Source organism: Pseudorca crassidens, chromosome 17 (genome assembly GCF_039906515.1).
Source record: "Pseudorca crassidens isolate mPseCra1 chromosome 17, mPseCra1.hap1, whole genome shotgun sequence".
NCBI classification, from domain to species: domain Eukaryota; kingdom Metazoa; phylum Chordata; class Mammalia; order Artiodactyla; family Delphinidae; genus Pseudorca; species Pseudorca crassidens.
The window spans coordinates 64,948,025-65,092,203 of NC_090312.1; the positions used below are offsets into that span (position 1 = coordinate 64,948,025).

A 144,179-nucleotide genomic window follows, 5' to 3' on the forward strand; every position below is an offset into this window, starting at 1 on the left:
ATTTCACCAATGAGGACTGAAGACAGGGAGGGTAAATACTGCATGTGAGATGCTCATTGGTGGGACTTAGGTTTAAACTCAAGTAGTTCGGCCTCAACTCTTACTTACTGGGCTATAGGGATTCCAGTATCTATGCTACCAAGCGCTAATAAGTTCTCTGTGAATTGCCTTAAACAGAGCACTTACACCGCTGTGCTTTATAGTATCTGTGTGTGTATACACATCCTTTAACTCCTTGAGGATGTGGACCATGGCTTCCCCATCACTGTGTATCATTCAGTGCCAAATACTAAGTTTTATAGAGTAGATTCTCAATAAATATTGGAGGTTTTGCACTTATGTATTTTGTCTAAATTCAACAGAAAGCTATGGAGAACCAGTTCTCCAGTGATCTGTCATGTTTCTGCACATCTTGGCGAGGTACTGGCTACCATATATTAGAAATTCTCTTCTCAGAAATATTTGTATAGCAAACAGCCTTGAAAGACCAAGATAGTGTCTTCCTCTAAAGTAAAGTGCAAGTGTGTTTCCAGCCCCAGAGGATAGAGATAGTGTCTCCTCTAGAGCAAAGAACAGGGTTGTGCACTGACCATCATAAAACATCCTGTTTCTCTCTCCTGTAACACAGCCCATTGCAAACTTCCATCAGGACCCGATGTGGGATATTAAAATAATAAAATTTCATTTACATGATTCTTATGTCTTTTTTTTTTCACAACTCTCACAAAGGTAAAGAGTGGAAAAATCCCAACAGAAATGTGTTTTTGCAAAGGGTACACTGTGAAAAAAAATATGAGTTTAGAAACGATCAATACCAACTCTCTAAGTGCCTGAAAGAACATATCGACTGCAAAGTTACCAGAAAGTCATTTGTTGCATTTTATCTTAATGTTTGCATTTCTATAATTATTTTTTTATAATTGCTTAACTGTAGTGAAAAATAGATTTTAGAGATATTAAAAGTACTGGTCTTTCAACTGAATTTGAGCACTCAAACAAGTGCATGGCAGATAAATGCTGGATGAGAAAAGGTGACTTTTGAATTAAGGATTCAAACAATCAATGGATGATGATTTTTTTATGGAATTTCACACTTCTAGAAGGTAAGAACCCACTTATCCTAGAAAATCTTGTATTCTACATGACTCAGTACAGAATATTTATGCACAAAGATAAATGTTCAATAAATGTTTGTTGAATATGCATTGAAGTAGGTAAAATATTGCATAAGCTCATTCCCTCCTTATTTTTTTCCCTAATGGGTCACTTTTTAATGGAACTTACTGTAAGTTTTGGACTACATGTCTTCAAGTCTATATATTCCATATTTCTCTTTTTAAAATATACACTAGGAGAATAATAAAAATGTACATATAATTTTACCAAGGATGACAATCTACAGTTTGGTAATTTTACTGTAATGGGCACAACACAAATAAAAACAGATTGAATTGCCTAGTGTTTCACTATTGAAAACTTCATTGTATTTAAATAAACTCTGTGAAATGTCTATTTGACAGATGAAGAAACTGAGCTTCAGAGAGATTAAATGAGTGCTTTTATATGGCAGGTTGATTCTTGAGTCTAGTTCATCTCATGTCAGATTCTAATTATTCAACACTACGACTGCTTAGAAATAGGTTTGTAATTAAGAAACTTCTATAACTGCAAATAATTATCAGCTGCCTGTCAAATCCAGATTTTGCATTTGCTGAACTTTCATGCTAGAGTGAGAGAGGAAGAGTCACTGAAGGCGAGGTCTCTGTACAGTGTAATTAAAAAGAACCAGGTAGAATCCTGCTGACAAAAAGTCAATAAAAATAAAATAGGGCTAATTCAGAAAAATGAAAGAATCATTTTCAACAATGCTTTAAAAAAATAATAAACCACTCTTAAAGATGTCATTTGATCTTTAGAACTAAAGTTCTCAGTAGTTATGCAAACTATTTTTAGAACACAATTAGCATGTCATCAGGATGTTTAGATTTTACCCGTGAGTTCACTGTAGACTATACAGAGAACAGACAAGAGAAATTTGGATCTTTCTTATTTTTCAACAAAAAAACATGGATCATCTATTTGATTAAAAGTTTTAAGCAAAAAAAAAAAAAAAATCTTTAGAAAAATAAATAGAACACGTCCTGAATCATTTAAAACAATGCCTCACCTAGTTTACCATGTGAATGGTTTCCATCAGTACAATATCTCGTTTACTGAGTATTTAAGTAGAAAATAAATTAATTAAGAATGTTTACTGCAAACTATGCCCCAAATATCTACTAATCTCAATGTATTGATACATTTGTTTTATATACTTTTCTTTTAATGTTGAAATTTTATTGAAAACTTCCATACACAGAAAAAAATAAATGTAATTCTATCAAATAAGAAAAAAGAAAAGAAAGAAATAGAGTAAAATGCATTGCAGGGAGAAATTATATAATGTATTACAAATATATTTACCCACAATTGGTAAATACATTTTTTTACAATACATTTATTTCCTCTTTCCTTCGTTTATTCATATTAAACCAGCATTTACCGAACACCTACTAGTGAGCAATAAGGAAAGAAAGGTAAGGTAGAAAAAAAGAAAGAGAGGGTTTTGAGACCCTCCTAAAGCTAATATGCTAGAGGAGCAAGAGGAAGTCACACAAATATATAATATGAAGAATTAACAGGAAAACAGCCCTACTAATATCATTTTTAGAGTGTTATAGTAACAGAATTGAGAAATTACCTGACTGCTTAGGAAAATCGCCAAAAAAATGACATTCCAGTTAGGTCTTAATGACCAGGCATGAGTTGACCAGGCAGGAATAGGAATGGAGAAATCACAGGAAGAGGAAGACCCTACATATATGCACCAGGAAGGTTGAGGGAAGGAAAAGTAAATCAGCATTGATCCCCTGAACTATTTTCCTTCTAGTCGTGACATACTTCTGTGTCATTTCCCACTAGAAGGGATATTGCTTATTCTAAAATCAATTTTAAAACCTTTTCCTCAAATCAATGAGAATACATAATTTCCTCCCTCATGGCACAAAATACATTAATAATAATACAAACTTAAATTCGTATTACATATATACTGTACTAAGTTAGAGTGAGGAAGTAGGTAAAGTTGGAAAAGACATCTGTATGAAGAGCCTCATATACGTTTGCCTACTCTATCCAGCTGAAAATCAACGGAAGTTTTTGGAATAAAGAAACTGTAAATCAACACTGTGTTTTAGTAAAATCACTCTAATGACAGTGTGGATGGAGACAGTAGCAGAGACAAATCCCAAAGCTCAAAGACCATTTAGAAAGTTATTTGTTCCTATGAGAGAAGATGGGACCCATACTAATATGGTGACCTAGAGCTGGAGGCAGTCTTTGATATGTATTTGAAAGCAGACTAACGTTGGGGTGTGATAGGATACGGATGTAAGGAATAACGAAGGATCTGAGAGAATGCCAAGCTTTTGAATTTAGATGGTCATGTGGTGCCATTATCAACACTAAGAAATGTGGAAAGCTAAAGAAGTGTGCTCAACTGGTAATGAGTTCCAGCTGAAGCATGTTAAGTTTAAGATGCCCTTGGAATATGCAGAGGGGTTTATGAAGAAGGCAGATAGGAATATGGGACTAGGGGACTATAGGAGAGTTGATCTTAGGCTATGTATTTTCAGGAAATCCTGTGATTGGAATTGATGACCACATATAAGATCATCCAGAGCAAGTAACCAGAAGGATGATTAGGTAGCCAAGGGGCATCTCAGTTTTTAAGGTGTGTGTGGAAGAGAAGCCAGTGAGAAGAACAGAAGGAATCTCCGAAGGAAGCAGAATCCACAAAAGAAGAGAAGTTTAAACAGATAATGATCAAGAGTGCCCAATATTGCAAAAGAGTGAAGAGGATAAGGACTGAAGAGCATCCAATTAATCTACATTCCAAAAAAAATGCAATTGTTGGAAATTTGGGGATAGGAGGAAAAAAAGGTGCTTAAAATTAAAATATGCCACAGATAATGAAACAGAACAGATAATTAGCATATAATTTTACTCTATTAAAATATTCAAAACTGCCAAAAGAAGTATTTTCTCTTAATTTATTCTTAAGCAGGGCCAGGTTTTGTGAGCCAAAAAAGATCCACTCTAAATGAAATCTTCTGTCTTCATTTATGCATATGGATCCCAAAGTGGCCCTGAAAATATAGACAGGACATAGAACATCTCCGAACATACAAAAAGAAGTTCTTCCAACACCTTCTATTTCTTTTACATTCATTGACTTATCAGCACAGTTTCTGATGAGCCGAGTAAATACAAACCATATATTTATGGTGTTGACCATATTTTATGTTGATCCCCTGAACTCTTTTCCTCCTAGTCCTGACATATTTTTGCATTATTTCCCAATAGAAGGGATATTGCTTATCCTAAAATCGATTTTTAAAACTTTTTTTCCCAAATCAATAAGAATATATAATTTCTTCCCTCATGACACAAAATACGTTAATAATAATGCAAACTTAAATTTTATAAGATATCATAAATTACAAAACCCTTTCATGAACTATCCCATCTAATATCCTCAATAACTTAAGAAAGCCAATAAGGTAGATATATTTATCTTGCAGGTAATAAATCTGACTTTATTGTTTAAGTTACTTGTAAAAAAATCACACGGCTGAGAAAAACCTGGGCTTTTGCTCTGTGACATTGCCTCATAGTTATCCTTAGCCAAGGAAATAAAACTCCTCAGCAGATGATAACTTTTGAATTTTTATTGTAAAATATTCTTAATTTTATATTCTCAAAGAGAAAAATATATTGATTGATTTTCTCTTTAATAGCAATATATTAAACTACGCTTAATAAGATACTAGGCATATGAAAAGTATAATACTTCTTACATGAGCAAATTTATTTTATTGTGGGAAGCCACATGGCTTAGGAATTAAGAGTTTGGACTCTGTAGCCACACTAACTATGTTCAAATCCTAGCTGTGCTATTTATTAACTGTATAACTTTAGTCGTGTCATTTAACCCTTCTGTGCCTCAGTTGCCTCATTTGTAAAACAAATATGGCAATTATAATAATAGTACCTACTTCAAAGGTTTGATGTATGAGTTATTACATCTAAAGTACTATGTAGATGTTAGCTATTACTGATATTATCCTATAATGTAGTCACACTTTTACTAATGAAACAAAAGGAACTAACAAAGAGAACATTTTCTGGCCTAACAACAATTCTTGACTCTAACAGGACTGTAAACATACTGAGCAGACCTAAGGAAATGAAAGAATCAGGTTAAGTTTCTACCATAATAATCACAATAGTTGAAAGGATTTGAAAGTACATAGCTGTGTGTGACTTAGATATATAAACCTAATTCCCAAACTTTTGTTTGCTTCTGTTCTTACAAATTAAATACATTTTTAAAGGTAAACATATAATTTTACATGAGCAAAGGACATGAATAAACATTGTGAAGAAAAATTTTTTTAAAAGAATAGAACAACTAATGAAATAATGTTGAACATCACCTAAGCTCTGGGGACCATGGAAACCCAGCCAGGCCTTGGGATGTTGGTGGAAGGATCCCATGGACTTTTGCACTTAGAGTGTTGCTCTTAATATGATTCTGCTGCCAACACCATGTCTCTCACTTCAATATTACAAATCCTTGGGAAGTCTCTGATCCAGTTTCCATTAAATGCCCACCTTGGACAACTAACCTACATAGGAGAGGCAAGGTGATGCAGAGATTTTCAGAATGCTGGAAACCCTCCTATAAGCATGATAGGCAATTCTAAATGAAGAGAGGCAGAATGGAGAGGTCTAGACAGACAACTCTCCCCAAAATTCACTACAATTTGTTAAACAGAAATATTTGATTCCATCTGCTTACTTCCATAGAATGTAGATTAGTAGCATAAAATTACTTCATCAAAGAATATTATTTCTGAAGCCTCTTCAAATTATTGCCAATTTGCTTTCAGAAAACCTGTCCTCTGAGCACCTCTCTCCCACCCCAACACTCACTGAGGTTATCTCTTTTATCATACCCTTGCTAATGTTAAATGTTATAATTTGGGAAAAGGAGCAATTTCAACTTGACAGGGTAAAAAATGATAGCCATTATTTTAACTTTAATTTTGTGAATCTTAGATAACCCACAAACTTTCAATAAATTCTTCTACCACTCTCCCTCCTTCTTTGGCCTCAGGCAAGCTCAAGACAGTTTCTCATACTTGCAAATACAGTTTGAATAAGAAGGTTAAAAATGTAAAGATGTCAATCTCAGTATTATTTTAACTAGTGAAAAGTTGGAAATAATAAGTATACATCAATAGGAAAATAGCTAAATATGTTTTGTTAAACACATACAAAGAAATAATAAATTTAAATATTTTTTATTTTATACCATTAAATATTTAATGGTATAAAATATGTTCATGGTGCCATTTTAGTTGCAAAAAATGTATTTCAAAAGATTTTGTATATATCACCATAAAAAATGTATGAAACAAGTAAACAGAAAAAAAAGAGAAGGTAATTGATTAAAATGCTAACAGTAGTTATTTCTACATAGTGGGATAACTGGTTTTCTGTATTCTCTTCTTTATGCTTGTCTATTTCATATTTTCTAAGCATTTATTATCTATATAATCCACCAAAATCCAAGGCCTGCCTGGATTCCCAGGTCCCCAAAACTTAGCAGACGTTCAACATTATTTTATTAATCATTTATATTTTCTTTTTATTCTTCTTCACAATGTTTATTCATGTTTTTTGCTCTTTTAAAAACAACGTATCTACCTTCAAAACAAATGTACTTAATTTTCAAATACAGAAACAAACAAAGAATTTGAGATTTTGGTTTATATCTCCAAGTCATACACAGTCATGTACATATAAATCCTTTGAAATATGGTGATTGTGATGGTAGAAACTTGTTATCCTGATTCTTCATTTCCTTAGGTCTGCTCAGTAGATGTTTACAGTTCTGTTAGAGTCAAAAATCATCATGAGGCCAGAAAGTGTTCTTTTTGTTAATTCCTTCTGTTTCATTAGGAAAGGGGTGACTACATTAAAGAATAATAACAGTGACAGCCAATGACTACATGGTGCTTTAGATGTAATTACTCATGTAACAAACTTATGAAGTAGGTACTATTATCACTATATCTATTTTCCGAATGAGAAAACTGAGGCATAGAGAGGTTAAGTTGCATGAGTAAAGCTGTAAATGTAATAAGTAGCACAGCTAGAATTGGAACCTAGTCAGCGTGACTCCAGAATCCAAGTAACACCCTATATGTGACTGACTCTCCACCCACAATCCTAAACTGTTTGCCTCTCTCAGCCAAGCCAAAGCACTGGGTAATTCCCAGTGGCACTGATGACGCACATGGAGAGTTCCTGATACAGGTTTTTGTGTAGAAGCCCGGACAAGCACAGGGCAAACAGTGCTAAAACTGGGGAGACAATTCGGAGAGTAGCAGATCCTGGAGACAGTGTGGCTCTTGGAGATCTGTAAATGCCTAGAGGCAAGGCAACAGAGACCCTGAGAAAGCATCAGGACAACAGACCACAAAAGGAGATTGAGAACTGAATGGATGTACTGACATTTCCTTTCTTCCAAGACTGGGAGAGAGTCTGGTGCCTTGGCAGGGGATGGATGGACGGGCTAATGTCCGCCATGCATGATAAACTACAACATCTAGACCTATGCTTTAAAATATGGTGTATTAATAGAAAATCTGAGGTGTAGTAAAGCCAACAGAGCAGGAGATAATTGATTTTGCAGGGGTGCCGCACTGCGCGGCTTGCAGGATCTTAGTTCCCCAACCCGGGATTGAACCCAGCCCCAGCAGTGAAAGCACAGAGTCCTAACCACTGGACGGCCAGAGAATTCCTGGGAGATAATTGATATTTAAAGATAGTTTACTACTCACAGTTCCCAAGAGGAAAGGGCATCCCCCCTTCCCAAGACGAGGGGGCCACACAGGGAAGCACTGGAGTCAGTCAGGAGGCAGAGGGAGGGGGGGTACTTTAGGCAAGTGCCTTTGTTATGGTTTCCTTGGGAAGGGATGGATGAGACAGGGTAAGTAGGCTTAAGACTGGCTGGTTTGAATGATTTCAGTGGGATCTGGGGCTTAAGGCTGTTCCCAGTTGTCAGGTACCTGGTCCTGAAGTGATTCGGGCAAGTGTGTTGTGGTCCAGGGTGTGAGAGCTAATAACAGAGGTGGGTTCTGGACTGGTTGGTTCGTATTCGAAAAACACGCCTGGATAAATCAGTAGCTTGAGATTAACATACACACACTACTATATATAAAGTGGATAACCAACAAGGACCTACTTACTGTACAGCACAGAGAGCTAGCTGTCTGCAATGCTCTGTGATTATATAAGAAAAGAATCTGAAAAAAAAAAAAGAATCTGAAAAGGAATGAATATATGTATATGTATAACTGAATCACTTTGTTGTGCACCTGAAACTAAAACAACCTTGTAAATGAACTTGATGTCAATAAAATTTAAAAAAAAACAAAAGAAAAGAGAAGCATGCCTGGAAATAGGACTCCTCCCAAGGAAGACGGGGGTGATGAGAGAGGCAGGAGGCCAAGACAAAGCGACTCTGACACATTGTCAAGTTGTCCAGAACAAGGCACGTCTGGCCTAGGCATGTAGGGCAGATGTTAAAACATCAAGTTTACAGAAGCTAGAAACATGGTTGATAAAACTTGAGCACTGGGAAACCAAAAAATAAAAATAGCAGTTCATCTAAGGAGCCCCAGCAACTGAAGAGAGGAAAAACAATCAGAACACACACCCAGTGAAACAGAAATGTTGGAGGATTTGGGGAAAATATGAATGAAAATATTAAAATTATTTAAATTAAATGACTCAGTAGATGATTTGAAGGAAAGAATGATCACTTATGAGTTCTCACATGTGATAAACTTCCCACTGCTCAGAAAAAAATTATAAAGGGAGGAAAATCATAAGGGAAAAGATATGACTTGAAAGGTAGATCTGGGAGACCTACAATGTAAGTGCCTGACATTGAGCTTTCTGATTGCTGAGGCATTCATTCCAAAGGCATTCACCTTGAATAAACATATTGCCAGATGTATGAGGCAGCTACTAGCTACACAATTATATAAGAAGCCAGGCCTCCCCATCCATGAATTCCCCCTTTGAGAAAGCCCTGGGTAACCTAGAAAACTGACTGCCCCGTGAGCCCAATTTTCCCTTCCCACATCCTATTTCCTGCTCTTATGTTTAAAATTCACCAATAAAGAATGAACCCTCCATACACTGGGTCCCCCACTCTCCTACCCCAATAAAGGCAGAACTTCAGATCCAATCTCTCTCTCCCTCTCTCTCTCTCCCTACCGCCTCCCCTATGTGGCTCTTGGGCATGCTGTACATCTTCCAGAACCTTCAAGTGATAAATATTTTTTTTCAAGATTTCCTGATGTTTGTTGCTGAGGTGTGTCTTGCAATCATAGTAAGAACCACAGGAATCAGTCCACCCACATCATTCAACAGTGCTCACCACAAGCCTCAGGAGTTCAGGTGAGTGCCCCAGGCAATCCTAGACAACAGCATCACAGTTGATAGGCTAAGACCTACACAAAACAAGCCCATCCATTAGAACAACAGGAATTCAGAGGGAGGGAAAAAAAAAAAAAAAGAGAGATAACAGGGCTTCCCTGGTGGCACAGTGGTTGAGAATCTGCCTGCTAATTCAGGGGGCATGGGTTCGAGCCCTGGTCTGGGAAGATCGCACATGCTGCGGAGCAACTAAGCCCTTGAGCCACAACTACTGAGCCTGCGCGTCTGGAGTCTGTGCTCCACAACAAGAGAGGCCGTGATAGCGAGATGCCTGCGCACCGCGATGAAGAGTGGCCCCCGCTTGCCACAACTAGAGAAGGCCCTCGCACAGAAACAAAGACTCAACACAGACAAAAATAAATAAATTAGTTAATTAATTTTTTTTAAAAAAAGAGAGATAACAGAAAGGCAATAGCCTAAAATAGTCTCTGAAGAAAATTTCCCTGAAATAAAGAATGTCCTGAGTCTTCAGATTGATTGGCTCCCTAACTTGAGGGTATGAAGGAGAACAGGTAACCTTCTAGGCATATAGTAGCAACATTCCAAAACCCTAAGAATAAAGAGAAATCTTACAAGATGCCAAGAAGGAAAACAAGATGCACACAATTGAAAACATATATATCTGAATGACACTAGGCTTTTATACGGCATTTTGGAGGAAACCAGACAGTAGAACAGCAACTACAGAAACTTCCAATAAAAAAGACTGCAAATGACACTAATTAACACATCGTTCATCTTTCGGGATCAAAGTAAAATGTTTGGGGATATGTAAGAATTCAGGTATTCACCTACAAACTCCGTATAAAGAAAATGCAGGCAAAAAAAAAGAAAATCTAACCAATTTACAAGTGAACCCAAAGAGACATTGATGTAAGGGACAGTGAAGCATAAAGGATATAGCAGTGAGAAAAGAACATTGACATTTATAATTATACATTTATTACATACATGATTATGTCTCTCTATATTTTATATCAAATATTAAATCTAACTATATAAGGGTATTACTGAAAGTGTATAATATAAATACTAAATAAGCATTCTTAATGATAAAGGCTATACAATGAACAGCTCTAACCTATCTCAAGTAAAGATAGCGATTATAGGCAGGGGGAAGGAGGGAAAGTAAAAGTTTTCTACAGAGTTTTTTTTGTTGGTGTGGTTGAGGGATAACAGGAAAATAAAACATGTGGAAAACAAGTATTATGAATTGAATTGTATTTCCCCAAATTTCATAGGTTTGAGGCCTAACCCCACAATGTGACTTTTTTAAGAAACAGTGTTGTTGCAGGTGTAACATCTAAGATGTGGTCATACTTAGAGGGTAAATGTTGACACAGAGATGTACACAGAGAGAAGACAGAGACCAGAGTAATGTGTCTACAAGTCAAGGAATGTCAAAGATTGCCAGCAACCAGCAGAAGCTAGTCTAGAAAAGTAATGGATTCTCTTCCCAGCTTCAGAAGGAACTAATGCTGCCAGCACCTTGATTTCAGACTTCTAGCCTCCAGAACTGTGAGATAATAAATTTCTGTTGTTTAAGCCCCCCAGTTTGTGGTACTTTGTTACAGCAGACCTAGCCAGCTAATACACCAGGTAAAACTCTGTGGAAGAAGAAGATGGTATCTTGTTTCCAGATATTAGCAGAAATACATGTTTCTGATTATATATAAAAACAGAGAAAGAAAAACAGTAAATATGAAAGGAATAAAAAGGAACAAAATGAAGGAAAAAGGATAAAAAGGAAAGAAAAAATAGCAACTTGATCCACAAGAAATAATTAGGAAAAGGGAACAAAAATGCTTCATTAAATCAAGTATATCATTCACTTAACTAAGTATAAACAGAATGAACTCCTTGCGTAAAAGATAGAGATACTATTCAAGATTTAAAAAAAAAGAAATAGCTGTACTTTATTTTCAAGAAACACATTATCATTGACATTAAAAGTATTAAGCATTATTAAGTTCTCTTTTTCTTGGGTAATGGAAGACCACATTCCCAGGCCTCTTGCAGTTCAGTGGGTCACATGACTAGTTTTAGCCAATGGGCTCTGAGCCAAATAGTTTAATAGGGAGGCATGGGTACCAAGTCTCTCTTCTGCTGCAGTGACTACAGACACCTCCTTTTGAGATGGCAGAATCACAAGACTGAAACAGCCTGAGTTATTGCAACAACGGGTAGAGGGCAATGGAGATAGAAAGTCAAAAAAAAAAAAAGAAAGAAAAAAACTTCATTGGATTTAGTAAGAGACAAAAATACACTTTGTTTTTGCTTTTTTTTTAAGTCTCTGAAATGTCAGGGTTAAATTGTGAGTGAAACATAGTATTTTCCTATCTAAACTGATACACACAAGTAAAATTCAGTGAGTAAAAAAAGATTAAAAATAAAAGGATAGACAAAGAGATACCAGGCAAATGAGAAAAGAAAGCTAGAATGGATATATAATGAGGTGAATTATAAGGCTAAAAGCAGCAGAAAAGGATATAAAGTGACACTGTCTAATGAGAAATATCACAATTCATGAAGAAGATATAAGCAGCCTTAAATACACACACATTAATAATAAATTCATATCATATATCAGCGATAGTTTAAATACATAAAACAAAAAATAAACAGTGCAATAAAGTGTTGAATAAATTAGAGTATGAAACTTTAGTATATCTCTCGCAGAATTTAACAGATTTAATAGCCAAAATGTAATTCATAGAACTGAATAATAATTGGCTTAAAGACATATCCCTTGAGAATAAACATTTCCTTTATATGTTTAATTTGGCCACAATATAAAGTTTACCATATTTTTTAAAAATTACTCTCTCTTATAATAATTCAATACAATTAGAAACTAATAAAATTATAACTGATATCATACTAAGAATTTGTTCAAATAAATTCTGGGAAAAATGACTTAAACCATAGCTCTTCAGAAGCTCTTATCATATTATCAATATCACAAGAGCACTAGCCCATGGAGTAAAGATAACTACCAATGCTGCAATACATCCCATCTTCAAATTATCCTCCACATCTAAACAGCATCTAAGATAGATGTTGGCTTATATTTCTTTTAAAATGGGGGAAAGAAGAGTTTGTTTCCCTACAAAACTCTGTAATAGCCTAGCTATGAGGAAACGGAACTTACACATAGACAAGACAAGATATTCTAGCTCAGAAAAAAATCCCAAACCAAGTTACATTTTAGGCTTCAAAGATCCCATCCATACATCATTGTACTGGCTCCATATAATAGGATGACCATATGTCCTGGTTTTCCCCAGACAGTTGTGGTTTATGCCTGTTGTCCAGGTGTAATTATTAATAGCACTCCCTTTCACTTTCAAAAGTGTCTCCGTTTGGACAATAAATTTTGTAGTCAACCTACCATGTAGTGATACAGCCCATTGCTTAAGAGGATAGGGGTCTCTGGGCCTTTTCTATACCCAAGATTTGTGAGGATGCTCGGGCCATCTACAGGCACCTTTTAACTGTCCTGAATGAAGCAGTATTTATAACCCTGACCCAGTTAAAAAAAAACATGTTTATTAAAAAGACAGTAAGGAAATGCCATGTTTTACTACATAGAATTGTACTAGAAAAAATGATAATAATGTATTAAGAAAATATTCTTTATTAACTATATAAGACATATTTTTCCTAAACAAACAAAAAACTCATCCATTCAAAATCAGCTAGGTATAAACTAGGATATGCTTCCTACCACTGTGATAGAAAGAATCAATATCAGTTTGATCACCTTATGTATATTTATTTAAAAATATATAGTAGATAAATTGTGAAAGCTATTGATAATATCTTGGGTAATTTGGTACCGTCTCGATTCTATTTTACCCCACGCTGGCCATCGTTTTTTGGTACACATATTTCTACAATTTATCTCTATGAGTAAACCCCAATTGGTAGATTTATATTGTAATCATCCTGTGCTGTCAAATTTCATATGCTAATGTAACAAAAATCCATTCATTATTTCATTATTCTATTCTCAATACACAGACAATAGACCACAAGCTTGAAACACAACCCATAACCTTTTGTCTACTTCTTTTTGTTATTAGAAATGATGACTTTAGCTGATGCCTGGGCTATGCTTGAATATCTTATGTTTTTATTTCTTAACATCCCTACTTTCTGTTCTCTATTTTACTTTTTGCAGTGACTACTACTAGCAATGTCTTGTTTATTCATTTTCAACCTCAATGAGAATATCTCTATAATAAAATGAAAGCAATTATATTTCCTTTGCATTGATTGCATTACTTTAGATACTTGTCAATTTGTATAGATAGATGAATTTGTCTTGAGTCTCTGTCAAATCAATGCTTGGTCACAGAATCTCACTTTATTTATTTGTCACAGAAATCTATATAACATTTTCTCTCAGAGATTTAGTTAATTAGTTAGCATGGGGATAATTATTAAATATTGAACTTGCCTCCTCCTTGCCTCCTACAGGTGGTCCGACTGATCATCAAAGTTATCATGATAGCAATAGAAATGATAAATATAGATTATTCTCAGAGGAATAGTAGAGCTTTCAAAGAATATAATAAATTTTATATATTTTTTTAAATATGCAGTTTCCAGTATTCAGAGTTAGGGCTTGGGGGCTTCTGTGGTGGCACAGTGGTTAAGAATCCACCTGCCAATGCAGGGGACATGGGTTTGAGTCCTGGTCCAGGAAGATCCCACATGCCGTGGAGTAACTAAGCCCATGTGCCACAACTACTAAGTCTACACTCTAGAACCCACGAGTCACAACTACTGAGCCCACACGCCACTACTACTGAAGCCCACACACCTAGAGCCTGCGCTCCACAACAAGAGAAGCCCGCGCACCACAATAGAGAGTAGCCCCTGCATACCGCAAATAGAGAAATCCTGCACACAACAACAAAGACCCAACGCAGCCAAAAATAAATAAATAAAATAAATTTATATATACAAAAAAAAGTAGGGTTTGGAATCTGTTCATGAAAACTTGAGAAAATAGAATAGAATAAATTTAATTTTAGAAAAATCAAGTAATCTTTAATGATTAAGAAGTTATATACAAGATTGAATATAATTATTCAATTAAAAATTATTCCAAAAATTATTGAACCTTAGATATCTAAAGATCAGTATGCTAGCAATTGAAAAAGTGACCAGATTCAAAGCATTCAGTGCCAACATGCAAAGTACACCTAAATGAATAAATAAATATAGTTGAAAATCAATACCTATGAGTTCTGCATCCTTGGATTCAACCTACCTCAGATTAAAAACATTCAGAAAAAGGAAATTCCAGAAATTTCCAAAAAGCAAAGGTTGAATTTGCCACAGTATAGCAACTAATTACATAACATTTACCTTGTATTTACAACTATTTATGTAGCATTTACATTGTATTAGGTACTATATTCTAGAAACGATTTAAAGTATAGGGAGCATAGGTTTAAGATATATGCAAATACTAGGTCATTTTATATGTGTGACTTGAGCATCCATGAATTTTGGCCTCATTGGAGGTCCTGGAACAAATCCCCCATGGATACTGGGGACAACTATAAATAAATAAAAACCTTCTGTGTTCTGTAACAGGCTGAAAACTTCTCATTTTAAATGAGAGATTAATTCTGGTAATATGCATGTTTGGAAAGAGTTTATATACTTAATTTGCAAAAGTAGAAGAAAATATTTTCTTTTAAAATTTTTGTTACATGTAGTTTTATTACAGAAAAGTTTTCCAATTCACTCTGTTTTTGAAAACAAAGTGAATAAAGTTTGATACATTAAAAAACTAAAGCACATGATAAGAAGATATATATAAGAAAAAATATTTGTCATAAAAATAACCATTGCAGTGCTGATAAAATACTCTACTAGGCATAATATAAAACTGTAGCTTCTGTAATGAATCGGGGAAACAGTGACGTTTCGCTTTAGCCTATTTTTCAGCCAAAATTGACTCCAAGGGTTTAATCTTCAGGCAAATGCATACTTCAGTATCATTTCTGTTAAATCAGAAATTATGAATGATCAATGAGGATGTGAGTACAGTAGGTTAGCATTTTACACAATCAGTAACAACCATGAGGAGTACAAAGCATGATTTTCAGGTTTCTGTTAATATCTGAATATTTAGTTTCATATTTAGGAAAATATCCAAGCTATCCTTCTGGTGAAAATCTATGTTTTTATATATTAAAATCCTATCAATCAGTTGAGATATAATTGTGTAGTTTTTATTGCCAGAATAAAATATCATGATAATTGATGAGCACTTTGTAAGCTCTTCATTTCAAGTGAAACCATTTTTTTTATTTCAACAAGTTAAAAGAGTAGTTAAGAAGACAGTAAGGATATTAAAATAATAAGTTAGATAACCCTGGGGAGAACATTATATACTTTTTGAGTCAACAGTATTTATGAAAATTTAAATACTGTAAAGCAGAATAACAAAGCATAGATAAGTTTATGATTCTAATCTTTGTAAAATTATTTCTATATTAGTATTCATAGCATTAAAGCAAATAAGCCTAGAAAATGCTGTTAATATTTTTAGATATATAAGTTTTTTAGGTCATAACATTTTTTGAGACATATCTTATTTCTCCAGTGTCATCAGTAGAAAGGAGGCATCTATTTTCTATACTAACATATAGCAGAGTGCCGGCAGGAGCAATCTAGAAGCTGACAGTACTGAAAAATTATTGTTTCTGAATTATAATATCAAATTATAAAAAACTGAACCTTTAAATGTAAATGATTAATACTAATATATATGTTATTTGAATTGTGGTAAAATTCCAAATTTATTCTTATATCCCAGACATTCTATAATAATGATTATTGGCCTCAACCTTGGCTTCAGCCAAATATTGATTTTACTATTCATCCACTTGACATGTGGTCCATATTCAGCCCTCTTCCCACCCCAGGAGGAAAGGATCCCTCCAGCTCTCCACTGAGTTATCCAAAAGGGGCTTCTCAAACTTGAATGTGCATGCGAATCTCCTGGGGATCTTATGAAAAGTAGGTTCTGATTGAGCAGGTCTGGGTTGGAAGCTGAGAATCTGTGTTTCTAACAAGTTTCTAGGTGATGCCAGGGCAGCTGTTTGGGGCCCACAAGTGGAGAAGCAAGTTCCTAGAGGACCCTTCCAAATCGCTGCATACATGTGGGTGAGCACCTGCGTGTTCTGAGGCAGAAATCCTGGGATCTGATTCTGTCTACTCCACAAAAATTCTCTGTTGGATTCTAAGCCTAGAAAAGGGGAAATAGAGGGAATTGGGTATTAAAAGTTAAGCTGAGGCATGCGAAACATTTTAAGAGTTTATTTGAGCAAAAATTGATTCAAATTGGGCAGGATCCAATCTAGCAGATAGAAAGGAGCTCTTAGGAGCTGTACAAAATGAAAGACTTTATGGGTGAAGGAAGCAAGAACAAGTGAAGTTATACTAAAAAAAAAAAGGTGGGGTGGTGATTTTGAAGTTACTTTCCTTTAGAGGATGGCAAGGTCTCTCAGACAGATGACCTAACTAATGCTGATCAGAACTTCCTGAATGACTGGTTCAAGATTCCATATCTGGGAGAGCCAAAACTGTAATGAAATCTCAGTTTGGTGATGTGAGGATTAGCCTAAGGAACTCCATTTTGGACTTGGTAGTCTTGTTTTTTGTTTTCTGTTTTTTTTGTTTGTTTGTTTTTAATGCAGGTTACCACTTGCATAGCTTAAGAATGTTCTACTGTGTAAATTTAAAGTAGAAGCATTAGAGAGCTAGGCAATCCACAGACAGTTTATATTAAAGACAAAAGTTTGGGAAATAATTATAGTATACTGAATGATATCATAAGTGTTAAACTTTAAAAAAGCACTACATACACTTTCTATTGCAAAGCAGAAAGAAACAACTGATAGAAATTCGAGAAAAGTATACAAAAAACTGTTATTTAAAGGTCCTAGAAATAAATATTAATAAGAGAAAAGCAACAATAAATAGCATTAATTTAAATTTAAAGGGGAAAAGATAAATCAGGATAAAGTGCTAGCTGTAAGACTAAAGCAACAAGATGGAATTTCATAAATACTCTATATTGAGGAAAATGTAATTGAGAAAAAATAGACCTAATAAACCAAGAGGAACATGAAATTTATTATAACTGGAAAATGGCAAAGATATTAAAAAGCTTTTCATATCAGTCTTTAGGTAGAAAAATGGAAGAAACTAAATTTGTAGAGTTAGAAACTTCTGAAAAACTAGCCAAAAAAAGCTATAAAGTCAAATAGTGAAATATTTAAAAAATTTAAGAACACATAAATCATCCAGCTATCACATATTACCAGGAGGATGACATGTAATCTAAGATAAAGGAAAATCTAATAATGTCTCCATGGGACTAAATTTTTATTGTTATAATCCTTATTTAATAGTCTGAGCATGAACAATATATTAGGACTGTACCTATGGTAGAAATAGCCACTTCTGTATGAATTTATGATTCAAGCTGAAAGACAAAACACAAGAGAAGAATAAAATACATTCAGGGGAAAATCCAGAAATCATTTTCCCCACAAAACATTATAGAGTATGCTACATAAGGGTATTATTGTTCTATTAGTCCTTAGAAAAGATAATGATAAATGAAGGCTATGTCTGTAGAAAAGTTGAATTGAAAATATGCTAATCAAATATAATAATTTCTGTCCCATTTAGTCTAGATCTGAAATATTTTCTTACTTCTGAATAACCCACCAAACCACCCATTATTAACCCAGAGGAGTAAATGAAGCACTTTGGAAGAGAGCTACCTTTCAGACCACCAACGCTCTATTGGTTTAATTGCACCCCATTGTACTAAGTGGTACTTTAATGGGAGGGAGGATGTAATGCAACTACAGGGCACTTGACACAACAGGGAATATTTTACTCATCTGAGAGGACACTTACAGATACTGCGATGATAACAGTTGTCTAGTACCACTTCACACAAACATCTCTCTACATTCTTATGTATAAATTCACTTTTAAATTTGTCACTGGAAGAACGGGTGATTTCTGCACACTTCAAAAACAGTCAGAAAGCAAATAGTATTTTAAAATAAAATTAAACTTTAAACTCTAAGAGTTCTTTGAACTGCTTGAAAGCAACCACATCTTCTGTGGGCACTGTCCTGGCCAATGTGAAACACTGTGTGAATGTACAGGAGTGTGTGCATTTTGAGATGGGGTGGGAGAAGCAATATATGTGTCTATGAGAATTTATATACATTGCAAGGAGTAGACATGAATGAAAAAATGCCTTGTCCCTGTCCCTAGGTCATCAAAAAACAGGATTCATGTTGAAGTTCTAACCTCTTTTTGACCACAATAAATAACTCTTGGCTCCAATTCACTCTGCCAGGACCCCAGTGGAACTCTTTCTGCTTAGAGGACATGGCCCCATTAAACATAAGGTGGGTTATCTCTAGCTGGGCTGCCTGAAAAGGCTTTAACAACACTATTCAAGGCAGCAACAAATATCCTTGGATGTAGCTATCTCACTTCTAGGAATTTATCTTTAAAAATCATTGTGGGTGTATGTGGAGCAAAGGTATACATTTGAAAATGTGTTTCAAAGTGTTGTTTATATTAGCACAAATTTAGAAACGAAAATACGTGTGCAACAGTAGAAGACCAATGAACTATGCTCTATTCCTATATTCAGTTAAATACTTAGTAGTCATTATAAGTAATGGTGTAGAAAAATATGTAATGGCATTGAAAAATATCTGTTATATGTAATTGGATAAAACAAATTATCAGTTAACTTGCTAATTATTATACCATTTTGTTATATCTGCATATATAAATGCATAAAATAAATTATAAGAAAAAAGAATAAAACATGCAGCAAGGTTAAAATATTATCATCTGGGAATGGTAAAATCAGAGATTACTTTTACTCTCCACGCTTTTTGTTACTTTTTATATTTTATAAAAGAAATACATATAATCCATCAAAATATTATATATATGGAATATATATTTATTTATTTAGCTTAACACTCGGCATCATAATTCTCCCTGGGCAGGGAATGTTTTTAAGAAAAGAATTTGATGAACCAATTGAGGCAGAGGGTGGAAGTTGGAATCCTGGGAAACCATCAGCAGTATTCAAGACAAGAAAGGCAAATGTAGATTACAAGGAGAGGGCTTTGCTTTATTCTTGAGAGCAAGGGGGAGAATAGAGAAGAAGGGCAAACAAGGAGAACATGTGGAGGTGGGGACAGTACCAGAAATCAGCCAGTGGAAACCCACCTCAATTGGAATGGTGAAAGATCATTTGAAGAATAAAATGACTAGTGTCAATTTAATGTTTTTACATGTGTTGCATGTGTTCCTTAAAACCCTCTCCAAAAATCCTCAGTGAAGTACAACATGCTCGCGAATGTTATGTGTAAGAGTCAGTTTCTTAGGTTGCCTTCAGAAAGAGCTAAGTTTCCTCTCTGAATATAAGTGCTAGCCAAAGCTGGTACACCCAGGAGGAAAAGCTTAAAAGTATAGGAAACTGTGGGAACTTAAGACTGAGAAATTCACAGACACCTTGGAGAGGGCTCAACATCTCCACAGGACATGGAAATCTTCCACAGCAGAGTGGATGAATGAACTAATCCTATCGGTTATAGTGGGCCGTCACCCCAGTGGGTCCAGAAGGCAGAGCATCAAACCAGAGGATTATTCTTGAGTTTTAAAATCTGATGGAATTTTCCTTGCTAGATTTGGACTTGCTTAGTTCCCATCATTTTTTCCTTCTTTCCTATTTCTCCCATTTGGAATTGGAATATCTATTCTGTGCCTGTCCCACCTATGCCTGTACTTTGGAAGTGCATAACTTGTCTCGTTTTACAGATTCACAGCTGGAGACAAATTTTGCCTCAAGATGAATCATACCTCAAGTTTCACTCATATCTGATTTAGATGGTATTTAGCTGTGACTTTAGATTCTTGAGTCGATGCTGGAATGAGTTAAGACTTTGGGGGATGTTGGGATGAAATGAATGTATTTTGCGTATGAGAAGGACATGAATTTTGGAGGTTCAGAGGTAGAATGCTATGGAGTAATTGTGCAACCTCCCCCATTCACATGTTGAAGCCCACTGTGATGGTACTTAGAGATGGGACCTTTGGGAGGTAGATAGATTTTGATGAGATCATGAGAGTGGAGCCCTCATGATGTGATTAATGCCTTAGGAAAAGAGACACAAGAGAACTTGCTCTCTGTCTCTCTCTAACTCTCTGTCTCTTTGTCTACCTGTCTCTGTCTCTCTTTCTTTCTCTCTCTGACACGTGAGGACAGAAAGAGAAGGCAGCAATCTGCAGGCCAGGAAGAGAACCTCCATGGACAAAATGAACTGAACTGGCCAACATTTTGATTTTGGATTTCCCAGTCTCCAGAACTATGAGAAAATAAATTTATGATGTTTAAGCATGTAGACTATGGTATTCTGTTATGGCAGCCCAAGCTGACTAATACACTGGTATTAAGAGGCTAAAGTATAACTGAAGCTGACACCTGGGTCACAATTTTAAGTCAAATAACACTTTAAAAACTTACTCCATAACTGGCCTGATTTTGCCACTTGCCTTTCAGAGAGAAATTCCAGTGTTGCTACTGACCTCAGCCTAACATTTTGCCATCTTTTTTACCTTCTTTAGTTTCTTCACATCCCATTGACTTGTTATTTCAAGTTAGCCCCTCACTTTTGTTTGAATGGCTGTCTATTGGTTTGTTGCCAGCTCAATATTCAAAAGTGATGTAAGTCAAGCTCAGATTTCTGTTTCCACCTTCAACTTACTTTAAAAACTATGCAAAGACTCACACTCTAGTTTTTAGGGCTTAATACTATTTTTGCTTTTAAAGATTAGTCCTCAACACCTGTAGGCATGCCAAGAACCCTTGGCTTCCTGCTTTGATTTTTCTCACCTACATTTTCTCATCTACAAAACTGGATTCTGCCTTCCTGCTCATAGGAATGTCAAAGTATGGGATTTAAGAAATGTCTTTCAGGAGGAAATTGTGGCCCTCTGCCACCTAGACCAGTAGTTGTTATGGTATTCCTCACACCTAGAATCATCCAGACTTAGAAAAAAGTACTGAGATTCCTGCAAGTTCGAACTGAAGTAGATGCATAGGAATAATGGCAGAGACTGGGGAGTGACACACCAAAAAGAGTGCTGGTGGATGGGAGTTTCAAACAGAGAAAAGAAAATAAGAAATCAACACTAACCTCAAAGGGTGGAGCTCCATGAGAGCAGTGGTCGTGGATGTCTTATTACTGTTGACTTTCCTAGGGCTACTACAGTGCTTGGCATCAAATAGGAACCCATCAAATAATTGCAGAATGAATGAGTGATGAAATGGTGGCGTCATCTATACACATGACTACTGAGCCTACTCTCCAAGAAAGTACAGAGAATATTACTTCTTTATCAGCAGTGAATATTGTAATCCAACATTAAGTAACTTGCTCTAGATAATTTATCTTTAATTTTGAAACTCTAACCTAGTTTCTAAGTTTTTTATATTCCTTAATTAACAAGAAAGTTAGTCTTAGGTACAGCTGTAAAATAGAAGACATTATTCCTTGGCTTCATGTCTTCTAGTGTTTTCCCCTTTCAAGACCCACTCCAGATTCTCCAAACCCAGAAAATTACCTCTCAGATCAGATTCCCTCATCATCATTCTTGCGAACATACCCAGCAATTCTTTCTTTTCCTTTTGCCGCTTATCTGGGCTAGGCTCTCAGAAACTTTTGGAATGACACATTATCTGACTGATAAAATTTATGTAACCAACCACGCTCACTTTTTAAGTAAAGGAAAGCTTCTTCCCAGTGCCTCACTGCTCACTTCTCCTTTAATATACATGCCTTTTGGAGACAGTAGACCTCCCTCCTCCCCTCTCCACTATAAGGTGCCACTTAGTACCTCAAATGATGGAATCAAGTATGAGAAGAGGAGGGGATGGCATCAAGACTGTCTTAAAAGAGAGCTCCATACCCCCTCAGATTTTGTAGTAGATCATTGAGACATGTCCTCAAAAACATTTATTTCAAAATTGATAGTATTTTACCTGTTAGATTTTTGTAGAATATGCCTTCATGGACGGGGCAGGGGTGTCAATAGGGTTTTGAATTGAAAGAGAATCTTTAATTCTGACATTCTACTCACTAAATGTTACTTATTATTTCTGATTTTCAACTTCTTAACTGTAAAATGGAGATATTACAGATGATTTGTAGATCTATAGCCAGCTAGCTAGCTAGCTACTAACTAGATAATAAATAGATAGATAGATGATAGATAGAAAGATCGATAGATAGATATTGGTATGACCTATAAACATTTAGCCCAGGTCGTGTTCCTAAACTAACTCAATGTAGTTATGAACGTGGCTATAGCTATAATGATAGGGATTTATCCAAAACCTACCTCTATTGAATTAAAATATGTGAAGCTTGATGAAGATTTCTATTAGTCCTGAAATCTTGGCTTCAGATAAAAAATGAAGAGCTTCCTCTGAGTAACTAAACAATGTTTGTTCCACTCACCCATGCACTTGCACAGTAGATTAAAATTTCAGCCACTTTTTATCTTCAAAATAAAACTCTGTACTAAAACATACTCCTCTGGATAATGATGTCCTCTAACACAGGTGTGTAACAGCTGAAATATAACTAAACAAGACTTGTAACCGTGAGAAATTTGGCAAAATTGAGTGGCACTGCTCTCTATGAGTTTTCATATACCATATTCATTTACCAATAAGTAGAGTCAATTCCAGTAAGACAGTTTTCCTGGTCAGGGTTTATAAAGGAAGATGAAACACTTTTTTGGAAATCCGTAATTAAGGATGAAAGAGATTTAATAAGAATTTCAGCAAAAGTACAATCTATGGTTGCAAGGTAATAGACTTTGCTAAGTTCCTGTGTGTGAAAATGGTGTGTGACAACTTTTTTTTTTTTTAAAGTACAGTTGGTTTACAATGTGTTAGTTTCTGGTGTACAGCAAGGTTATTCAGTTATACATATATATTTTTTCATATTATTTTCCATTATGGTTTATTACAGGATACTGAATATAGTTCCCTGTGCTATATATTAGAACTTTGATGTTTATCTATTTTATACAGAGTAGCTTGTATCTACTAATCCCAAACTCCTAATTTATCTCTCCCCCACCCCCTTTCCCTTTTGGTAACTGTAAGTTTGTTTTTTATGTCTATGAGCCTGTTTCTGTTTTGTAAATAAATTCATCTGCGTCTATTTTAGATTCCACATTTAAGTGATATCATATGATATTTGTCTTTCTCTGCCTGACTTACTTCACTCAGTATGACAATCTCTATGTCCATCCATGTTGCTGCAAATGGCATTATTTCATTCTTTTTTTATGGCTGAGTAATGTATATATATATACATATATATATATAAAAAGTTATATATATATAAAGTAATATATATATATAAAGTAATATACATATATATATTACTTTATTTATCCAACTACTGATGGACATTTATATTGTTTTGGCTATTGTAAATAGTGCTGCTATGAACATCAGGGTGTGCGTGTCTTTTCAAGTTAGTTTTTTCTGGTGTGCAACAACTCTTACCCAATAAGGTGCACACCCAAGTAACAAATGGTAGCCATGAATCTCCTTACAGATCTGACTTGTTGTTTGAGTGGGGAAACACAATTCAGCCAGAGCTGAAAATAAAAAGGGGAAATAAAAGAAGAAGTGCTGAATACTGCTACAGATGATCTTCTCTCTAGATTTCTCCCTACAGGATACATTTCTTCAGCATCTTCTTCAGCATTTCTTATGAACGAGTGTTGAACAATCATTTAAATAAGATTGGTTTGGTTGAGTCCTCTGTGTTCCCATTTGTCTCAGTCCAGCCTTCTCCACCATTATCTGGTGACCCACCCAGTTCAAGCAAACCTACAGGTGGCAGAAACTGTAACTGAACAAGGGTTTGTGTGCCGGAAGCGCAAAAAGCCAAACACTGACAACAGGTTTGTAGCAAAGTAAGGGTTTCTTGCAGGGCACCAAGCAAGGGAATGGGAGACAAGCCTCAGGTCCACTCCCACTTGGTCTTTGAGTTAGGGGGGCTTTTTTTTTTTTTTTTTTTTTTGCGGTACGCGGGCCTCTCACTGTTGTGGCCTCTCCCGTTGCGGAGCACAGGCTCCGGACGCGCAGGCTCAGTGGCCATGGCTCACGGGCCCAGCCGCTCCACGGCATGTGGGATCTTCCCGGACCGGGGCACGAACCCGTGTGCCCTGCATCGGCAGGCGAACTCCCAACCACAGCGCCACCAGGGAAGCCCCATAGGGGGGCTTTTTAACAGGGAAGAACAAAGTGGCTGTGATTAGTCATCATCTTATGACACGTCTGTGACATTTCTTACTCATAGCTTCAGGTGTCAGGATGTCTCTGGTTTACACTTCTCAGCCAGGTGGTCCATAGTTTTGGGGTCTTTTAGTTCATCTGGTCCTGGAGAAATAACCTGACTTTGTACACTAATGATGATATGTATCATAGAAATTTTAGAACATTAGTGATGTTAACAACAGCAATTTAGTCATCTGACTCTGGTTGGTTAGAGTTCACTTAGTACAGGATTAAGATCAGAGAGAACAAGAAAGGGAATAAAGTTTTGGAGAGAGAAGTTAATCATAAACTCAGGAAGGAAACTTGGTTTTAGGGGGACTCGGTTTCAAAACTAACTATAGAGCAACTAATAACTTGTTGCATTTAATTATGATTGGATCTTCTTAACCCATGTGTGGCATCTGTCAGACTGCAGAACAGACCTTGGTCTCAGTTCTAAATTAGTCCCTCTAAAACTGAGAAGAAAGTTCTTCTCACCCTCCCCTGCAAAATAATAGTTTCTGAGTGCAGGGAGTATATTTTATTTAATTTTCTACACACTATGATATCTAGAATTGTGTTTTACAAAAATGAGGTTGCATTGAATAATTATTAAATATATACATATATATTATATATATATATACCTTTTTTTTTGCAGCTAGCCACCAGATCTACAAGTCTAACTTATGAATGATGCAATTGTATCTCCTCCGACCTCTGGTTTTCTAAATATTTTGTCAAGGTGGCTATTAACTTGACATTGTTTTCTTTGTGTTTCCTAAAACATAGCCAGAACATACCTATTGTCTTTGCATTTTAAATAAATATATACTACCACACATTCCTCTCTTACATTCCTAAGTAGTCAGAAAACCCAGCATATTATGAGAAATGGCTCTAACACAATCGCTTCTCTGCTTTTATCCAGTCTAATCTTATCTCTTCATTTGACTTCTATTTAGGGGGATTTGCCAGGCAAAGAGTGGTTGTTCAAAAAGTGTTTGTGCCGTTACTCCTGAATGAATTGTTCTTGCAAAATGCCTAGGAAAGTTTCTTCAAACGCTCTTCTCAAGCAAATATTTTTTTATCCAAAACCCTTTAGAAGAAAACATGTTTTTGTTAAAAAAAATGTCTAGCTAGAGATTATAATGAGTTGGCTGGATAAAAGCAGGATAATTAAGAGTTAACTAATCAAGAGGTCTTCAGAAATGCAAATGCCTTATTTGAGATAAAAGAGATGTCTAACCTGCTTTTATTACCTCTTCAAACCAGGGAAAAAAGCCAGAGATAAAAATTGACTTTGATGAATGCCACCCTCAATATTACAAACGCGGGCAGCAGAAGCCATGAGCTTCCATTACTGAATCAGCTTGGAAGTCAGTTGTTGCAGGTAAAGAGTCATCATTTACTGAATAATCAATTTATTCATTTAACAAACTATCAAGAAGCAAGCATTTTGCTAGGTTCTGGGCTGGCAAAAATGATTACCAGACTGTGTCATTCTCAAGGGCTTTCAACTTAGTAGTTAAAGAAAGACATGAAAAAAAAATAATATGCTAAAAATATTTTACGTGTAACAATGGAAGTATCAATATAGGATTCATTGGGAGCATCCTTTCAGTCTATCAGAGCTGGAGGTGGCAGTTTATCAGTGGAGGCTTAACAGAGGGAGTTGGACTTGACTCAGAGATTGCTGTTCTGACAAGGGAAGGGCATGGGTGAAAGCGCAGTAAGGAGTGCAACGATGACAAAAGAAGTGCTAGGGTTGGAAGAATATACCGTGTGAGACTAGCACCAGCAGGGGTGATTCTGGAAAGAGGAATTTACTCATTCATTCAACAAACACTGAATACCTACCACATGTCCTGGGGAAATGCTTGTCTTCACTGACTTGTAGTTTAGGAGTAGGATAGATAGATACAGATATAGATATATAATTTTATAATTATATATTATAGTATTTTAATTGGGTTAAGAACATTATAAAAATATACATGGTACATTATGGGCATACCTCTTATAGTCAGAGAAAATTTCCAGGCAATTAATTAACAAAACTTCTGAATGTAGAGCTTCAAAGAAGAGAAAGAATAAATAAGGCAAACATGAGAGGAAAAGCCATCTCTTAAGGATGGGGAAGTATGAATACAGTGGAGACCTTGGCCAGAAACAGTGTGGTGAATGCAGGAGCACCGCAAGTGATGAGTGACACGAGGATAGAAAGAGAAGTAGAGAGAAGACGATGGGCCAGCTTTTTTAGCTAGGGTGTTTGGACTTTATCTAGTAAGAAATGGGGAGCCTTTGAAGGATTCTTATACACTAAGAACTTTTTTTTTTGTCTGATATCTGCAACTTTGCCATTTCCTATTTGAATGTAGTTCATCTCACTTGCTTTCCCCACAGTGATTATCATTAAAATCCTCCAATAGAAAAGCATCTCTCTGTGTGTCTCCCAAAGTAGCTAAGAAGAGAAGAGTGAGGGAGTTGGCTTTACATTCTGCAACTAGGCTTGGATTTAAAAAAGAAAATTAAACAAGAGATGGAATGGACTGGACGAGCACACAGGAATCGAAAAAGGAAGAAAGCGTGCAGACAGCCTGGAGCAGAGGGAGGAACACACCCTTGGGGCTCCCATAACCTTCCCAGGTAGGAAATTGGAAGCTCTAGCAAGGTTTGCTTACTCAGTTTGAGTAACAGAAACCTGAGTTTATATGCAAGAAACTTGGTGATCCACAAACTCTTGATTTTGGTTAATATTGGAGTGAGAAATGTCTTGGTTTATTTTTTTAAAAAAAGCTTTATAGAATATTTTGAATTTTTCATGTCACTCCTAATGTGTAATTAAGTGACACACCAGTGTAAAATGAGTCTTTTCATACAATTTTCCAAGGGTAATTATATATAATTGAAGAGAAATAAGAGCTGCTCCTACTTTAAGTTGGTGAGTACATCATACCATCATTTATGATTCATATGATAATCATACCCACAGCCTAATAAGATCAAAATGCGTGTTTCTAAGCAAGGACGCTGACTAACTGGCATAGTATACTGAGCAATTAAAACGGAAACAGCTCCCGGCAAAATATTCAAGTTTGCAAAGAAAGATGAATTTTTAGAGCCTGTTGGGAAACAATCTTCCATGGGTTTCTCACATTTCTACACATCTTGTGAAGTGAGGCATTGACTACCCTTTGTTTCAAGTCACTAACTACCCTTTGTTCCAGACTATTTTTTTCAAGGTTGTTTGTATAACAGACACCCTTGGAAAATATATTGTCTCCCTTCAGAGCAAAAGACAGTTTTGCTTAGAGTCTTGAGAGGTAGAGACGTGTCTCCCTGCAGAGCGAAGGGCCATTACAATGCCCGTTATAAACACTCAGGTTCCCTAAACTCAGGGATCCGCTCTGAGCCCAGTAATACATACTGCACACACAGGCATCCATCTGGGCCCATTCACACTGCACTGTGGAACTAGGAGCCACGGAAAACTGGTGCAAATATGCCAGGGTTCATACTGCTCACTGATGTGCCGGGAGTGAGAGACGTCTTCGTCTCTGACCTCAGAGTTCCTATCTTCTGCTACCCTATATGACACTGTCACAGGCTGCATTCTTAGCTTCAAAGTAGAATAAAATCTCAGACCCTTCACACTTTCAGCAGAGTCAAATGGTCAAGAGAAACTGACTGTTTGGATGACATTTTAATTGGGGTGGGTCTCTTAACATGGCAACTTACCAATAACCACATCAAAATGTATAATATATCATATGTCCTAAGGAAAGTGGGTCTGTGGTATTCAAGGAGACTGGTGCTTTGACTCAGCCTCTCCTAATTCTATGAGAATGTACTAGAAAACTGACATGACAAATATTTCTCCAGGAAGACAATAATTCTTCCTGATTCAGGCACCAATCAGAAAATACACCTGCTCCTTTAGCATGTTTCATGAGAGTTATGGGAATATTGATAGAACCTGCAAGGCAGATCGGTGGTTTTGGTTCATTACTGCTCCTTCACTTTCAAGTTCTATGGCTTTAAACAAGCTACATATTCTCTTGCAACTTCAGTTTTTTCTGTGTGTGTGTGTGTGTGTGTGTGTGTGTGTGTGTGCATACGTATAAATACATACATAAGTGTCCCATATACAGGGGTGACACTTAAGACAGTAGTTATTACCATTTTACAACTTTTATTAATTAATACAAACTGCAAGAGTTTGAATTCAGTATCAGGGTGTTAATCAGTCTATAATCTTGCTTACATTTTCACATGGGTAATACTCAAGAGCAAGCATTAACTTTCAACTGATGATGGTTACCCAGAGTCCGTGTTTCCTAGGAATCACTTATATATGTATCAGGTTTCTCACTGTGCTCACTACATTGCAACTTGAAAAATAATTTAACTCATTTATTCAGTACATATTTAGCCATGGAGGAAAAAAATATGCTGCTGTCAACTATTTGTCAGACAGAAGCAAACAATTACAATATAACGTGACAAGTTCAATCCATCTGCTTTTTTATTAGCATAAGGCAGGGATATAAATAAATAAATAATTTGCAAAGATCAAACATGGTGGTTAATTGACATATAAGAGGCAGGTACACACTGCCCTTGAAGCATAGAGAAAGGACTGTCTCTGACTGGAGTAGCGACCTGGAAGATGACAGGTTTGGGGAATTCCAAACTTTATGTTCTTTTGATTGGAAGAAAGCTCTGATCAGCCTCTTATCTCTCCACTTACAGAGTAGACTTAGAATCTTGTTGAACTACTCAGAAAGTCAGTGTATGTAATGTATGCCATCTCTTTATTATCTCCCAAAGCACTTAATGTGATAAGAGAAATAATTATGGTAACTCCTTCAATTTCAAGACATGCCTCACCCTTGTTCTTGATCTCATTCATTCCTTCTGTCTCAAGAACCTTGGTCCATCATTCATTTTCTCTCTCTTTGGTGCAAAGGCCCTTATCCTAGAAACAATTAGCTTTTCAGGACACCAGTAATTCCCTCAAATGGCATGCAAACTGTAGTAAACATAGTCTGTGCCACACACACCAGAAAAAAGTTAAAAAGGAGGGCTCTGGTGTATGCTTAATTCCTTTCTCTCTTCTGTGCCTTTCTTATCAGTACATGTTACAGGACAACTTCACAACCCTTCTCTATCATTCCTTTTTTCCTCCTTACCTTACTGCAAAGCTTCTTGGAAAAGTACTAAGTGCTTACTGCATTTATTTATCATTTGCAGCTTATGCTTCAACCCACTACTTTCTGGCTTCTAGTACCATAGCTACTGGCTCAAATTGCTCTTGCTAAAGCTTCATGTGATTGAAGTGACCAAAAAAAAATAGTTATGCAGTCTTATCTTACTTAATAACCATATGTGATGTTGTTTACTACTCCCTTCTCCTCTAAACACTCTGCTGCTTTGACTTTAAGACACCGTCAATCCTGTTACCCTCTTACCTTTGCGAGTGCCTTTCTTCAAAGATACTTTTGTTACAAATAGGCCCATCCTTGGCTCCATTCAACAATTCTTCCTGAAAAAAACTTCTGCAAGCTTGCACTTCGCTTTCATTAGTTATGTTTCTGATAACAGCTTAGTGAGCCTTATCCCATCTTACAAAGGAAGTCCAATACCTTACATAGGATTTCTGTGAATTCTTAGGGCATTAGGTTTTCATGGGAATACTTGGCTCCAAATTTCTAGAACTTAATCTCACCTGTATTTTATATTCTTCAGTTGTTTTAATCTCACTGCTTTAAGTGTGAAATTTGGCTGTTTATTTTCCTTGATTTCCCCCAAAGTAATTCACAAGAGCATGCATGAGTAACAGTCTTAGCAGAAAGTATAAGGTAAATAATGCCTGTGTGTGTGTGTGTGTGTGTGTGTGTGTGTGTGTGTGCGTGTGTGGCAATGAGGGGAGAGGTGGTATGATTATATTACATCATTTCTCACTGGTCTGTCCAATACTTCACCATATTCCTCAGAACATACTCTTACCCTCAATATTCTCTCCTTGTCTCTTTACTTCTCTGTTTCCAAGCCATCTCACCGTATTAGTATTAGGCAAACCAATTTAACTTTCTACCCTATAGTCAGTTGAGTTTAATTTTGCATATTCAAAGACTCATTATACATCCATTAAAACAGAAATAGAATCTATAGAAAAGAGTCTAATGGAAATTCTACAAAAGAAAATATAAAAACTGAAATTATGTACTCAATAAGTTTAACAGTAGGTTAGATGCAGCATAAGAAGAGATTTGTAAACTAAAAGATAGAGCAATAGAAAATATCCAGACTGAAGCATGAAGAGAAAATCAGGGAGAAAAATACAGAAATGAGCACAGTGTTATAGAGTAGATATTGAAATGAGCCACGTATCAAGTGGTAAGATCCTAGGTAATAGAATATTTTCAAGGAGCTCCAAAATAACTTCTCCTGAAACAACATCAGACTGAGAAATCTCAACCAGAATCACCTAGTAATTCCTCAAAAAAAATGCTTTTTAAGCTCTTACATCATATAGAATAATACTAAACATAAAGATGTAGCTAGCAAGGAAATAATCAGGCTTATGGGTGGAAATTAGAATCATTTGCAATTAAAATTTTAGTTTTAATATATATTAAATGCCTTATAACCGTATGTGGTTACTACTTGTTATTCACAGGAGTTATGTTCTATAAAGTCATTACAAAATCTCAATTAGCAAATACTGAATCATTTCCCCTAGGGGAAGTACAGGATTAGGTTCCTGAGAGCCTCTAGTCACAACATTTTAATCAACCTATCAATACTGTACATAACCTCTCTTATGTGTGTTTATGTTTAAAGATATCTTATTTAATATATATCATTGATTCATTAACATTAAGCTCACAGCCAACAGCCAATAACTCATGCCCAAATGAAGCTAATCTAACACACCTATTTTCTCCATAAGGCACAATATAATCTCTTGCATTTAGGAATGCTACACAAAACTTCATCCCTATGCTTGGGGCCGATTTTAAATAGCAAAATCACCAATGAAAAGGACAACGTTGTAGAAAATGTGGCACTAAATATACAGTGAAGAGGATACTTGTTTACAGATGGAGATCTGAAATAAGAAGGAAGTGCTGCCTTGTTCAACTGGGAATATGTACATCGGGTGACTCAAATTTTTTGCTACTCTGTTTATGTGCATGTCTGTGAATGATCAACAAAGTGCCATGAAGATTGATTGGGGTTACAAGCAAATTTTAGCAAGTAGATGAATTCACAAATACAGAATTTGTGAATAATGATCAAACATGTGTGTGTTTGATCATTATAATAATGATCAAACATATGTATGATCATACAGTTTTTTATGTATATTAGAATGAGGCATGTAGAAATTGTGACACACTTTCCTAAACAAAAGAAGAAAGAAACTTCAGTAAGGGCAATCTCTCCCACACCTCCACCCCAGCTCTCCCCGTGCTCCAAATTTTCTTTGTTTTTATAGAACTTAGTATCTTCCATTTATTTGCCTATTTATTAACTCACTCATCCATTTATTCATTTATTTATTGTGTTTATTACTCATTTTCTGTCTTCCTCTTCTGTGTCACAAAGACAGGGATCTTTATTTTGCTCACTGATAGATCCCAATGGAACAATTAGAAAGAAGGAATTAGCTTTAATGTGTTTCTCCTACTCACCTCTTACTAAAGTTTGAGGCTTATGGTGCTTTGTGCAGAACATAGTAAGATAGGAGATATAAAGTAGTGGGAAAAGTATTGAAGAAGTAATTAGAGACCCAGGTCTGACAGCCCCACTTTAATAAATTCTTATCTTGGTAATCTCATCACTCTGAGCCTTGCTTAACTCTACTAAAAAATAGAAGTAATAATTACCCCTGTGCAAATCAAGGAGTTACCAATTATCAAGTATTAACAAATAAGAGCATACAGCCTTGGAACACTCCAAGTAAACAAAAAGTCTTTTTATTTTAGTAAGGACTCAAAAACAACTATACAATAAATGATATCAAATTAGAAATTCTTGGATATTTCCATTTAAGCTCAGCAAAGTTACCTTTTTCTCATATGTCCTTCCCTACTTTTATCTTACTTTTAGTTTTTTCGTTTGTTTGTTTTCTTGTGGTACGCGGGCCTCTCACTGTTGTTGCCTCTCCCATTGTGGAGCACAGGCTCCGGATGTGCAGGCTCAGCAGCCATGGCTCACAGGCCCAGCTGCTCCGCGGCATGTGGGATCTTCCCAGACCAGGGCACGAACCCGCGTCCCCTGCATCAGCAGGCGGACTCTCAACCACTGCGCCACCAGGGAAGCCCTTACTTTTCGTTTTTAAGTGATGTATACTTTAGATGTCTGTTGTGATTCTCCACAATTCTACACAAGATTATAACAATTTCAAATATTATGCTAAAAAAATAGTCAAAATCAAGAAAATAAGCTAACAAAGATACCAAGGTAACAAGATACTAATTGTCTGAAAAAAAGAATAACTCAGGAAAAAACAAGATATTGAGGAATGTATTGATTCACTTTAACTAGTACTTTAGTTCCTTGCATTAAATGCACTAGAAGAAATCAAAACATACATTTTCTATATAATCTTCTATAATACAAATGTGGATGCACGGGGGAAAAAAGTGAAATCTCTTTATGGAATCAAGGACAGTACTGTTAATTTCTCTCTTTTTATGATGGGATTGTTTTTCTCATGAGATTTTGTCAGGCCCTTGAAATTGGTGTCACTTTTGATTAATTCTTTTTATACTGTGATGACAGCTAATGGAATGATTTGAAAGCTATTTGCTTTGCAAAAAAGATCCAATATAGCTGCCTTTTGTGCCCATTCTTAAAGCTTTTACTTCTTTTTCTTGAAATAATTAGTAAAAGAGAAGAAAGATTGCTGTAATTACTAAACATTATAAACTATATCTGGGTGCCTGACATTCACAGGAGCTGTCTTTAAAATTAGATCACTTGTCTCACTTTAAGGAAATGTTACTTTTTACTATGCTGATGATATAATCTGAAAAATATCTTGACAGGATACTAATTCTGAAAACAGAATAAAGGCCCTTCAATACATACTTATTTTTTCCTTACTCAGAAATCTATAAGGTGATTAAAGTTGTGCCTTCAAGTATATCAAGTCCTTATGATTGGCATTGTAAAAATGGATCAAAGCCATCAATTATTTCATAAGAACCACCAGAGTTCAAGGATAATGATTATAAATCAATTTTAAAGACAGATCAAAAGTAAAAGGTAAGAATAGCCTTTCAATCCTGTTCAAGTAATCAACTGATTTGCATTAGGGGCAAGGCTGAGTAAAAAGCTTTTAATATGCACAATGATTTCAAGTATTTCTTTTTCCCTGTTAAAGTTAACACTTGTATACTCCAACATTTTTTCATTAGTCCCTTATTTGTTGGTATTATAGTAAATACTATCACAAAATGACTAGAGTCATTTTCTCCTGATGACATAGCAATATTCTTATATTGCCAATAAATGCATGAATTTTTGTTAACAAATGTGATCAAAATACTGCTATATGCAGATAACAGAAATACTTGAGACAAAGGGGAAAATAAGTAGCATGAGAAATAAAGCCTCAAGTCAAAACATTATCAATGAAAATCCAGATTATTCCTCCAGACACAGAAATATATAACTACCTAAATTACAATCTGAAAGGACCAAAGATCTTAAATTACCTTAATTAAACATACTACAGTGGCAAGAAAATTCAAAAGCTATACAAATGTAAATGTTTTTAATTTGCTGAATAATTAAATGGTCTTTAACAACAAAATGTTATGTTATGCATCTTATATTTCCTTGCTATGTAGGGTACATAATTATGGTAGCTATGAAAACCAACAATAAAAACATTTGAAATTAATGGTACCTAAAGTTATGCTTGGAAATTAATGCTCTTCCCCGCCCTGAAACAACAAAGTTGATTCTATTAAATGTGATAAATGAAATGTAAATTAAAATTTTAATAAGGTGCTTGTTAATCCATTTGTTCACAGCTAACTTGAACTCAGTTAAATTAGCTTCTTATTATGAGCACTAGAGATATGAGTTCTTCTAAATCTCAAGGGCAAATAAGTGTTAGAGGACTGCTTTTTCCCATGATAGCTCCATAAATTGTTATTAAAATTATTCACTAGATACTTTTTCTGTGATGCATTTCATTTAGAAAATCAAAACTGTGTTGTTAAAGAGAGCAAAAGCCCTCCAACAGCAATCACAACACCAGATACAAAGGCAAAATAAAACTACATATGAGCTATTCTGGGATTTTTATCATTGCCTTGACATTTTATCTCCATGAATTGAAGAAAATAGTCTTCAAATAATTATAAAATATTACTCGGTTTCTGAGGCACAGGGTTACTCCTGGAAAGTTTGGAAAATTTTTAATATTTGTTTAATATTCTTTTTAACCTTCAGGATAGAGTTTCTCAACTTCGGGCACCTGCAGACAGATTATCTAGTTAATGCAGTGTGTGTAGTGAAAATAATAATATCAATTTTAGGTTAAACATTTTAAATAATTCATCATTAAAAACAAAAAATAAATGATGATTAAAATTCATAATAATAATTAATTTTCCATGAGAGAGATATATTTTACAGTGTTTACCAAGAAGGATAGTCTGAGACTAGATCGTTACTAAGACCATCACTAAGTAGAGTCCAACCAGCTGGTTTTACTTCTTATCTTTTATTTCAACAACATGGGAAAGCCTATGTTATAACTGTAGATCTTCTAAAATAGCAATCTGCACTTGGTGGTTCTCCCAGGCAAATCTTAACACTCAAATCAAGCATGGACATGAGCTCTTCAACAAATAAAGCCAGTATTGTGTTTCATGAGATGCCAAGTTAGCAATTATTCTACCCATGTACATGGAAAGGGTATGAGTTTCTAGCACTCCTGGAAATAAGGTGGTAAAAACTGCAGAAAATGCAACTTAAAAAAAAATAAGCCACAGTTTACAATGATAGTAAGTAAATGCTACTTAAGAACTAATGTTTTTTTAGCATATTTACCACATTTGAAAATAATTATGGAACCTGGAATATCCAAAGCAAAGCAATCTTGATAAAGAAAAACAAAGTTAGAAGATTTGCACATCATTTCAGAAGTTATTACAAAGCTACAGCAATCGACAGTGTACTAGCATAAGGACAAATACACAGATCAATCAAATAAGATTGAGTCCAGAACTGAATCCATATATCTATGGTCAATTGATTTCAAACAAGGGTGTCAAGACGATTCAATGGAGACAGAAGAATTTTTTCAACAACTGGTTCTGGGACATTTGAATGGATCATAGATTTAATGTAAGAACTAAACTTATAAAACTCTTGGAAAAAATCATAGATGTAAATATTTGTAAACGGATTAGGCAATGTATTCCTAGAAATAATACCAAAAGCACAATGGACAAAAGAAAATACAGATAACCTGGGCACCCAGGACAGCTGGTCCTTGAGTATCATGGAGCTCTCACAGCAGCCCTGAACTGGTATCCTTCAGCTCTCTTTTTACAAAAGTGAACTTCTATCTTGCTTGAAAAAAAACATATAGATAGATAGATAACCTGGAATGCATCAAATTTAGAAAAGTTTGTGCTTTAAAGGACAATATAAGAAAATGAAATGACAACTCATAGAATGGGACAAAATATTTACAACTATATATCTGAAAAGCAATTTGTATCTAGAATATATAAGGAACTCATAACTTGACAATAAAAAGACAACCTAATTTTTTTTTTTTTTTTTTTTTGTATGCGGGCCCCTCACTGCTGTGGCCTCTTCCATCGCGGAGCACAGGCTCCAGACGCGCAGGCTCAGCAGCCATGGCTTACGGGCCCAGCCACTCCGCGGCATGTGGGATCCTCCCGGACCGGGGCACGAACCCGTGTCCCCTGCATCGGCAGGCGGACTCCCAACCACTGGGCCACCAGGGAAGCCCAAAGACAACCTAATTTGAAAACTGGGCACAGGATTTAAGTAGATATTTCTCCAAAGAAGCTATACAAATGTCCAATAAGTATATGAAAAATCTTCATCATCAATAATCATTAGGAAATATGCATCAAAACCACAATGAGATATCACTTCTAGGATGATTAAAATAAAAAAGGCATATAATAACAAATGGTGGTGAGGATGAGGAGAAATTGGGATCCTCATTCATTATTGGTTGAATTATAAAATGTTGCAGCCACTTCAAAAAACATTTTGACAGTTTCTAAAAATGTTAAACATAGAGTTATCATATGACCTAGCGGTTCTATTCCTAGCTATGTAACCAAGAAAAATAAAAATATATGTCTACACAAATGTTCAGAGCAACATTAGTCATAGTAACCAAAAAAGTAGAAACAACTTAAATGTCTAATTACTGATGAATGGATAAATAAATATTCATTCAGTGGAATATTATTCAAGTGTTAAAATAAATGAAATACAGGCATATGCTAAAATATGGGTGAATTTTGAAAGCATATATTAAATGAAAGAAGACAGTTAGTTAACAAAAGACCACATGTTCCAGTTTTCATTTTTGTGAAATGTCCAGAATAAGTAAATCAATTGAAACAGAAAATATAATAGTGGTTGCCAGAAGCTGAGTGAAGGAGAGAATGGAGAATAACTGCTAATGGGAATAAAGTCTCTTTTGGGGATGATGAAATATCCTAAAATTAGTGATGAAGATAGATCAACTTTGAAAATATACTAAAAATGGTTGAAGTGTATATTTTAAAAGAGTGAATTTTATATGTAACATATGTCAGTAAAGCTGTTATTTAAAAAACAATTGGTAAATATTATGGAGTTGTGTATAAATCATAATAAATCTAGCATAAGGCCCCTTTGTATTTTATCTAAAAAGTAAGTACTTTTAGTGGTAGGGAACATTTGTTTTCAAATCCTCAAGGCACAGTGATATAAATTACTTACATGAGGCTATAGTCCATATTTCATTAGAATTGTAGAATAAATGAAAAATGCTTTTAAGTAACATAAGACACTTTCAGGTTATACTAGGTTTGGGGAGAAGAATTCAAAGAAAATTAATGGCAAACTGAAAGAAATCTGTTTCAGGACTGTAAATAGTGATACTGGGGAGTTGAACAGGAAGGTAGTCAGCAGATTCAAAATCTACATGAAATGGAATGAAAAAGTCAAATGGTTTTGTCAAGATTCTGGAATCATAAAAATATAATTGCCAAGTATGTATAAGAACAATGACACAAAAGTGATGTGGTCTTATAAAGACTGGAGTCATATCAAAAGCTAATTTCTTCAGAAGTAGCTGATATGATGAAAATAGCTCCCAAATAATTATGGAGAAAGAGAGGCTATGGTGGAAGACTAATAAAAGTGGAAAAGAAATGACAGTGTTAGAAAGTATTCAGTGATTCATACAAAACAAAAAGATAAGAGATTCAAAAATAATACAATCTCTGATGACAACTAAATATGCTGAGAGTTTAAATTATCTGGCATTATATTGTTTTATTGAAGAAAAGGTAACAGATATTTCTCACAGATATCCCTAATATGTATAGATGTAAGATTTAAAATTGAAAGTTACTAATAGAAAAATACGCCCTGAAAAAATAAAACTAAGCAAAATAAAAATATAATGCCAGATAAGCATTTGAAATGGGGAAGAAAAGTAACATAATATTTTGAGGATGGTATTTTGAGTTTCTATTAAAAATCTTGGTAGTATAAGCGGATTTGGAGAGATTATAAGAAGAGAGAATAAAAAGAAAAATATGGGGCTTCCCTGGTGGCACAGTGGTTGAGAGTCCGCCTGCCGATGCAGGGGACACATGTTCGTGCCCCAGTCCAGGAGGGTCCCACATGCCGCGGAGCGGCTGGGCCTGTGGGCCATGGCCACTGAGCCTGCGTGTCCAGAGCCTGTGCTCCGAGGCGGGAGAGGCCACAACAGTGAGAGGCCCACATACTGAAAAAAATAAATAAATAAAAATAAGACTGTGAGAGTGTATCATCATTTTCTGTAACTAAATAGAGGCAATGAAATGGTACGTCTCTGACGACTTTACAAAACTTACAGAGGCAAGATGGAAAAATGCAGCCAAAATATAGGGATATGGAAGATTTCAACTTCTTAGTTAGCAGCTGGAATTTCTATTTGCTATCAGTGAAGCAATTTAAAACCTTACTTACCTTGCTAACAATTTCATCTGCCCAAAGATAAAGAAAGTAGATAAAACAGGTGGGATGGAAGGTCCTCTTGGGGAAATATTTCTTACCAATGGGGGAAATTGGGTGGAAAAGCAGAAGTGACTGAAACCTGGGGAGAAGGTTACCACGTCATCTCAAAGAAGAGTTTTGAGCAGAATCACATGTGACACTGTTTCTAGTGCCATTGAAGACAAAATTGCTTCTGCCTTTGTTTTCTTTTTTATCTATGTATCATTTCTTTTGTTGCTTTAGTATCTTTCATAAATGGGAATTGGAAAAAATTCTTTTAATAGAAGTCCCATCCATTGATGGATGGGGGGAAGAGAAAAGAATGGAAGAAAGGAAGTGAAAAATAATTATGTTTATCTAAGAAGATAATTCAAAACAAACAAATTTTTAATGAGAAAAACTAAAATATTTATATCTTAAAATAACAGGTATAAAATGCTCAAATAATAGCTGATCAATTTGTTTTCAGTAGACTGACATAAAAATTTTTAAACAGTTAAAGAAACCTTAGTCTATGGCTTCCCTGGTGGCGCAGTGGTTAAGAATCTGCCTGCCAATGCAGGGGACACAAGTTTGAGCCCTGGTCCGGGAAGATCCCGCATGTCGTGGAGCAACTAAGCCCGTGCACCACAACTACTGAGCCTGTGCTCCAGAGCCGGCGAACCACAGCTACTGAAGCCTGCTTGCCTAGAGCCTGTGCTCCACAACAAGAGAAGCCACCGCAATGAGAAGCCCGCGCACTGCAACGAAGAGTAGCCCCCGCTCGCCACAACTAGAGAAAGCCTGCGCGCAGCAACGAAGACCAAACGAAGCCAAAAATTTAAAAAATAAATAAATAAACCAAAAAAAAACCCTTAGTCTATGTTAGACTTAATGAGAATTTGATTAATAAAAGTAGACTAAAACACTTTAAGATGTCACTAAGCACCGTATGAATGTTTGAGACGTTTGTGTGTTTCTGAAACAGCATGTCTCACCTGATTCCTCCATGTTGAGACTATCTGAACAATTGATTATATTTAGTACAATCTACTTTAATATCAAAATGTAAGCTCCACATTCTCAAATTCTCATCCTCATCTTCTTCACTTACATGATAAATCTATCACTTCTTTGCCTTTTTCATGAAATAAAAGGGCTAATAATAAGGAATTGGGCCGAAATACTTCATAATATTTAAAAAGTATTCAGGTGTTTGCCATCCAAACCAAGGTCTGGTAGGATTAATGAATGATTAAATATTAATATTATATGGATGTTATTAAATGGGAATTTTCTTATAAATAATACACATTTAAACATTTATAAGAAAGGATATTTTTTCCAGTTTTGTTAGGGTTTGAAGTAGGGGACAAATGAAGTAAGAGCTATTTAGGAATATTTATTTTTCTGAGTAGGGTGTCCATTTGACAAGCAGATATACATAGGGTCTGGGTCTAGATTAGAACTTAAGTTCTTTCTGTTCAAACCACTGGGATGTGCTATTGTAATAAATTCACTGCCAAGAGATACACTACAGTGCAAATGATGGAGTCTATCAAATACAGAAAAACTGACTTCCCATCAACTGCATATTACAAAAAGAAAAACTGTAATGAGAATCAGTGTCAAAATGTGAAATAGCATGAAATATATTCATCATTCACATATGAAAAAGAAAGAGTGTCACCTGCCCACTGCGGACACTTAAAGGTAAATGAACAATGAGTAAAAGGGTGGCAGGACCTGCAGTTTGGATGACAACATTTACATTAACATTGTGCTACATTTATTGCCTATTTTTTTAGCTTTAATAAGATTCAAAAAACGGTTGCAATGAGGCAATGAGGTGTAGAGTAGTCCTGGCCAAAAAGCAGTAATTACAATACAGCATAGGTCAAAAAGCCACAGGCTAGTCTAGTTCAAATTACTATTCATCCAATCCTGGTTAAATCTAGTATTACAACTAAAAAGAAGAATCTAAGTATTTATAAATATTTATGCATTTTGTGTTGACAGTTTAGACATTTTTCTTCTTTTTTTTTAAGTCCAAAAAATAAAAGTCTTCAAAACACCTTCACAGAAATAGAGAGAGATATATACTCTTTATCCATCTTGTCACAATGGAATATAAACTTAATGTTATTAATTATTAACAAACTATATACCAAAATCAATAAAATCTCTATTAGAAAAACCAGTGAATACTTCAGATGAGCTCATCCATATCCCTAAGGTTATAGGAAATGTTTTCAAGAAAAAAATAGAACATTGGAGTATTATTGTTTTATCTGATTTTCTGCATATACATGTTAAGACATAAACAGACAACAAATTTAAGATTTTAACATATAATCTTCAGGGCAGGATACAAGTGTGAGGTTCTTCTACTAGACAGAAACCACCTTCACTTATGTTTTTGCTACTCTCACTCTTAACCAAATGGGGAAAACCACTTTCTGTACTAAATTGCAGAAAGTCAGATTATCCCCAAAAGTTTTAATTGTCAATTTTTTAATGTTTTGTTTCTTCAAAATCTTACTTTTATTTAAGTGTATCCAGATTACATATAAAAACTATCAAACTTCTAAAACCTATCAGCAACGCAGAGTGAAGGAATAAAATAGCTTGTTAAACAGAGTTTGAGGCGATTTACCAGACTGCAGTCTACAAAAACTGAATCTTATCATTTTTAATTATGCTAGAAAATTTCTAGAAACAAGTAACTAAGACACTAAGACACAACTAATGTCTTCTCATATATAAAAACCTCTAATGTGAAAGAAGCAGTGGAAAAAAAGCTGTATTGCCTCAGAAACAAGTCTGATCCATTTGGTAGAATTTCAAAAGGGTAGATTTTCACCCACGACAAAAAAAGAAACCTTTAATAATATAAAATGTCTATTTATTTGGCTGAGGTTAGTCATGTTCTCTTTCAACTGAGGTAGTCATTAAAAACATGACAGCTGTCTGTCAGGATTGCTACAGAAAATAGTTTCTTATTAAGAGCTGAGGTCGAAAAAGAACCACTAATGTCCCTTAAAATTCTGAATCCTGTGGTTTAAAGATAACACCTGTAAGAAAATTGTTACCTGTCTGGTTTTTTCTTTTCTTTTTTTTTTTCTTTCTTTCTTTTCTTTCTTTTTCTTTCCTTTTTGGAATTAAGAAAAAATGAGTAAATGGGTATCCTTGATAACTAGGAATACATTGTAAATGATTAAAATACATTTGGAATGGTTTAAAAATTTAAGGAAAAAAAAAACATCATCAGCCAGTGTGTGGGGAATTGAGATTTTCATGTAATGTTGATGGGAAAGTAAATTATTATAAAGGTTCTACTGGATCCTAGGGTTGTATGTGAGCATTTCTGGGCACAACAAGAGCATTCCAGGAATTCTCTCCTAAAGAGATATCACACAAATTTATCTCAAAGTTATGCATTGGAGAATGTTCATGTTAGTCTTATTTACAATGGCTGTAAGTTTTAACTTAACGTTAACTGATAATTAAATAAATTATACTCTATTAAATAAATTATAGTATATAGAATATCAGGCAGTCATTAAAATTAATGATGTAAAACAATTTTATTTACACAAAAGGATGAGAATGTCCATCTATGTAAAACAAATCTCTCTGTGATCAAACACACATCAGTACACATACACCCACAGACACACGTTTAGACTCATGGTTAAATATGGGTGCTGAATTTTATGTTTTTCCCTACACGTTTCTGTATTGGTAACTCTGTTAAAAGGACATGTATTATTTACAATAAATAATTATTGAATTATTTTTTATGAATTGTTTAAAAATTTCATGACAGTTTATCTTACGGGAAGAGGATCTAGAAAAAAAAAGAATACAGAAAATAGCATCTACTGATATACTGAAAATCAGCATTCAAGATTAATATACAAAGATCAATTGTATGTTATATATGAGCAAGGTATAACCTGAAAATGAAATTGAGAGGACAATTCCAATCATAATAGCATCACAAAGAATAAAATCCTTGGGAATATATTTAACAAATTAAATAAATATTTAGTGAGTTCCTACGTATCCTAGGCCCTTATACACAAGACAGATCAAACAGATAAAGTCCCTAGATAAAGTCCCTGCCCTCATGGAGCTTCTATGCAGGTGGTGTACATTTTTTAACTATTTCATATAATGTTGCAATGGATTTAACTTATAAGTAATTTTGTATACCTAAACAAACGTTCTGTTAGATGGTTTTCTAGAATCGCTATATTATAGAGCATGAAAGTTTTAAAATTGTCATCAAGGGACTTCCCTGGTTGTCCAGTGGTTAAGACTTTGTCTTCCAATGCAGGGGGGTGCGGGTTCGATCCCTGGTCTGGGAGCTAGGATCCAACATGCCTCATTATTCACAAAAAATCCAAAAAACATAAAACAGAAGCAATATTGTAACAAATTCAATAAAGACTTTTAAAATGGTCCTCATAAAAAAAATCTTTAAAAAACTAAATTAAAAAATAAATAAATAAAATTGTCATCAATATGGCTAACTGTCCTGTGAAAACATGTAACAATAACACTCCTACTCACAGTCTTTGAGAGAGGACTAACATTTTAAACAATAGAAAACTGAGCATACATCTCTACTTAAATCGAATGATTCTTCAATAGTTCAAATTTTGTAGTAAAATTGATATTAAAGAGAATGATGTATCATCTTAATTTAAAGAAAGATTTTTTTAAAAAAAAACCTGAACTACAAGTAGTATTCAAATGTAATAGTCTAAGAAGTAAAGATCTTCCTTGTTTAAAGTTAGAAATTACTGCATTTGCTACTGAATTTTCCAGGAATCATTCTTCATGTATAAAATGAGAAAGGTTGAGTCATATTTCTTTTCAAAACTGAATCAAGTTAAAAAGCTAAATCAGATCTTTAAAAGAAAACCGTCCACCAAAAAAGAAATTGCCTTCCTTCACTTGAAAATATAACAGTATGTTACCTCATTAAAATACCAATATATAAGGTATATGTGGTTGGTACAGAAGAAATAAAAACCCTTGTCAACCCTGAGGTTAGCAGGCTTTGTAAAGTGACGTAGACTAGAAGCAGAGGATTATTTATTGCACTAAAGGTAAAAGGAAGGCCATCAAAAATAAAACCTCCCTGTTAAGCATGAATCAAATTTCCAACTTAACATACACATTCACAATCAAGCAAGCTTCAAAATGTGCAAGAAAAAATCAAATTCCAAAACAGAAAAATCTGTAAACATGTATTCCAACATCAAGTATACGACACTTAAGTAATAATATTACTTAAGTCCTCAAAGATTTGGTTTAATATATTTTCCTATATTAGTGCTTGTAAATATAGGGGAAAGTAATGTGTTTTTATATTGTTTTTGGAATTATTCCCAATTACTACACAGTGATTTTTTTGTGTTCTAGAACTATCTTTAAAATATATGTACCCTGGAGTTATTATTCCAACGATTATTCTTGCAAGATTCCTTTAAAATATGAAAAAAAATTGAAAGCGTTTTGTGTAGGTAGTACATAAAAATTAACTGGCATTACTGTTAACAACTATTTAAAAAACAAACCAAGAAGCAGACTTCTCCCCATCACCAATTTCATCTGGTATCTACATAAGAGTAAAAGAAGTGGTTAACACAGAGGACACAAAATAGCCTAGTGATCTTATTGCTTTTTTTCTTTTTAACCAAAAAACAGATGTGACTAGTTCAAGAAGTTATATGTTGCCACTGTCTGTGTATCCTCTATATTTTGGTGTTAATAAAAGTTGGTCTCTCTATACTTCTACTTACCAACTTATTACTATATTACCAATCTCCCACTATATTACTCCACTTCCTGATCTCTACTTCTGTACATTCTCTCCTACATTATGTTTTAAACCAAAAATTATTTCTCTCTTCATCAATGGGCATTAGCCTTTTAAAGTAGAAAAAACACTGGGACTGGGGTAAAGACTTAAATTTTAACTTCATCTGCCTCTAGGAACCTATGAACAAGGGATAAATCTTCAATGTGTATTGATTTCCTCATCAATACAATATGGTCCCCACCTGGACTAACCTATTTCTCTGAACAGATTGTGAAGACAAATTGATATACTTTATACAAATGAATGTTCTTTGAAAAAATATATATATATATATATAAAACTGTATATATAACTACATGTATATGCATATATAACAATATACATAGCTCATTTAAATAGTACACATATATAGTACAGCAATTCAAGTCTGACCATGGGACATTTATTCCAGTTTGTAAGATCCTGTATGAGTCAGTTACATAACACATCAGAGAAATAGAACAAACTGTTCTTTTCACCAATGTCTTTTTACAGGCAAACACAAATGCACAGCTGTATTCTCCTACCAAGATGCTCCCAGAAAATTGGGAAAATTCATGGTGATGCTGAACTCTACTGATCATTCATAATACAGCAAAGAAGAGGCCTAAAGAGCATCTGCTTTCAACTATGATGAAATAATTGATACTGGACTAGGTATCTCATCTATATCTAAAAATTTGCATAAAAAATGTACCACATATCTGAAGGTAAAGGTTCAATCTATAAAATTTCTAAAAGAAAATGTAAGGAAAATTATTTGTAACCATGGAGTAGGCAAGGGCACTCAAAACACTAACCATAAAAGAAAAAATATTTTGGATTTTTTTAATAAAAAACGTTTGCTCTTCAAGAATGATAAAGTTAAAAAGCATGATATAGACTGGGAGAAAATACTCAAAATACATATATCTGACAAAACACTGATATCCTAAATATATGTAATATCTACAAGTCAGAACTAAGAGGACAACCCAGGTGAAAAGAAAAAATTGGTCAAATCATTTTAACAGACACTTCGTCAAAGATGATATATGAAATGTCAGTAAGAACATGAAAAGATGCTAAATATTTTAATTATGAAGAAAATGCCTTTAGACCAAAATGAGGTGTCAATACATACCCATTAAAATGGCAAAAACTTAAAATACTGACAGTACAAAGTATTGGTAAGAATGTGAAGCAGCAGGAATGCTCACATATTATTTTGGGGAATAACAAATGGTACAACCTTTTGGAGAACTGTTTGATAGTTTCTTACATAAGGTTGAGAATATGTTTCCCAAATGACCCAGAAATTCCACTTCTAGGTATTACAAAAAAATAAATAAATGAATATAAATGTTGACAAAATATTTGTACATAACTGTTGTTGGTACTCTTATCCATAATAGTCAAAAACTAATATAACCCATATGTCCATAAACAGGTGAATGAATAAACAAATTGTGGTGTATTCATACAAGGGAATGCTCCTCAGTTATTAAAGGACTACTGACACAAGAAACAACATGAGTGAATCTCCAAAATACTATGCTGAGCAAAAAAGTTGGGTATAAAGGAGTACACACTTCATGAACCCATTTATATGAAGTTCTAGAGCAGGAAAAACTCATCTCTAGTGACAGAAATCAATGGGATTAACTACAAAGTGTTGCAGGGAACGTTTGGGGGAGATAGAAATGTTAGTAACTTGATCATGATGTTTGTGTCACTGGTGTATATATGCTAGGTATACATTTGTTAAAAAACAGAAAAACTGTACACTTAAATTGAGCACATTTTTGGTATGTAAAATAGGACTTAAAGTCAAATTTAAAAGTTAGCAAAGAAAAGTAAACAAGAAAGGACTAGGAATAAATCTTCAGACATGACAAAGTGTTACCATTCTGCTGCATATTAGACACTAGATAAATATGTATTAAATGCATGTATTGCATAACTATCTGGAGTGCCAGCAAAACAACCACTATATCTCGAATTTTATAGACTGAGATGAAGACATAGTGATTTAGGGAGCCAAAAAATTAGTCAACGTGAACATTTTTCATAGGTCACAAGACCAATAAGTTCTATTTCTACCAGAATTCAAGCAATTCCCAATACAATGATGTTTCTATATAATCATCTACACAATTCAAATCCAGTTATAAGTAATTAATTTCATGGAGTTACCAAAATACTTACTCTGATATTGTGTTTAAAAAGAATACTGCTTGGGCTTCCCTGGTGGCACAGTGGTTGAGAGTCTGCCTGCCGATGCAGGGGACACAAGTTCGTGCCCCGGTCTGGGAAGATCCCACATGCCGCGGAGCGGCTGGGCCAGTGAGCCATGGCCACTGAGCCTGCGCATCCGGAGCCTGTGCTCTGCAACAGGAAAGGCCACAGCAGTGAGAGGCCCGTGTACTGCAAAAAAAAAAAAAAAAAAAAAATACTGCTTGAATAAGTCAGTTCTGGGCCTTTGAAATATTTCATTATAAAAAGCACATTTAAGAGAATGGTGTTTCATAAATTGCAATTTTTAATGATAAGCCCACACTGTGAATAGTTAAACATTGAATATTTAAAATATTTAATAGAATTGTGAATTATAAAGGTTAAAATAAACTTATACTCATCCTCAGACAACACTTGAAAGTTTTCATATTTAACTTAACATAATAGAAAGTGAGAATGTGAGACCATAAGGGGGACCTTCAAGATGGCAGAGGAATAAGACGTGGAGATCACCTTCCTCCCCACAAATACATCAGAAATGCATCTACATGTGGAACAACTCCTACTGAACACCTACTGAACACTGGCAGAAGACATCAGACTTCCTCCCAAAAGGCAAGAAACTCCCCACATACCTCGGTAGGGCAAAAGAAAAAACAGAGACAAAAGAATAAGGATGGGACCTGCACTTCTGGGAGGGAGCCGTGAAGGAGGAAAGGTTTCCACACACTAGGAAGCCCCTTCGCGGGCAGAGATTGCGGGTGGCGGAGTGGGGAGCTTCGGAGCCATGGAGGAGAGAGCAGCAACAGGGGTGCGGAGGGCAAGCGAAGAGATTCCCGCACAGAGGATCGGTGCTGACCAGTACTCACCAGCCTGAGAGGCTTGTCTGCTCACCCGCTGGGGCGGGCGGGAGCTGGGAGCTGAAGCTTGAGCTTCGGAGGTCAAATATGAGGGAGAGGACTGGGGTTGGCTACGTGAACACAGCCTGAAGGGGGCTAGTGTGCCACAGCTAGCCGGGAAGGAGTCTGGGAAAAAGTCTAACTAAGAGGCAAGAGACCATTGTTTCAGGGTGTCTGAGGAGAGGGGATTCAGAGCACCACCTAAACGAGCTTCAGAGATGGGCATGAGCCGTGGATATCAACTTGGACCCCAGAGATGGGCATGAAATACTAACGCTGCTGCTGCAGCCACCAAGAATCCTGTGTGCAAGCACAGGTCACTATCCAAATGCCACACACACCCCGGACTCTGATTAAAAATCTTCCAACAAACGAAAGACCAAGCCCAGATGGCTTCACAGGCGAATTCTATGAAACATTTAGAAAAGAGCTAACACCGATCCTTCTCAAACTCTTCTAAAATCTAGCAGAGGAACACTCCCAAACTCATTCTACGAGGCCGCCATCACTCTGATACCAAAACCAGACAAAGATGGCACAAAGAAAGAAAACTAGAGGCCAACATCACTGATGAACATAGATGCAAAAATCCTCAAGAGAATACTAGTAAACAGAATACAACAGCACATTAAAAGGATCATACAACATGATCAAGTGCGGTTTATCCAAGGAATGCAAAGATTCTTCAATATACTCAAATCAATCAATGTGATACACCATGTTAAAAAAATGAAGGATTAAAACCATATAATCATCTCAATAGATGCAGAAAAATCTTTTAACAAAATTCAACACCCATTTATGATAAAAACACTCTAGAAAGTAGGCATAGAGGGAACTTACCTCAACATAATAAAGGCCATATATGACAAACCCACAGCCAACATCTTTCTCAATGGTGAAAAACTGAAACCGTTTCCACTAAAATCAGGAACAATACAAGGTTGTCCACTCTCACCACTATTATTCAACATAGTTTTGGAAGTTTTAGCCACAGCAATCAGAGAAGAAAAAGAAATAAAAGGAATCCAAATCAGAAAAGAAGAAGTAAAGCCGTCACTGTTTGCAGATGACATGATACTATACATAGAGAATCCTAAAGATGCTACCAGAAAACTACTAGAGCTAATCAATGAATTTGGTAAAGTAGCAGGATACAAAATTAATGCACAGAAATCTCTTGCATTCCTATACACTAATGATGAAAACTCTGAAAGAGAAATTAAGGAAACACTCCCATTTACCACTGCAACGAAAAGAATAAAATGTCTAGGAATAAACCTATCTAAAGAGACAAAATACCTGTATGCAGAAAACTATAAGACACTGTTGAAAGAAATTAAAGATGATACAAACAGATGAAGAGATAGACCATGTTCTTGGATTGGAGGAATCATCATTGTGAAAATGACTATACTACCCAAAGCAATCAACAGATTCAGTGCAATCCCTAGCAAACTACCAATGGCATTTTTCACAAAATTAGAACAAAAATTTTCACAACTTGTATGGAAACACAAAAGACACCGAATAGCCAAAACAATCTTGAAAAACCGAGCTGGAGGAATCAGGCTCCCGGACTTCAGACTATACTACAAAGCTACAGTAATCAAGACAGTATGGTGCTGGCATTAAAACGGAAATATAGATCAATGGAACAGGATAGAAAGCCCAGAGATAAACCCACGAACATATGGTCACCTTATCTTTGATAAAGGAGGAAAGAATATACAATGGAGAAAAGACAGCTTCTTCAATAAGTGGTGCTAGGAAAACTGGACAGCTACATGTAAGAGAATGAAATTAGAACACTCCTTAACACCATACACAAAAATAAACTCAAAATGGGTAAAAGATCTAAATGTAAGGCCAGACACTATAAAACTCTTCGAGGAAAACATAGGCAGAACACTCTATGACATAAATTACAACAAGATTCTTTTTGACCTACCTCCTAGAGAAATGGAAATAAAAACAAAATAAACAAATGGGACCCAATGAAACTTAAAGGGTTTTGCACAGCAAAGGAAACCTTAAAGAAGGCTAAAAGACAGCCCTCAGAATGGGAAAAAAAATATTGGCAAACAAAGCAACTGACAAAGGATTAATCTCCAAAATATACAAGCAGCTCAAGCAGCTTGATATCAAAAAAAAACCCGACAACCCAATCCAAAAATGGACAGAAGACCTGAATAGACATTTCTCCAAAGAAGATATACAGATTTCCAACAAACACATGAAAGTGTGCTCAACATCACTAATCATTAGAGAAATGCAAACCAAAACCACAATTAGATATCACCTCACACCGGTCAGAATGGCCATCATCAAAAAATCTACAAACAATAAATGCTGCAGAGGGTGTGGAGAAAAGGGAACCCTCTTGCACTGTTTGTGGGAATGTAAATCGATACAGTCACTATGGAGAATAGTTTGGAGGTTCCTTAAAAAACTAAAAATCAGACTACTATATGTCCCAGAAATCCCACTACTGGGTATATACCCTGAGAAAACCATAATTCAAGAAGAGTCATGTACCACAATGTTCATTGCAGATCCATTTACAATAGCCAGGACTCGGAGGCAACCTAAGTGTCCATCGACAGATGACTGGATAAAGAAGATGTGGCACATATATACAATGGAAAAAGAAATGAAATTCAGTTATTTGTAGTGAGATGGATGGACCTAGAGTCTGTGATACAGAGTGAAGTAAGTCAGAAAGAGAAAAACAAATACAGTATGTTAACACATATATATGGGATCAAAAAAAAAAAAAAGTTCTGATGAACCTAGGGGCAGGACAGGAATAAAGATGCAAATGCAGTTTTTAAGTAACCCATAAAAGCTGATTGTGAAATTAGATGCACGTTAATCAGAGATCTTACCTCATCTCAAGTTTTACTAGTAATTTAAAAGAGATAAACCACAAGACATAAATCAGAGAGTACCCTGAAGATTTAGGATGCCTCTCCATGTCCTTTCCTATATCGAAAGTATACCTCTGGCCTAGAATAATCGAAGAGGTCTCAAATATACAGCTGGGAGCATTTAAATCATGAAATATTGTCATTTCTTACCCCAGAGGGTTGTATAGCTTATATGACATTCTTCATGGACACATGCCTCACAAATTCATAGATTTCAGATTTATTTATTATAAATAAATAACTCTGTGGGCTAATTCTTTTCTTGCCCCTGATGACACCTGAAGCAAGTTCTATCACTTTTGGTCTTGAATAATTAATAGTCCTCTCCTCATTGTATTCATAGCAACAGTCTCAGTTTGGTAATTAAAATGTCCAATCCAGTGTAGTAATCAAAATTCTGAACTGTCAACAGTTGAGGTCTTCCCTCATCTAGCTTAGTGCTACCACAATTTGGAAAGTTAGCAGAGGAGGAGGTCTTCCCTTAGCTAGTGACTTTACTGAGATCCACTCTCAAGTCACAGTATCCAGTCCCTCCTGGGGCTCAGGGAGAGAGGGACAAAGGGAAATGACCCTCTCCCCCCAGGCTTGTGTGGGTGATTGGTACTGTCATCGAAAATCATCCATGTACTTTAGGTTTCATATACTCAGGGTTGACTCTTCTGGACTCTTCACTGGGTTTCTCAGAGTTTACCCCATTAGATATCTCCAATTGCAATTTGCATGATGCAGACGACTCTTTTCCTTCCAGCAGCTGAAACTTTGAATTTTCCCAGTGATCTTTGTGGATGAAAAAGTATTCCCCTCAATGTCTCTCTCCCATGGGTCTACTTGGCTTAAGGAAAAATTTATACAAACATTCTGCAAATCTGAAGGTGCAGTTGGCTTGCAAGGCAGTCTTCTTTCCCTTTGTCTTTGCTGCCAAACAGGTGCTTTGCCTATGTTCTTTTTGCCTTTAGAATTCTCTTGTCAAGAATCAGACACCAGTTCCCTAAACTTCAGGGATATAAATAAACTTTAAAGTTCTACTCACTGGCTTCAGGTAAGAGTAAAGTATCTTACTCCCCTTTCTTACTAAAGAATAATTTTCTCTAAAGGTGTTCTCTGTCAATCCTTTAACCCCATACAGTAAATTAAAGTGGCTGATTACTAACATTAGTGGAACTGCTTTCCCAGATTCTTAACTCATCCAGAACTTCTATGGACTTGGCAAGGATTATATGTTTTTTAACGTCTGGAGCCCCAGCTAATGTTAAAAAAAGAGCTTCAAGATACACACACACATACACACCTATGTGTATGTTACTCTTAATATTTTACTAAACTATTAAGCAAGGTAGAAAGTAGTGTCATAAAAGTACAATTTAAGTGCACAGGAAACATCAATAAAGATAAGGAAATAAACATTTCTTTTTAAATATTTTCAACAACATGGAAGTATCTATACATTATGTAGCAGTCCATCTCATGTTTCAGACCCTCCAATAGAACATGATTTTTGATATTGGGCTAAAATATGCCTCTAAACTCTCATTGTTTCTGGCTCTGCCTTTGGAAATCACACAAAACAAGTTGACATTTCAACCATAAGATAGCCCTTCAAAATATGTACCATATTTCTATGAGTATTTCTCTTTTTGAGCTAAATACTATCCCCAATACATTGTCATTTCTCAAAGTTATGGTTTTTGACTTCCCTCAACATTCCATGTACTAACCTCTAAATCTATCATGTTCTGTCAGTGTTCCTACAAGTGATGTGTCTCATACTGGAAAAGTGTTTATCCTGACAGAATTGTTCTAAATTTCTTACAATGCAATAAAAATCATGCTTTCACTTTTTGTTAGATACATCACACAGTTAATCTTTTGAGCTCTCAGTTGACAAAACTCCCTCAATTTATTTTGTAAAGTTTTGTTTATTAGGTAAAATATATCTAAAATACTAATCCTATTTAATAAAGATAATGTTAAAATAAACAATACTAAATGTCCATGTGACTTTGAGTTTCACCTTTCCAATATAGAGTTTTGTGCTGGTAAAACCATAGAATAAAAACTCCCAATATAGATTTTTAAAATAAGAAATAGGGGAAGGGCAGATGTTTCACCAGTTGACCTTTCCCTACCTGGACACTTCAGCACCCAATCCTGAACCACTGTGCAGTACTTCAGAAAAGAGAAATCAAATTATTGAAAAATAATGATTTTTAGGATAAAATCTAGATCTAAAATAGGATATGAAGCTGATAAGAGACTAAAATACAACAGCAGATTTATCTATTATATCAAAACAAATTATGTACAAATTAATATAGAAATGGGAAAACGAAACTCCTAAGGAACATACATTATTTTTGAGAAGAAAAAATATATGCCTCTAAGATAGTGTGTATTAATATTGTGTTGACAATTTTGCCAAATGAGTGAAAGGAGTTCTTTAGAAGTTCAAAAAAAAAAAATTACCTCTCAGAAATTTTATGAAAGAGGTAGAACTTTAGTTGGACCAAAGAATGACTTAAAATGACCAAAATTCAGAGCAATTATGATGAGGGTGACCATTCTAGGTGAAGCAAATCCTGTGTGCAAAGGTGAAGAGAATAATATGTGAGGCATATTGGGGCATTACAAATAAATTGTGTTTGGAAAGAGGGAGTCATGTGTGATATGTGGAAAAAGTGGGATGGGGCCAGAATATTTGAGATCTTAAATAATGCATAAGGAATGTGGACTCCAATTAACTGAGCAGAGATATAATCACTGATGGTTTTGATCTAGACAGTTATATGCATAGAGCGATGCTTTAGGAGGAATAATCTAGCTGAAGTACCTGGAAGAGATAAGATGAGAGACTTCATTTGGCAAATTGTTGATGAATTAGAATTAACAGTCAATAGATTAGGTCAAATAAGCAAGAACTGTTAAGGAACATCATATCTAAGAGAATTTAGAAAAAGAACAATCTAGTAAAAGCCTTAAATGCAGAACAAGAAAGAGGACAACTTAGAGAGATTACAAAGATAGTATTGTTGTCATGGGTAGTGATATAGAAGAATGGAAGTAGGAGAAACCTGTTAATTTGAGGTGAGAGCAAAACACCCCAAAAATGTCTGGCAGGTGGTTTTAAACGCGGGTGAAGGGCTTCTCTGGTGGTGCAGTGGTTGAGAATCTGCCTGCTAATGCAGGGGACACGGGTTCAAGCCCTGGTCCGGGAAGATCCCGCATGCCACAGAGCAGCTAAGCCCTCGAGCCACAACTACTGAAGCCCACGTGCTTAGAGCTCGTGCTCCGCAACAAGAGAAGCCACCTCAATGAGAAGCCAATGCATTGCAACAAAGAGTAGCCCCTGCTCGCCGCAACTAGAGAAAGCCTGCATGCAGCAAACAAGACCCAATGCAGCCAATAAATAAATAAATAAATAAATAAATAAATAAATAAATAAATAAATAAATAAATAAATAAATAAATAAAATATATAGTTATTAAAAAAAAATGTGGGTGGAAGCCCAAGAGAGAGACCGAAGCTGATATGGATTCAGCTGCAAAGAGGCACTTGAGGCTGTGAGCCATGGTGGTGTGATAAAGGAGAAAAATAAATAAGTGCATTAGGCAAGCTTATGAAACAAGAAGTAAAGCCAGTGGAGACAGCAGAGCACAAAAGCAAGGAATAAAACCAGAGGAAATGTATTATATTGGACCCTCTGGAGCTAGGGCATGAGGGGAGAAGGACCTGTCTGCTAAATATCAGGCACCTGGGGCAGCTCATAACAAAGCTTCTGAGAGCAATGTAGAAGTCAAATTGCAAAAGTCATAATAAAGGATGTAAACCAGTGGAGGCGAGATGCCATAAGAGGTCTTGAGGCTTGGTTGTGTGCATTCCCACTGAGAGGCAAGAGTGGATTTTTGATGTTCCCAGATAGCAATGTAGTGTCATAGAATCCGGAAGAGTTGAATGTTTAAAGCAGGAGAGGGAGATCAGCTCGGTGCTTTGTGACCACCTAGAGGGTGGGATAGGGAGGGTGGGAGGGAGACGCAAGAGGGAGAGGATATGAGGACATATGTATACGTATAGCTGATTCACTTTGTTAAACAGCAGAAACCAACACACCATTGTAAAGCAATTATACTCCAATAAAGATGTTAAAAAAAAAAGAAAAGAAAGAGGGTGTTAGCGTTAAAGACTTAAGGAAATGAAGGAAGATAGCCTAGTGATCACCTTTCTAAACAAAAGTATTGTATATAGAAAAGTACTTCCAAACTATTCCAAGTTTGTTCTATTAAATTTCTATCATGATGCAATTTTTGATATTCACAAAACTTTTGTGAACCTCATCCAAGTCCTGGTCAAATACTCAAAAATGCTGAATTGGGTGAAGTAGAAATTAATAATGATTTGCTCAAATAGAAATATAACATAACTTCAGAGGAGTTTTAATTGAGTAACACTTTCAATATTTAGACAGTTACTAAAACTGGTACTTTAAAGGTTGAAATGCATCTATTAACATGCTACCTTTCAATTTTTTGGAAAATTTTATATACATCTTAATAAATAGGTGTCAGAATATATCAACTATGGGATGAAATATGCTATCAAATACCATCAAGGTAAAAATTGAATGAAATCTTTCCTAATTGTTTTTATAATTCCATAAAGTGTCAAATATTGAAGAAGAGAGGAAAGAAAGTATTGTTTTTCCCCCTCTCTCTGCCAAGGGACGGTAAAATAATCTTAAGGAGTCGGTTAGTATGCACAGATGATCTGATTAATTCACACTTTTCTGTTTTGCTATGTATGAATGACCACAGAAAATCCTTGCCATTATTTTATTTCTTATAAATGTCATGATATTATTTTTCTTCTGGACTCAAAATAAACCCATTTGGGTTATTTGATCTCCTTACTTCAGAATATTTGTGTATACCAAGAAAACTTAAGGGAAACTCAAGACTTAAGGAAACTACTATCAAATACCCTGAACCAATATCAGAATAACAAGAATTCTAAACATAATAAAATAATATTGACCAAATTGATAGATGTTATTTAAGCAATAAATTATCATAAAACAGACTCAGACAATGTTAAGTAATATACTGGGGAATGAACACATTAGAATATGTAGAAAATTTATTTTAGCCATATGAAAAACTAAACTTTCATGTATTGAGAATGAGTGAATATTGATATTGGAGAATATATGCACATCTTAAAAATCTATACAAATATACATTGGAGATATTGTGGGGTCAGTTCCAGACCACTGTAATGAAACAAATATCACAGTAAAGTGAGTCACATGAATTTTTTGCTTTCCCAGTGCATATAAAAACTACGTTTACACTATAATATAATCTATGTGTGCAATAGCATTATGTCTAAAAAAAATTAAGGTACATACCTTAATTCAAAAAATAATTTATTGCTAAAATATGCTAACCATCATCTGAGCCGTCAGCAAGTCATCATCATTTTGCCAGTGGAGGGTTTGAAATATTTTGAGAGTTACCAAAACGTGACACAGAGACATGAAGTGAGCAAATGCTGTTGGAAGAATGATGCCGGTAGACTTACTCCATGGAGGGTTGCCACAACCTTCAATTTGTAAGAAATGAAACATCTGCAAAGCATGATAAAGTGAAATGAAGCAAAACTAGGCATCCTTGTACTTGGAATCAGTGATAAAAATGTATTTTACCTAGTGTAATGGTTAATTTTATGTGTCACCTTAACTGAGCCATGGGGTGCTCAGATGTTAAATTAAAGGTTATTCTGGGTGTGTCTGTGAACGCATTTCCAGATGGGATTAACTTTTGAATTGGTAGATTGTATAAAGCAGATTGCCTTCCTCGATATGGGTGGTCCGTGTCCAATCCATTGAAGGCCTGAATAGAGCAAAACACAAAGCAAGAGAGAATTGCTCTCTCTGCCTGATAGTCTTCGAGCTGAGACCTGGGTCTTCTCTTGCCTTTGGACTCAAACTTGGACTTAAAGTTAACATCATAGACTCTCTTGGTTCTCAGGCCCCTAGACTCAGACTCAGATTATACCATTGGCTCCCCTGGGATTCCAGCTATGCTGAATGTAGGTCTTGAGACTTCTTTGCCTCTATAAGCATATAAACCAATTCCTTATAATAGATCTCTCCAGATAGATAGATATATAGATGATAGATAGACAGATAGATAGAACTGTGTATCTCCTATTGATTCTGTTTCTCTGGAAAATCTAGACTAATACACCTAATAATACTATTTTCATTTCTTTTTCAGTAATTCTTTAAAACAAATTTTAGAAACACTTCTTTTTAATTAGCACATGGTTCTTTTAATTAGCACATAGTTCAAGAAAAAATTGCAGATATTGTCTCGATTCCTGAAGCCATATAATTAAAGTGAAAACTAAACTACTACTGAGAATGAAATAGTGGAAATATCATATAACTTCGAGTCAGAATTCTGCTGACCTGAATTCCAGTCCTGACTGCTTCATTATTAACTTTCCTGAGTTTCAACCACCGCATCTGTTAATTAATGCCTTTGGACTAAAAGGATGTTTTTTAAGCTTCTCTTAGTGACACAACTCTCTCTTCAAATGAAAATTCATGTGGAAAAACAATATATTTTACACTTTACATAAACAGCGTGGAGAGAATGTCCATCCAGTAATCAAGCACCATGGGAGGCAAATTGAAAAGCACTGAGCCAGCTGGTGCCACCGAATTTTACCACTGGGGCATCTTCAAACTGATCATGTTTTATTAATCATAAAAACAACATTTATTGACATCTGGGTTGCACACTTTATATACTTGACTTTGTATACTTTTCATTTATTCATCTAACACTAGATGGAAAATGAGGCCCAGTTCATTAATTTGCCCTATCATAATACAGCTAGTAAACGATTGAGCCAAAATTCAAACCCAGGACAATTTGACATCAAAGCCCATACTGATTCTCAGAAATGTTACCATTTGTTAAATATTTACTAGGTACTAGGCACGGTGTTTTATTAATATTCATAATTATCATATAAGTTGAGTATTATTATCCTCATCTTGCAGGTGTAAAAACTAAGTCTTGGTTAACTTCAGGAATCTATTCATGGTCACGCTTTCAAAAGTTATTTATGTCTCTCTTTTCTTTGGCATCAGTAAGCTATTCCCCATCAATTTAGAATTTTTCAATCCCACCTACATTCTATCATTGTTAGTAATAAATGTTTTCTTCTCCCAGAGGTTGGATATGTATTGTGAAAATTTGGTCCTCTTTGTGTACGTGCGTGTGTGTGTGTGTGTGTGTGTGTGTGTGTGTGTGTTTCAAAGCTAGGCACTGTGGTGCCCTGTAGTGCTATAATGTAGAGGAAACACAGTTCTCTTTCAGAAGCACACAGTCTCATTCCTTTGTAATAGTATTTATAGACTGCTCAAGAGTTTAAAGATAATCATTATTATTACTCTGCATCTACAAATAAATAATTTCACTAAAAATACAAAATGATCATATAATGAATGGAAGTATCAGAGAAATTAGTTTTAAAATACATAAATGAAAGAATATTTTGTTTTAGATTTTTCCTAACATAGAGACTCTTCAGTTTCTCACAAATAGAACATAAAGAGAAAGTGATTTTAAACAGATAGTGAACTTCATATATTAAAAAATAAAGTGCTGGATTCCATCCAGAAGCAAACTAGTAATTGTGTTAAAATGTGATGCTGAAATCTCTCCCTGAGCTGCCTCTTGAAGTTGACCAGGTCATGCTAGCAACTGCCAAAAATCCAAAATTGGCACTTCTTCTCAAGTCAGTATATAGGGGTTGGCCAGCTGGAAAATTGCCTGAGGAGTTCCAATAATTTGAAAATCATCAACATAAATTTTCTCCCTAAAAAGAATGCTTCTTCTGGGGGAAATTGAACCACACTATTCCAGAGGGTTGTTGACACATAGGTACTTTACCGACAGCACATCCAGGAATTGGCCTCAATTTATGCTTACAGGTCCAAAATTGACACCCACTTGGAAAGAATGGAAATGAGCACAGCCCCATTTCCTAGGAAATAAGGAGCCTTGGTTAAAAAAATCTATATTAATGTTTGATATAGGGTTTAATTTTGAGTAAGAGTTCTCCATCCGTGCTAGAATCTTTCACCAATGGTTCTTTAAAAAGCTTTTGGTGGAAAATCACAGCTATTTCTGGAATAATTGAGAGTGGAATTGAGAAATTACCTAGTTTTTCCTAACAAAGTTGCCATTAACTCTGCCAAAAACACTTTACCAAAAGTAACTTCATGTTACCTGACTAAATTGCCCTGTACAGTATATTAAACTCTAAACCTATAACATTTAAAAGGCATATTGAAGATAGACAAGATCCTTATCACTCAGCTTCTAGAATGCTCTATCTCTAAAATCAAGCTATTTGTAAGCTATTTATGGAACAGTATTTCAGGGCGCTCTTTGATCAGCTTATCCACTCCTATCAGAGAATTCATAACACAAAGATAGGCTCTGTTGTTGTTTTTTTTTTTCTATTTGTTTTTATTTGCTTTGTGATCTTTTCAACCCCAAGAATTCATATTCATGAAGTGGATGATAATTAACAAAATTTCCAAAAACACTTCCATGAAAACACAAAGATGACAAGCAGCTGAGGGGACAAAAATCCGAGAATCATCATTCGTATTCACTCACACACTATGTTTTAAAGCAGTGCTATGAAATTTTTTTTAACATCTTTATTGGAGTATAATTGCTTTAAAATGGTGTGCTAGTTTCTGCTTTATAACAAAGTGAATCAGCTATACATATACATATATACCCATATCGCTTCCCTCTTGTGTCTCCCTCCCACACTCCCTAACCCACACCCCTAGGTGGTCAAAAAGAACCAAGCTGATCTCCCTGTGCCATTCAGCTGCTTCCCACTAGCTATCAATTTTACATTTGATAGTGTATATATGTCCATGCCACTCTCTCACTTCATTCCAGCTTACCCTTCCCCCTCCCCATGTCCTCAAGTCCATTCTCTACGTCTGCATCTTTATTCCTGTCCTGCCCCTAAGTTCTTCATAGCCATTTTTTTTTATTCCATATATATGGGTTAGCATATGATAATTGTTTTTCTCTTTCTGACTTACTTCACTCTGTACCACAGACTGTAGGTCCATCTACCTCATTACAAATAACTCAGTTTCCTTTCTTTTTTATGGCTGAGTAATATTCCATTGTATATATGTGCCACATCTTCTTTATCCATTCATGTGTCGATGGACACTTAGGTTGCTTCCATGTCCTGGCTATTGTAAATAGAGCTGCAATGAACATTATGGTACATGACTCTTTTTCAATGATGGATTTCTCAGGGTAAATGCCCAGTAGTGGGATTGCAGGGTCGTATGGTTGTTCTATTTTTAGTTTTTTAAGGAACCTCCATACTGTTCTCCATAGGGGCTGTATCAATTTATATTCCCAACAACAGTGCAAGAGGGATCCCTTTACTCCACACTCTCTCCAGCATTTATTGTTTATAGATTTTTTTGATGATGGCCATTCTGACTGGTGTGAGGTGATACATCATTGTAGTTTTGATTTGCATTTCTCTAATGATTAGTGATGTTGAGCATTCTTTGATGTGTTTGTTGGCAAGCTGTATATCTTCTTTAGAAAAATGTCTATTTAAGTCTTCTGCCCATTGTTGGATTTGGTTGTTTGTTTTTTGATATTGAGTTGCATGAGTTGCCTGTACATTTTGGAAGTTAGTCCTTTGTCAGTTGCTTCATTTGCAAATATTTTCTTCCGTTCTGAGGGTTGCCTTTTCGTCTGTTTATGGTTTCCTTCACTGTGCAAAACTTTTTTAACTTTCATTAGGTCCCATTTGTTTATTTTGTTTTCATTTCCATTTCTCTAGGAGGTAGGTCAAAAATGATCTTGCTGTGATTTATGTCATAGAGTGTTCCGCCTATGTTTTCCTCTAAGAGTTTTATAGTGTCTGGCCTTACATACAGGTCTTTTATCCACTTTGAGCTTATTTTTGTGTAGGGTGTTAGGGAGTGTTCTAATTTCGTTCTTTTACATGTAGCTGTCTAGTTTTCCCAGCACCACTTATTGAAGAGGCTGTCTTTTCTCCATTGTATATTCTTGCCTCCTTTATCAAATATAAGGTGACCATATGTGTGTGGGTTTATCTCTGGGCTTTCCATCCTGTTCCATTGATCTATATTTCAGTTCTTGTGACAGTATCATACTGTCTTGATTACTGTAGCTTTGTAGTATAGTCTGAAGTCAAGGAGCCTGATTCCTTCAGCTCGGTTTTTCTTTATCAAGATTGCTTTGGCTTTTCAGGGTCCTTTGTGTTTCCATACAAATTGTGAAATTTTGTGTTCTAGTCCTGTGAAAGATGCCATTGGTAGTTTGATAGGGATTGCACTGACTCTGTAGACTGTTTTGAGTAGTATAGTCATTTTCACAATGCTGATTCTTCCAATCCAAGAACATGGTATATCTGTCCATCTGTTTGTATCATCCTTAATTTCTTTTATCAGTGTCTTACAGTTTTCTGCATACAGGTCTATTGTCTCTTTAGGTAGATTTATTCCTAGGTATTTTATTCTTTTAGTTGCAGTGGTAAATGGGAGTGCTGCCTTAATTTCTCTTTCAGAGTTTTCATCATTAGTGTATAGGAATGCAAGAGATTTCTGTGCATTAATTTTGTATCCTGCTACTTTACCAAATTCGTTGACTAGCTCTAGTAGTTTTCTGAGCATCTTTAGGATTCTCTACGTATAGTATCTTGTCATCTGCAAACAGTGACGGCTTTACTTCTTCTTTTCTGATTTGGATTCTTTTTATTTCTTTTTCTTCTCTGATTGCTATGGTTAAGACTTCCAAAACTATGTTGAATAATAGTGGTGAGAGTGGATAACCTTGTCTTGTTCCTGATCTTAGTGGAAACGGTTTCGGTTTTTCACCATTGAGAATGATGCTGGATGTCGGTTTGTCATATATGGCCTTTATTATGTTGAGGTAAATTCTCTCTATGCCTACTTTCTGGAGCGTTTTTATCATAAATGGGTATTTATTTTGTCAAAAGGTTTTTCTGCATCTTTTGAGATGATCATATGGTTTTAATCTGCCAGTTTGTTAACATGGTGTATCACATTGATTGATTTGCATATGTTGAAGAATCTTTGAATTCCTAGGATAAACCACACTTGATCATGGTGTATGATCCTTTTAATGTGCTGTTGGATTCTGTTTGCAAGTATTTTTTTGAGGATTTTTGCATCTATGTTCATCAGTGATATTGGCCTGTAGTTTTCTTTCTTTGTGACATCCTTTTCTGGTTGTGGTTTCAGGGTGATGGTGGTCTCATAGAATGAGTTTCTGAGTGTTCTTCCCTCTGCTAAATTTTGGAAGAGTTTGAGAAGGATAGGTGTTAGTTCTTCTCTAAATATTTGATAGAATTCGCCTGTGAAGCCATCTCGTTCTGGACTATTGTTGTTGGAAGATTTTTAATCACAGTCTCAATTTCAGTGCTTATGATTGGTCTGTTTACATATCCTATTTCTTCCTGGTTCAGTCTTGGAAGGCTGTGCTTTTCAAGGAATTTGTCCATTTCTTCCAGGATGTCCATTTTATTGGCATATAGTTGCTTGTAGTAATCTCTCATTATCCTTTGTATTTCTGCAGTGTCAGTTGTTACTTATCCTTTATCATTTCAATTCTATTGATTTGAGTCTACTCCCTTTTTTTCTTGATGAGTCTGGTTAATGGTTTATCAATTTTGTTTATCTTCTCAAAGAACCAGCTTTTAGTTTTATTGATTTTGCTGTTGTTTCCTTCATTTCTTTTCCATTTACTTCTGGTCGGATCTTTATGATTTCTTTCCTTCTGATAACTTTGGGGTATTTTTGTTCTCCTTTCTCTAATTGTTTTAGGTGTAAGGGTAGGTTGTTTATTTGAGATGTTTCTTGTTAACTGAGGTAGGATTGTATTGCTATAAACTTCCCTCTTAGAACTGCTTTTCTTGCATCCCATAGGTTTTGGGTTGTCATGTTTTCATTGTCATTTGTTTCTAGGGATTTTTTTATTTCCTCTTTGATTTCTTCAGTGATCTCTTGGTTATTAATTATTGCATTGTTTAGCCTCCATGTGCTTGTATTTTTTACAGAATTTTTCCTGGAATTAATTAATCTAGTCTCATAGCATTGTCGTTGGAAAAGATACTTGACACAATTTCAATCTTCTTAAATTTATAAGGCTTATTTGTGACCCAAGATATGATCTATCCTGGAGAATGTTCCATGAGCACTTGAGAGGATAGTATATTCTATTGTTTTTGGATTGAATGTCCTATAAATATCAATTCAGTACATCTTGTTTAATGTGTCATTTAAAGCTCATGTCTCCTATTAATTTTCATTTTGGATGATCTGTCCCTTGGTGAAAGTGGGGTGTTAAAGTCCCCTACTATTATTGTGTTATTGTTGATTTCCCCTTTTATGGCTGTTAGCATTTGCCTTATGTACTGAGGTGCTCCTATGTTAGGTGCATAAATATTTATTATTGTTATATCTTTTTCTTGGATGGATCCCTTGATTATTATGTAGGGTCTTTCTTTGTCTCTTGTAATAGTCTTTATTTTAACGTCTATTTTGTCTGATATAAGAATTGCTAAGCCAGCTTTCTTTTGATTTCCATTTGCATGGAATATCTTTTTTCATCCCCTCACTTTCAGTCTGTATGTGTCCCTAGGTCTGAAGTGGGTCTCTTGTAGACAGCATACATATGGGTCTTATTTTTGTATCCATTCAGCCAGTCTATGTCTTTTGGTTGGAGCATTTAAATCCATTTACATATAAGGTAATTATCAATATGTAAGTTCCTATTACCATTTTCTTAATTGTTTTGGGTTTGTTATTGTAGGTCTTTCCCTTCTCTTGTGTTTCCTCCCTAGAGAAGTTCCTTTAGCATTTGTTGTAAAGCTGGTTTGGTGGTGCTGAATTCTCCTAGCTTTTGCTTGTCTATAAAGGTTTTAATTTCTCCATCGAATCTGAATGAGATCCTTGCCAGGTAAGGTAATCTTGGTTGTAGGTTTTCCCTTTCATCACTTTAGATATGTCCTGCCACTCTCTTCTGGCTTGCAGAGTTTCTGCTGAAAGATCAGCTGTTAACCTTACGGGAATTCCCTTGTATGTTATTTGTTGTTTTTCCCGTGCTGCTTTTACTATTTTTTCTTTGTATTTAATTTTTGATATTTGATTAATATGTGTTTTGGCATATTTCTCTTTGGATTTATCCTGTTTGGGACTCTCTGCACTTCCTGGAGTTGATTGACTATTTCCTTTCCCATATTAGGGAAGTTTTCAACTATAATCTCTTCAGATATTTTCTCAGTCTCTTTCTTTTTCTCTTCTTCTTCTAGGAGCCCTATAATTTGAATGTTAGTGCATTTAATGTTGTCCCAGAGGTCTCTAAGACTGCCCTCGATTCTTTTCATTCTTTTTTCTTTATTTTGCTCTGCTGTAGTTATTTCCACTATTTTATCTTCCAGGTCACTTATCCGTTCTTCTGCCTCAGTTATTCTACTACTGATTCCTTCCGGAGAATTTTAAAATTCATTTATTGTGTTGTTCATCATTGTTTGTTTGCTTTTTAGTTCTTCTAGGTCCTTGTTAAAGGTTTCTTGTATTTTCTCCATTCTATTTCCAAGATTTTGGATCATCTTTACTATCATTATTCTGAATTCTTTTTCAGGTAGACTGCCTATTTCCTCTTCATTTGTTTGGTCTGGTGGGTTTTTACCTTGCTCCTTCATGTGCTGTGTGTTTCTCTGTCTTCTGATTTTGCTTCACTTACTGTGTTTGGGGTCTCCTTTTCGCAGGCTGCAGGTTTGTAGTTCCCATTGTTTTTGGTGTCTACCCCCAATGGCTAAGGTTGGTTCAGCACGTTGTGTAGGCTTCCTGGTGGAGGGGACTAGTGTCTGTGTTCTGGTGCATGAAGCTCGATCTTATTTTTCTGGTGGACAGGACCACATCTGGTGGTTGTTTTGTGGTGTCTGTGACCTTATGATTTTAGGCAGCCACTCTGCTAATGGGTGGGTTTGTGTTGCTATCTTGCTATTTGTTTGGCATAGGGTTTCCAGCACTGTAGCTTGCTGGTCATTGAGTGGAGCTGAGTCTTAGCATTGAGATGGAGATCTCTGGGAGAGCTTTCGCTGTTTGATATTATGTGGAGCTGGGAGGTCTCTGGTGGACCAATGTCCTGAACTCGGCTCTCCCACCTCCAAGGCAGTGGCCTGACACCTGGATGGAGCACCATGACCCTGTCAGCCACACGGCTCAGAAGAAAAGGGAGAAAGAAAGAAAGAGAGAGAGAAAGAAAGAAAGAAAGAAAGAAAGAAAGAAAGAAAGAAAGAAAGAAAGAAAGAAAGAAAGGAAGGAAGGAAGGAAGGGAAGGAAGGAAGGAAAGAAGAAGGAAAGAGAGAGAGAAAGAAAGAGAGAAAGAAAATAAAATAGTTATTAAAATAAAAAATATTAAAAAATAAAAAAAATTAAAAAGAAAAAAAGGAAATAAGAGAGCAACCAAATCAAAAAAGAAATCCACCAATGATAACAAGCATTAAAAACTATACTAAAAAAAAAACAAACAAAAAAAAAACAAAAAAAAGGGACAGACAGAACCCTAGGACAAAGAGTAAAAGCAAAGCTATACAGACAAAACCACACAAAGAAGCATACACATACTCACTCACAAAAAGAGAAAAAGGAAAAAAAAAAGTATATATTTTTTGGGAAGTCTGAGGTCTTCTGCCAGCATTCAGTAGGTGTTCTGTAGGAGTTGTTCCACATGTAGATGTATTTCTGACGTATTTGTGGGGAGGAAGGTGATCTCCACGTCTTACTACTCCGCCATCTTGAAGCCCAGCGTAGGAAATGGTTTTTATTTAAAGTTTAGATATGCATTTAATTAACCAGAAGTACGTTTTTCTTTTCCTATGAAGGAAATTGTGGAGAAAGTCAGCAACATACTCATTTAATAAATTACAGCATTGGTGCATTAGAATGGTCTACAAGCCTAGAAAAATATAAAATAATGCTATATAACTTAGTATTTTCACATAAATCATGACAATTGATTCTTACATCAGTCCTCTGAGTGACTAGGAAGGAATTATGAGTCCAAATTTATAGAAGAGAAAACAGGTATAGTTGTTTAATTGCTAGGATGGAGGAGCTACCTGGATAAAGTCACCAAGAATGATGACACTAACAGTGTTGTAAAGGAAGAGAGCAGGGTGAGCACAAAAGCAGAGACCCAGGGAGAGTAGCCAGAAGTAGAAGCCATAACATTTACATTTGTGGCTAATTTTAAGTGCTGCATTCATTACAAAATTATATTTCTTTTTAAAAGTTCTAGTTCATTTAAAAAGCTGACAGATTGAGCTGTCATTCTGCCTGATGTCCAAACATATAACTTCATTTAGATCAGGAAAATCATTTGTATGCTTATTTACAGTTATTTCAGCTGTTGAAAACCTTTTACCTTTTACTTCATAATGTAAAATGAATTTAAAGGTGAATCAAAAATAAATAAGTAAACTCATTCATTCAGCAAATATTTATTGAGTGTTTTTGTTAAACTTGCACCTCTCATGATACAGGTGTCATCACAAGCTCTGCCTTCTGGAACATACCACGGCTACCTAGCTCTATAGTCAGCCCCTGCTCCCCTCCAGTCTCTAGAGCATTAGGCTGTTTAATGTCACTCATAATATTTATCAAATTATCTTTTCTACTTGTTTATATATTCACTTATGTCCCCTGTATGCCATGCACCCCCAACCGGAAGCTCTTTGAAAGCAGGAAGTGTGTCCCTTTTCATGCACGGCACCATGCCCAGTGCCTTGAACAGTGTCTGGTGCTCTAAGTGCTCAATTTATACTTGAGGAAAGAATAAAGATCTAAAAGATCTGCCAAATTGTACATTTCTTATGCAAAACAGTAATTTTGCACACATGATTGCAATTGATTCTCACAAAAATACTATGAAGTGGCTACACTTAGAATATATGTTTAGGAAACATCCTCGTATAATTTCCCAAGCTCATAGCTCATACAACATAAAATCTGTGTTCACAGACTGTAATAATTGTTGAAAGACACCCATGTTCTCAAGATGTCATCAGTACAACACATTTGCCAGATTGAGTTCCATGTACTTTGTTCATTCTATGTTCCAGATGTAGGAGAAAGCACCAAGGCCACACAAATTTCAGCGAAGTTTGAAAGCACTGAGAACTACTAGAAAATCTACCCACTTAGCTCCTCCAATTAGCCCAGCTGTGCACAAATGCTAAGGCATGTTTCTACACACCATAAGGCTACAAACAATTGGTTTCTCTTTGTAAGATAGTATTATTCAACCTAAGAGGGGAAGTCTGTATTTTAAAAAGAACTGATACCCTTAGTTAATTGGATTGTTGATATTTAAGACAGATACAGTTGATGCATATTATGTATTTTAGAATCTGCTTTTTGGTTTCTGATTATAAAAGTGTTGCCAGATTGCTCTGTTTTGTCAAAATACGTTTTATTATCTTCCAGTATACACAGCTAGATCTAATTTCCTAGCTCCACAAAAGGTTAAGACTGTGTGTCTAAGATCTGGCCTGGGAGTGATATGTGTTTATGGGCAAAGACATTAAGAAGCAACTCTAACGGGTAGAACTCGGAGGACTTAAACAAAGGTGGAGCCACAAGATAACAAAAGCCTGGATCCTTGAACAATCACAAAGAGGCACCTCTAGCAAGGCAAACCCTCACCAACTGTGACTTAAACGACATATACATTTCTATTATATTAAGCCAGCGAGATCTTAGGAATATTCTGTTACTTGGCTAATGTTATTTTACATCATATTATTCATGGTAGAAACTTGAAAAATACTGAAATATATTGCCTATTCTTACATATTTATTATTCTAGGTGAATTTCAGAGTTACTCTGCTGGGATTTTAATTAGAATTACAATGGCTATATATGTGAATTAGATTTTTTTCATAGTTTTAATATTGCATATTGTTATCCAGAAAAAAAGGTGTATGTATCCATTTATTCAAATCTCATTCTTCATTTAGCAACTATATATTTCTTGTTACACTTATTCTGAGGTATTTGGCTTGTTACTACTTTTTTATTGTTGGAATTATAATTGGAATATTTTCCCTATATCATTTTCCCATTTATTTTTTATCAAAGCCATTGTATATATTTTGTGACCACATTATTGGATTTCTCTATTCTTTCTAATAGTACTTTTTCTTATTGATTCTCTGAGTTTTTCAAATATATAATCATATTATCTTTAAATAGTGATAATCTTGCCCCTTCTTTTCCGATGTTTATCATCATTATTTCACCCCTTTGTCTAATTTCACTGTCTATAATATTTCCAGAAAAATAGTAAATAATAATAGGAAAACAACACACACCTGACTTATTTCTGACTTCAGGGGGTGTGCTTGCACATGTTTCATCACTAAGAACAATGCTAGAAACTGGTTTGAGATATGCTTATCATTTTATTTAAACAAGTATTCTTCTCTTCCTATTTTATGAAGGGTTTTTCTTCTTTGACCTGTAGTCAATTGTACTAGGAGATTTCATATTGCTAAACAGTCTTGCATTCCTGAAATAAACCCCACTTGATCATGACATATTATTCTTTTAATGTAGTGCTGCATTTTGTTCTCTGGATTTTATTTACTGTCTTTCATTAATATTCATAAGTGAGATGATTTATCATTTTCTTTTCTGTGGTGTCTTTGTCAGATTTTGGAGTCAGTGTCATAGTAGTTTGGGTTTTCTTTTACAAATTGGAATGCTTTATTTTCTATGCCTGAAACAATTTAAATTGCGTAGGAATTACCTGTTCTTAGAAGGTTTGAAAACATTCATCCATGAAATTCTTTGGTATTTTTATAGCCAAGACCCTAATTTAACAATGTAATGAGTTCCTTCCATGATCATTGTTTTGTTTAGTATATCTATATCTCTTGAGTCAATTTTTGTTATTTTCAATTTTTAGAAAACTTAGAAACTTGTTTCTGAATTTTAAGTTAGCTGTGTGTCATATAATATTGACAAGAAAAGGATAAGTTCAATATTTTTTCTATAAGATTTTGTAAAGAAGATATTCCTAAAAGTATGCTTTATGGATGTTAATAGGATAACATAAAAAAGATGGTCCTGGGTCAATATTACTGGGAGAAGCTTTAAAGCAAATATTAACAATTTCTTTTTCTGCAGGACTTCTCAGAGTCTTTAATATTCTTATGTGCATCTTGACTCTTTAATAGGGGCCAGTGTATATAACCAGTTTCATACTTGGCTGTATAATCTCCCCTTTTCTTTCAAGGACCATCAAGGTACTTGTGTGCTCTGGTACACAATTCGGAAAACAGGTCTAAAGAAACCTGAAGAGTAAGGTTATTATTGCAGAAATATTTTCAGGATTGATGAAACTAGGGTGTTCTGGAAGACAATCCCCTCTAGAAAACTCATAAAAGTACAATAAAGGGACTTCCCTGGTGGTGCAGTGGTTGGGAATCCGCCTGCCAATGCAGGGGGCACAGGTTCAAGCCCTGGTCTGGGAAGATACCACATGCTGCGGAGCAACTAAGCCCATGAGCCACAACTACTGAGCCTGCACTCTAGAGCCAGCAAGCCACAACTACTGAGCCTGCGTGCCTAGAGCCCGTGCTCTGAAACAAGAGAAGCCACCGCAATGAGTAGCCCCTGCTCACAGCAACTGGAGAAAGCCCACGCGCAGCAACGAAGACCCAATGCAGCCAAAAATAAATTAATTAATTAATTTTAAAAAATACAATAAAAATGTATAAACTTCAATGCTCAGAAAGACATTTGGTTTTATTTGATTCAAACATTTTTCATGCTCATACCTTTGCTTGTACATCACTCTAAAAAATCCCAAAGACACTAAATATATGTAAAAGATAAAGCTGCAACCATCTGAATATTAAAAACAAACATTCAAACAAGCTTTAGTTTCAGTAACTAGTGACCTTGCACGAGTTTTACTTATATTACCTAAAATATTGCTTATTTAAGCAGGGGTATTTTCTATACAATAGACAGTGACCATTAAAATCTAAGTTGTTTTCCTCCATAATATAGTGCTGTCTCCAACTTACAGATGAAGAAATGTCATATCCTTTCTAAGCAAAGCCTTTGTGCATCTATTCAGAGACCTAATCTTTAGGAACTAACCCATAATGGCATCTGGAAAAGTTTCAAAAGCTGAAGAAAAAAAAGCAAACGCTAATATGTGAATACATCTCATCAATTATAGATGTACATTCAAACAGAACCTGCTGGGAAGCTGATATTTTCTCATTTTCTGAGACCTATGGGCCCCAATTTAAGAGCAATGTTCAAGCAGCCCAGATAACAGAATGGATGGGTAAAGCTTTCCTGGATTTGAAAATTTCAATACAATTCTTAGAAAATTATCATCCCAGGCTTAATTAGAAATAAACAAAAGCACAACTTGAACTCCGTTGCCTTTAATTGTTTGAGGGAATTCAGAGAAATAAAAGGAATCCTTGAGTACAGCTCTTCGAAGTAATCTGCCTCACATGTATGGCTTCTTTTATCATTTAATTAAAGATGTAGCTGCATCAAAACAGTGAGCTTCTACTGAAAATCTACAGAAGCCTAAGAGTTTGGCAGTGGTGTGCTAGATAGAGCTGGCTTGTAGAGTTCACAAGAGCCAAATGTGTGCTTTTCTTCCTAACTGTGTTAGGTAACCTCACGTTGGTAGCTTTAAATTGCCTGTGGTAGGAGAATTTACACCATGGCAATAGGCAAACATTGCAAATCAGGACTTTTTTTCCCCCCAAAGAATAGTTACTAAACATATACCAGCAGATCTCTGATAATTATACAAAACATAACAATAAGTATGAATTATGTTCTGTTTGATAAATCAATTGTATAATAAACCATGAATTCACTCATTCCAAGAGTTCCCCCAAGTTAACATGTGCACATGTTATTAAAGATACTGATTGCAAATTCTACCACAACGATACATATCTTTATTACAATAGATTATACCATTTATCTGTTTCATTATTGTTTATAAAACTTTGAAACACATTCCAATATTTGACATAATTAGCTAAGTCTTTGGTGTGAAAATCAATTTACCAAACTTGAGGACTTACGTAAGTGGTTTGGCTTGTATTTTTCTAGTTATTCTTCTTCTATATGATAATGAATTTGTATATCTCAATGTTTTTCCCTAAGTTTCTCAAAAATCTAGACCACAGACCTTAGACTTCAGTGTTTAGCACAATACCATTTATGTATTTGTTCTAAATGTTTGACTAAGTATTTTCAGGAGCCATAGAAAATGTTTGTGTCAAGAAAATTATTTAAAATTTACAGATTTAAATGTTAGATTTATTCAAGATATTCACCTTTCTATGCACTGACTATAATTATAAATTTCAAAAAGGGAGAGATTTACCCTCAGTGCTGGAATACAATTTCCTTCATGTGAAAATTTTCTTCATGTGAAATGTTCAACTTACTTATTTTACAACATGTTGAAAAACTGATAATCTGGTAAACCTATAAGTATCAAAACGTGTCAAGAAAGATATTGTTATTTTCTGAAATAGTACTTGTTGAAATTATCAATACTTACTTATCTTTCTACACACACACACATACACACACACCTTACTTTTTTAGATCACATAATCTAAAGTTATGAATGTGAAACTCTACATAAAGTAAAAGAAAGAATTCAAATCCTCCAAAAATGAAGGTTAACAAAGCTGATAATTTCTCACGCTTGACCCTGTACTTCCAAGTAGCTGCAGAGAAAGGTGGGTAGAGTTGTATGTGCCTTGGTATTGGAAAAATAAAAACTTTAATTTTTCCAGGGAGACAGTATTTCCCCTTGCTTAAGTCATTTAATAAATTCATCCAATAAATGCTTATTAATAGCCTACTACATGTGAGGCACTACACTGATGCTGAGCATACAGAAATTAAGCAGTCATGGAAGGTGGATATAAAAATCAAATAAGTGGAAATGAATAGAACATGTGCCTTGCTGTAATGGATACAGAACACTGTGGGGCACCAAATGGGTGAGTAATAGATTTAACCTAGACGGGTGATCATGAAAGTCTTCATAGAGATTTTTCCCAGAAAGACTTTAAAATTAAATGTATCTTTGTATGACAGGTATTTCAAGTAGAGAGTGGCACAAGCAAAGGAACAAAAACCCATAACAGCAGGGCACATTCAAGGAACTTCCAGTACTTTCAGTTCTGCTGGAGCATAGAGTTTGGGGAGACGGAGAGAGATTGAAGGTCACGGCGCACAGAGAGTAACAGATAATAGGAGAAGAGAATTGGGGATATTGACAGTGTCTACTCTCAGAGAAAATAAGCCTAAAGCATAGGTGGTAGAGAAGGAAACTAATAGGGAGAGTGAAGAGATTTCTAGGCCCGGAGTTTTCAATGAGTGAGTTAGTAAACTGAGAGACGGTGGTGAGAATGAGATATTATTAGGTAGTCTTTCAGAGGTAGAGGAATTCAAAATTCTTCCAGGCTCAGAGAATTTCTGTGGCGTGGGATGACCACGAAGAAGCAGGAGTGAAAGCAACTGGAAATAAGGAGCTCAAGGAATTGAATGAAAGTCTAAGATCTAGTTTAGAACACCCAACTTAATGGGAGGAACCGAGGTAAAAGGGAACTGGGAAGCCATAGTTTATCTATGTTTCTTTTGATTTTTAACACAGAAATTATTTACTAAATTCTTTAACGTTTCCTCAGAAAAACTTGAATCAGACAAACCCAATTGTTTGTTATTTGCCAAGCACGTTTAGATCCTATTATTATCATCTTTCTGATGAGGAAACTAAGACTTAGCAAAGGTAAGTAAACTAGTAAGAAGCAGAGCTGGAACTAAACCCCATACGAGCTGACAAATCTGCTACTCTTAATATAATAGTGAGCTAATTACTTAACCATTTAGATACGAATAACATCTACCTCACAGAGACAGAATTACAGATTAACAGTAAAGTCTAGAAGTGATTGAGTGTTGTTAACTCCCTTTGCCCCAAAGTCAGGTATTTGTTTATGAATGTGTGTATGGGTTTATGTTTATATATACTCATTTATTGGCTAACTCATTCTAGAAAGAACTTCCTAAGTGTTCAATGAATATGTGTGTTGTATGAGTCTGAACACACTGAACTACAAGGACTGAATTTGATAATGCACAGGCACAGAAATAATTATATTCAGAAGGATAAACTTTCAAAAAGCTTTAATTTGTCTAAAAAAAAAAACTTATAGCACTTTCTCTGTGTGTAGCAATGTTCTAAGCAAATTACTCATTCTTCATTAACTCATTAGTATAATGTAATAAACATAAGCAATATCAAAGAATTGAAAGAATATGAACAATAAGAACCCCTAAATGTTTTTTTAATAAGAATTTTCTCTGATGCTTACCTGGAGTTTTACAGTTGAAAATAAGAGGGATAAAGAGAGAATGTAAAGGTGAGGTTTGCTAATTATTAGTGGATAGGTTTGGATCATGGTGGGCATGAGGGAGGCTTATGGAAAAAGGAGAGTGAACTATGCTGATAACAATTATTCATTATTTGCAATAAGACCTAATAGAGCAAACAATAGCTTAATCAATATCTCCAACTTTTTTTCAATATTCCAAAAGTATAAAATTAGGTTTCAACAATATCTGTTTTCTTTTATTTACTTGTCATTTTAAATCTTCTAAGATTTTTTTCTAATGCAGTGAGCTATGAAGCCATCATTTTTGTCTGTCCAGTACATTCTCCCAACATTGCCCTTAGTAGCAGATGGGTTTCTCTGGACAAAGAGAGTGGACATGTGAGCCATATCTGGCCAATCATGATCCCTCACGTTTTGGGCATTGGTGACTTTCATGGTGGTGCCCATGTGATCCAAGCAGAGGCAATCAGCATCCTGACTGATGTTCAAATGATAGGAATGAGTTTCATTTCATGTTTTCCATTAAGTCAGTAAGCAAGGAACTCGTGATTCTGTGGCTACTTAAGAACATCTTTACCAGCAGCATGGATAAAGCCTGTCACCACTAGGAGGAACTGAGGCCACCAAAGATGGAAGCTGATTCTGGAGATGGAGAAAGTGGAAAGAGAATTGAATGAAACTAAGACAGTTGGGACCCTTAGATCAAGCCATAAGTGCAATCCATTCACTTCTCAAAGGCATGACCAACAACTTTCCAAGTCAGAATTGTTTTTTGGTTCTCACCATTCAGACAGTCATCACTAATACTCCAGACTTGGATCCAAAGAGCTGGTTTCTAATTCCAACTAGTTGGGCAATCTTGGGCAAATCATGTCTTCTCCCTTGGTCTGAGACTCCTTACCTGTAAAATGATGGAAATGAACTTGACCTTAGGTCTTATCTGTCAATCATTCCTGATTCTACAATATAATTAAATTATATAAGATATAATTAAGTTAAAATGACTATTTCCCAAAACACCCTAATTTTGCTCAAAGATCTCTCCTTTTCTAACCATTTCCCGATTCTATCTCTGTATTACTCCTACATAATGGTATCAACAGAGAAGAAAGGGTGTACAAAAGGAAAGTGTAAGCTGTGGTATTTTGCAGGGTTTAATTTTTGACTTGGCACTGTTTTCATGAAAGTATGAACTGTAGGTAAGTTATCTAAATAAAACGTATTGATTCTCTATAGAAACAATCCAAGTACATTTCTTTATGTTTATAACTAAAGTTTATGTTAAAACTTTTATCTAAACATAAAACCACAATAAAGTCCATACCAATTAGATTTGATTCAGAAAAGTTTATTAAACACTTATCCTGATGAAAAAAATAATTTACATATCATCCAAACTGGGTCTCTTTGGGTCTTGTGCTTAGCGCTTCGCTCTGCGCATTAAACTCTCAATAAATGTTTGTTAAATTAAATTAAAGGAGTTGCTTTAACTGCAGCTCACATGCCCTTCCATGATTAATGAATCATCACTAAGTGAGAAATTAATGAGTGTGCTCTCCGCATCAGGAAAAAAAAAAATGTGTTCTGTTTTGGAAAGGGACAAAATTTCACAGCAGGGGAAGGAGAGAGGCAACTCCAGGAATTAACAAGAAAAGAAGCTTGCAATTACAGCTACTGACATGTGGATAGACTCAAAATAGCTGTCGAAATCACTATCTGTGAGCTGTCACACACACTAGCTTCAAATTAATCAAGACTTCACAAATCCCTTCTCCTTACAGTTAGAAAGCAACAAAGGATGGAAGAATCTATCCAGGACAGCTCCAAAGCAGAGACAACTCTGAAGTTCAGATTTCTCACTGCTGCCATGTTTCCAGGCCCTCTGCCCACATTTTTCTTCCTCTTTCCCATAATCAAAGAACCAGAGCACACAGGGAACATCAGACAGTAAAACCAGGCTGAAAAAACCTGAATGAAAAGAGGAGGCAACTAAAGATAGATCCCAAAGTATGAAAAGGGAATAATTCTGATTCCACACTTGGCATGTTAGGGAATTATGGCAAATAGAGAAATCTAAGCAATCAGGCAATTCAAGGCAGGAAGATCCCAGCAGCTAAAGGTGGGACATAATTATTAGTGGGAAGCACATGCAGGCAATAAGAAGTCTGAATAAGTAAGCAAATGGGAAAGGATGCAAAGGCATCCAGAAGTCTGGTATTAGGTAGAATTGGGCAAGATTCAGGGAGAAGAACAAGTCATAGAGAAATTAAGCAGGAAGGAGACAGGGAAAGGTCACATTTTTGTTCAAAGGCTTGACAACACCCCTTATTGCAACTGGGGCACAAGCAAGGGGCAAGGTCTTCCATATGGGATGGCTTGACACTGAGTCAGCAAGTTACTGTCTCAAGGCTCGTTAATATTTCTCAGCTATGAACAGAATTGGTCTTGGGCCTGGACCAGTGGAAAAATGATGAAGACAGTGTGTGTGCCAAGTGTCTATCAGGGAGAGAACATTTCACTAGTGCCATTTCCTTTTTTATTTTCTTCAATTATTTTACTTGGGAGCCAGATGGGGAAAAAATCACATAACTGAAACAGCCACTGTACTTCTGCACCGTATAGCTATTTCCCTCACATTTGACCACTTGGCTTTGTAGCATAGCTTTTCCATTATTTGTTTGGCTGTTACTGATTGCACCAGGCTCTTATGAAATATTAAGTGCTGTGAACAGACACTACATACAGAATTAGTGGCCTTGGAAAATAATGAGTAGACTTAATGAAAGGAATAAATAAGCAAGAGAACCTGGATTTCAGAATCCTGGCAAAGTACCTCCAGGGCCCTCTCCGAGCACTTAAGTATCTCCACATGTATGAAGGAGTCCACTATTCCTTCTCATGAACTCCCTGGATGCTGCCGAGTGTGGTCACTGGAAATGAGAGACTTTGGTTTTCATTCAGAATAACTTGCTGATTACTGGTTAGAAAATTAAACCAGTGACTTCTTTTTCAGTTTTCTATTCCCCAATTTTTCACTAATATCATCTGGCCCTCCTTTCCTTTTAAGTATGATAAAACGCAGTGCTTGATAATTTCCTGTGGAAGACTGGCTTTCCTTGGTATCGGTAACCAACAAACATGCATGGTTGCATTTTTTGGTCAAGGGATGGATGGGGATAGAATATAGCTTTCAGATTTGACATTGACTAACATTGACATTACAATACAATGGCAATTAAATATAATTGTGAAAAATAGAATAATAATCGACTGAGACAAATTCCTCCTACACTTGTCAATTAATTATAGTCTAACAAGTTTCTCCTTTGCTACAAAGTTATATACACCCACAGCAACCTTCACACAGTCAGGGACTTTTTAGTATTGAAAGTTTAAAAATCCATGTGAACTAGTTTTCTTCAATTATAATGGGATTGACTTACTTTTTTGTAGTAAGATACAGTCATCTTAACATTTTTAAAGGTTATAATCTTTATTCTTTCCTGATTAGGATATGATACTCTCATGAGGATTTGATTTGGTTAAAATGATTATGACATATGTTAATTTTATGGCTCTCAATTCTAAAAGTGATGCAGAAATTTAAATCCACAATTTTAAAAAAAATACAGACTTAATATGGGATGAAAGAAAACTTGTTAAATTTTATATCAAAGTAACTGCTAAAAAGAAACTATGAACACATAATATAGGATGTTGTAACAATTAGGGTTCACTCTTGCCAACAGGTTATTTTCTCCATTTATGATTTTAGGTTTTATAACGTAATCATCAGGCCAGTAATAGCTAATCAGATAAGAACCTGCTGTATAAATAAATAAAATAAAATACAAAAATAAAAAAAAGCTAATCAGGGCATAAAATAAAGTTAAAATGTTTTACCAGCCTTACAAACATTTGTGCTGCTAGATTTTTCACTAGTTGAAAGCAACAGCCTATTAGGTAGCTGAATATAGAGTATGTTAGAATTGCACCATATGCTGTTTCAAAGAAACATCTGACTTAGCTAAGAACATGCTTTTGATTTATTAGTTGACTTCTGTGCAGACATATATGTGATTTCTTGATTCCTTTCTTCATGTCACACTTTTGATGCAATCAACCCTCATGTTCTCTTCTATTCTTCAAGTCCTGGGAGAAAATGCAATCAATCACTGAGTAAATGTAGTAGGGTAACAGCCCTTTCTCGAACATGATTTTCCTTTTTTATCCTGCTGTTTTAAAAAATATATTTTTGAAAGAGAAAATAAATGAAGTGATCTAGTGGTAATCTTCCTTTCTGCACATTTTCAAATTTGGGCTGCATCGATTTGTCAATTTTGATATTGGAAATGGATAGAAAGTGATAAAATTCCTCATACTTGTATACTAATTTGTTCCTTAAAAATAAAAACAAACAGTTATAGTTTGTCATATCTTCCAGTGAACTAGAATTCCAAAATAAAAACGAGGTCTGAAAGACCAGACAGGCAAATGATATATGTCTGAGATGTAAGTGACAAGTCCACCACTAACAGCAAAAGAAATGTATTTTATTATGAGTTAATACTTACTAAATACATGCTACATGCAGAGGAGTATTAATGCATTTTACCTGGATTATCACAGGTAAGGTTCCAAATAATCCATAATTCAAATGTTAGCCTTAATCACATTTTGCAGTTAAAGTAACTGAGTCTCAAGACTTAGGTCACTGCCCAAGGTCATAGAGTTAGTAAATTACAGAGCCATGATTCAAACATAGGCCACTTGGCTTCATAGTTTGCAATACTAAGTTATTCTCTCTCTTGTCAACTTTAAAACATGGTAAGTCATCTAGACTCTCTTAGCTTCTGTTTCCTAATCTCTAAAAAGTGAATAATATTATCTACCTCTTCAGACATTTGGGGAAAATAAGTCAATTTGAAAAAAAAAATGTGTGAAGAGCTGAGGGCAGTAAGGCATAGACTTTGATGGACTGAGGAAGCCATAAAGACTTCTCTTCTCAGAAATGACATTTTTGAAGTGATTTGCCTAGATATTCTTTCATATATTTCCTGAATCACCCAATTATTTTAGAATGAGGGCTAGAACCCAGGTGCCCAACCAACCATATTCATTCTCCTACTACCTTGAAATGGAGGCTGATTACGGTCATCGTCGCCAGTCTACATTGCTCTCCAGCACATTCCTGGTGGCTTTCATGTCGTCTCTTGGCTCTCTCATGGGACATAATCTCATGGTGGGTTTTGTGGTTTTTCATAATATATCCACTCCAACGTGCCCACTTCTCTCAAGCATACTTTTTCCCTTCATCCACCATCTTCCAGGCCAACTCAGGCATTTCTAACTTACTGAGAGTTGCCCATTGTTTTTCTAGGTCTCTAAAAGTCACCACAGTAGCACACATGCCCCATGTCTAGAGTCTTTGCTAGGGTGTTAATCCTTATTTCCCAAGAAAGTGCCCCCAAGTTAATAAATTCTTGCTTATTCAGGTTTTCATTCTGGTCCATTGACCAAGCACTCTTAAAAATACAATCTGTAGTTATTGGTCTGGCAGCCAAGAGAGGCAGTGAGGGCTGAATCTGACCAAGGCACCAATTGCCCCGTGGGGAGAGGCTTCTGCAGCATCTTCAGCACAGCTGAAGTGCCAGCTCTTTCTACAGAAGGGAAGGGAGGCCACCTCTGCACATCTAGAGGGTTCAGAAGGGTTGTAGAGTCAATATCCTCAGGAACACCCAGAGAGCCCTCTCCCACTTCTCTGAACTCCTAGTTTTTCCTACTAGGACTCTGACCTTCACATAACAGATCTGCCTTGGATGAGGGTTCAAACATCTCAGCAACTCTCCCAATTAATTCTACTCTCTGCCATTTGACTATACCTGCCCTTTAAATATGCTAAAACCACCCAGGCTCTCTAGTTTTTACACTCAGCAGTTATCCATTTGTTAATGGCAGGCCATCTTTCATCATTCTTCAGCAGGGCCTCATTTCAATATATTGGGTTGGCCAAAAAGTTCGTTTGGGCTTTTCCATAAGATGTTATGGAAAAACCCAAACGAACTTTTTGGCCAACCCAATAGCAGTAGCCAGCCAACTCCACTGTCTTTGTAGGCACAGTAGCCTGTTTTTTGTTTTGTTTTTTTTCTTCCTTGAACAGCTCACTGAACTCAGAAACACTTACTTATGTTTATCAGTGTGTTAAAGGATATGATAAAGGATACAGATGAACAACCAGATGAAAAGATATCCAGAGCGAGGTCTGGGAAGGTCCTGAGCACAGGAGCTTCTGTCTCCATGGAGTTGGCATGACTCACTCTCCCAATATGTAGATGTGTTTACGCACCTGGAAGCTCCCTAAACCCCATACTATTGGGGTTTTATGGAGGTTTCCTCATATAGGCATGAACAATTATTAACTCCATTTCCAGACCCTCTCTCCTCTCTAGAGAATGGGAGTGGGGCTGAAAATTCCAAATTTAATCATGGCTTGGCTTCTCTGGTAACCAGTCCCCATCCAGGAGGCTCATTAGAACAAAAGATACTCCTACCACCCAGGAAATTCCAAGAGTTTCAGGAGCCCTGTGTCAGGAACTGAGGTCAAAGACCAAATATTAGAACAAAAGATGTTCCTAGCACTCTTATCCTCTATGTGTAGGCATGGTGGCCTGTTTTGATCACCTGTGACCACACCTAACTCTCCCAGGCCAAACCCCTTATATCTTTAATATGATATTTGGGATGTTTGGGGTTGACTTGGAAAAGTGGTTTCAGTCCAATCCAGCTTCCATCTCATCTAATGGCCCAAAGTTGGCTTACTTCACAGCCATGTGACCTGTGCAGGGCCCTGCCTTCAAAAGGACTCTGCTATTGCCATCATGAAATTCTCCATAATCTCATATTTGAACTTGTGTTGTTTTTTTTTTTTAAGTGAAGTTCGATGGGATTGGACAATGGAACACACACATGAGCAGAGGAGATATAAGCAAATGCATGTCAGCCTGCACTGTTCCTTACCTCCCAATTCACATGTACTGCTTTGTGTGTCCATGTGTACTGGACTCCAGGAGACCCAGAATAAGTGAAAGTTAAGAGCGATGCAAATCAAGTACACAGTAAGTGTGTTGCTTCTACAACTGAACCCCACGAGGCTATGCTTCCTGTTTGAACCAGAACTGCTTCCAAAAGACAGAAAAACAATGGTGTTACAAGAAACATGAACAACAAAGGAACTTTATCATATCCTTTCTTACACTAGTTCCGGTTATTAATGAACTACTTTACATTGAAAATTATGAGATAGAAAGAATGGAAAAAAACAGGACAACTCACATTCCCTTTTCTTTTCAGTCCTTGCTTACTCATCAGTAAGCCAGAAGGAGAAAGTATTGGTAAAAAGTACATGTCAAGAAGTAAAATAAAAACAACTGAGTTAGTTTTATGCACAGTTTCCACTGTTCTGGTAAGAAAAAAAAAAAAAAAAAAGATATTCAGGTACAAGTTACAAAAAAAGCATCGTGCAACTTTGGTGATTCCACATAAAAGTTAAAAGCTCTTCTATTTGCACTGAAAATAGACATCGCACAATACAAAGATGAGTGGCAAAATTCATGCTAATAATTTCAATTTTTAATTTTTCTTTACTTAGAACGACATTCAATGGCTAATGAAAAATTTCGTGATAAGAGGGTGACCATAAAGGAAGAGAAAAGGCTTTATATTTTACTATCATTAATCCTACTTTTTGAACAAAAGGCCCCACGTTTTCATTTTGGACTGAGTTCTGCAAATTATGTAGCCAGAGCTGGCCACAACCTAGTTCTTCCCATCTCACTCATTTATTGTTGAGTGATTAAGTGAAAAGCAGAATTTGGCTACAGTTGCTCAAGTCCCAGACTGTGGCTCCAGGCCTCAAAATTCAGGGGAGCTGAGGTGCAGGCTGATTTGTGGAGAGAAAGCATATCACAGTAATTAAGAGCACCGATACCAGAGTCGGGAGTCAGCGTGCCTAAGTGCAAATTCTGAACTGTCACCTTTATGATCTGGGACTATTTACTTAATCACTCTATGCCTCATCTTCTTCATCTGTAAAATGCGATTGTGATCATCATAATGCCTACTACATGGTGTTGTTGTGGACATGAAGTGAACCAATACCTGTAAAACACTTAGAATAGTGTCTGGCAAATAGTTGGTACTATATAAATATTAGCCATTAATATTATTTCATCAAATAGAGGGAAATAGTCTACCCTTAATCTGAAATAAAAGCCACCTACACTTTATTAAAGATTAGCATTATTTTAAAAAATTCTGTATGACAACACAGAAATATTTGCCTTCACCAAACACTACTTAAACATACTTGGATATAGTATAAGATTTTGATAAGTGAGCAAGGATCCATCATGATTACCCCCCAAATGAGCACTTTCTGGTCATCTTAAGCTTATGATTAACATGCTCAGACACTGCTTCAGGTAATCAGCTGATAGATAGCCAGACAGCAATAATAGGTACATTATTGCTATATTGTGTTTGAGCTACAATTACTTGGGAATGAGGAGGATGTTATAAAATTGTATTTCCTAAATTACATGTTTATTTGGTAATTCACAAGCCACACAGAAAAAAATTACTCAGGACAAAGCTAGCTGAAACAAATTTGCCTTAATGTATCCTAGAGACTCAGCAATGTTTGGAAGATCCAGGCACACAGATCATACATTATACTGGTGTAACACAACTTGGAAGTTTCAATACTACAGAGGATAGAGTCTGAAGTTAGATAGAACTGGGAAGTAATGCTTGTAATTAAAAAGACCTAAGTTCTCATTTCTCTAAACAGCTATGAAATGCTTCTGTGTTCCAAATCCCTTTGAAAGCACATGACTGTAAGAAGGAAATAAGGACCCAACCTCAATAATTAAAAATACCACTGCAACGTTTATCTTTAAAGAAAGCTTTGCATGTTGGGAAAAGAAAGATTTCAACCTGCTTCTAAGTATAATAATCTTTAACAAAGTATTCACAAAATTATTTTATTAGAAAACCAAAGCATACATTTTTCCTTTTTAGTTAATTCTATTCTGTAAAATTTCCTGGGGTTTTTGACTCTTTCACTCCTGTTCATATTTTTGCTTCTTTATGGTTTTTCTCCTCTCCTAGTACTCAAGATGCCTAAGGGCAAGTGCTTTCTCATAAGTGTTTGTATCCTTCCGAAGTGTAATATATGTAATATACCATCACATATGCAGTAAAAATCTCGTGTCATTGTCATTGGATTAGTGAAACTTAGTAGGATTTTACTAACGATAAGCATACTTTTAAAATGATGGAATTTGAAAGGAGTAAATATAGAAATCATAGATTTTATATTGTCTTTCTGTTATGATGGCTGAGAAGAACACCTTGAAATTATTAAATCTAAGTTGACTATTATAAAACAAAGCACTTAGAGATGGTATAGCAAGAGCAAGCCTTACATTCATTCTGGGCTACTTTTCTCTTCAGAAGTTCTTGGAATCAAAGTGGGTAAACCGAAGCCTCTACAATTCTGGATAATGTTGAAGCCCAGCTAAGCAGCACTAACCTTTGATATTCATTTGCCCTGGTGTTTGGGTCTAATCCAAAGTATCTACAGGCATGTGGCAATTTACTCATAGAACTGTAGAAATTTAGAACTAAAAGAGTTCTCAAAATTTATCTAAGCCATACTCTTCAAAGTCACATGACCTACTGAGGCCCTCAAGAATTCTGCCATTTGTCTAGGAGCACTCAACTCTATATATGGTGGACATAAGTGATCAAGTCTCCTTAATGCTAAGCTCAGGTCTTGTAAGTTTATAGCATCACCTTTATCCAACTTTCAGGGAATTTCCATGACCCAGAAATAATCAGCAGCAATGTTTCTTACTAGATCCTTCTAAAATGAGTCGCAGCAGGAGCAACGCACTAATCAGGAAACTCAGGAAGAATGGGGACTTCTGGATGCTTTCCAGGCTGTTGAGAAATTATGTGAAATTCCAGTGCACCTATATACACCTTTACTCTACTCCCTACACTTCTGAGGGATACGAGAATACTGGCTGCAGACCAGTCCCGAACTTCTGATGTAATGAGTAAATAGCTCTTGTTCGGAACAGCTTGTCATGGTTTCAGAGGCTTCTTTCTGAAGAAATTTCCTGCCTCTAAGACTGACAGCAGTGCTCTAAGTTGAGAGTTGTGGGCTCGGGATGGACGCTGAGGATGATAAGGTTAAAGGTGCCAGGGTAAATTACTGCCATATATTTTTTCTCTTTTCCTCACTGACTACCTCTGTTATGGCAGTAAGATATACAGCACAAATACTTAAATACATGCAGAAAGGAGAGAGATTTTACAAGGAAATGACTTCAAGCTTATTCCTCTAGCACTGGTATAGAATCTATCTGCCCTAGAGGTGGAGGGAGTATCAGCTCCTAAATTATGAGACCAGAATCAACCAGAAGAAGAGCCAAATTTAGCCTCCCTTATGGATGTAATTATGTTACTGCAGAAAACCTGCAGACATAGAAAAGGCGGCTTGAAAAATATATATGGAGACCCAAGTGTTTAAGTATAGCATTGAGTTGAAACTGCAGTCATGAAAACTTGGCCTTCAGAATCCAAATCCATTAAAACCAAAAGGAATCAAGGAATCTTTGAGGACATGTCAAACAGATGAGAGAATAAGAAACCGAGCCTCATGACAGTTAAGAGACCTTCCAAAGGTCACACAACTGTCAGGCAAACCAGAGTCAGGCCTCGGTAGGTATTTCATATTTGTAATTGCTTGCTTAATACTGTTGTGAAACAGAAGTTCAACCCCTACATTTGAGAATCAAAATGTACACTGCTTGAATCTATGGACTGGAGAGTTTTGAGACATGTCAAGGACACGAGAAAGGCTACAGGAAAGGGGATTACATATTTTCCTTTTGTCATTATTCAATGAGCTCTCCATTCCTCCATGGCCATTGTTTTTGGCTAGGTATGAGCTGTGGAAACATTTTTCCTGGATTCATCTATTCCCTGGAAAGGAAATTCAGTCTGGCTTAAGAGAAAAAGTTCCTCTCCAAGTAATGATAAATTGTCTAAATTGAAAGCTCACACCATAAACAAATTTGAACAGTACAGACATCTTACAAAATTAAATTTCCATCTAGTGCACTTGAATGATGTTTTGAGAAAAATAGAGGATAATATTTTAAGCCCTGCTTCATATGACTCCCTTCCATGGTACTGTTTTTAAGGTCCACTCCCAGGTAACTGAAAACACAATCATAATGTTTTTTTGTTCTTTATTTCTATAGGCTCTATTTTTAGTGAAATACTTAATGTGCTTTGAGTATAACCACTAATAGTATTGTTTTTACAAGGAAATAAAAAGGCCTACAAATTTTGATACTCTTGCAGTTTTACCGAACCTAAATATAAACTGAACACGTCTTTGAATGTGTTAAGAAATTTAACCACACAAAATGTTCTCCGTGTAGTTCTATTTTTCTTTTGCACTTCACTGGAACTAAATTTTGTATTTCCACACAATCCATACAATCAGATTCTGTTTCAGATTCACTGGAATATTACCTCTCTAACAGTTCCATTCTATAGTTTAAACTAAGAGGCAGGTGATTGAAACTACTATCAAAACACTCAAGAATCGATTTTTTTCTTAAAAAATATTCATAATCTTTTTACATAACTATAACCAGGCTCCAAATTACCTTTCTAATTTTATCTCCCACTATTACTCATCCTGCCCAGCTCTAGACGGTGTGACATAGTGTTTTCTCATCTGTGTCTCATGCTTTTCCACCTCTTTTGCTCAGATTCCTTCCTCTAAGAGCCATGCACCTAAATCCTACCCAGCCTCCGAGAGTCAGATCGGATGCCTTCCTGGCACCCTGGCATTTCCTAGTACCCCAGATCAGGATTAATTTCATCTAGCTGTGAACTCTTGGAGCCCTACCCTTTCTTCCAGCTGCACCCATCACCTTTGCCTTATAACATGGATCCTTAGGGAACAATTTACTATAGTTGTTAAGAGGAAAAACTCTAGAGTCACACAAACTGGGTTCAAATCTTGCCAGTATGTTGTTAGTCAACTGGAGATCTTGGGCATGTCCTTTATTTAACCTCTCTTAGCTCCAATTCTATTACTTATAAAATGGAGATAATTATAATACCTATCTTATAGAGTTGTTGTAATAATCTAAGATAATGTATATGTAAAATAATTTGAAAGGTGCCTCATAGCCTAGTAAGTGCCCAGTAAATTAAGCTACTACCAGTATTCTTATTATATTATCATTGTTTGCAGTGGAAAGAGCTTTCACTAATAAGTGAGAGAACTACAAACTTGCCTTAACATTCCAAGTGTTTTTTTTGTTCGTCATCTGTACTGAAAACAGTATTAGCTATCTATTGCTGCATAATAAATTACCCCCAAACTTAATGGCTTTAAAAAATATTTATTACCTCATAATTCTATGGATCAGGAATCTGGGTGAGGTTTAACAGTGTCCTCTGGCTCAGGATCTCTCAGAAGGCTGCAGTCAAGGTGTTCACTGGGGCTGAAGGCATCTCAAGGCTCAACTAGAGAAGGGTCCACTTCTAAGTTCATGTTCTGGTCCTTGGTAGGACTCAGTTCCTAACAAGCTACTGGACTGAGGGTCTTGGTTCCTTTCTGGCTGTTGGCTGGAAGCTGCCCTCAGTTCCTTGGCCTCTGTACAGGGCAATATAACATATCACAATTTTATTCATCAAAACAAGCTAGAAAAAGTGAAACAGAGATAGCGTGAGCAAGAGGGAAGTCACAGGTCTTCTATAACCTAATTCCGAGATGATATCCTATCACTAGTGTCCTACTGCATTCCTTGGGAGTGTCACCAGATCCAGCCCACACTCAAAGGGACAAGATTATACAAGGGCATGAATATTATGTGGTGGGGGTCACTGAGGGCCTCTCTAGGCTGCCTACCACTCCTTATAAAGTTATTGTGGGAATTAAATGGAGCTAATGTATCTGAAATCCATTGTAGAGTGCTTAGCCCATAGCAGCTATTCAACTTGATTCTCCCTTCCTCACTAGAGTAAAAGTTCTTGAAAACAAGGACATTGCTCAGTGACCCCTGCAGTACCTTAGCACCCTGTGAAGAAGACATGGCTCTTACCAACCACTGGAAGAATAGATGATAAATGATACTGACAAAACTGTTCACAATTTAGTTAATATTGTCTCCATTTTCAGAAAGTATAGCCCACGTACCTCTCATTCATCAGGGATTTTTTTTTTTTTTTTTTTTTTGGCTGCATTGGGTCTTCGTTGTTGTATGCGGTTTTTCTCTAGTTGCGGTGAGCGAGGGCTACTCTTTGTTGCAGTGTGCAGGCTTCTCATTGCAGTGGCTTCTTTTGTTGAGGAGCACGGGCTCTAGGCGCGCGGGCTTCAGTAGCTGCAGCACATGGGCTCAGTAGTTGCGGCATGTGGGCCCTAGAGCATGTGGGCTTCAGTAGTTGCAGCATGTGGGCTCAGTAGTTGCAGCTCTAGGGCACACAGGCTTCAGTAGTTGTGGCTCGTGGACTCTAGAGTGCAGGCTCAGTAGTTGTGGCACATAGGCTTAGTTGCTCTTCCTGGACCAGGGATCGAACCCATGTCCCCTGCATTGGCAGGTGGATTCCCAATCACTGCACCACCAGGGTAGTCCCAGGGATTCATTCACAGTACAAGAGTGTGGTAGGCAGAATAATGGTCCCACAAAGATGCCCTTACCCGAACCCCCAGAACCTGTGAATAAGTTACATGGCAAAAGGGACTTCAAAGATGTAATTAAGGATCTTGAGATGGGAGATTGTCCTAGATAATGGAGGTGGATCTAATTTTATCACAAGAATACTTAAAATCAGAGAACCTTCCCTGTCTGTAGTCAGAGAAAGAGATATCACTGCAGATTAGTTAGAGAGCTACAACATTGCTGGCTTTGAAGATGGAGAAAGGCGTCCATGAGCCAGAGAGTGTGGACACCTCTTAGAATCTAGAAAAGACAAGAAAATGGATTCTGCCCTAGTGTCTCCTGAAAGGAATACAGCTCTGCTGACAACTTAACCTTACCTTGGTCAAATCAATGATGGACTACTGATCAATAGAACCGTGAGATGATACATTCATGTTGTTTCAAGCCATATGTTTGTAGTCATATGTTACATTTAGCAGGTAACAGAAAAATAATACATAGAGAAAATATGTCAGTTACTCAGGAGAGGGATCATACACAAATACTCTCTAAATGTTTAATGAATATATCATTCTATAACAAGATATTAAACATCATTGAAAGCTAAAAAATCGCTAGTTAGATATAACAATTACAAAACACTGGGCTATTTATTGTTTTTATCACTGTATTATAAGGACATTAGCTATTATCAAAAGTAATAAGAACATAAACTATTGTGTTTTAACTTAACCAACACTTATAGAATATTTGCTATGTGGTAGACACTACTATAGACACTTCATAAACACAAGCTCACCTGGCTCTATTAACCCTAAGTGATAGTTACTATTATCATCCCTGTTTTAAAGACAAAGAACAGACTCAAGGTTCAGAGTGCACAGGTAGTAAGTGGCAGAGCCAAAATTCAAAGCCAAACACTCTGTCTCCAGAGTCCATGCTCTTAACTACCAGTTATGCTTCTTCTAAAATCAGAACCTTATATATTCCCAATAAATTGCTTTGGATACATTTGGGGATTTAAGCAGCGTTTTTTCCATTGTATGTATTTGGGGTTATTTTTCCCTATTCATTCATTCAACAATTACTAAGCACCTCCTATTTCTTGGGCACAGAAGAAAAGAGAAATAAAACAACAAGCTTCCCCTTAAAGCGTCCACAGCTCAGTGACAAGAGACAGAGATGTAAATAGGCAATGATGAGATAGTATAATAAATTCATGCAAGCAAAAGCATCTCTTATTCCCTATCAATGAGTCATGATTTAGAAGGAAAGACGAGTGCTTAAATAAGCATAACTTGAATGCAACAGTGGAAGCACCTAACTGGTGTTAAGAGACATAAGGAAAGGAATAATATTTGCAGGAACTGGTGTCAGGGGGAGACAATGAAGGGTTTGAAGAAGAGTAACAATGTGTGAAGTTTTGTACTTTAGAAAGATTATTCTGGTGAACAGGGAGGAGAGTAAGCTTGAAGGGTGATAAGGAGGCCACAAATTTGTTAGGAAATAAAATGCAGAGAACATGAGGGTTTGAATTAAGGCAATGGCAGCAAAGATTATTAGAAGAGGGTAAGGTTTGTAGTAGTATTAGAAGGCGTTATGGCCAGAGACCCAGCATCTGCCATGTTTCCCTCCAAGAATAATAATAGCAAAAGAGAACAGTGAGAAGTTAGAAATGGTGGATGTGTAAATACTAGGCAGAGGAATGGCAGCAGAGGGTATTTGGAGCTTGTGTCCTGGTGCCTTTCTAAGGAATTTGGATGTTACCCTGGGGCAACTAGAGTCTGGACAAAGTATTTAAAGTGTTCGATCAGGTAGCACTAGAAAGTAACACCACCAGAAAGACAGAGGAGAGGCTGCAGTGGAGAGAAATTAGAAGCTGGGAAAGGAGACAGCATTGTGGTGTTTTAAAAGGGAAAATTTAGGGCTTCCCTGGTGGCACAGTGGTTAAGAATCTCCCTGCCAGTGCAGGGGACACGGGTTTGAGCCTTTGTCCCGGAAGATCCCACATGCCACAGAGCAACTAAGCCCATGTGCCACAACTACTGAGCCTGCGCTCTAGAGCCCACGAGCCACAACTACTGAGCCCACGTGCCACAACTACTGAAGCCCACGCACCTAGAGCCCATGCTCCACAACAACAGAAGCCACTGCAATGAGAAGTCCACGCACCGCAACAAAGAGTAGCCCCCACTCGCCGCAACTAGAGAAAAGCTCACGTGCAGCAGCGAAGACCCAACACAGCCAAAAATAAAATAAATAAAATAAATAAATAAAATTTTATAAAAAGGAAAAATTTAACTTTCAGTTTTTATTTCATAAAGAGACTGAATTTACAAAAGGAAACATTCCTTTTTCACGATAAACTGTTTTTAAAAGTTGAATTGTCACCAATAATTATAGCTAGCAACAGCTCACGTGGAGGCCCTTTTCCAGTACTTCACATATAGTGCCTCATTGAATCCTCAAGTGTTGTCATGAATTCAGTTAATAATTCAGTTACCTAACCAGGGAGGTTAGGTAACTTGTCCAGGTCGTCCAGTAACTGGTAAAAGGTAGAATATAAATCCACACATTGTGATGCCAGAGCCTAAACTCATAGTCACTATATCACTAAAGCATGTTTAGTAAATCCAGACGTTCACAAATTTCTACAATGTTGTGGTTCAGAGCGTGCAGAGGCCCTGGAATCAGACCATGTAGATTCAAATCCTCATTCTACCACTTAATAGCTGTGAGAAGTTACTTCCCCACTCTATACCTGTTTCCCTCTCTGTAAGTGGGGATAAAAACAGTACTTGTCTCCTAGGGCATTTCTAAGGACTAAGAGTAAATGCAGAAAAAGGGGTTAGAATAGCGCCTGGAACATATTATACATATGATAAAATTTACCTGTTATTATAAACATTATTATTCCATCCTAAAGTACTGAGAGTACTGATAAGAAATGATGGATATACTGCATGGACCCAAGTATGATCTGTGGTAGGTAGAATAACCTCCCCTAAAAATGTCCATGCACTAATCCCTGGAACCCATGAATATGTTACTTCACTACGGCAAAAGGGACTTGAAGGATGTGATTAAGTTTACGGACCTTGACGTGGAGAGATTATCCTAGATTATCTAGGTAGGCTCAACTTAACCAGAGTCTTAAAAAACTGAAATTAGAGAGATGAAACAACAGAAGAAAAGGTAAGAGAAATCAGAAGGATGAGAGGATCTCAACCTACCATTGTTGGCTTTGAAGAGGGCCACAACCTAAGGAATGTGAGTGGCTTCTGGAAGCTGAGAACATCTCTCAGCCGACAGCTGGCAAGGAACCAGGGACTTCAATACTACCATAGCAAGGAACTGAATCTGGTCAACAATCTGAATAAACAAAAAACCTAATCCTTCCCTAGACCCTCTAGAAAGGAACACAGACCCGGGGACACCTTGATTTTAGCCCAGGGAGACCCGAGCTGGACTTCCAACTACAGAAATGTAAGATAACGTACTGGTGTTGTTTTGAGCCACTAACTTTGTGGTAATTTGTTACAGCAGCAGTAGTAAACTAACATAAGATTTATGTTTACCTTTTTCCTAAAAGACTCAAATATATTGATTTAAGAACTCTGTAATATGCTAAAATAAATTTAAGTTTTTAAAGTCAGCAATTTTAAACTATGTTGGGGCATAAATCAATGTTGCCTTTCCATTTCTATTATTAAATTCCTTAGAACCTAAAAGTTGCTGAAAGGCTAAAAGAAGGTATCATAAACAAGATGCTATTGTAATTTTTTCATCTTTTCTTTCTTTTTAAAGGTGAATAGTCTAATTTAATTTTTTCTTGAGTTCTCATAATTAACAGATGAATTAAGTATACTTTGATATTTTTACTAATATACTTTAAGCCCATAGTCAAGTCCTAATAAGACTCTTCATTAAAATGTCAGCAGGAATATATAAATTCTGGGTTTAAAACAATGTGTTGAATTTACAGAGGTAAAGCACTTACTCAATGGCAAAATACACTATGCCTTGGTTATTATGTACTTTTTCACTGTCTCTGAATTGATAACCACTATAGCTCCAAGAGAGTAAGGGCCGTGTCTGAGTGCTAACCTTTACATCAACACTGCTTAGCAATACCCCTGGCCCCCGGCAGGCTTTTATTAAATAAATGAATGAAAAAAAAATATTTTTAAAGCAAATATACAAAACTGGAAACAAAGCTTCCCTGAAACCTCAGCTTACTAGCTCATTGGAAAACTAAAAACGTTCACTATATCTAGAGATTAAATGGCAAAACCCAGAACCTATGTGAAACATTTTCAATAGAAATTTTAAATGTTCTACACGTTTTGCCCTCTTAATCAGATTCCTTAAACATAATTCAAATTTCTCAACAGTTTGGTATCGTTTTTATTATCAATGGATATCGTGACGTTCACGTGACATACATAAGGCTCCATGAATTAGAAACTGCTTTCTAAAAATGTCCCCTATGTTAGTCTTTTTTTTGGTCCCTTTTTCTCCCTTTCATAAAAATTAAGTGAAGCACAGTACAGATGTAGGTCCACCTGAGAAGTACAATATGGTTGCCTTCCTTCACAACTGCTACATGAAAGACTTGGTCTTCTTCAAAGAGCTAGAACAGCCCTATCCAATATAAGTGTAACGGGAGTCACATATGTAATTTTAAAATTTCCAAAACATTCTCATGTTGATATGTAACCAATATAACAAATGAACAGTTCCCATTCTTTGCTTTTCATACCTTATTTTAGTAATCCAGTGTGCATTTTACACTTAGAGCAGATCTCAATCTGGCCTACCCACACTTCAGGTGGCTAGTGGCTACTAGCTGGCCGACTCGAGCTCTGCAGAAACCTCTCCTTCTGTACCTAAGGGAACAACACACCCTTTCAGCTTGGAGCTCCTACTCTATATCACTTGTACTCTTGGTTCCCATAGTGGGAATTTCATTATTTGGAGAAACCATCACCATCATCCTCCTAGGCCTGACCTGAGAACTCCTTAATGTATGGAAGACAAGAAAATTCCAGCTATCTGTGGTGTTAACTGTGTATCTTTCAGGTAAAAATGAATTTGAACAGTATTAGACTTCACTGAGAAATGTTCTTTTATCTTATCTATAATGTTTTAAATTCTGAATAACAAGTGTTCCACGGGATAATTAAAAAAAAAAAAACCCGAAGCTTTCTTGCATCACTGCTTCTACAGGATGAGCTCTCCAATGTCTATCAATACAGCTATTGTAGGACTGATTGCTCCTGGCGAGAAGGCGGGGCCAGGGGAGACGAGCTCAAACGTTTTTAAGACCTACTGTGTGCAGGAAACTTTACGCACCTGACTTCACTCAAACCAGCCCGACAGTGCCATCCATGAGTAAGCAGTGGCGATTCTCAACGCCGACTACACATAATTGCCTGGTGAACGCTCAAAAAATACCTTCCGTCGGGCCCCAGTCCTAGAAATCCCCCCTCACTTCCCTAGAACTGGGCAACCTGGCTGTCGGTGTTTCTAAGAGCTCTGGGGTGAGTCACACCGACCCTGCGGCCGGGAGCTCACGGCCCCCAGTGCTGCGAGCGCGTCCAGCTCGCCCGGTTGGGCCTCCCGAGCCGCGGTTTTGCAGGGTGGATGGCCGACTAGACGGGGCCACCTGCCTCCCTGAGCCTGCAGAGGCCAACAAGCCCCGCCCCCCACCCCCACCCCTACCCCTAAGGCAGCGCCGCGCCGCAAAACTGCCCCAGCTCGGACGCTGCCGCGCTAGCCGGAGTCTCCCTTCCCAATGGAGCTATCCCGCAGTAGGCCCTCCACCCGGGGCAAGCGAAGAGCCCCCGAGACGCGGAGGCGCCCCGCCGCCACTCGGCGGCGCTTGTCCGGAGGCCAGCTGCCGGCGCCCGAGGGCAGGGAAAGCCTTGCTTTCGAGAGCCCCTGCTTCCCAGCGACCCCTGACACCGAGGCCTCTCCACGCGCGACCCCCCCGCGTTCGCCACTCTCCTGCCAATAAGATACGGATTTCCTCCACTGCCAGCCGACCAATCACCGCGCGCGGATGTCCTCTTCGGCCCTTCGGCTCTTCGGCTCTTCGGCTCTTCGGCCCTTCGGCCTTCGGCACATGGACATTCGCTGTTCCGCGGCGCGCTAAAGCGTGGTTCTCGTTGGTTTAGTTTCCCCTTTTTTTCAGGCACTTCCGGGTGCTGCGTCACTACGTAAACCCGCGAGTTCCGGAAGCTTGGAGAGCCCAGGTTCTGCTAGGAAAAGCCAAGCTTCCCAAAGAATGTTTCAGGAACAGTTTCTTGGAGCGGGGCGTTTCGCAGACTCCTAAGGTCAGTGTCGCCCGAGAGAGCCGGAGTGCGGACCTGAGGTCTTGCTTACAGCTGGGAGGGCGTGGAGTTTCACGACCTTGTAATTGTCGCCTTTTACTTGTTTCCCTGTTGTATTGTCTTCCTGGAAGAGGCAGTCACAATCTGATTTGGGGAAAGGCAGTGAGACAAACGTAAACTCCTAAAAATAGTCTTAGGATCGCACCATTAAAAAGAAAAAAAGAAACACAGCTAGACTTGAGCTCCTTTGCATTCTGCGAAGTGACTTTCTAGACACGCACTTGGAAATCTTTTCCCCGCACTTGGCGGTGGTGAGATTTAACTGTTACGAACGGCTTAAGAATTATTCAGGGTCAAAACTTTAATATCTGATGGTTCATGTAAAATGTTATGTTTGGTACCAAAAAAGTTGAGTATGCTTAAGTTTCCAACATTTCTGAAAGACTATGAACTCAAAAGCAGTTTTAATTTTCTTGGGGAGAAAAAGTTATTGAGAATTTTCTTAGAAAATTGCTTGCGATGAGCGTGTTATGTTTAACATTGATTTCTGGTAAGAGATAGAATGTAAAAATCATTGTTCTTCTGAGGCCTTTAATTAAAACTCATTGTTTGTTTACTTATTTCTTTAGGTCCCATTTTCCAAAAATACTACATTTAGTGAAAGGGCTGTTCACAGAATCAGACCAAGTTGTTGACCGTTCACAACACGTCTGTATTCTATGATGTCCCTGGAACACTATATACCTGGACAGTTTCAAGCAATTACAGGGAGGCTGAGGTTCCATCCACACCACAGTTTGTCGTCTAAATACCTTCCCATGATGAGTTACCTTTAGTTAAGCCTGAACAGAATAATCTTGGGATGGCTGACGCTTCCTTTTTCTTTTTCACTTTATCTTCTTCCTGATCTTGCCCATATTATCCATTACTTGTATCCAGAAAGATTAGAGTTGAATGGTTTTGGGCCATAAAGAGATTTGGAAGAAAAGAGAGAGTGGAATTAGGAATTATTTACAAGTTAAAAGGAGAACCCCTTATTTTTTTCCTTAGGAAAAAAAAAAAGGAAAGAAAATAGAAGTAACAGGACATAGTAGAGAACATGCTAGACTAAATCAAGAGAATTGAGTTCAACTCCTGACCAGGTCTACCTCTTAGCCTTATTCTCCTCATTTTTAGAAATTAGGAGTAGCACCTCAATCTGTGATTTTAAAACTGTTCCATAGGAGGACTTCTGTAGAAATTTACTGGAGCCATGCAGAGGAGAGATGAAACAAGCAGACCCTCAGCAGTATTTTACAAGAACAGCTATTTTTTCTGTTCTGCTTGAAAAACTGGGATCCCGTTAGGAAGATTAAATTCATATTTTAGACTAGATGATCTGTTTCCTTCTAGCATTAAAATTTTGTTTCTTTGGTTAATTTTTCATTTGTATTCAAGGTGCATTCCTTTGATTATTACAGTTTTTTAAACAATAAAGTGTATATGTTCACAGTTAATTCATTACCAAAAGCCACAAACGTGTCTATATTCAACCTTATTTAATAGATACAAATTTTAAGTTTCTTTCTTTTTGATCAGAGTCGTACTTCCTTTTCTCTTTTCCCCCTACTTTTTAAAATTTTAGCCATAAAATTTTTGCTTATATTTGAAGCTCATAGTAGTCTTTGCAATAGGGAAGGCAGATGTTTTCCATTTTCCATTTTTGGTAGCTGAACCATAAAGATGTTAGCAGTGTTACCTAACCTCACGTTACTAGTAAATTTCCAAGGCCTGGCCCCATGTTTTCCTCACAGCATCAAGTATATTTTAAGTTTCTTTGCCTCTTGCACTCCACCATGCTCCGGTTCCTCTAGCAAGGAAAAGGTATGCAGTATGCACAATCTTTATTTCTGGACGAAAGTTCTGCTCTGAATCACTGCCTCTTTTTTTTTTTTTTTTTTCCCTCCCTTGATTATCTGGGTTGGACAACCTAGAAGCAAATTGGACTTTCTCTTTTTTCTCTTCACTGTGAAATGACAGCAGTTTCTAAACATTCCATGTTCCTCCTCAGTTCCTTTGGAAGGTGGAAGAAACCTCAGGAGGAAAGCCCCAAACTGCCCGCACTTGCCCCGCATCTGTAATCCTGGCACTGCAAGTGCCATCGCTGTGATTTCTGGATGTGGACGTGGAAGCAGGGAAGAGGATGTCTAGCACCCTCTGTACTTCCCATTGTGGGCTGTTAACTTCCCAACCTTTTCCCACCTTGGAATCAAAATGCCCTTTTCTACATTGCTTTTTATCTTGTTTCATTTTATTTTCCAGAACTCTTCCTTCTTACCTGCCTGTCAATAAGGTGAGATAAAATTTCATCCCAGTTTTCTTTTCTTTCTTCTTATTATAAAAACATGAAAACCAAGAGCTCTGGAGTAATTCTGTTTGATTATGTATACCCATTCCTTTACAGTGTCAGGCAGGTGAGTTGGCATTGCCTCTACCTTGTGTATGGTGTATGTTCATAATAGTTAAATGAATGTTTGCACCTCCTTTTTTCACCCCCGTATTCCTTTGGTTCAGATTTGATATTGAGTCTCTTTGAATGGTTCTCTGACCACACGGAAAGACAGGGAAAGTAGATGAGGTGCATCCCAGGCAACTCGGGCAGCTTTACCAGATTCCTTGAATTTCTTCCTGTCTACGGTCCTGAGAGCTTGACTGGCAGGCTGGTGTTCAGAAAGGTCATGAGGGAAAAATTCTGTTTTGAGCTCTGTGGGATTGAATTTGATCCAGGCTTACCAAATACTCATACTACTAACTTCCTTTTGTGTGTTCCACCATTTCTCTAGTGTTTACCAGAGATTTACTAAGCACCAGCTTGACCTTAAACAGGTTGTCAGTCTTCTCTTAATTTTTTACTTCTTAAAATGGGCTTAATATTTACTGTGTTATGAGGATTAAATGAGGTAAAGAACTGTAAAGAAAATGTCTAGTGCCTCATACATAGTATGTATCCCATGGTACTTCCTCCTTTTCCATTGCTAATACCTCTGTTCCTTCATGGCTCTTCTCACATTCTCTCAAGTGCCATAAAATGTGCAATTAAACCTGTGTTCCAATAATCTTAAAGTCAGTTAGAATTCTCTTCTTAGGCAATTATATCCTCAGGGTTTTTTCCAGATTTATAGAGTACTTAAAGATCTATTTGCTCTGTAAGTTTCATGTAGTTGCTGTTTGTTCATCCTTGGATTGCAATTTTTGCTGTAGTTCATGCCTGCAATCTTCATCTCTTAGTACTTAGCCACTTAAAATAGCCCCATCTGCATGTCCTGCAGTGCCATACTGAAGTGTTTATGTTCATCTTTTAGGTCCATCATCACCTTGTCCATAGAGGATGATGGTACAGAGCATGGCCCCACCACTTCTGCCTGTGTGATTTTCATACAAGCCAGCTCATCTCGCTGTGCCTCAGTTTCCTTGATTTAAAACGCAAATACTGAAAGAACCTCTTTCATAATATTGTAAGGATTAAATGATTTAATATTTAATTTTGCAAAGGACACTTAGCTGTGGTCGTTGCTTATTAGCACTTCATAACCAGAAAGTAAGTGGTACAGGTTTACTGCAGTTGTAAACTCACAGATTGGTTGGGTTTCTCTTCCATCAGGCTTCGCTACTTTTTTCCACGAGTATTGAGTCTGTCTCATGGGTACCACCGTTCTGATTTCTCCGCTTTCTCTAGCCTTTTCCAAACTCATGTTCGACATGAACCATTTCTGCAGTTGGAAATGACTGTTCTTTTATTTTTTTCTCTTCCTCTTCCAAGGTTTCCTAAAATCCTATAAGGATTCTAGAGAGGTAGACTTTTTACAGTGCTTTTTTTTTTTTTTTTTTTTTTTAACTGCTAAAGAGCACAATGTGGTAAAATTACTTGCCCAGAGTCACACAGCCTGTTGGTAAACCTGGGCTAGAATACAGAACTAATCAGAAGCAGTTTAACTCCCCTCACCCACATTCACTCAGACATCTGCTCTTTATTTCCACAATGTGCTTTCTTTCTCAAAGACTCAGAAGTATCAACTTTCTGAAAGAAAAGATGATGAGTGCCGTGCTGTCTTCTTAAAAATGTATTTGTGAAGTGAGGCCGAAGTAATGGGCAATTCTGTTCTCAGGTTTAAAAAAAAGTATTTTGTGTTACTTGTAGATACTTGAGTAAATAACCATAAGTGAAATAGGTAAGGTGCTCAATTGTGTACGACTAATTATAGTCTTGAAGACTGTAGTCTTTGAGTTGAATTCCCAACTGTCTCCAAATAAAAAGAGTATTTCCCCTCTAATAGGGCAAGTTACTTATCATTGTTCGTCTTTTTGAGAAATGTATACTATTTGGAACTTTATCCTTCCAGATATATTTTAAAGACATTTTGTTGCGTACCCACTAGCACCCCCAAAAAGAAAAATTCTATTTGGAAATTGATGAGGATTGCATTTAAGTTAAGAGTAATTCAGAGATCTAGTGTCCATAAGGGAATTTTCAAATTCTGCATGTCTTGTCTGTATCCAAATGAGAACAATTGGGATTTGTATCATCAGATATCTGTAAACTATTGAGACTTAGTTCATATTTGATGAAAGAGAGGAACAAAAGAGCAGTGACAAGTCATTTAGCAAGCCTGTGGCAGAAGTGGGATTTGAACTTACAGTTGTTGATTTCTAGGCCTGTTCACAGTGCCAGAGGTCACTGTGTTCTAATGGGTCCCAGCCATAGCTTTTTCTCTTTTGCTCATGTTTGAAATGTGTTCTGGGAATCAGTGTCCTGTTAAATCTCTCTTTGATGCATGTCCCATTTATTAGTATTGATTTCAATACAATGGACAGTAAATCTATCTGACTACACAAAGGAAATAAAATAGTAGGGTATAGGTTCAAAGCTTAAGATCTCGGGTTATAGAACTTTTTTCATATAACCTCCTAATATGAAATGCTGATTAAATTTTTTTTTTTAAAACCTAAAAGGCAAAAATGGTCTCTTCCATTTTGATTACTAGAACCTTTAGGATAGTGTGGTAGCAACATTGTTATACTAAAAATTAGTTGATTATTGTGGATCTAGAAAAGGATAGTCTGGCAGGGAGCGGGGGTGCATATGGATGGGTTTGAAACCTTAGCGATTACGTGGGAATCACATGTTTCTGCTGACAAAGTTTACAGGACTGTAAATTTAAGTGTAAAATTTTTGTCGGCAGTATGCATTGACAAACATGCCTAATGGTAATACATCTAGTACTGAGCATCTCGGAACAGGTCAATAATAATGTGTATATTGATAGCAGTAATGTAGGAGATGTTACTTGGTATTATAGGTAAAAATCCATGTTATCCCCTTAATCATAATTACATTAATATTGACAGGCCCTTGACAATACCCACATTATTATTGATAGATTTCTGTCAATAGCATATTTTTAAATAAAATATATTCATTCATAATTTGTACTATACTCAATAAAAGCTCTGGAATACATCCTGAAAAATGCTGCTTCCCTCTTTAGTGAGATACAGTCATTTGTTTTGGTTTTGGAATGCAATATAGATGACAGAGTTTTATTTGGGGAATGAAAAGCTTAAAAAGAAAGCCTGAGTTATTTAAGGGATAAGGTTATATATCGCTGCTCTTAGTAAACGAATTTTCAGTTGTTTTTTTCTCTGTGAAAGAAAAGCAGTGTGACCTGTCTAGTGATAAAATACCAGCAGGAGACCTTTTTAATAGTTTTTAGTGCTAGATCATTTTGTCTTAAACATATTTATGTGACAAGTTAATGACACTAACCCTCATAGGTGCTATACTTTTTATCTGGTCTTGATTTTTGCCTTAAGCCTCTTTTTCACATATCCTTAACATAGCATCCTTCACTAAACACTAATTTATTTAGTGCCAATTATGCTTCTAATTAATTATTGTATAAGTCTCTTTGCATGGCCGTACATGTTTCCCCCTGGGTTAACTTTTTAGAATCTTAACTTAGTATAGTTTGGGAAATGGGGAGTGGGGAGGAAGAGGTTGATAGGATTGTGTATTAAAAGAATGAGATTTCACGGCAGAGTAGGAAAAAGCATCACCTGATTTTGGCCTTCTGGAAAAATCAATTTGAATTAAATCTGATGGTGTTTGTTTCAATTCAAAACAATCCCAACTTTTTTGAAAAAAGATTAGCTTGTATTTTTTTTAACTATTCAAGTTTGAGCCTACTTTTGTGAAATTAGATGCTAACCTACAAGAACCAATAATATGGGATTTTTAATACTTAAACTCTTGAAGGTAGAAGTAGACTGACCAATAGTTGGGTGTGGTTAGCGATCAATGTAACAGTCAGGAAAGCATTGGTTTACCAGAAGAGTTGGGGATTTTTGATTAAAAAATGTGAGGACACTGTAATCTTTTTTATTTTCATAGTTGTCAGTGAAGCAAGTTAAATTACTATGACTTGTTCAGAAAGTTATTAATAAGCACCTTAGTTAAGGCCCTTGAAAGGTTGCAGAAGTCCTGTAACTGGGGCTTCCTTGGTGGCGCAGTGGTTGAGAGTCCGCCTGCCGATGCAGGGAATACGGGTTCGTGCCCCGGTCCGGGAAGATCCCACATGCTGTGGAGTGGCTGGGCCCATGAGCCATGGCCGCTGGGCCGCTGAGCCTGCGCTCCGCAACGGGAGGGGCCACAACAGTGAGAGGCCTGTGTACCGCACAAAAAGAAAAAAAAAAAAAAAAAAAAAAGTCCTGTAACTGGTCTTCCAGAATTGCAGTTTTCCTTTTCTTCAACTTCTTGAACTCCACCATCAGATTAATCTTTTAAAATTTATATCCTGTTATGTCTCTTCTCTTCAGTGATTACTCATGGCTACAAAATCAATGCAATTTCCTTAAAACAGGGTCTTTTTGCAGGGTGTTGACTCTTCAGCCAGTCTCTCCTGCCAAGCCCTTAAGCTCTGGTCACAGCAGGCGACTTTTTTCTTTATTTCCTAACAAGTGCAAAGACATTGATGGGAATTAAATAACGAAGGACGCAGCTCCTATTGGAACCCATCCCTGTGTTTCCCAGATAGACCATGGCCAGTGTCAGTGCTTGCATATTTCTGGATGTTGCACAACATTATATGCAATTTTTCTCTTTTCTGCCCTGGGGAGTTTTGTGACCCTTTATAGTGTTTTCCTATTTTGAGATCCATTCTTTGCTTCAGAGATCAATGGCTAGTCTTGATTACCATAGCATCCTATTTCTTTAGAAATGCTTGACTAAAAAGAAGTTAACTGAGACTTAACTATTTGGACCGAATCTCTGGTACCTAGGAAACCCAGCATTTTGTCGGCACTCCATAAATATTGGTTAAATTGAGTAGCCATTTGTCAGAGAATTCGAATTCACTGAAACACCAACTTCTTACATTAGACTGAGAATAACTTTATGTGATTTTAAGGCACTTGTGGCATTTTTCTGTGCTCTATACCCATTATGGGCAAATATTATTGTATGACAGTGGAAGGAAGAAGTTCTATAATCAGATGAATGGAACTTCTAGTTATTTCGATTTCATCAGTTTCTTCTGCTCTTGAGCACTGCCCTTCTCTAAAGCCAGTATTCTAGAATAACTGACCTGCCAGAAGGCAGCGGGGGGCAGGGGGGGAGGAACTGAATGGGGTGTGTTGGTGAGGAACCAAGGCTGGACGCCCGTCTTGGACTGCCTGTATCAGGCCCTGTTCAGCGAAGCACCGTAGAGTCAGGTGCTATCGGTGTGCATTCTGGAGGTTTCTCTGCTTCCGGATCAACAGGCACAGCCACGTGGATGCAGGTGAAACAGCCCAGAGAGCAGGTCATGCTGGCACCCACCCCCGTTCTCTCGGGATTCCCACCCCAACATCTCCTCTCAGATAAGATGCAAGTGAAGGGTGTGATGAGTTCCACTGGACCATGTCTCTCCCCTTCCCGTCCGGCCCCCACACATGCCCACATCAAGGTGCCATCACGTTCACTGTGTAGCTGCCCCAATTATGTTTTAATGGTGTAGTCAGTATTTCCTGGGGAAAAAAACATTCTTTTACCACAGGTCGACTGAGGTATTAGATGAGTAATAATGAAGATTTCAGTCTTTTCAGATGAGATTTGGTAAAATCCACCGAGTCTTTTTCTTCTTATGCTCATCCCTAACCAAAGTAGCAATAGTACAATAACAATACTGCTTTCCCGTTTCCAAACCACTTTCATAACATTATCTGCTTTAATCTCACCAGCATTGTCAGGTAGTGGTTCATTTCCAACTTCTAGAAGAATCTGATGCTAATGACTTTTTTAAGATTACATAGCAACTAAATGACCAAGCTGGAACTTGAGTCCAAGTCCATCTGATTTTAAATCTGGTCTTTCTACTCTGTCACAGTTGCCAGACAAGAATATAGAGCAATAGGAAGGCTATTCTACTTTAACAAACTATGGTGCATAATGGACAGTGTCTGTTCTATGTTTACAATTAAAAGAAGTCACAAAAATGACTAAAATGTTGGAAACTAAAATCTAAAACAAAAAAAACAGAGAAACAAATTATTTATCTGGAAGAGCAAAGGCCAAAGAGTAGTTAATAATAGTCTTCTGCTCTAGTAAAGAGTCTTCTGTGGGGAGGAGATCGGGCCCAGCTGTTCTTAATCTACCCCGAGGCCAGGCCTGGGGCGAAGAAAAGGAAAGAAAAAAAAAATGTTAAACTGTAACAGAAGGGATAAGAAAGAATTTTTTTGATAATAAGGATTGTTAGATACTGGATTGGTTAGAGAGTGTGTTAAGTCTTCTTTTCTGGCAGCCATTAAAAATTCCTGTCTTTACTAAATGTCCGTCAGTATGATTCCTCCAGAAATGAGGGAGTTGAAATAGATGATTCCTCTGAGAAGCCACTCTCTCTGAGCAGTTTCTCCCTACATACAAGTAAGGGACCTGAGAAGAGATAGGTCCCCTCAACCTCCAGTTCATCTGTTCTCAGCAATGTTCAGTCAGTACAGATTCACTACCAAACTACTCATTCCACTGCATATGGGATCAGCAAATCTTTACTAAGCAACTACTGTGTGCCTGTCTTTGTGGTAAATTCTATAAGATTACTAAGAACTGATTGTGACTCTAATATCTGAAGATACATAAATTGGCACAACTGGTGCTCTAACACAAGCCATCCTTCTCATCTGACCCTCAACTGAGAAGAATAGCAATCCATCCAGTTTAAGTTGGGGGCAGGGAAGGGGTGAGGGGAGGGGACTTGTAGTGTTGGACTTGATATCGATGTCCAGTATGATCCGAGCTTTTTCAGGAGTACTTTTACAAATAAGAGAATTTCCCCTATCTTGCTGACCACAGAATACGAAACCTGGGGAAGACGCCGAGTTGTTGATACTGTTACAGTAGAAGAGTTGCATATACCGTATTCCCACCTATCCTGAAGGATTTATAGAATTTTGCATGAGGAAAACTGAGTTAGGTATCAAAGTCACTTTGTGGGTGGCAAGCACTTTGAGAAGCAAGTATGAGGCACTTTCCCTTAACTAGTTTATGGTCAAGTTAGGGAGAGAAGATGTATTCACACTACTGAAATCACAGTACAAAGAGTTGAGGGCTCAAGCATGTGACACGGACAATTGTTGTCAGAGTTAAAAATGCTGACAGTGGGAGTTGGAGGTAATTATGAAGGTTTCGTGGAAAATGTTGTAACTGGGTTGGAATGTGAAGGGCAGATGGTTGAGGGCGGTAGGAGGAGTTGCTGGGGAAGGTAAGTGTTTTAGGTACATGAGAAAAGGTACAAAGGCAGGACCGAAGGATAGTCTGCAATTAAAGGTTCTTTGGTGAATAACGGGTTATATGGTTACAGAGATGGAGACAGAATTGAGTTAGGTTAGGTCTAAGAAGTTTGTACTTTATCCCAGGGGCTATAATGAGGTAAAAAAGACATGATTTGGTAAATAAGAATAAGTAACTTTATAGAGTTTGGTTTGCTTATGAGGTTTTTCAAATAGTGTTTTAGTTTTTTCTTTTCTTAATTACATAAATGTTATGTTAATTAGAGAAGATTTGTAAACTGCAGAAGAAAGTGAGAAAAATAATCACTGATGATTTTTTACATAAATTTTGGGATTCTTTTCTATTGAGATAGTTTTAAGATTTATGGAGTGTCTTTGAGAACCTTGCAATACCATCTACCTTCGCTAATGCCTGACTTGTCCATCACCTTGCCTGCTTCCCTTGTGCAGACCTTGGTGGGAGTCTTTAAAGTGAGAGCCAGGACAAGACTTTATCTTTGCATCCCAGGCATCTGGCAGGGCTAGGATGTATTGATGTTCATAGAAATTGTGGAATCTGTGAATGGTCTCAGTCTCACAAGGACTACTTAATAGCAGAAAGAGAAAGCCTGAATCAGTGAAGATTTGTAAGAACCTCTGTAGATCTAGGAATGAAAACCAAGCAGAAATGAGTGGGAAGACCAGCATGCAGCATTGAGCTGTATGGGTGATAGATATGACCACAAAATTATGAATTCAGCTTGGAAATGGACTAGCCCAGTAATTTGCAACATCACCTGGGAACTTGCTAGAAATGCAAATTCTTGGCTCCCACTCCAGGCCTACTGAATCAGAAAATCTGGAACCGAGGGACGCAATCTAACAAGGCCTCCGCATGTTGAGTGCCGAGGTTTGAAGAGCGCTAGACTAGAAGCACAGAGAGAGACTACAGGAGTGTGATGCGAAGACCCCAGCAGAGAAAGATTGAAAGGCCAAAGGTTTGTGTTAGCAGTGAACGTAACCCATGAAATGCCACAGTAGCTGGAGTAGGAAACCATGAGAATAAGATGATGTTGTTACAAAGAAAGTCGAATGTGCTGTAAATGGACAAGATCTACCTATCTTTAGACCACTGCCTTCCTGATCGTAGCATTTAAATAGATCAAGTAAATTTAAAATAGATCGGTCCCATGAAAGGGGGCTCACACTCAAAATCTCCACCCAGATTTTCTCTGTCATATCCCCATAACTGCTTACTGAGCTTTTCCACTTAGCTGTCTCACAGGAGCCTCAGATCTCTAAAACTACACAGATTTATTATCTTTCCCTTCAAATCTATATCTCTGCATGTGTTTCCTATTTCAGAGAATTGGACTACCATCCACTTCATTACTCAAGTCAGTTATTCTTGGCTTACTTCTCACTAAGTCATGTCCATTCTTCCACCTCCAAGCTTTCAAAGGTACCTGCTTTTCTCCATCCCCATTGATACCTTTCTAATTTAGACCATCATTAGTTTCTCAGTAAATCATGTTAACAGTCATCTTAATTGGTCTCTCTGCCTCCAGTCTTTCAGCCTCTGATCCATTCTCCATGTGGCCAGAACAAGCTGTCTAAAATGCAATGATTAGTTCTTTGCTTACAGCCATTCAGTGGCTCCCTCATTACCTTCTTGATAAAATGCAGCCTTCTCAACCCGGCTTTTAGAGCCTTTAGCTTCCGTCTTTTGCTTTCCTTTCCAGCCTGATCTTTTGTCCTGACCCCTCCTGTCCTTGGCATCTAGCGTTCCCTCTGTTGGAGTGGTTTTCTTACCTTCTTGTATCTGCCTGACACTGCTGATCCTTCAGGTAGCTGCAGAGATCTTGCCTCCCCCCAAAGCCTTCTTGGGCCTTCTGAGGTCTAGGTGCAAGCAAAATGTTCTGAAGTTCCCCTTGCACATCACCTATCACACCTTATTGTAATTGCCTGAGTGTTATTTTGTGCAGCACACTCTTCCTTTCCCCCTCCTCCCACTCACTAGATTATAATCTCTGCAAGGGTTGAGACTGTCTGTTCTCCCATTTTATCACTGGCTCTGACACATTCATTGGGAAACAGCAGATGCACAAGAAACATGTTGAAAGAAGTAGTAATCAACAGTCTGGATATGGTAACTTGAAATAGTTTTAAAGGTTTTTGGATGGGAATTTGTATTTTCTACCCTTCACCCACCCTAGACTTTTGTGTTCACTACTCCACTCATCTAGTATTTGCAGGAGGCGGTCTGTGTATCAGGCACTGCGCTAGTTGCTAAGATTCAGCTGTGACAAGACTGAATCTTCGCAACAGGGCTTATCCTCTAGTGGAGGAAATAGTTCAAAAGTAGTTTACGGGGCTTCCCTGGTGGTGCAGTGGTTGAGAGTCCGCCTGCCGATGCAGGGGACACAGGTTCATGCCCCGGTCCGGGAAGATCCCACATGCCACGGAGCAGCTGGGCCCGTGAGCCAATGGCCACTGAGCCTGTGCATCCGGAGCCTGTGCTCCACAACGGGAGAGGCCACAACAGTGAGAGACCCACGTACAGGAAAAAAAAAAAAAAAAAAAGTTTTTTTTTACGAACAGTAAATACATAAAGGCCAAGAAAGAGGAAGGACAGGGTGCTAAAGGAACAGCTAGAGAGGCAGGTAACTCATATTTGGAGGGTCAGAAAGAAGTGGTCCCTAAGCTAGTACTTAAAAACTTAGTCTCATGTGAGTTTTTCAGTTAAAGAATGGGAACAGACTGTTCCAGGTGATGGGAACAGACAGCAAATGTCCACTAGCGAACAAGAGAGGGGGCCACTTTGTGACTAGAGGTTGAAGCATTAGGAAGGAAAGCAGCCTGGGGGTAGGTTTAGGGAGGCTTGTGTTTTAGAAGGATTGCCGTGTGGGAAATGCACTGAAGGACGCAAAAGGTAAGATAGACCAATTAGATGTCATCCAGCGGGGAGCTGAGAGCAGCCAGAATGAGGAAAAGGCTGGGAGGGGATAGAGTCGTGAATGGATTAGAAAAACAGAGAAGAAAGGGCACTCTGTCCTAATCCCCTTCTTTCTTTCCTGTAGCTCCTGGCTAGTGTGAGGCAAGGATTGCACAGAACTTGCAGCCAAAATCCGCACTGTTGTAGCTTATAGGCTGCCAAGTCAAGTCTTGAGGGAGCTGCAGGAAGGGGGAAAAAGTTGAGATCACCCACCCTATTTATCAGTGAGAAGCATTCCTGTCATGGATCTGGTTTGAGAAGAAAACAGCACTAAACCACCTATTATTTAGTAGTTATTTTTGTTTGTTTTTGTATAATTTTGTAAAAAATTATAATAGAATTTGAAAGAACTTTAGAGGTCATTTTGTCTCCGGTCCTTAGTTTTGTAAGTGAAGAAACCAAAGCAGAGGCATGGTGAAATGACTTGACCAAGGTCACAATTGCTGCACAGTTGGTGAGAGTGAACTTCACGGGGATCCCTGCCTCCATCTGTAGCTCAGTGTTCCCTTAGTGCCTCGGGCCTTGCAAAGGCCTTTTGACGGCCCAGAGATCGTGATCCAGCTCTGTGTGTTGAGGGCCTGTTTTAGAAACTAAATTTAAAGAGATTTCTTGTCATATATTGGATTTTCCAGTTCATTAATAAAATGTAAAATACCTAAAGTAAAATGTAGAATCTCTAAACTCCTTAACAACAGTAGCTGCTGGGTGGTTTAATCTCATTGATTTGCACAAAATAGGCATTTAATAAATGCATTTTGAATGAGTCAGTCATACCCAGCTAACCATTAATCAGCTTCTTTCTATTTCATTTTAAAAGATTTTTATCCCTATAGCACCTATTTGTTTCCTTAGTGTTTTTATGAAATGATCTCAGTGTCTATTTTTACATCATAGTTTCTTTTTCTTAGAAAACTGTATGTGCACCTTAATAATGACATTGCTGCATTCATGTTGCTTTGTGCTACTGTTTATTTTCTATGAGTGTGTGCTAGAATAATAAATACTTACTGGTTAATTTTGTTTTCTCCTAACTTCCTTTACAAATGTAAAATGTTCTTGAGACACATTAAATGACTTGTTGAAAATATTCCTTCAGAGTCAGTAGAAGTGCTGGAAATTAAACTGAGGTCTTGACTTACCATCCATTGCAACGTTCCACATAGTTCATCATATTTATTAAGTTCGTGTATTTAATAGGTCATGTTATTATTCAGCCTCATCGCTGTTAGCCTCAGGATTTTATCATCTCCCTTTAAAATATCTGACCCAGGAGGACTACCTAGGGGAAAGTTTGTGGAAAAAAGATGCAACGTGCTAAAACTTGTTATTCCTTTGATTAGGAGGGCCAGAAAAAAAGAATGGAAAGAAAAGATAGGAGAAGAAAGGAAAGAAGAGAGGGAGGAGAGAGAGAGAAGAAAGAGGAAGAAGTTCCAAGTAAGAAGTGACTGTTTACTGTGCTGCTTTGATGCTACTGAAAGCCCATCTCCTCTGTGTCCTGTGTCATTTGTGTGTCACAGTTTTCCAAGTGTAAGTCGAGAAGATAGTACAAGATTGCAACTGTTTGATGATGGTTTCTAATTGTACTTTTTCCTAGAGACCTTTAGAGAAGGCATGGCTTCCAGAGATGAGAATATGAAGCGGACAGACAGAGTGCTAAGAATAAGCCAGTTGGATGCACTTGAACTAAACAAGGCCCTGGAGCAACTCGTTTGGTCCCAGTTTACTCAGTGCTTTCATGGATTTAAGCCAGGGCTGTTAGCCCGCTTTGAACCAGAGGTGAAAGCATTCTTGTGGCTTTTCTTATGGAGATTCACCATCTACTCTAAAAATGCCACCGTGGGACAGTCAGTTTTGAATATTCAGTACAAGAACGATTTTTCCCCAAACCTGAGATACCAGCCACTGAGCAAAAATCAAAAGCTGTGGTATGCCGTCTGTACAATCGGTGGGAAGTGGTTAGAAGAACGATGCTACGATTTGTTTCGAAACCGTCACGTAGCATCCTTCAGGAAAGCCAAGCAGTGCATGAATCTCGTGGTTGGACTTTTGAAGCTGGGCAGGTTGATTAATTTCTTGATTTTCCTCCAAAGGGGCAAGTTCGCAACTTTGACCGAGCGTCTGCTGGGCATCCGTTCTGTGTTTTGCAGGCCCCAAAATGTCCGAGAAGTAGGCTTTGAGTATATGAATAGAGAACTCCTCTGGCACAGCTTTGCCGAGTTTCTGATTTTCCTCTTACCACTTGTCAGTATCCAGAAGTTGAAAGCCAAGCTCTCTTCATGGTGTATCCCTCTGACCAGAGCTCCAAGCAGTGACAGCACGCTGGCCACCAGCGGCAGACAGTGTTCTCTGTGTGGGGAGTGGCCCACCATGCCTCACACCATAGGCTGCGAGCATGTTTTCTGTTACTACTGTGTGAAGAGTAGCTTCTTATTTGATGCGTCCTTTGCTTGTCCTAAGTGCGGCACAGAGGTCCACAGCCTGCAACCACTGAAATCAGGAATCGAGATGACAGAAGTGAATGCCCTTTAGAAGCTAAAATTGTTTCCTCTGAGGAGAACTGTATTTTGTCTAAATCCTTAGCATGAATCATCCTAAGCATACTATTTAGGTATGTCTTATGAGGACATGTGCTTCTCAGCCACTGCCCTCTGTTCCTTTCCAGGCACGACTAAATTCTGCTCACACTGGAAACCACATGATTCTAAACATATGATATAAATGGTAACATATTTTTTTTAATCATTGCATTTAATTTTTAATGTCAAGAATAATGGATAGGGCTTCCCTGGTGGCACAGTGGTTGGGAGTCTGTCTGCCGATGCGGGGAACGCGGGTTCGTGCCCCGGTCTGGGAGGATCCCACGTGCCGTGGAGCGGCTGGGCCCGTGAGCTGTGGCCGCTGAGCCTGCGTGTCCGGAGCCTGTGCTCCACAACGGAAGAGGCCACAACAGTGAGAGGCCCGCGTACCGCAAAAAAAAAAAAAAAAAAAAAAGAATAATGGATAGTTTTTATCAAATGACCACTAAGAATGCTCCTTCATTCTACTACTTCCTGGAAAGAGGTTAGACTCTAAAAATAAAAGATTGTGGTGACTCTGAGATGAGTGGGCATTTATTTTCAGAAATGACACCATAACATCATAAAATGACAATAGTAAGACCTGTTGTTTTAAACTTTCAGATCTGATGTGTCAATTGTAATTTTAAGTTTTTCTCTGAAGCCAGCTTTTAAAGGATTCAGTCAGCTTCGTTCTCAGGCCAAACGACGGCCACCAGAAGCTCAAGACTTCCGTTTTACCAGCTTTCTGATCCCACTGGCCTGAGAGCTTCTTGCCTAATAGTTCTGGCGAAGTCCAGGAGCTCACAGCTATTGGTCAGCCCGAGATTATGTGCACATTCCTAAACCAGGATGGAGAAATACTGCTCCCGATCATTCAAATGTGGGTGACATACCCTCACGAACACCCCATGCACCTAAAGGAGGACAGGAAGCAGTTCACCACAGGTGTTCTTAGGAGAATGGTGGCCACCAGAAAGGGGAAAGCAGTAGATCCCAACTAGAATCTCCCTTTGCCTTCTATATCCCGGAGTCTTTATTTTACCAGTGATCTACTTTGATAAGGACATTATAAGTAAATGGTCGTCTGAGACTGCAGATTTGAAAGGATGAAATAAAGTTAACAAGATTTTGTTCTACCAGCAATTTTGTTATGGTGTTATTTTGATAGCGAATTCTGAGTAGGTGCCCACATTGTCATAATTTTAACATGAAAACACAATACACCTACGCTAACTAACGGTTGTCAATATTATAGGGTTTTCTTCTTCTCTACGGACCCTAATGGCACTTAGTACAATTTTTTTTTCTTTTTTCATTTAACATCTGCCACCGCCACCATCACTAAGTGATAACCCCCCATGAGGTCAGAGACTGTGGCTGTTCTGCTCATCATTGGCTAGCCAGAGGCTGCCTCTGGGTTCCAGTGTACCAAGAGACATCTTGTTAGCCAGTGATGAAACCTAACATCACAGGTTGGGTTCTGCAGAAACAGATGTCGAAAAGGGTTAGAATGTCAATACAAGATAGTGATTAGGGATCCACGCCTGTGAAAGGAAATGGTGAAGAAGCAGGAATAGCAGAGGAAACAACTGTAAGCCAGGCCTGCCAGCCTCGGCCAACCCTGAGGAGATCTCTGGAGCATTTTGTCTTTCAGGATGTCCTAGGCGGGGCCAGAGTAGTCAGGCCTTTGACCTCCACCTCTCAGACAGTGGATGTGGCCTCAGGGGAGGGCACGACCTCAGGCCTGGCAGCTCTGCACCCAGGGCGGACCCTGAAGGAACTGAGAGCTGAGGCAGCCTGCGGACCTGACTCACCACAGTGAGGCCACAGGGCCATCCTCAAAGGAGGAGCCGGTGGCTACCCCAGTGGGTATCACAACCGCTCCCATCTCTCTGTCTTTTTTCTTTATAGTTTCCCTTCTTTGTTTTCCCTGCTTTTAAGGATATTTGGCACAGAGCACATTAAGGGCAGCTGGCATTCACCTTCTCCTCAGTGGGTGTACACTTAGTGCTGCCTCAGGGAGCTTCACCTCCCCTCAGAGACGCAGGCCTGCTGGCCAAGCTGCTGTGACAGCCTCAGACTCTATCTAGTCCCTGCTGCCCTGTGGCTGCCAGGAGACTTACCTGAACCCTGGTGCTTCTGTTCCCACCCCCCAGCGGCCTCAGGGCCCAAAGTTCACGACAACTGGGTCGCATTTAGCTACATTAACGTTCATCCCTGAGTGTCCCCCTTTGAGAAAATAAGAACTTCCACACTAACATTTTTCTTTTCTCTCCCGTGCAACTTGTTCTCAAGTCAGGTTTGCTACTTGTGTATTTAGTGTATCCAAGTGGCTTCCGTGATCGTATCTAAAATACGTCCCTCCAAGCGAACACAAGGCATGACCCACTCCCCTGTTCCCAGCTCCCCCACCTTCAGTACTTAGCGGCTGTGGGGTACGGACAGGTTTATTTAACTTCTCTGAGTTTCAGTTTGCTCAACCTATGAAATGGGCATTCAGTAATGTCAACCTCTTAGGACTGTAATGGGAATTAAATAACATATCATTCTTTCAAAAATTATCTCTTGAGCCCCTACAGGCATTCTTCTTCTGTACTCAGAGATGTGTTCATGAATAAAACAAAACCCCTGGCTTTCATGGAGTTTACATTCTTGGAGGGGTGATAGACAATAAACACATGTTGTAAGATCATTTCAGATGTGAGAAGTACTCTGAAGGAAATAAAACAGGCTAAGGGAATGGAGAGTGACAAGGGACGCTGTATTGAATTACATGCTCCTGGAAATCCTCTCTGAGGAGCTGAAATTTGAAGAGATCTGAATGAAAAGAGGGAGAGAGCCAAGCAGAGAAGGGGTGCCAGGATAAGAAAATGGCAAGTGCCCAAGGTCTCAGGTGAGCGACCATCACCTGTTCAAAGAACAGCAAGAAATCAGAGCGAGCAAGAGAGGTGGGAAATGAGGCAGTGAGATAAGGGGATCCGGGGCCGGCCCTTGCAGGCCAGGGTGAAAAGATACCCGAATTTATTCTAAGGATGAGGAAACCACCGGAAGGTTTTAAACAGAGAAATGACATCAAACTTACATTCTTTTAAAGGATCACAGTGATAATGTGTGAAGAGTTATGAGAGCAAGAAAACCAGTTCAAAGGCTACAGCAAATAATCAGTAGATACAAGCCACGATTCTTATGATTTCTTTTAGGTTTGTGGTACATTACTGGCATCACTATCTGAAATGGCCAAGGCCAGCAAAGCCTTGAGAAATTCAAACCGATTTTCATAGATTTCATGCACCAAAGCTCTACCCATGGCGTAGTTCTTTGAGTTCCCATTAGGGGCTGCTTTATTTTGAATAGATTTCTAATGAACTTTCACCAACAGATGAAAAATAACAGACAAGACATAGAGAACACTGGTAAAAAGCAAGCATGCTTATAGTAACAAGAAATAATGGAAAACCTGGTATCAATGGAAAAAAAGAATTTAAAAACCCTAATCTGGTAACATTTAAAGTAGGGACACACGGACTCTGAAGAATAACTGAATAGTAATTGTGGCTTAAAAAAATGACCTCGGATCATCAATAAAAGTACTTTACAATCTGTATCATTTGGCTAAGGAGGCAGTGACATTAACATTGCTGTATTTGAGGAAGCCTTCAAAATGTGCTGGCACTCAAAGGCAAAACCTTGATTCCTTTGGAAGCTGTTTTTCCTAACAGCGCTCAGTAAGTGAAGTGTTACTCTATTAAGAAAAGATGTTTTCAGCAACAGAACAATTCCAAACAGACTTTTTAGCCAAACCAATAGGCCATATTGTCTATAGGACTGATGTTCCAGGGTTCCCTGCAGCCAAAATTAGTGTGTAGTGTACATTTGTACTCATCACCACAAGTAATTTGGCAAGTATTTCTCGTATATGTTTGTTTTTTTTTTTTCCTTCAAAGAGTATGTACGTTATGTAACAAGACAGAATAGGCCTTTATGTTTCCAGGTCGTAATTTTCTCTCGATATTTAACTGGTCTTATTTTCTCTCGATGTTTTCAAGAAAAAGTGTATGGTTTTTAAAATGTCATTAAAAAAAAAAGTAAATACAATTTTATACAAGGGTCTTCATGGAATCCTGTCTTGAGTTGTTATTCTGGCAATTAAAACAAGTCAAATGAGGTTAAACCAAGTCACTTCTGAGGCCAGGGAGTACAGTATTGAATGGGTAGTTCTCTTTCCTTCTCATTAGCAGTAAAGTAACTTCTTCTCATTAACAGGTTTGGTTCATGCTGAAATCCCAGAACCAATAAAACATAAATCTATGGAAGTAAAGCTGATTTTAAAATCAGATGGATGTGGACATGTGGACATGTTTATATCCATTGACCTTAAGAACCTATTTCAAGGAAACGATAAGATTTTAGATATAGATTTATTGAAATGATGTTCAGTATAGCACTATTCATAATAAAGATGTGAAACAACACAAATGTTCAACAAAAGGGAAATAAATAAAATGGTAGAGCTATTTAATTAACGCAGTGTTTTAAATACCATAGAAAAAAATTTTATGCAAAAATATACATACATTTAATTACATGAGAACGTGCTTACAATATAATACTAAAATGAAGAAAGAAGTAGGTTATTAAGTACAATATGATCTCAACTATGAGATAAACAGGCACATATACTTACAATAAATAATTCAATTTTGATTTTTTTCTTTATACTTTTTCTGTATTCCCCAGTTTTCTACAGTGAGCATGCAATACTTAATTACACCAAAACAAGTTACTTATTTCTTTAAAATCTCCTGGCCAGTTTTGTTTCAGTTCAATTCAAAGGTAAACATGTGTACAGCTAGTAAACTAGTCCTTTAACTATGTGAATTTAGGAGATACAAGATCCTAAAAACCTTAGAGTAGCTATTTTTGCATTACAATAAATAGTCTGCCCTTTTTATGGCCAACCACCCACAACTCTTAAAAGAGTCTGAATTATTTAATGCATTTATAAATTACATATTAAATCTCTAACTCCATATAGCATATACGTTTTTTTCAAGCACTTAGAAATATGTAGGCAACAAAAAGGTAGAGTTCCCACTCCCTTTTCCAAAAGTATTTGTATGGTACTTACAAATGCATGTACAGTATTTGTAAATGAATGTAGTTTAGTTACTTTAAAATATCTAGAACCAGCACACCAGATCAAAACAATTGACATAAATACTTTATATTATCAATTCACCTAAGCCTGTAAGATGACCATATGTCTTCAACTAAGAGTCAAGACGCAGGTTCTGACCCAGGAGTTTGTATTCTTTCCAGATGTGGACACAGAAATGCTGACATTTCTGAGGTATTTTTATGGTTTGGTTGCCAATAAGACATAATGCAAGCTTGAACTTCAGCTGAGACTTCATCTAGTCACAGTTCTGAATTAGTGGAGCCAGAGACTTTACCGTCCTATGAGGTGTCAGGGACGGCTCCCTGGTAAATATATTCCCTAAGCACTCAGGAAATGCCATCCTCTCCTGGCAGCCTCTGTTCTCTCAAATTGCCAACAATTTTTAAGAGTGCCTTTTTAATCAGCAAAAATTATAAAATACCACGATTGTTTTCCACTCATGAAAAGTATGGTCATTTGCTTTAAAAATGCTTAGCTCCAGGCCAAGTACAAAGGGCAAATAAATTCTTTGAGAGTAAGGACCCCCATCCAGTATTGTGTGCAGTGTTTCTTAGTGCCCCTTCTCAAAGCTACCAGAATATTCCTCAGTTTCAATTGGATGACTCTCTTTCTTAAATGGCAAAATAGACTGTGAGCTCAGTGAGGATAGAGACTGTATCTTGCTCATTGTTTTGTAACACTGCAGCCGAAAACAGTGACCGGCACAATACAAGTGCTCAGTAAGTGTTTGAAGAAGGCAGGAGAGTTTGGGGTTTGATCATGAACCCCTTAACAAACATCGAGCAGAGCAACTAATGGTATTATTGTGAGAAGATTTCTACATGCATTTCTGTAACACCATAGAGAGGCCAGCACCCCCAGTTTGTCTTTGTGGTGAGTCTTAGGAGTGCCATTTTTAATTTAAAATGTTCTGTGGTATTCTTGCTTTGAGGGGAAAACAGTTGGAATTCAGGAGCACAATAAGAGAATTAATAACATTTCTTTGAAAATACATGCAATTTTGGAGCTGTCAATTTCAGCTATGTCTCTTTAAATACTTTTTCTTCTAGAATACAACTGGGTAGATGAGATTTTTTTAAATTCCATTATAGAAGTAATAGCCCTGTTTTGGTGTTTTGTAAGCAGATAATATTCTGCTAGTGACTGTCTTTGCAGTAATGCATTGCTCTGAATTCTGAATTCTATTATTTTACATCTACAGCAGCTTAAAGTGTATTTTTTATAAGCAGCAAACTTCACCTCATAAAAATTCATTACATAAGGGCATAAACAAGTGCTTTTTCTTCTAGTCATTGGCAGTAAGTGATTCATCAGTTTTCCACAGAAAACCAATTTCATTGCAGATGTTCTGTAATTTCCAATCTCCCTGAATTGTGGAACCATATCACACAATCCCAATGCAAGGAATGTAAGGATTTTTTTTTCTTTTTTTAAGGTCTGTGCTTAGTCTCTTTAATAGGATTGAATATCATTTGCTGTCTGTCTCATCAGTTTTATTTTTTAAAAAAATTAAGTAATCAGTCTCCTATTCTTTCCTTTCCCACGTATGTTGCTTCCACACGTGGATAGATAACTGGTAGAAAATTCAAAACCCACAGATTACTTGATGTCTGCAAACAATAACGTATACTCCTTTTTCCCAAGGTCAAACTAGAAATACTGAGAGAAACAAAACTTTTCCAAGACTAAATCCTTTTTTTCTCCATAATGTTTACTTTCTCTTTTCAGCCCCACAGTGAAGGAGGAGTGTAAGAGGCTTTCCGTGAAAAATGGAGCTCCCGACAGAGATCCTTGGGAAAACTGTCTCCACCAATACTTGAGTTAAGTTTTGTCCAGTGTTTCAAAAAGTTGATAAATGGAAAATGGGCATTCAGGTATAAAATAAGGAGTTAAGAGGGAAAAAAATGCCTGCAGATTCCATGATGGTCTAAGGCCATGTATGATAAATGAAAATTTCTCAGAAATGCTGACAGGGAAAGGGTTAAATATCTCCTAAAAAACTTAGGAAATTAAAGTCCAGTCTTTTTAAAAACACCTCAATCTTTGGATTGAGAAGTTGAATCAAAAGCATGATAATTAAATTTACTAATAACACAAAGTTATGAGGTATTGCAAGGGTGAAGTGACAGATTTTCAAGATAACCAATTCGATTCTGAAGCTGGTCCTTATTTACCCCTCTGCCTTCCAACTGCAGCTCTGGTTACCCACATATTTCCTTTAATGAGTTACATAAGGAAGGCCCATGGACTTGTCTCAGCAGGACAGTTCCATGCAGGGGCTTCCAAGTGTGTTTTGAAAAGTATAAATATCTTCCATGAGTCTGCCATGGTGCCTGGAATTCTAGCATCAATGGATGTCTCTAAAGTTAGAGCATGATTTCTAATTTGCTAAATTATATGGAATGTGCTGCCACTTCTAGTGGCTTTTCTGCTGGCACCAGGCAGAGACCAGAGGGAGCCAGAGAAAGGGGAAGGTTGGTCTCTATACATCCACCCATAAACTACAGAACCACCAATCAAACCTAGTTTATCTCCTCACCCCCTGTGCTACCCGATTATTGCACATTGCCTCTTTTTACTTACTGTCCTTCAAGTATGTTTTAAATCGGCTTCTCCTTTATACAACCTGAAATTGGAAGTCATAGGAACAATTAAACATAGCCTTCCTCTCCATCCAACTCAGACAAACAATTATTGAACTCTTTCTTCTGTCGACTGAGCACTAGAAATCCAAAGATAAATAGGAGATCAGAGTCTACCAAACGAGAAGATGAAGAGAGTAAATAGACAAAGTGCTTCAGAGCATGGAGAAGTGAGTAATTTATTTCATCGGGGACCTGTGGAGGGCCTCCCAGGGAAGGTGATATTCGGGTTCAGTCTTGATAAGTATGTAGGATATCTTCAGGTGAAACAAACGAAAGGCATTCAAAAGAGAAAAATAAAATTACTTCTGGGATTTAACACATGAGCCTTTAGCATCCAAGTTCAGATGCATAGTCGTTGAATAGATAATCATCAAGCACCTTCAGGGTGCCAGACATTGTGCAAGGTAAGCACTGAGGATGAAAATACAGAGAAAACACAGGACATGATTTCTGTCCACAAGGAGCTCATAGGTTTCCTTGAAAACTATCACTGGGGAAAGCAGGGTCCAGTCAGAGCAGGGGTTTGCGCTTGAGCAGGGCGAAGGTAGGTTCATAACATAAGGCATTGTCTAGAGAAGAAAGCACACATTAATAACCTCAAGTGGAGATCCACACCTTCCAGTGCCAGCAGGGAAGGCTAAGGATTCCTCAGAAGACACAGGGCAGCAAAGCTAGAGATAAGACTACTGAAATGAGGCAGCCCAAGCAACAAAGTTTGGTTGAAACATACCAAAAATTCTTAGCTCTGCTCTGTGGCTACTTTTCGAGAATTTTGTATTCAATGAGAAAAGTATTATACAAGCCACACTTCACAAAAGAGGCAACTAAGTAATTTGTCCACAGTTACAGTGCAGGTGTGAAAACTAAGATCTTTCTTACTCAAAATCTATCCTCTTTCTGTAATACAAAATTGCTTTTCAATTTTATTTCACAATTTCTCCCAGAGGCTCACTGTTCAACTGGTTTGTCCATACCTCCTATATTACATGGATTTCAACAAAAATCAGGAATGTATCAGAAAAAAAAAAAAAAAAGTTACTCAGATGGAACTATCCTATAGAGTACTGGCCAAAATAGAACAGACACTGGTCAGAATGTCCTATTTGAGTAACTGCACCATAATTGAGAAATAGGGGAGATACAATGTATCCTTGAGATACTTAGATACTTGAGAGGAAAAGTACATGCCAAGAATTTCTTTTGACCCAGGAAATGAAGATAATGATTCAGGAAGAGGAGTGGGTATTACTGTTTTCTTAGAAGTCAGCGTTGTGCCTGGTCTGTGGTAGGACTCACTAATTATTAGTGGAATGAATAGAAGAATGGATGTCAAGGGAAAGGTGAAATATCAGAGATGCTCATTTTACCCTACATATTGTCAAAGTCATTTTCTAGTGGTGCTATTTTTAATAGTCATGCCAAGTATTGTTAGGATGTAGAGAAATGAGCATTTTCTTATATTACTATAGGAATATAAATTGTTTCAGAGAAAAGATTGGTTATATGTATCAGAAGCTTTTAAAATATGTCTCCTTTTTCACAAGAAATTATAATTCTATTATTTAATACTACTGATAGTTGGAGAGATTTATTTACCAGGACGTTCATTCCTATTTCCTATGGTAAAAATTGCTGACAACCAAAAATTTCCAACAGGAAATAGGTCAAATAAATCATGCTATAAAAGAATATTTAATAACATGGCAAGGTGTTCACTATATATTCTAGAGTAAAAACTGAAAATCTTACATGCAAAATGTGAAATATTATATTTTCCTAAAAATGAAATATTTATGTATATATATTTATCTATATTCACAACAAAAGACTAGAAGAATTTGTAGAAAAATATTGATAATAGCTATCTCCAGGGGAATTGGAGTAATTTTTACTTCCTTCTATGTGATTTTCTGTATTTTCCAAATTTTCTACAATAAATATATATTTCTTTTACAAAAAGAAAAGAAATTCACAAAAATGTAAAAGCAAGCAACAAAATGAGAAAAATATTTTCAAATTATATGAAATAAAGGGTTAATGTCCTTGATCCTCATCCTTAAAAGAATGAATAAAAAGACATGAAAAGACAATTCTCATAAAAGGAAATAATAATGGCTAAAAAACATAAAAATATGTTCATCTTGGCCAGCAATCAAAGAAATGCTAATTAGAATAACAATATGCTATACAGATGTGACTATTCATTATTGATGAAGTCCCAAATAATGATATATTTGAGGAAAGCAATTTGCCAGTATGAATGAAGAGCCTTAAATAACTCATAGCTTTTGACCCAAGAATTCCACTTCTCAGAATCTATCCTAGGAAAGCAGTCCAAAATGGAATAAACTTTAGAGATGTGCATATCAAGTCACTTGAGGAGTATTGACTAAGACCAAGAAGAGGAGGGAGAGGATTTATACTTTGGTACCAAGACAGGAAGGAGAGAATGGCACAGTGTGCTGCCCACCCGCGTTAAATAAATATGACCCATGTATTAGTCAAGGTTATGCAGAGAAACAGACCAAATAGGATGTGTATACATAAATATGGATATAGACATAAATATGTATTTATATATATATATATGAAGAGATTTATTATAAAGAATTGGCTTTCACAGTCATAGAGGGTAGAAAATTCAAAACCCAGGCATGCTGTTGACCCAGGATAGCCAATGCTGCTGTTCTGATTTGAAGGCCAGCAGGCTGAAGAATTCTGTCTTGCTCTGGGTAGGCTGATCTTTTAGTTCTATTCAGGCCTTCAACGGACCGGATGAGGCCCACCCACATTAGGAAGGGCAGTCTGCTTTACTCAAGAGTCTGCCAATTCAAATGTTAATCTCATCCAAAACAGCTTCATAGAAACACCAGGGTAATGTTTGACCAAATATCTGGGAACCATGGTGCCAGCCAAGTTGACAAATAAAATTAACCAACACATCCTGTGATGGAGGGGCTGCCAATGGAAGATAAAGGAAGTGTCCTTTGGAAGATCCTTGTCAGGCACAGACATAAACAATGTTGCTCTGGGGCCTGAAGGACAAAACCTGGTCAGAGTGGAGAGAGAGGCCTTCTTCTGGTATTTACAGAGAACACAGCAATGGTCTGATGCAATGAGTACTTAAAGAGTCAGCACCCTTTTGATACCTCAAACATTTGCAGCAATGGGAACTAGGAAACAAGGCCCCCATCTTCAAATGGTAATTTGTTATGCAGCAATAGATAACCGATACAATAGTACCTTACAATACTGAACCTGGTTTTAGACTATGCTCCTGCCAAATGGCAATAGACTATGAAAGATTGCCACATAAGAGTAAATATTATTTAAATTTTCTTCTCCACTTTGACATAAATTGCTTTCAATTAAGTAGCAATGATAGTACGCTAAATCCAATAATAGTTGGTTTATCATAAAGATGCACATTTCTGGTCACTTAGTAAAGCTACTTAAATGGAAATAATATTTTAGTTAGCTAGCTGGTTAGATCAAGCTGACAACAACTGATTTTTTTTTTTTAAAGGCACTGGGTGGTGGTTGCTGCTGCTGCTTATTATTTTCATCTTGATGAACGGATTTCCCATAAATTAAATGAGAATCCATTTTTTAAGTGATAAGTTATTTGTTTCGCTGAGTACCTCTGATCTTTTAAAAGTTTATTTTCCTCCATTTCTGACAATTCTGATTACACTGCTGTCATTATAGGTAGGTATTGGTTTACATAATTGGTAGACCCAATGTTCTACTTTACTAAAGCTATTAACTCTTAGGTACACTGGTCTGTTAGAACCTGTTTCTAATCTCCAATGAGAGCTGTGAATTGGAAGGTAGACTATGTTCCGAGATGTGCAGGAACCCCCTGAACCAGAAAACTGGATTTTTATCTTCCTGACCTTCTATTTATCCTTTGAAAAGACAGAAGCAATATGAACTGTGAAACTAACCTGCTGGTTCAGGTTCCTCTTCTTCCTTCTTAGTGAGCTGTTTTCCTTTCTCCATTTTCTTTCAACTTTCTTCACTGCTGAAGTCTGAAAAAAACCTTGATTTTTATAAGCTTACAATTTTTTTCAAAAATAAGTTTCTTTTCCTTAAATTAGTTGGTCAATTAATATTCAATGAAAACAAGATTTTTGATATTTATTGTTCTTACTTTCTTACTTCAGTTAAATACAGATACTTGATACCTGTACACTTATTTACAGCTGGGTCTGACTGAAGACCCCCCTTTTGAAATAAAGTGGGTGTCCTAGATGTGAAGTATACCAATTCAAAGCAATTGAATGCAGAAACAGAAACCAACAAACACTAGCTATCCAATTACCTACATTAGAAAATCTGGGGGATGCAGACACATAATTTGGCCGAAGTCAAATCAAGATTTCATCCATATCAACTTCTACTAGAATGATCTATCAATCCAAGTAGGACTTTTAGGACAAAGCTGCTCTGTTAAATCATAGTCAACTGAGCAAACATTATACAGCTATGTAAATATTAAAAGGTAAGTGGGAGCAGGGAGGGGCCTCTTCTATTTTTTTCCCCAAATCTTTGTATTTGAGAAAATATTCTTCTTACAGGAGCCAACCCAAGTTCTGTCTCCTCCATTCCAGCCAGTCAGCTCGCCTCTGTGGTCACAGATTTATTGGTCATAACACTCAAGTAATCATCAAATCACAGGCTGGAAAGAATTTTCTTGAAGAATTCCTCTGTAAAATATTTATCAATTAAGAATCCAGAGTCCATTTTATTACTTCCAATGACTGAGTTCACTGTCTCCCAAGAAAGTCAGTGATGCTTTTGAGCAGTTTTATTTACTTTAAACATTTACCTGCCATTTTGAAATAGTTATGTGCTGGTCATAATTCTGCCCAGTAAAGCCCTTTGAAAAAGTCTAATCTTCCTTCCCCAAGAGAGTCTTTTATCTACTTAAAGTAAAAACAAAACATGGCTCCCTTCCTTTTCTCTTATCTAGGCTTACCCTCCCTCTGGCACAACACCCACACTGCAAAGGGAAGTTAGGTCAAAAGGGTGAGTGGGAGCTGAAATTCAGGCCACATTCTCCATGCTAGGTGTTGAGCTCCAACATGGGGCTGTAGACAACCATAGGAGAGGATGTCTTTTATAATTTTCACGAAGGCACCCCCCCACCCCGATTAAGTACCCTTGCCAGACTTTCCACCTGCAGGACTTACTTTATCTGGAGAAGTGACCTTATTCAGGCACCGATGTTGTATATGTCAGGGAATCTGTGTTCCTTACATGACATGATGTCAAATCTCCCCTCTGTGGTTCTTTCCTAAATTCTTCTATTGCTATCACCATGCCTACATCAGCAGCTTCTCAAAGATAGATTTTTCTTAATCTATTTTTTTCTTAAAACTTGTATCTGTATATACAATAAAGTATACTTTAATACCATTTTTATTATTCCACAATTTAGGTCTTCAATAGAGCTTGTCTAATTACTATATCAAAGTTGAATTCTTTGACCTGGTTTTCAAAGACCATCGTCTTTGGTTTAACCTGAATTTGGTTTAACCTGAAATTTTAACTCAACCGGTTCAAAACTGAACTGATCATCATTATCCCCAAACCCACTTCTTTACTATGTTCTTTCTTTTACTAATTGAAGTATAGTTGATTTACAGTGTTTCATGTGTACAGCAAAGTGATTCAAAGTTTTATGTATATCTATATATAAGTATATATATACATACTTTTTCAGATTCTTTTCCATTATAGGTTATTACAGAGTATTGAGTAGAGTTCCCTGTGCTATACAGTAGGTCCTAGTTGTTTCCCTATTTTATATATAGTAGTGTATATCTGTTTACTATGTTCTTTTAATTGTATCACCATCTACCCAGTCACCATGAAAGGAATCTTGGGCTCGTTTCTTAATTTCCACTTCTCCTTCACTTTCACACTCAGTTGGTCACCTAGTCCTGGTACTTCTACATTTGCATTCCCTTATATATCCTTTCTACTCACGACTCTCCATTTCTACTTTTCCTGCCTAAGTTTAGGTTGCTACCTCTGACTTACAGCCTCTAGTCCAGCCATCCAATATTTTACCATGAGGCTTGCTATCTAAATTTCAAATTAATAGGGCCTTCTACTGCTTTAACACCTTTTTTGATGGTTTTCTATTTATGTAAATGGAAGAATATCTAATTCATTTGGCAGAGGTTTCAAAATCTTTGAAATCTTTCTGTCCCCAATTGGCTCTCCATAATGGAAATATCATGGACATCTATGGCCGTGTGCTTCAGATGATTCCCACTGCTTTATAACTGGTGCTTTCTACTTCTTCCCAAATGTCAACAGCCATCATGGCTATCATAACCTAATTATCTTTACTGCTAGTTCATCCCAGTTATCAGTGACCTTAAACAATAATCACTGTTCATAATCCATAAAGGAACTAGTAGTAGGGATTAATTTATGGTAACTAAAATAAGTCCTCTCAGAATGGCACTTTAAATTTTACCATAATTTCTGTCTTTCTGTTTTTAAATGTCCAACATACATGTATCACTTTTGCTCTCAGTAGACTCTATCTTGTTGTAAATGGCAACATCATAGTTGAGTATTAATTATTTGTACCTTTGCTTGTTATCTAGCACTTCGTGATTTTTATGTACTTTCTTACATTTCTATTTGTAGTCTACAAATCCACAGAATGTGGAATCTTCACATAAGGCTGTGACCACATGCTTTTAACTATGTTGGCAAAAACATTTACTAACCATTTTCCCACCAAACTAAGTAACATCAGAGGATTTTAACCTGTGAAGAAGTTAGGTCAGAATCTGTTTTAAATTTGCTCTGCATATGTTTGTTATGTTGGAATATTAAGATGGTCTAATGAAAAAAAAAATTAAATAAAGGTTCTTAAGAGCAGAAATCTTACTTGGCTCCTTGTCATCAAACTTTCCTAACAGTTCAAGTAGAGATAGGATAGACCAAAAATTCTCCTTAGGGTTTAAAATCATTTGAAACCCACAGATAGGAGGGTGAGCTGAGTCATATCTAAGCCTAGGATACACCAGAGTATCCAGACTTCCTACATTTTTCAGAAGTGATAGAGATCTGCTGTCTCCAAGCCCACTACTGTCTTGCTTGACCAACATATTACTTTAAACAAAGAAACAAAAACAAACAAAAGGGGGTGAGGGTGCTACCCTGACAACATTCTTCTGTTGGAGAACAGTTTCAAAGTTTCATGGAACAGTTTCATGGTTGGGGATGCCATGAGCACAGGGAGAAAAGATTTGGCTCCCCAGTGAATGGGCAACTTTTCGTAGAGCTTAATTATTGGAGTAAATTAAAAAGTCAACACCTAACTGGCTTCACGTTTATCCCGGAGGATTTAAGCCTCCAGGAGGAAGAGCAGTTGGACTTGTAGCAACTCCTGGGGATGTCCCACAGGCAGACTACTCCAGGAAGCCATAGATATGAGCAAAAGTTTGGGAATCCTAGATTGAAGATGGTGATTGAAAATGAAACCCAAGAAGGCAGTCTGAGCCATCACAGATGAAGAAGAAAAAAACCCCACAAAATCATTTCAAAATTCATATCTTATTTCCTTTGTCCTTTCTATGGAGTGTGTAATTAACATTTATGATGTTTTAATATTATTTGCCTCCTTTTGGAAAATGCACGTCTCTAGAGTTGGTTCCCATCATTAGCAATCGATGAGAAGACTGGGGTAGGATTTTACCTACCTAAGAAGACAATGAAACCATCTAATTGTGATCAGTCTGAACCATAGGGCCAAAGTCTTTAAGAATGTGGTTCAACCCACTTGTTTTAATGGTGAGCGTCGCATTGCCTTATCTGAATGCTAGTATTCTTTAAAAGAGTGTTTTTCAAACTACATATCAGGACCCAGTAGGGGTCATTAAGTCAGTTTAATTCATTGGGACCAGCGTTTTTGAAAACTAACATAAAATAGAACTAAGCAGAACAGAAAACACATTTCCTCACACATGGGAAGGGTAATGTATTAGTCAGGATAAGCTAACCTATATTTGATATCTAAGTGGCTTTAACACAATAAAACATTTCCTTCTCACTGGTATAAAGCCAGTTCAGGTTAGTTGAGCCTCCTCTATCTGACAGCTTCACAATGTACATCATGTGGTCTCCAAGTCAGGGTGTAACCAACACTGAAGAGAGAGGTTGAGGGCCACACAAGGAATATTTAAGTTCCAGGCCTGGAAGCAGCTTGCATCACAGCTGCCCACATCCCATGGGCCAGCCCTGGGTCACGTGATCCCAATCAAACTTGAAGGTGTGGGGCACAATGCAGTCCTCCTGTGCACACAGAAGAGACAGTGGAAAGGACATTTACACCCACTCTATTTACACCCACTCTTCACTGAGTTCAGCAAGGATGAGCTTCTGTAGAATAAGCATTGTACTTCAGATATTTTAACAAATACTTCACCTTTCCTGAAATATTAGGCAGCAATTTTCTTTTCTTTTTCTGAAAAGAAGGCACTTTCTGTTATCACTGGGTCAAAAACACAAATTGGTTTTTATGTATTTGGATTTTCCTACCAAGTTAATTAAACTGACATGTATTGAACATCTGTTAGTGTATCCGGCCCCATGTAAGAATCAAAGATGGAGGGGACAGTGGTTCTTCCCCTTTCTCCATCATCTCTTTCTATATCAGCATCATTTCTTCAATCATGTGCTCCCACTGAGCTGCACCAGAAGCCTGACATTAGAGACTGCTTTTTGCCCTAAAAAGTTGCAAATATGCAAAATGTCCTAATCTGAGAAAAACTGTTACCTTATCATGAAGAACTTCAACTCTGGTGAAGAATTGCTAGTGGACTAGGCGACCTGTGTACGGCCCCGGGCGTCCCCGGGAGTCCCGACCAGCAGGACAAATCCTTGTGAGTCTGAGGAGGAACCTGTGGGGGTTGAAAAAAGGGGGAAGGGCAGGAGACGCGAAAGAATGGAGGCAAGACAGAATCCTGATCAAGCCTCAAACTTTTATTGCTGCGGTAGCTGTATTTATACACTGCAGAGAAAGGGGGGCGGGATTCAGAATGAGGGAAGTACTTGGCTAATCATCATTGGTGCTGCGTGCGCGGGCTTTCATTTTAGGCGCGAACTTCTATCTCATAAATCAGGAAGAGAAGCAGGGTGTCGGCCATCTTCTAATGGCGAAAACTTCTTGGCTCCCAACAGCGACCTGCCTGTGAATTCCTTTTGCACAGCCTCTCTGTGTAGATTCTGTATCCATCGTCCCTTAGTCTTTACAGCCTTGGCGCCTGCCTCTAACTACATACTGCTGTGGATTGAATTGTGTTCTCCTGTGCCCACCCCCAGCCCAATTCATATGCTGATGCCCTAACCTCCAATGTGACTGTATTTGGAGACAGAGATTTTAGGAGGAAATTAAGGTTAAATGAGGTCATAAGGGTGGGACCCCAATCCTATAGGTCTGGTGACCTTATAAGAAGAGGAAGAGACGGCGGACTGTTTCTCCTTCAGCATGACCAAGACCACATGAACACGCAGGGAGAAGGCAGTGGGTCTGCCAGAAAGAGAAGCTTTCACCAGAACCTGACCATGCTGGCACCCTGATCTCGAACTTCTAGCCTCCAGAACTGTAGGAAAATAAAGTTCTGTTGTTTAAGCCACCCAGTGATGGTGTTTTATTGTGGCAGCCCAAGCAGACTAAGACAAGTGCCGACCTTGGATAATCAGTAATGATATATAGCATTAAATGTCTCCTTCTCTGTGCAGGTTGCTCTCACCTGTCCAAGCAATCTTTCTGTCATTTGAGGACTTTGCAGACACACTGTATCCATCACACTCTACTGTCGTTACTTGAGTACACATTCTCTTGTCTACTCAAATGTAAGTTCCTGGAGAAGAGAGATCAGTCCAAAGATAACACCTAATGGTGGGAACACATGAAACCACCATCAGAGGCAAGCGTTATCTCCTTTTGCAAATGAGAAAACTAGCTCTGATATGACCCTGAGGTCAGGCTGTAAGCAATCTGTGGAACTAAGATTCCAACCAATGGATGTTGATCTCCAAGGAAAATTTTATTTTAATAATAAAAGTTATAAGCCTCCGCTCTTCCCTTTCCTCCTATCTTGCCAAATTTTTGGACCTGGTACCAGAACACTAGCTCAGCCCTGAGCACTGAACCGTCTCTTTATTATTTACTTCTCTGCTTTTCCAACATCTCTGCCGCTTAAATCCTTTCAGCTTTATTTGTCCTAGGTCCACAACCCAGGGCCATCTACATTATTGGAGCTGACACTTTGATTAAAACAATGCAATATTGTAACATTGACTGCCTCTGTATTTAATTATTTAACAATGCTTTCCTTAGTGTGTTAGTTATTATAACATAGCTAATGAATCAATTTAATTAGATATAAACAAGTTTATTTTGTTTTCTGTTAAAAATCCAATTCTCTTCTTCATCTTATTTACCACTACAAAATAACAAGCTAAGTCCTTTAAATCACTTAAATCCATGGGGTTTATGCCATCAGGTTAAGAAATTTTTTGCCATCACAAGTCTTTAATTACTTTTCCCACTCATAGTAGGCACTCACAAGTAAGATACAATATGAATTACTTGAACTATTGCAAAACAAAGAAGAAGAAAAATCACGCTCCTTAGAAGCAAAAGCCTGATCATCATCATATTTTGATGATTCAGATAATGGGCAGTAATATAAATAGACTAATGAAATTAAGAGTGATTCATATTCACTCCCTGGTGCAACTGGCTTCACTAAAGAAAGCTTGATGCTATTCTAAGGCTAAAGGAAGCTCATTCTTTTAGCTGAACATTTAAATATGCCATTTTAAAACAAGTGCTTTGTTTAAATTTGATTGACTCTCCTCAAACCATATGGCCTTAAAATATTTATGAGTCATTTTGGGTTGAATGCAAGACATATTGGCTGTAAAAAGTACATTAAAAATAATGCTAGTAATAATCTATAATATTATTTTCAAGATAAGTATTTTCCTGATCACTGGTAATGTCATTTTTCTTACTCTTAGTTACCATCTTTATTTCTTAAAAATGATCCCAAGTTTTAGCTCAAAGATGTTCTCACTACAGAGTTCCAAATAAGTTAATAACCTGTTGTAAGAACAGTGGGAACAAGACAGAATAAATTGAAGCCACCATTCCAATTAATCTTTGCTCAGTTCTAGCTTTTAGGTTTCTCCAGACTCTGGGATCAGGGATTTCATAGAGAAAAAAAAATCAAAATCCCCAAACTACCAAACTGCCCTACCAAATATACTCCCTGTCTTTGGATATTCCAAAAGAAGAGTTCCATGGTGCAAGATAAGCTCCCAATGCAGCATGATAGTAAATGGATGACAGCCTAGATCCATTGATTCTAGTGCTTAAAAAAAGAAAAGAATGCATATAAAGGGACTGGCATTGTTATTGACTTCTATTTATTTTTGTAAGGGTTTTTAGTCCCAGGCCAGTTGTCCCTTAATTGCTCAGCAAGGTCTTGGGTAGCTTTCTGTTCAACCTATATGTTCCCATGGAATGCAATCTAATTGCAGATATTGGCTATCCATGAATCATGTAAATGTCATTCCTTGGAAAGCCACAGGTAAGTTTCCCCACTAGGAATACATTCATTCCAATGATCTGTTATTCTGGATTATTCACATTGCTGCCCTTGTTCAGCCATTCAATGTACATCTTTTTTGTGTCTACCAGATGGCTACTGTCTTTAGCATGGGAAAAACAAAATGAGAAGACACTATTCCCACCCTCAACAAGCATACAAGATGGCAATGTGTCAGGAATAAATGTGTTTGAATCCTTACAACAACTGCCTTGAATGGGGTAGGTGTCACCATCCCCATTTACAGATGGGAACAACAGAAGACATAAACCTGAACCTCAGAAAGGTTAAATATTATTAAGTCCAAGGTCACAGAGTTAATATGTTACAAAATTTGAGTTCACATCAAAGGTAGCTCTACCTAGTTCCCAAACCTATGATCCTTTTATTATTAATTTCTGCTTTCCTTTATCAGTTTAAAAAACAAAACAATTACTGAATTTATTTTGTTTCTAAGTCTTCCTCAAAACTTCCCTATTCATTATTCCTAAAAATGGACATTTTACTATCTTGTGTACCAAAACTTTAATACATTTGCTTTTTTATATAAAAATAATACTATTTTAAAATATTTTAGGCACTAAAATACCATACAGGGTCTTGTGTCATAAATATGTTTTTACTTCCCCCACTTGCAGAGAGAAGAGGTGCACAGGGACCTCCCCAGATTGAGCCCCATTCTTCAGGCCAGTCATGGGGGTGAAACGGCTGGAATTAGAGAGTGTGATCATGAAGAAGCATTGCCTGAAGAAGAGCCAGAAAGTACTCTTAGTCATTCTAGAATTTGAGGAGTGATTTTTAACATGCCAGGAAGAAGTGAGTCAATAAGGAAGAATGTAAATCAAAAGGGTAGAAGTAAAAGGAAAAACACAGTCACTTTTATGTAAATTGAAAGATCTGCTTCTGCCAAAAGGAAATTCTGGGAAAGATCTTGCCTGCACATCAGCAAAATGCAGGCAAATTCCCTTTTGTTTTCATCCTTCTGTCAGGAAAACTTTTCCCAGACCAGTGGGGCATGTAGGACTAGAATGGAAACAGGATGGATTGAAAATTATCTTTACTATGAAATCATAAAAGGTACAAAGAGGTAGTTTTTTTTCTTTCTTTCTTTCTTTTTCTTGAGCAATTTTCAAGACTGCCATATGAGCTGGACTAAGCTCCAGGGCTAAGACCAAGCCTTTTCTACACCCTTTCTAGATTTAAATTGTAGCCAAGAGGTCAATCATTTTAATTTTGTCAATCCTACAGAACCTAAGATTATAGGGAACAAACTGTATATTCTGCAATGGATATTCACCCCATTTCATTAAAAAAAAAGTTTTTCTTTAATTACAAAAAGTAGTCATTTGTGGTGGGTTTTTGATATAAAATATTATTCATTTTAGCTTATAAAAACATTTTTAGGACTAATTGTCAAACTGACATTTCATATTTTATTACATAATTTCTATTTTAAAGCATGTAATATGAGATCCTTCACCCCTGTGTAATTTTGTGAAAGAGTGTGACCTTTGAAAAATAAATTATCCATGCATTTTTGGAAACCTGAGAAGTCTTTATCAATATCCTTCTAAATATTTTATATGTTTTCTCTAAAATCCCCACTTTTTTGTCAGAAAATTACTATAAAATCTCTATTTCGATAATGGCCCCTGAATTTGTTTTTTTTTTTTTTTTAATTGCTGTTGTAACAAATGATCACAAACTTAGTGGCCTAAACAACATACATAAGTCTATTATCTCACAGTTCTATAGATCAGAAGTCCAGGATGGGTCTCACCAGGGCAAAATCAAAGTGCTGGAACCAATGCCCTAGGGATACCAAGGGATGACTCTATGCAGTTGTAGAACTGATATTGATGCCAAAATTCAGCCTCAGAATACAGGTACAGAATTGAATCTTGGAGACAGAGTTTTGGGTGAAATAGAAAAGAATAGCTTTATTGCTTTGCCAGGCAAAGGGTACCACAGAGGTAATGCCCTCAAAACTGTGTCCCCACCTGGAGGTGGTAGTGAGCAGTTTTATAGTAATGGTTCAAAGAGGAGGGCGTGATCAGCTCATGGACATTCGTTTGGTGCTGAGGTAAGTGGGAGTTGGCATCATCAACCTTCTGGTTCCAAGCGGTCTGTGGTCTACTTGCTTGTGGGCAGCATACAGTTCACCTCTCCACCTGGTAGGGATTTCAGTATCTGCAAAACAGCTCAAAGATATTGTTATGTATATCCCTTGAGGGAGAACCAGGACCCTGCTCCAAGGCTGCACTATTGTTTCTTGACTGCTCTTCCCCTGTCTCTGCATCCCCTCCCTTCCCTGATTAGCAACTGTTTGAACCTGCTCTTTGGAACTCAGGGAGGGTCATGGATGCTGAATGAAGCCTATTTCCTTACACTCCAATAAAGATGTTAAAAAAAAGAATTCATAGCAACAAACCTGGAATCTCAAAAAAAAAAAGGAAAGAAAAGAAAGGGGGGACACAGAAAGGCTTTTGCGCCCAGGAGCTCCAGAGGGTCCTGCTCGGTTTCAAGATCTCTGTTTCCTTACTGTCAGCAGGGGGGACCCGTTAGCTCCTAGAGAAAAACCTCTCTCCAATGCTTGCCCGTGGTCCCTGAACCAGCAGCAAAGTGTCAGGATCATTCTCACACTGCCACCTCTCACTCACTAAAGCCAGAAGAGGTTCTCAACTTTTAAGGCCACATGTGATTAGATTGACTGCACAGAGATAACCTAGAATAATTTTTCTGTCTTAAAATCCTTACGCTCAATCACTTCTGTAAAATCCCTTTTGCCTTGTAGGGTAATATATTCACAGGTTTGGGGATAAAAATGAGAACATACGAGGGCCATTATTTTGTCTCTCATGGCACCTCCACTGCAGTGGAGAACTGGATTTCTTCAGATGAACTAGCTTTCCCGGTAACTCTCTTAAATGAAAGTGGATCATTGTCCTAAATTTATAATATTTCAGAACCAGGAGATACGATCAAGATCCACCTCCTTTCCTTTCTCACTGCCACTTTGTCTTTGTGTGTCCACCCTCGTTTAATTTCCCTTCCTACTTTTTTTGCCTATATGACTCTACTATTTTTTTTTACCAGGATTTTTCTTAACTTCAGGAAGCTCCCCTTCATGTTCAGCGTTCTTGAAACCTGCACCAGATTCCCTCGAGACCTGCCTTACCTCATTGGGTAAGAACAACCACCCAATACTCAGATATCACAGTTCCTGGACCAAATCCAACACATTTTACCCTCATTTGGTTTTAACAGAGCCACACGATAGCACTTCCATTATTTGGAATTCTTTAGTCCCTAAATGCCAAACTCTAAATTTTCCCTCTGATCCTTATTTTGAGCTTCTCATTGTCAATCTTGCACTATCATTAAATCTACTCTTTAATTTCATCCAGACTTCCAGGTCTAACTTCTCTCTACTCTATAACCATTCATTTATGCCCAACTCATTAATTTTTGTAAGACCAAATTCATTCATTCATTTCTTGATCAAGGGTTTATTTAAAACCTATTCAATGCAGATTTTACAGAAAAACATTACAGTTGTTCCTGATCTCAGAGTTTACAATCTGGTTTCACTTTCCTTCCTACCGAGTCAGATCCCCAAGAAAAGGTTCAACTATTCATTCACAAGTATTCAAAATTTTATTGACTACTTACCTTATTCTAATTCCACTGTGCAGTTAGTTCCCCAAATATAGGTTCCATGCTTGTCTAAATCAGCTAATTAGGCAAAACCATAAATATTAGATAGTTGAATAAATAAACATGGAAAACCTAAAATCCACTTTCTATTTTTGAATTTCCTGACTTTCTAAATGAAGCTGTCAAGGAGAGACATGACCAAACCTGCTTTATTTGGTGACAAGTGTATAGAGCAGCCTTTACTAGTCCAGCGCTGCTCACTAATTCATTGAATTAGTTAACTTACTATTCTTTTTCCAACAGTGATTACTTCAGAAGTTTTCTGCTCTTTTTAAACTGCCCACATAACAGCACTCTAACATGCTCTGTACATCACAGAAAAAAGGAAGACCACCAGATGCAAACTCTCTCAGTTGCTATCACTTATTCCTTTCCAAACTTACTTATAATGGCAGCCACTAATTTTTAGATTAACTCTGGTACCCCCTTTAACCCACTTTATGAGCACTGCTACTTCCCAAGTGTGCTATGCTTGTTCCATCAATTACCTACCCTCCCTTGCACCTTCCATGGCTTCTATACCATTGGTTACAAGTCTGATTGTCTCCAATCCTAATAAAAACTTCCCCATTCTTCTCTTTTATTCCCTTCACTACTAAATTTTTCAAGAAAATGTTCATTACTTATGACCCTTTTTTTTCTCACATCTCATTTCCTTCTTAATCCCTTAGGATCTTATTACTGCCCATAAAATATCATTGCAACAATTATTTAAAAGGTCATTTAGAATCTATTGGTCACTTTTCATTTCTCATCCAGCTTGACCTATCTATAAAAAGATACTATTAATAATCCTGCTATTTTTGAAATTCCCCCTTGGCTTTCATGAATGTCTACCTTTCTGACTGCTCATCTGAGCAGCCTTCTACATTTAGGACTGCTCTAAGTCTCATTCGCTGGCTCCATTCTTTCTGCCTATCCCACATCCAACCCTTCATAATGACTTCTGAGCCTGCACTTGGTCCAGAGGCGGCTTCCTCCATATCCGTGGTGTCAGTGATGCTGATGGCTCTTGAGTCTATATCTCCAAGCCTGATATCTTAACAGATGGCTGATATTTATTTATTTATTACAGTAGGTCATTGTTGTTTATCTATTTTAAATATAGCAGTGTGTGCATGTTAGTCCCCAAAACTCCCAATCTATCCTTCCCCCCCTTCCCCCCCTAGTAACCATAAGTTCATTCTGTAAGTCTGTTTCTGTTTTGTAAATAAGTTCATTTGTATCATTTTTTTTTAAGATTCTGCATCTAAGCAATATCATACGATATTTGTCTTTGTCTGACTTAATTCACTTAGTATGATAATCTCCATGTCCATCCATAGTGCTGCAAATGGCATTATTTTAGTCTTTGTAATGGCTGAGTAATATTCCATTGTATATATGTACCACATCTTCTTTATCCATTCATCTGTTGATAGACATTTAGGATGCTTTCATGTCTTGGCTATTGTAAACAGTGCTGCAATGAACATTGGGGTGCATGTACACTTTTGAACCATGTTTTGCTCTGGATATATGCCCAGGAGTGGGATTGCTGGATCATATGGTAGCTCTATTTTTAGTTTTTTAAAATAGTGGCTGTACCAATTTACATTCCCACCAACAGTATAGACATTTTAGATGTCTGATATTTTAACAGTTCAATATAGTTGATTCTTCTACTCTGGCAAATATGCCTCCATAAAAACCTGAAAGGCCAGGTTCAAATTTAAACTTCTTTCAGAGTTCTGGGAATTCCTCCCAAGAACATAACTAAAGGTGAGAACCATTCCAGTCCTGCCCTCTCTCTTTTTCTCCACTGCCTGGCTCTATCCAATACCATGTGGGGCCTCATGTATAGAACCCCATACCTCAGGTGCAGGCTGCATCCATACACTTACAGACAGCTATACTTTGAGCATCTCTTAAGCCTGAGGGAGCACATCGGAAGATGGACCTAATGAGGAAGACTGCACCTATTCCAGAAGTGGATTGGGGGCCATTTGGGCATGGTTTCTAGGGTCTCAGGAACCCAGAGCTGATTTAGCAATGAGTAGTGGACTCCAGGGCACATCCCTCTTAGATCTGTGGATTCCTCATCCCACAGGGAAACATATCCAGACCAGGACCAGGGTAGAGCCCTCTAAATTGTGGGTCCTTGGGCAAGGTCTCCTCTCCAGGGTCCAAGGGTAGGACTGCAATTATTCTCTGACAATAATCTTTATAATGATATTATACTGGTTTATACAATTTTTTTTTTCTAGTCTGAACTTATTTCACCAACGTTATTCTTTCTAATTCTGGTCCTCCTCCCATGGGCCTATGGGCAGAGAAATCAAAGCATCTTGAATCTCATCACCTTCTTCCTCCTCTCATTTGAATGGTCACCCAGTACTATTGATACTATTGGTTCATTCTCTGAAATATATCTAGCCCTTTTCTCCTTTCCAACACTACTTCCACAGTCCAAGCTGAGACCTCCGTTCTCTTTCCTGAGTAGCCTCTCAACTACTATTTCTCTTTCCAATCTCTTGACTCTCTAGTCCATCCTTTAAATTCAACTTATCTTTCAACAGGTTAAATATGATGCATTCCTCCTCCAAATCTTCACTGGTGTCTCACTGTCTACTAAATAAGATTCTTACTACGTCATTATATGCCCTTTGTATATATAATGCCTCACAAATTCCTACTCTGGCCACATTTGCTAACTTACCATGCCAACAGTATCTAAAAACTTCTATATCTTCTTACTTTAAAAAAAACTTTTCTCCCGTTAACCTAGACGAACTTTCCCCGTTTTCTTAGTCTATGAGGTTCAGCTCAAAAGCTATGACCTCAAGAAACCTATCCTACCTTACTTTGAGAATTAAATAAATTCTCCCTTTACCTTTAATTTGCCTTGATAATTTCTCTGCTCATCTATCCATCGTTTCTTTCATTCCTCCATCCATCCATTCATTCAACAATGTTTACTGAGAACTTACCATGAACTTGGCACTCTGCTCTGTCCTGTAAGAGTTTTTGCCCTCACAAAGCTTAGACTACTGGGGAAGACAGCTATTAATTAAATAATGGCCCTAAGATATAAGGATAAACTGTTGTGAACTAGGAAAAGAGCTCTGCAAGAAAACAAAGTGTTTTTTGAGAATGTATAACTAGGGTTTTCCTGGGTAGTTGGGATAAGCTTTTCTGAGGAATTGACAGGCAAACTGAGATTTCAAGGACTAATAGGAGTCAACTAGATGAAAAGGAGAAAAGGTAGAGGGAGCTGAGAATGCAAAATCTTCATGGTGGGAGTGACTTTGGCTTATTCAAAAAAATGAAAGAAAGTCAGAGATACTTGGAATACATAAAGCAAGGGCTGAATGAGGTAAGAGTATCTGTTGTGATAGGAAGTGTCCAGATTTTGTCTTTATTCTAAGAAAAATGGAAAACCTCTGAGTTTTAAGTGGGTGACATGGTTTTGTAAAGAACCCTCTTGTTGTAGCAGGGAAATTATCTGAGGATAACAAAAGTGGCTGCAGAGTAGCCAGTTACAAGACTATTGCAGTAGTTCAGGTATGAACTGGTGGCTTGGGTGATGGGGATGTCAGTGGTGGTAAAGAGAAGTGTACAGATTTGAGAAATACTGAGATCATAAAATCATCTAGACTTAGTGATGGTTTGAAATGGAGAGTGAGAGAGAGGGGGATGGCAGTGTTTCAGGGTTGTGTATAATGAGTGGTGGTGCCATTCACCAAGACAGGGAACACTGGAAGAAAATCAGTTCTTGGGGAGAAGATCCTTTCACTTTGGGGAAACTTGTGTTTAAGGTTCACTTAAGATCCAAGGAGAAGTCTGTGTTGCTGTATATTTGAGGCTCATTGGCCTAGAAACTTCTTAGAAAATATAGAACATTAGAGGGGATAAGAGCCAAAGACCCATCCTTGAAGAACATCAACAGAGAAAAACCTTTAAGGTGTGAGTTTGTATGTGCAGGGGAGGGAGCTCGCATGGAAGGGGATGTCCCTGCAAAGGAGTCTGGGAATTTTTTTCTGCCTTGATTTATACATGTTTTGGCTCTGCATGTCACCTCCACTGAAAGTTCCTTGAAGATAGAGAGCATATCTTATTTATATTTATAAGTCCCCCAGCATCTTGGGACACTGTATTTATGAGATGATGCTTGAATTGAATGTTGGTGACTCTTTGACAGCCATTATTTTCTTCCTGTGGAAAAACGTTGTCTTTTAAATCTGGAGTTATTTGTATTCATTTAATGCTCTTAAACTTAATTTAAAACTTCTTGGGCTATGGTTTATGATAATTATTTCCAAAAGAAAAGTTATAATATGTTTCATCCTATTCATAAGAGAATTAAGATAAGGTCATAGTAATATCTTTCTCTTTGTTTTGTTTATAAGCAAAAAGCAGACTTCTGTAATGATTTTTTTAATGTGACTGTCACCAAAATCTGAGACCATCATAAGCTAAAAACATAAAGAAAATCTAGCAAGATTAATTTTCCAAAAGTCATAAACTTCATTCTATGTCAATTCCATTCCAAAATAAGTCTGAAAGGTGATCGTTTTTAACATTTTCAATAACAAAGTGGTTTTAAGGTTAAATAGGTTAGTTTGTACACTTTCCATTCTGTCATTTTTTCAGATAAATGGGAATTTTCTAACTGTGGGGTCACTAACTACATGTCAAGCTAAATCTAAGGAAATACACCACTTTGAAATTAATAACATCTACTTAAAATATTCTCTTGTCACCTTAATCTCCTTTCACAATTTTTAAACACTGATCTTAATGTAAGTTTTCTCCTCTATTTATAATTTTTTTCTTACTCCTTCCTCCAATAGCAAAATTATATGCAAAAGAAGATACCTATTTGAAATCTCTAAAGCAAAATGACATAATGCTTTGCAAAATATTCTGTTGATGAAAAAGATTGAGAGTAACATTATATATGTTTTTTGAGTGGGGCTGAAACTTTTCTTCTCCTTGGTAATTCTTAATTAGATTTATGTAAGAATGTAAATGGTGTGCATTTGCTTTCAAGGTTAACAGTTCTCTGTCCCCAAAGCAGATCAGTGACAAGTGAAGTCGGCATTTATTACCACATTCCTGGCAGAAATTGATAATCACCTATGTCTGGTGAGTAAGTGCCTATTTGCAAAAACAATAGGATTTTAAAAATTCAATCTCCAAGAATCTGTTCTATCTGCTCTTTATGCCTTTTATGTACTTTTTTTCTCATATTTTCAGGTCCTTAAATGTGGAGCCAGGGAACTCATGGCCCTACATTTTAACATTTTGGCTAGGGAGAAATGTGAGACTAGCCTTTATTACAAGAAGTTTTAAAAAAGGGAAAAATCTAGAAGCTACACTAGTTTCATTATCTGTGGCACATCTATTGCAGAAAAAGACAGATTTTAATAGTTAGTGTTTATTGACCTTAAATCTCTGGTTCACATATTAGATAATAATTTGAGGCTTCCACTCACAGTTTGCTTATACTTCACTTTACAAGACTTGAATGGCTCATTGGCTTTTCTTACATGAAATAGTAAACATCTTGACAACAATGTTATTGTTTCAAGCTATTCTGGTCTAAAAAGGACTAATCCTGCTATTCCAGAGAATCTCTGACTATCTCTATTAGTCCAGACCCTCAGGAGATGAATCTCATTACCGAGATTAAAGGACAACTTGAGCAAAGCAAAAGATAAGAAAAATATTGAACAAAATATCACATAAGATCATTATAAGTATTAATAAAACAGTACTTTCCACAATACATGGCACAATGCACATAATAAGTATTCAGTTAAAGTCACTATTTTTAAACAGTGAATTGAAACAAAAAGTTAAATTTTATAATAAATTTACAAGTTGTACCTAAAACTAAATGACAGAAGAACGCTAACAATTAAGGCATAGTCAAAGATATTACTAACTAAGGTATCAAACAAACCAAGAAAGCCAATATCAATAATCAACAACATAGAATTCAAGACAAATAATAATGTCTAGGATAAAGGGAGGACCATAATCTGATTTTCCCTTAAAGGAGTAAGCATGGCTCTTATGTTGAGAATAGATTATGATGAGAATAGGATGATAGTGGTGAGTTTATTTCTCCTTCATTTGAAAAAATTCCAGAGGTAAGCATTCCAAGGCTGGTTTGGGAGTCTCACATGATACTAAAGACTCAAGCTCCTTCTGCTATCCCTCTGCTTTACAATCTTTTGAACACTGATTTCATTCTCAAAGTGACAAGGTGGCTACTGGATCTCTGACCATAACATCCACCTTCCAGCAAGAGAAATTAGGGACAGCAAAGTCAACTCCCTTAAAAAGCCTGTCTCTGGGGCTTCCCTGGTGGCACAGTGGTTGAGAGTCCACCTGCTGATGCAGGGGACACGGGTTCGTGCCCCGGTCTGGGAGGATCCCGCATGCCGTGGAGCGCCTGGGCCCATGAGCCATGGCCGCTGAGCCTGCGTGTCCGGAGCCTGTGCTCCACAACAGGAGAGGCCATAACAGTGAGAGGCCGGCGTACTGCAAAAAAAAAAAAAAAAAAGCCTGTCTGAAAGTACCACCCACTACTTTCCATTTACATTTCATTGGCCAGGTTTTAAGAACGTGGTCACACCTAACTTCAAAGGAGACTGAAAAATGTAGTTTTCAGACAACATGTATTGCTACCCAAATTAATATCAGGATTCTGTTATTTAGCTAAAAAGATGAGCTTGAATATTGGGTAGGCAACTAACAGCCTTTGCTACAAATCCTAGACCACACAGAAACACATTTGGAGGGAAATATAACTTTACAGATATGAGTAGAAATGAAACAGAAAACAAAAAAATAAAATGAATAAGTCCAAGAGCTTGTCTGTTTTTTTCCTTTTTTCAAAGGCAAAGAGAAAAACATCTGACAAGGCTTGACAATGAGAGAGACACACACACAGAGAATGAACAAGATTGAGAGGAAACAGATAAAACATCATGAAAAAAGAGATGATATAACCAAAGTTGTAGGTAAGATTTTTTACATATATGGGAATATCATATAATTTTTAATATCTTGATGAAATTTATGATGTTCATGGAGATGATAAATTTCCAAAACTGAGTTAAGGAGAAAAAAATCTTGTCGATCAATAAACATGAAATTTAAAATTCTGTAAAAGAATTTTCTTCAAAAGGTACATGATTCACTCTTTTATAGACAAATTATTCAAAACTTCCAAGAAAATGGTAAATCTCATTGCTTTTATCTGTTCCATAGAAGAGAGAAAAGTGGAAAATTCTCAATTTATAACATAACAGTTATGTTATGTTATAACTACGCAAAGAAATTACCCTATTAACACAATCCAACAAAAGATAGTGACAAAAAAGAACATTTCTCTTCTGAAGATAGATGCACATCCTAAATGAAATAATAGCAAATAAACCCAGCAGTATGTGAAAAAGAGAGTCCAAGTATAATTTAATATTAAGAATCAATACAATTAATTATCCTAATAGGTCAAAGGAGCAAAATCAAAGATCATTTTGATAGATGATCTAAAAGCAATTGATAATTTTTAATAATACTCCTTTTAAGAAAACTCTTAGCAAAAAAGGAATAGGAGAATAATTTCTTAACTTGATATAAATATGTATGGTATCTTAACTAACTGTCATCATGCTTAATGTTGGAATAGGAAGTAATTTCATTTAGAGTTAAGAATGGGGCAGAGGTACTCAGTTCATTGTTAGTACTTAACATCTTTCTGGAAATGCTAAGTAATGCAATCAAAAATGAAATGAGGTCTTATAATACTGGAAAAGAGAGAAACAATTTTTTAAATCTTCAAATAATGTGATTTACCCACATGGAAAAAAACTCAAGAGAACCACCTGAAAAATCATTGGAACTAATAAGTGATTTCATTAAATTGGTCATGTAATGAATACAATAGCTTTCTTACATACCTATGACAACTACAATCTAAGTTCCTTGATAAAAAAAAAGCTGAAATTTAGCTCCTAATAAATAAATGGAAAAGAAAATCCATATAAAATAATAAGCAAAATACAGGATATCCAGAAATAAACATTTCTATGGAGAAAACAACAAAAGGTTTATCTATCTCTAGCTATATATCTATCATCTATCATCTACCTACACCTACATCTGTGTAAGATAACCCTAGATTTCAATTCTGCACTCTACACAATTTATAGCAAAATCCCAAAACAATTCTTTCACAGTTGATTGAGTTATAACAAAAATATAACCTCCGTAAAACAAAATTCACCTCTTTCAGTCATCATTTTGATGACATTTGGTAAATAAGCAGAGTAGTGCAACCACCACCACAATCAAAATTTTTAACTAAATTAATCAACTTCTTTAGAATGCACCCCAATTTTAAGGTAAATATTATGAATGTGTACTGCTAAAAATTGCTATCTGGAATTGGAGCCCTGCAAAAGGTGAGAAATAGGGGACAAGAAGGAAAATATTCAGCAAGGGAAGATACTTATGAGCCAATCTGTCTTCTCTTTTAAAGGAGATTCTAAATTTTAAGCGCTATCGGGTTGGGTTCCAGAACTATTCTATTTTTATTCATAGACAGAAAACAGGCATGAATCAGGGATTAGGAAAGCTTATAGGTTATTAGGAAAGTCCTTTTTAAGAAAATCATAGCTATTAGTCTGCTGCTGAGAAAGTTGGGCTCCGTTCAAAGAACCTCTTAATTATCTCTCCTCTTGCTGAAGCTGCAGGTAACATATAGAAAAGAGTGTTCTTCCTTTTAATGAATTCCCAAATTGCTGTGGCATTTATTAAGGAAATATTTAAGTAGAGCCATTGTTCAGAGAATATTTTATTCTTTCCTTACTACCACTGTCCCTGCTTCAACTTATTAGTTTCCTAGTGGGAGGTTAAAACAAATCCACAAGAATATATTGTATTCTCCATCTGGCCTTATTCCTTACTTAACTTTATACTTAACTGGTACAAAAATAAAAATAGGTTCAGACCCTAGTGGGTGCTGATTAAGGAAATTCTTAAGCAGGATACATGTTTTTAGCTCTACTAAGATTCTGTTTTCTTAGCCCTTTCACTTAATTGTTGATGTAAGGAAAATTAAAGTTTATAAGTATTCATTTTTTTTCAATGCATATTTATAGCGTATTCAGTACGAGTGAGACTTGGTATTCAGTTCTGCGATACAAAGATGAATAATACAGACTTGGATCCTGGTCACATAGACTATAATCCGGGTAGAGGGGAAGATAAATATGTGTTCATACAATGTAAGAAGCACCAAATTAGGAAGAACATACCTGATGGGTACTTATCCACGCTTGGGAGACCAACGTGCTTCCAGGAGAAAATGTGTGGATCTGCCTCTGGGGGAGACTGGGTGAATATAATTGAAGAACAGTAAACATTTTGGTGTTGGAAATAGGCAAAATGCTTTAAATTCTACTCTTCTACTTTTTGAGAAGAGTAATCTTCTGATTGGTATCTGGGGACTTAAAAGTGATTTCCCACAAGATGCTCAGTCCATCAGTCAAGAAGCATTTATGGTGCCAGTGAATTTCCAAACATTGTGCTAAGCACAAGGGATAATATCATAAATGAGACCAAATCTCTGCTTTCAGGGAGCATATATTCAACTGGCAGGAACACGGGTGCAATGATGCATTTGTATAACATAATCCAATATTCCATTCAACCTTAGAAGCTCAGATTTCTTAGTACTTGGCCACTTGATGCTCATTGTCATGTGGGATGATAAATGTAGACCATGTATTTATCTCAAAGCATTCCACCACCCTATTGAAGATTATATTTCCCTTGTCTATGTTTTCCCCACCCATTTTCCATATCTCTATTACAGCTCTTGGCACAACTAACTTTGTAAGTGAGATTTATTTAATTTCTTAAGAAAAGTTCACAACCACATACAGTCATGTAACTACCACAACATCAGGACATAGAAATTTCCCATCACCCCAAAAAGTTCACTTTTGCCACTTCCTAATCTAATCTCTCCCATACTCACATCCCCTGCAACTGATCTGATAACTGTTCCTCTAGTTTCACCTTTTTTATACAGCATCTAGCCTTTAGTGTCTGGCTCCTTTCACTTAGTATAATGCTTTTAAAGTTATATTTTATTTATTTTTCTTGCCTCATTGCACTGGCTAGGACTTCCAGTACAAAGTTGAATAGATGTGGTGATAGCACACATCCTTGACTTGTTCTCAATCTTAGGGTGAAAGTATTCAGTCTCTCACATGAAGTCAATTTTTAACTACAGTTATTTCAGGCTGAATCTTCCTTTTATTGATTCTTCAGGAATCATTTCTATGGAGAATGTCTCACAGTGGCTCATTTGACATTGGATGGTGCCTCTCCCCCAGCTTGATACATACAATACACTCCTCAGCTTCTGCACTCTGTGGTATACACAGGCTTCTTGCTGCTGGGATGTCTCACATTTCTCAGCAAGCTCTCTAGGACTTCCTTTAAAACAAGCTTTGGGCCTGTTCTCTTCCATTGGGCCCTTCTTCAATCCAGGGGAAACACATACAACTCCCACCTGTCATCACCTTGCTCACAGTGTTGTCATTACTCTTTCTGCCACCAAGACTGTCTTATAGATACTGGTCAACCATGCCACCCAAGTTCCAGGATTCTTGAGCAGGTTCTCTAGATGGTCTGCTTGAAACACCTCTCTCATGGCTTAAATGAAGGAAAAGCAACACCCAATCCTCTCCCAGAGGGAGGGCAAGGAAAGCGCCAAAAATTGCAACAGCTTTCTCCAAAGACATTTGTATCTTTAAACTCAGGCATTTTATTCCCTTGAGTGAGTGGGCTGAAGACCATAAAACTGGGTTTGGGGGGGACCTTTGAAAATCTTGCATAGAGGGGTCAAATGACATTTTTGCAATGTCAGGATATTTTCCTCTATTGCTTTATTCCTTTGGAAACTTTAGTTGACAGAGAGGCAGAACAAGTCCCATTTTATAATGTATTACAAGTGAATTAACTGATACCAAAGGTTGACCTTCTAACTTCAATTTGTATTTATCTGACTACATTACACTATTTCAGTTTATTTTCTATACATGATGGGCCAAAAGAACCATGTTTGTGAATAAGGACAGCAAATAAGGAATAGCTATGTACATATACCCCTTTTAATCACTGCAACAAATTCCCATTATTTAGGAATTACGGAGGAATTACTAAATAAAAAAACTGCAGGTGAGATTATGTAAAATTGACAAAATTGCAAAGAGTCAATATTTAGCAGTAAGGCAGAGTAAGATTCGTAGTTTTAAGACTTTTTAAAAAGTGAAACCTTGTTTTGAAGTGAAATCTTTTTTTTTTTTGTTAATTCAATACGTGTTTATTAAACTCCACATAGGTACCAGGAAGAGTGTTAGAGAGTGTAAGTGCTCATGGGAGCTTCCATCCCCAAGGGAGCAAGAGACAATAAACAATTAAATGAATAAGTGAGCATGCTCATTTTGGGTAATGACACATATATAAAAAATAAAATAGGGAAATATGATATAGAGTGAGTGGGCGTGAGAGTGGGGTATTTGGCTAAACTTGAAGACCTCTCTGAAGAGGTGATATTTGAGTTGAGACAAATAACAAGAAGGAGCAAGCTCCGCAAAGATATTATGGCAGCTTGTCCTAGGCAGAGGGAACAGAGAGTAAAGATGCCCTCAGGCAAGAATACACTTGGTAAATTCATAGACACAAGGCCAGTGTGACTGT

General features: G+C 37.0%; 1 protein-coding gene and 2 long non-coding RNA genes across 8 annotated transcripts; 2 read left to right on the plus strand and 1 right to left on the minus strand.

Annotated features, from left to right (window-relative positions):
• Positions 1 to 65,682: 65,682 nt before the first annotated feature.
• LOC137210311 (uncharacterized) lies at positions 65,683 to 93,230 on the minus strand. 2 transcript variants are annotated; one of them, XR_010936452.1, is made up of 6 exons: positions 92,912 to 93,230; positions 92,319 to 92,445; positions 86,304 to 86,550; positions 76,609 to 76,732; positions 74,586 to 74,703; positions 73,577 to 74,444 (listed from the first exon to the last, which is right to left on the minus strand). It is a non-coding gene; the product is annotated as an uncharacterized lncRNA (long non-coding RNA). The 2 variants fall into 2 exon arrangements; XR_010936451.1 differs by lacking the exon at positions 73,577 to 74,444 and adding an exon at positions 65,683 to 66,212 and having other exon boundaries at positions 92,319 to 93,230.
• A 162-nt stretch (positions 93,231 to 93,392) lies between these two features.
• Positions 93,393 to 110,364, plus strand: PEX2 (peroxisomal biogenesis factor 2). 4 transcript variants are annotated; one of them, XM_067712020.1, is made up of 4 exons: positions 93,413 to 93,894; positions 96,193 to 96,223; positions 108,004 to 108,097; positions 108,258 to 110,364. In XM_067712020.1, the coding sequence occupies exons 3-4, from the start codon at positions 108,022 to 108,024 to the stop codon at positions 109,190 to 109,192; spliced, it is 1,011 nt and encodes a 336-aa protein (XP_067568121.1). In that variant the 5' UTR covers positions 93,413 to 93,894; positions 96,193 to 96,223; positions 108,004 to 108,021; the 3' UTR covers positions 109,193 to 110,364. The 4 variants fall into 4 exon arrangements, with proteins under 4 accessions (XP_067568123.1, XP_067568121.1, XP_067568120.1 ...); XM_067712022.1 differs by lacking the exon at positions 108,004 to 108,097 and having other exon boundaries at positions 93,393 to 93,894; XM_067712019.1 differs by lacking the exon at positions 96,193 to 96,223 and having other exon boundaries at positions 93,415 to 93,894.
• A 5,764-nt stretch (positions 110,365 to 116,128) lies between these two features.
• Positions 116,129 to 139,423, plus strand: LOC137210312 (uncharacterized). Of its 2 annotated transcripts, XR_010936453.1 has the most exons (5): positions 116,129 to 116,220; positions 129,332 to 129,455; positions 131,790 to 131,879; positions 137,470 to 137,537; positions 139,301 to 139,423. It is a non-coding gene; the product is annotated as an uncharacterized lncRNA (long non-coding RNA). The 2 variants fall into 2 exon arrangements; XR_010936454.1 differs by lacking the exon at positions 129,332 to 129,455 and having other exon boundaries at positions 116,130 to 116,220.
• Positions 139,424 to 144,179: the final 4,756 nt, after the last annotated feature.

Coding starts and splice junctions, on each gene's coding strand:
- PEX2 (XM_067712020.1), top strand. CDS start 108,022: ATGGAAAGAAAAGATAGGAGAAGAAAGGAAAGAAGAGAGGGAGGAGAG. Junction 108,098..108,257: donor GAAAGAGGAAGAAGTTCCAA/GTAAGAAGTGAC, acceptor ACTTTTTCCTAG/AGACCTTTAGAGAAGGCATG.